We start from the raw sequence: 143,364 nt of genomic DNA, 5'->3' as shown, positions 1-143,364 counted from the left end.
GATTTCTGGTCGGGGAACTAAGATCCCACATGCCACATGGTGTGGCCAAAAAAAAAAAAACTTAGAACAGCCTCTGCTTCCAGAAGTTACAGCGTGAAAGGGAAACAAAACAACCCAGTCAGGGAAAGAAAGACTTGGAAACATGGACAAAGCCCTGCTAAAGAATTCTAAATATATCCGTGGGGGTCAAATTCAACTGCCAGATTACAGCAGTGCACAGAAGGAGAATTCAGTTGGGTGAGGGAAGGCTGGCTAGCAGTGCTGAGGGATGGCTTTGCAGGTTTATGCAGGAAATCTGGAGGTACTTCACTAGCTGAGAACCTCAGGCTACATCTGCAAGGCTGTTGGTCAAGGTCACCACAGTTAAGAATTATTTTATTTTATTTTATTTTTTTAAGATGTTGGGGGTAGGAGTTTATTAATTAATTAATTTATATTTGCTGTGTTTGGTCTTCGTTTCTGTGCGAGGGCTTTCTCTAGTTGCGGCGAGCGGGGGCCACTCTTCATCGCGGTGCACGGGCCTCTCAGTATCGCGGCCTCTCTTGTTGCGGAGCACAGGCTCCGGACGCGCAGGCTCAGTAGTTGTGGCTCACGGGCCTAGTTGCTCCGCAGCATGTGGGATCTTCCCGGACCAGGGCTCGAACCCGTGTCCCCTGCATTGGCAGGCAGATTCTCAACCACTGCGCCACCAGGGAAGCCCCACAGTTGAGAATTATTGATAGATGTCCCTCTGAAGGAATAAAATGGCCCTCTGGGAGTTGGGATGAGAGTTGTAGGTTAGGAAGGAACACAGTCTGTCTGGACCAAGGGAAGAAGGGAGAAAGGGAAAGTTGGGGAGGAAGGCAAGAAATCTCATTTACTGGGAAGCAGGATCCAGAAGCTCAGCCTAAACCCAATGCTGAATATGACCTTGTGTGTGTGTGTGTGTGTGTGTGTGTGTGTGTGTGTCTAGGGAAAGGGGCTGTCATCCTTCTGATGTAAATGTAAAACCTCTGAATGCCTGGAACACAGTAGAGAATCGATAAATGTGAGGTTACTTCCCCATTCTCTTGTGCCTGTATCTATAAATATAGGCCAAAGTATGCAATACTGAAAGTCAGGGTCCTGGTGGTGTGGCAGAATCCTATCACATGATTCAGCCTTGAAGTTTAACCTGCAAGGTCAACTTTCTGCCCTGTATTCCAGTTTCTCCACCCAGGTGACCCATGTATTTTTCATATTCACTCTTCCTTTTCTAACTTTCTTGGTTTAGGGGTCTAATTTTGCCCAAATGCAAATGTCCATGAGTCTCTGGTCCACAATGAATATTAATGTTTTCCTTTTTCTATCATAGGAGGACAGTTTCCTTATACAACTGTTTCCTAGCCAGAAGTAATGTACATGACTCATAATTCTCAAGAGGTGTGTGTGTGCGTCTGTTATTTAGGCAGCTACAGCATTATATAAGATACTGTGCTTTAAGAGACACATTCAAAAAAAATTATATTTGGCTTGGACATCTTTAAATATACATGTAATATGATGAGTATATGTGTTTTAGAGAATCACACAAATCTGAACATGACCCAATTCAAGGTCGAATGCTGGGCTTGGAAGGCATGCTCTTAAACTAAGGCTAAGTCTTAACCTGGCCTGCAACGGCCTCACTCAGAGTTTTGGATTATTAAAAAGGCTTTTCTCAGATCTGTATTAAGGATGTTATTGTAAATGTAGAAAATCTTATTATGCAAACAGGCTTATCACTGCATCATTTTTGAAAACAAAAAGTTAGAAGAACCCTAAATGTTCAAAGAAGGAAAAGGATTAAAAAATCCACCCCCTAAATGGATTATGGTGTAGCCACTAAATGTAATGCTTATGAAGACTACATAAGCACACGGAAAACAGCAGGCCAGAACATCTAGAGTGTGATTGTAGCAATGTGATAAAAACGAGTGGCAAAAAACCTGGGAAGAACACACAAAAATGTAAATGATGGTTATATTACAGTGGTAGCACAGTGGGAAAATGTTTTTCTATTTTTCTCAAAAATTTTACTAAACTTTTGTAATGAGCATGTTCAATTTGATACTTTATTCTAAAAATGAATAATTGAAAAATTGCTGTCCAGCAAGCTAAGTGTGAAAATTTCTTACTTTTGTCTCCTTTCAGAAAGTATACACTTATTAAATTCCTCCGATTCTCCACATTCCTTTAACTAATAAACCAAGCTTTTAGTACATGCCTGGAATTGACGTCAGGACTGGAAAATTATGGTGAAGAGACTTGGTAGAAATTAATCTAATTCACTCACCTGTAAAAATATATATGAGGCAATTAGGTACAGCACAGTGTGGTACGCCCTACCTAGATTAATAGTCAGAACATGTATTGGTCAGATAGCTTACGCTACAAATAAACCCCACAATGTCAGTACGTTAACACCACAAAGGCTTTTACCTTTGCTAAACTTGAGACAGATCAGGTGACTCTCCAGGGCAACTTTATCCACCCATCAGTATTTGAACCCCTTTCATCTGACAATGCCACCATCTCAACCTTGGAGTGCCCTCCAAGACTTTAATGCTGGGGGAAGGTCATGTAGAGTGCTTTTTTAAAAAAATTTTGTAAACACTTATTTACTCATTTACTTCTTTATTTTTGGCTGCATTTTGTCTTCGTTGCGGTGCGCGGACTTCTCACTGTGATGGCTTCTCTTGTTGTGGAGCACGGGATCTAGGAGCATGGCTTTCAGTAGTTGTGGCACGTGGGCTCAGTAGTTGTGGTTAGGGGGCTCTAGAGCGCAGGCTCAGTAGTTGTGGTGCACGGGCTTAGTTGCTCCACGGCATGTGGGATCTTCCCGGATCAGGGCTCGAACCCGTGTCTCCTGCATCGGCAGGTGGACTCTTAACCACTGCACCACAAGGGAAGCCCCATATAGAATGCTTTTAATTACCTGGCCTGAGGTTGCCTCACATCCCTTCAACCCCCACAGCATTAGCCTGAAGCTACTCATCTGGCTTCAACATAACTGCAAAGGAGACTGGGAAAAACAGCCTCCTTTTCAATCCAGACATAGGAAAACTAAATGAGATTTCATAAACACAGAGTTTTGCCTCTGTCACTGGCCATTTGGGCAGGTAATTACACCATCATCTGTGTGGAGTTCTAAAACATCACCAGATTAAACCTGAAGTAAGATGCTGCTTAACTCACGTTTCTGCATAATTGAGGTGGAGTGTTTCTTTGGGTGGAAATTTTTAAACATCCTTTGCCTGTGCTAAACTACCTCTGTTGAGTATTTTTTGAATCTCAGACTAAGTTCATGGTGCCACTACAAGCAGTAAAACTAACCCTGAGACCCGTTAGCTGACAGTTGCCTGAAGCTGCAGGTCATAGTTCCCTTGAATTCTAAAACGAAATAATGCACAACACAGTAGTATTTACTACGAGTGATCTCATCTAAGCTTAAACCCTGTAATGTATCACCCAAGAGCTGGCACACACAAACATCTACCTTCCTGAAGAGAGAATAAGGAGCTACAAAAAGGAATGCATTTTTTAAACATGAAAGTCAGAAAACAACATAATACAAGTTAAATGTGCATATGATATGGCTCTACTGTACAATTTTAAATTGACTGTCAGTTGCTATCCACCTCAACTATATAAATGTTGAACAAATATTTATACTTTCAATCTGAGGAGTGGCAAATTAGTGTCCTGTCTCATCCACTCTTGTATCCTCAATGTCTAGAACAATGCCTGACATATTATAGGCACTTGATAAATATGCTCAGTAAATGAATGGGTGGGCATTTACATTCTTGTTTCCCTTGGACCAGTGGCACTGTCATTACCTGAGAGCTGTTGAGAATTGTAGAATCTGGGACGCACCCCAGACCAGACCTACAAAATCAGAATCTGTTTTGGCTCTGTGTAAACTGGACTGACCACTTTGGAGAACAATTTGGCATCAAATTAAAAAGTTGAACATGTATATACAGTATGATTCAGCAATTCTATGAGTAGGCATATAATCAAGAGAAATTCTTGCACATTTTCATTATAAAACATGTACCAGAAGTGCTTATATCAGGACTGTTTCTCATAGCAAAAAAAGTGGAAGCAAGACAAGCATCTGTCATCAGTAGGAACGGATGAATAAAATAGAGCATATTATACAATTCAGAAACTAAACAGTAGCAAAAATAAATGAACTACAGGTCTATGCATCCCGATGAACATGCCTCTAAAACATAAGGTTGAGTGAAATAAGGAAACAACAGAAGAATGTACACAGTATTATTCCATTTGTATAAAGTTCAAAAAGAGGTAAGGTAATGATCAAGCAATTCTACTCTCAGGTGTATATCCAAAAGAAACAAAAACACTAATTCAGAAAGATACATGCATCCAATATTCATAGCAGCATTATTTACAATTGCCAAGGTATGGAAAAAATTGTACCATCACAGATGAATGGATAAAGAAGAGGTGGTATGTATATACAATGGAATACTACTCAGCCATAAAAAAGGAAATTTTGTCCCTTGTAGCAGCATGGATGGACTTGGAGGACTTTATGCTAGGTGAAATAAGTCAGGCAGAGAAAAACAAATACTGTATGATATCACTTATATGTGGAATCTAAAAACTACTACAAAATAGTGAATATAAAAAAAAAGTAGCAGACTCACAGATATAGAGGAAAAACTAGTGGTTCCCAGTTGGGGTAGGAGAGCAAGGGGTACTGTAAGGTGGGGGAGTCAGAGGTACAAACTACTGGGTGTAAAATAGGCTCAAGGATGTATTGCACAACACAAGGAATATAGCCAATATTTTGTGAAAACTGTAAATGGAAAGTAAACTTTAAAACTGTATTAAAAAAATTTTTTAAAATTTTAAACAGCCCCTCTCAGGGGGTAAGCAAGGGCACCTGCTACTTGGTTTCACTCCCTCATGATACAGTAGGAGTCCTAGTAAAGCCCTGCCTGAATTTCTCATCTGGCCTGTCATCAATTTCTATCAATTACAGAGTCCAAGGACCCTGATTGGTAACAAAAGCTGGCTGACGCTAGGATGTGTGAGGATCCTGGGTTAGAGGGAGCCTGTCAGGAGCTTCTTGTTTCTGGAGCCACTGAACCCCATTTGCAGAAGCCAGCTCACACTGAGGTGCTATAATACCTTACCTGGAATCCTTGGCTCTTATGAAGGCATTTTTGGGCTCAGATAGTTGTTCAAATTGATGTTTCTGGGGGAGGACAAGTGCTAGAAATTGCTATACTTGTCATGTTGCTGACATCGCCTCAACAATATATCTTGAAGTCGTGTGGCTGACAGGGTCTCGGTGCTCCAGCCTGGTGTCAGGCCTGTGCCTCTGAGGTGGGAGAGCCGAGTTCAGGACATTGGTCCACCAGAGACCTCCTGGCTCCACATAATATCAAACAGCGAAAGCTCTCCCAGAGATCTACATCTCAACGTTAAGACCCAGCTCCACTCAACAACCAGCAAGCTACAGTGCTGGACACCCTATGCCAAACAACTAGGAAGACAGGGACACAGCCCCACCCATTAGCAGAGAGGCTGCCTAAAATCATAATAAGGTCATAGACACTCCAAAACACACCACCGGACACAGTCCTGCACACCAGAAAGACAAAGTCCAGCCTCATCCACCAGAACACAGCACCAGTCCCCTCCACCAGGAAGCCTACACAACCCATTGAACTAACCATAGCCACTGGGGGCAGACACCAAAAACAATGGGAACTATGAACATGCAGCCTGCGAAAAGGAGACCCCAAACACAGTAAGTTAAGCAAAATGAGAAGACAGAGAAACACACAGCAGATGAAGGAGCAAGGTAAAAACCCACCAGACCAAAAAAATGAAGAGGAAATAGGCAGTCACCCGTAAAAGAATTCAGAGTATAGATGATCCAAAATCTTGGAAATAGAATGAGGAAAATACAAGAAACGTTTAACAAGGACATAGAAGAACTAAAGGGCAAACAAACAATGATGAACAACACAATAAATGAAATTAAAAATTCTCTAGAAGGGGGCTTCCCTGGTGGCGCAGTGGTTAAGATCCACCTGCCAATGTAGGGGACATGGGTTCAAGCCATAGTCCAGGAAGATCCCACATGCCATGGAGCAACTAAGCCCGTGGGGCACAACTACTGAGCCTGCACTCTAGAGCCCAGGCACAACAACTACTGAAGCCACGTGCCACAACTACTGAAGCCTGCACACCTAGAGCTCATGCTCTGCAACAAGAGAAGCCACTGCAATGAGAAGCCTGGGCACCACAACGAAGAGTAGCCCCTGCTTGCCGCAACTAGAGAAGGCCCACACACAACAATGAAGACTCAACGCAACCAAAAATAAAAATAAACAAAATAAATAAATTTATAAAAAAAAATTCTCTAAAGGAATCAATAGCAGATTAACTGAGGCAGAAGAATGGATAAGTGACCTGGAAGATAAAATGTGGAAATAACTACCACAGAGCAGAATAAAGAAAAAAGAATGAAAAGAATTGACGAGTCTCAGAAACCTCTGGGACAACATTAAATGCACCAATATTCGAATTATAGGGGTCCCAGAAGAAAAAGAGAAAAAGAAAGGGACTGAGAAAATATTTGAAGAGATTATAGTTGAATTATAGTTGATGCTACCAGAAAACTACTAGGTTATAGTTGAAAACTTCCCTAATATGGGAAAGGAAATATTCAGTCAAGTCCAGGAAGTGCAGAGAGTCCCATACAGGATAAATCCAAGGAGAAACACTCCAAAACACATATTAATCAAACTATCAAAAAATAAATACAAAGAAAAAATAGTAAAAGCAGCAAGGGAAAATAACAAATAACATACAAAGGAATTCCCATAAGGTTAACAGCTGATCTTTCAGCAGAAAGATCAGAAAACTACTAGAGCTAATCTATGAATTTGGTGAAGTAGCAGGATACAAAATTAATGCACAGAGATTTCTTGCATTCCTACACACTAATGATGAAAAATCTGAAAGGGGAATTAAGGAAACACTCCCATTTACCTTGGCAACAAAAAGAATAAAATACCTAGGAATAAACCTACCTAAGTAGACAAAAGACCTGTATGCAGAAAACTATAAGACACTGATGAAAGAAATTAAAGATGATACCAACAGATGGAGAGATATACCATGTTCTTGCATTGGAAGAATCAACACTGTGAAAATGACTATACTATCCAAAGCAATCTACGTATTCAATGCAATCCTTATCCAACTACCAATGGCATTTTTTACAGAACTAGAACAAGAAATTTCACAATTTGTATGGAAACACAAAAGACCCCAAATAGCCAAATCAATCTTGAGAAAGAAAAATGGAGCTGGAGGAATCAGGCGCCTGGACTTCAGACTATACTACAAAGCTACAGTAATCAAGACAGTATGGTACTAGCACAAAAACAGAAATATAGGTCAATGGAATAGGATAGAAAGGCCAGAGATAAACCCACACACATATGGTCACCTTATTTTTGATAAAGGAGGCAAGACTATACAATGGAGAAAAGACAGCCTCTTCAATAAGTGGTGCTGGGAAAACTGGACAGCTACATGTAAAAGAATGAAATTAGAACACTCCCTAACACCATACACAAAAATAAACTCAAAATGGATTCGAGACATAAATGTAAGACCGGACACTATAAAACTCTTAGAGGAAAACATAGCAGAACACTCTATGACATAAATCATAGCAAGATGCTTTTTGACCCAGCTCTTAGAGAAATGGAAATAAAAACAAAAATAAACAAATGGGACCTAATGAAACTTAAAAGCTTTTGCACAGCAAAGGAAACTACAAACAAGATGAAAAGACAACCCTCAGAATGGGAGAAAATATTTGCAAATGAAGCAACTGACAAAGGACTAATCTCCAAAATTTACAAGCAGCTCATGCAGCACAATATCAAAAACACAAACAACCCAATCCAAAAATGGGCAGAAGACCTAAATAGACATTTCTCCAAAGAAGACATACAGATTGCCAACAAACACATGAAAGGATGCCCAACAGCACTAATCATTAGAGAAATGCAAATCAAAACTACAATGAGGTGTCACCTCACACCTGTCAGAATGGCCATCATCAGAAAATCTACAAACAATAAATGCTGGAGAGGGTGTGGAGAAAAGGGAACCCTTTTGCACTGTTGGTGGGAATGTAAATTGATACAGCCACTATGAAGAACAGTATGGAGGTTCCTTAAAAAACTAAAAATAGAACTACCATATGACCCACCAATCCCACTACTGGGCATATACCCTGAAAAAACCATAATTCAAAAAGAGTCATGTACTACAATGTTCATTGCAGCACTATTTACAACAGCCAGGACATGGAAGCAACCTAAGTGTCCATCAACAGATGAATGGATAAAGAAGATGTGGCACATATATACAATGGAATATTACTAAGCCATAAAAAGAAACGAAATTGAATTATTTGTAGTGAGGTGGATGGACCTAGAGTCTGTCATACAGAGTGAAGTTAAGTCAGAAAGAGAAAAACAATTACCATATGCTAACACATATATATGGAATCTTAAAAAAAAGAAAAATGGTTATGAAGAACCTAGGGGCAGGAGAGTAATGAAGACGCAGATGTAGAGAATGGACTTGAGGACACAGGGAGGGGAAGGGGTAAGCTGGGAGGTAGTGAGAGAGTGGCATGGACTTATACGTACAGCCAAATGTAAAATAGGTAGTTAGTGGGAAGCAGCTGCAGAGCACAGGGAAATCAGCTCAGTGCTTTGTGACCACCTAGAGCAGTGGGATAGGGAGGGTGGAAGGGAGATGCAAGAGGGAGGAGATATGGGGATATATGTATATGTATAGCTGATTCACTTTGTTATAAAGCAGAAACTAACACACCTTTGTAAAGCAATTATACTCCAATAAAGATGTTTAAAAAATAAAAACTAAATAGATGTCTGTGGAATAAATAATTAATGAAACTTTAAAAACACCATTACATGTCAAAAAATGGTCCACTTAGACCAATGTTCTATCTTGGAGAAGAGCGTTTTTTTTTTTTTGCTTTTATGATATTAGTCTCAAAAGTCAAGGGAAGTACCCCTTCATCTACAATTCCCAAGATTTCCCTATAATGACCCTCTTAACAGAAAGTGCATATAAATTTGGTTAATGACTGGATCATACATGATTTTCCAAATATAATTGGAAGACAGTTTTTTTTAAAGCTGTCATAGAGGGGTTTGATTTGTGGTAAAATAATTTAGCCATCTTGGGGATATTCACCTTCTAGGCAAGCTTCTTAGTTGTACTCGTATTAATTTGGAGACCTTTTGCTTGAAGGCAGGACTTATATCCTACTGTATGAACTGAAGGAGATATGTCTCCTTTCTCTTTTCATACCAGTAAAATCAGATGGTAAAGCTAAGACACAGGCTTGGCCAACAGGTATTATCTTGTAGGACTTTGAATCTTGAGCAAGAGATAGCACAATACGACCCGTTAGCATTGTGTGACCTTCCCTGGTTATCTTCTGCGTAGCCCTCCAGAACTCACTTGGTACCTGTCAAGTTTTCAAGCCTGGTCTTCCAGTCTTCTAATATCATTCCAATATATTCCCTTTCTGCTTCAGATTATTATGTAATTTTCTATTGTTTGCAACCACATGCAAAGGATGATATAGTGTTGTTAAAGATGTAAGAAAACATGTTACTCTTTATCCTCATTCAAAACTGATTTCAAAAATTCAATAAAAAGAAGAGGGAGGAGATATGGGGATATATGTATATGTATAGCTGATTCACTTTGTTATAAAGCAGAAACTAGCACATCATTGTAAAGCAATTATACTCCAATAAAGATGTTAAAAAAAATTTTAACAGGTAAAATTCAACAATTATAATATTTAGAAATGCATTTATAGATGGTAAAGCTATTTAAATTAAAGCATGGGTGATTGACACAAAATTCGGGATAGTGTTTACCTCTTGTTGGGGAGAAAAAAGGGGGTAAAATTAGGGAGAGGCACACAGGAGCCTTCTTAGGTCATGCTACTCAAGATGTAATTTGTGGACCACCACCTTCTGCGTCACCTGGGAGCTGGTTAGAAATGCTTAATCTCAGGCTCTTCCCCAAACCTACTGAATCAGAATCTGCATTTTAACATGATCCCCAGGTGATTCATAAACACATTAAAGATACTTGTAAAGTTCTATTTTTAAGGTAGATAGTGCATACATTGGTGTTTATTTTAGCAATATTCTTTAAATGGTGTAGATTTTATACTTTTGCATGTGTATTTTGTAATTAATAACATTTTAAAAATATATAGTTTGAATAAAGTTTTAAAATATTTTTAAGTATACATATAGAAACAAAGACAAAAAGGAAGACCACAAAGATGGCAAAGAACTGAAACCAAACCCAGATATTTAGACTCAAAATCCAATGCTATTTCTACTCTTCCATGCCTTTGCCCCAAGGCAGTAAATGAACTGACTCCAAGGAATTGATCCATTTCCAATTCATGCTGCAACTGGATGGGCCAAAGGCCATGATAAAAATAGAAAACTCTTGGAAACTTTGGTGACTTGATCATTTTTATTTAGATATTCTGGGATGGGATAGGAAAGTTATTTTTCTATTTAGATAATCCCTGCCTCTCCTGGAAATACTTTCCTGAAAAATGTTTTGGAGAGTGGAACGCCTAAAACTTGAACCTTGTACTTACATGCTTTATATGTCTGGAAGGAAAGGAGGGAGAGAAGGGGCACAATTCAGAGAGTTAATAAAATTATGAAGTCTCAAATATGATATAAACGCTTAATTTGATTTTGTACCTGAATGTTATACACTGTATACATGAATATTTAAATTATTAACAATAGGGCTTCCCTGGTGGCACAGTGGTTGAGAATCCGCCTGCCGATGCAGGGGACGCGGGTTCGTGCCCTGGTCCGGGAAGATCCCACATGCCGCGGAGCGGCTGGGCCCGTGAGCCATGGCCGCTGAGCCTGCGCGTCCGGAGCCTGTGCTCCGCAATGGGAGAGGCCACAACAGTGAGAGGCCCGCGTGCCGCATTAAAAAAAAAAAATTATTAACAATAGATTATACTTTAAATACTGACAATCAAATTTAATTTTTCTTCTTCTTTTTTTTTTCTTTTTTTTTGGCCAGGCTGAGGCTTGCAGGGTCTTAGTTCCCCAATCAGGGATCAAAGCCAGGCCCCCGTCAGTTAAAGCGCCAGGTTGTAACCACTGGACCACCAGGGGACTCCCTCAAATTTTATTTTCTGCTGTAACTTTGCAATTCAAAAATCCTTATTCATTTGGTTTATTTGAAAGGAGATTTAATTTTATTGTTGAATACAAAGATCTGCTAATAGTAATTATGCAAATAATGGAGTTAGAAATCGTGTAACTATGAAAATGACTTTTCAATGCTCTTTTAAATTTTGTAAAGAGAAGGGACTTCCCTGGTGGCACAGTGGTTAAGAATCCACCTGCCAATGCAGGGGTCATGGGTTCAATCTCTGGTCCAGGAAATCCCACATGCCGCAGAGCAACTAAGCCCATGCACCACATCTACTGAGCCTGCGCTCTAGAGCCCACGAGCCACAACTACTGAGCCCACGTACCTAGAGCCTGTGCTCCATAGCAAGAGAAGCCACCACAATGAGAATCCCATGCAACAAAGAGTAGCCCCCACTTGCCACAACTAGAGAAAGCCCGTGTGCAGCAATGAAGACCCAAAGTAGCCATAAAATTAATTTAAAAAAATAAAATTAAATTAAAATTAAAGAAAAAATTTGTAAAGAGAAAATGTAACACTGATCGTCTTTCTCCCTTCATAAAGAAGACTGCAACAAGCTAAATCATGGTCCACAGCTTGGTGGACTGTGAACTCCCCTCTGGGAAATGTTAGCTGATGCTGATTCTCAGTTCCTCTAGAATAGGTGCTTACCCAATGCTCCAAACTCACCTGTACGAAAAGTACGACTTTATTTTTTCTTGGCAAGGTCTTTTGAGTTCCTCTTCTGCCAGATGGCAAAAACATTCTCTCTGTCAATTCTGGGCAATCACAGTCAGTTTAACAGGACCCCCTGACCTTTGCCCAACACCCACCCATACACACACTCCTTCCCTTTCCCAGGACTGAGAGTACCAAGGAGTAAGGATAGGATAGAGATATTGCCTGGTCCTCTGTCATTGTCTCTCCATGCTGATATTTACTGTGACATCCTATTCCCACCTGGTTTCCAACTGCCAGACCATGAAGTCATGGTTATAACTCTATGTCCAAAAGGAAAGCCACTCTAGGCTCTCCACTACTTCTTGTACCCTCTCAGAGGGGGTCGGACGCATTCACCCTCTCCCACACCACTCCGGGTCTCTGGCCAGCCTGCCATACATGCATTTCTTTCCATTGCTCCTACACCTCAAGAGGTATGGAAACTCTGGAGACTGGCCCACAGGATTCCTTCCGGATTCACCAGCCTCTAAGCTCACTACTGCTCTTTCTTCACCTTACAAGTCTAGGGAATTTTTATTTGGTCTTGGAGGAAAAAAAAGGCACTGGAAAAAGCTGGCTTTGACTGAGCACCTATTCTTATATGTCTGTGGTTAAGGCATGATTTTATGCCCTGGGTTATTGATGACTGTAGCTTTTGAAGTTCAAAACCTTTTAATCACAAAAGTTTTATCTCTGCCTTGAGTTTCCAGAACATATTTTAAGCCTCAAAGCCCAGGGATTGACTTTTTTGGTATCTGCACTATGTTGCACCAACACTACACCAAGGTGTGGCTGTCAAGAGGTCTAGTGTGAAGGGGGAAGGATCATTGATTTTTTTAAAATTATTTTTAAAAATCACATGTATCAAAATAAGATTCCACTACATCTAATTGTAAAGATCCACACATTTTCTCCACCACTACAACTTACCTTTTAGCAACAAACTTTGCAAATGTATGTACAGCATTTTGTACATGTGTTTTAAATTTTGTTGTTCTCTTTATTGAAACAGTTGTCAGACTTATTTAACTTCAATAAGCATCAAATTTACTGTTTTTGGCATACCAAATGATATCTTCCTTTGTCTCAATTGTAAAATCATTAACATCAGCATTTTACTTTTCCATTTTCCACTCTACTTTTATAAATAAGGGCAATAAAATATTGCAATAAAATATTCAAGTAGTTATACAAACATTGCCATATTTAGATGGCAACACTGCTAAAATGAAACTATTAGCTGGCAGACAGCAGTACTCTGAGGTAACATAAAATGGTTATTTGTCTACTGAAATAGAAAAGTCAAATTTGGTATAAGAAGGTTGTTCAGAGGTGTGGCTATATAATATATGAAAGGGCCATTTGTTCAAAAGTTAATGATTACCTGAATTTTGATTCATTAAATGTTTGTTCACTCTTACCTATCTTCACATCTCTAAGTGGAAACAATGAAAACAATTTTACTTGTAACGGCTTTATCAAGATATAATTCCCATACCCTACAATTCATCCAAGTAAGAAAAAACCCACACCTCTCATATTCCTTTGTCCCTCCTTTACCCTCACACTACTACCACACTCACAAAACTTCTGATACCAGATGCTTGGGGGTTTCCCCACACACAAAGCAATTCTCTGTGATATGAGAAAGGTGTTCTACAATTCAGTTCAGTCTGACACTAATCAAAGTTAGCACAGACCCCACAGGTAAGGGCTCAGTCCCATAAGACTGCTCCCCACCTCAGACACCAAACCAAGTGGTAGGTCCCTAGGTTATCCACAACTGCAGTCTGACTTGGCTGCAAATTGGAGGTTCCATGACCACCATCACCCCACTATTAGATTCAGTTATTTGCTAGAACAGCTCACAGAACTCAGGGAAACACTTACCAACATTTATCAGTTTATCATAAAATAAAAGGTATGATAAAGGATACAGATGAACAGCCAAAGGAAGAGATACATAAGGCAAAATCCAGCAGGGTGGCAGGTACAGGAGCGTCTATCCTCGTAGAGTCAGGGTGTACTACCCTCCCAGGATATAGATGTGTTTACCAACCCAGAAGCTCTCCAAACCCCATATTTTTGAAATTTTTATGGCGGTTTCATCATGTAGGCATGATCAATTATTCATTCAATTTCCAGCCCGTCTCCCCTCTTGGAGTATTGGGCAGTGGAGTATGGGCGTTATTTTTCATGGCTGAATAATATTCCATTGGATCTACAACATTTATTTATCCATTCATCAGTTAATAGACATTTGGATTGTTTCCACCTTTAACTATTATGAATAATGCTGCTAGGAACATTCACGTACAAGTTTTGTATGAACACATATTTGCAATTCTCTAGGAATAGAATTTCTGGGTTATACAGAAGATCTGTTTAATCTTTTGAGGAATTACCAGAATGTTTTCCAAAGTGTCTGCATCATTTTACATTCCCACCAGCAGTATATGAGGATTCCAATTTCCTCCTGTCCTCACTAATGCTTGTTAATATCCACCTTTTATCATTAAAAACACCTTAGTGGATGTGAAGTGGTATATTTCACTGTAGTTTTGATTTGCATTTTCCTGATGACCAAAAATGTCAAACATCTTTTCATGTGCTTATTGACCACTTGTATATCTTTTTTGGAGAAAATGTGTATTTAGACTGAGTGGGTTATTTTCGTTTTTAGTATTGAGTTTATGTGTTCTTTATATATTCTAGATACAAGTCCTTTAGCAGATAATATGATATGCAAACATTTCTTCCATTCAATAAGTTGTCTTTTCCTTCTTTTGATAGTGTCTTTTGATGCACAAAACTTTTTAAATTTTTATGAAGTCTAATTTATCTATTGATGTGGACTGATTTTTTTGTCACCCCTACCGCCTCTCAGAAAATTTATATGTTGAAGTCCTAACCTTTAATATGACAGTATTAGGAGATGGGGTCCTTAGGAGATAATTAGATCTAGATGAGGTCATGAGAGAAGGGCCCTCATGGTGAGATTAATGTCCTTGTAAAGAGAAACACCAGAGAGTTTTCTTCCTCCCTCCCTCCCTCCCTCTCTCTCTCTCTCTCTCTCTCTCTCTCTCTCTCTCTCTCTCTCTCCCTCTCTCTCTCCTGGCACTGTGATCTAAGACTCCCAGCCTCCAGAACTGTGAGAAATAAATTTCTGTTGTTGAAACCACCCAGTCCATGGCATTTTGTTATGAGAGCCTGAGCTAAGAAATTTATTTTTTCTTTTGTTGTGCATACTTGTGGTGTCTTATCTAAGAATCCATGACCAAATCCAAGGTCATGAAGTTTTACCTCTGTGTTTTCTTCTAACAGTTTTTAGGTTTTAGCTCTTACATTTGGATCTTTGATGCATTTTTGGTCCATTTTGTATATGGCGTGAGCTAGGGATCGAACTTCATTCTTTTGTATGTGGATATCCATTTGTCTCAGCACCATTTATTGAAGAGACTCTCCTCTCTCTATTAAATGCTCTTGGTACTCTTGTCAAAAATCAATTGGCCAGGGGCTTCCTTGGTGGTGCAGTGGTTAAGAATCTGCCACAAATGCAGGGGACATGGGTTCAAGCCCTGGTCCAGGAAGATCCCACATGCCACGGAGCAACTAAGCCCATGTGCCACAACTACTGAGTCTGCACTCTAGAGCCCACAAGCCACAACTACCAAAGCCCGCGTGCCTAGAGCCCATGCTCGGCAACAAGAGAAGCCACTGCAATGAGAAGCCTGCACACAGCAATGAAGAGTAGCCCCAGCTTGCCACAACTAGAGAAAGCCTGTGTACAGCAACAAAGACCCAACACAGCCAAAAATAAATTAAATAAAATAAATTAACTTTTTTTAAAAAAACGTTTTTTAAAAGTTGAGAGAGCAGACATACTTTTCTCTTTCCTTATTCAAGGGGAAAATCATTTAGTCTTTCACCATTAAGTATTGTATTAGCTGTGAGTTTTTCATAGATACCCTTTATCAGATTGAGGAAATTTCCTTCTATTCCTAATTTGTTGAATTTTTTGTTTTGGGGTTTTTTTTTTTGCAGTACGCAGGCCTCTCACTGTTGTGGCCTCTCCCATTGCGGAGCACGGGCTCCAGACATGCAGGCTCAGCGGCCATGGCTCACGGGCCCAGCTGCTCCGCGGCACGTGGGATCTTCCTGGACTGGGGCACGAACCTGTGTCCCCTGCATCAGCAAGTGGACTCTCAACCACTGCGCCACCAGGGAAGCCCTGATGAATGTTTTTATAAAGAAAGTGTGTTGGACTTTTCTCACATGTTTCTTTCTGCATCTATTTATTTATATTATGTCAGTAATAATGGCCCCTCTCTTATTCTTGATTTTAGTAATATGAGTCTTCTCTCCTTTTTTCTTGGTCAGTCTAGCTAAAAGGTTTGTCAACTTTGTTGATCTTTCCAAGGAACCAACTTTTGGTTTGTTTATTTTTCTCTGTAGTTTTTCTATTCTGAGTTTAATTTCCACTCTCATCTTTATTGTTTCCTTTTTTTGCTTGCTTTAGTTTTGGTTTGCTCTTCTTTTTCCTCAAATATCTTAAGGTGGAAGGTTAAGTTATTGATTTGAGATCATTCCTCTTTTATAATACAGGTGCTGATAGCTATAACTTTCCCTCAAATTACTGTTTTAGCTGTATCCCATAAATTTTGTTATATTGTGTCTTCAATTTTTCTCTTTTCTCTTGTGATTTCTTCTTTGACTCATTGATTATTCAGTTGTTAATTCCACCTATCTGTTAATTTCCAAAATTTCTTTCAGTTATTGATTTCTAATTTAATTTCACTGCAGTTGAAGAACACTGAATAATTTCAATCTTTTCAAATCTATTGAATAAACAGCTTTCCATATATTTATTAATTCTATAGCCTTTCTAATGGTTAATTTGCTCAAGTCTTCTGACCATATATTGTATGAACTTTTTGTATAAGAAACACATTAACCATTTGTCATCTTTGCTGTATTTTTCACATTTTGCGTGTATCTCATTTAATCTTGGTTACTTATGTAGAGAACTTTTAAATGTCTGTGTAGTCGAATATGTCTCTTCCTTTTTTAATTTATTCTATCACTTAAAAGTTTGTAAGTTAAAAAAAATTAAGACAGGCCACAGACTGAAAGAAAATATTTGCAAGACACTTACCTGAAGAAAGATTATTATCCAAACTATATGAAGAAACCTTAAACCTCAACAATAAGAAAACAAACAACCCAATTTAACAATGGGCAAAAGATCTGATCAGACACCTTACAAAGAAGTTATACAAGTGGCAGATAAGGATATGAAAAGATAAGCATTTAAGGAATTACAACTTAAAACAACAATGAGATACCACTACACAGCTGTTAGAATGAGTAAAATCCAAAAGACTGATAACACCAAATGGTGGTGAGGATGTGGAACAAAAGGAGCTCTCTCACTCATTGTGATGGTAATGCAAAATGGTACAGAGACTTTGGAAGGCAGTTTGGCAGTTTTTTACAGAACTAAACATACTCTTACCATACATTTCAATAAACACACTCTTTGGTATTTACCCAAATGACTTGAAAACTTACGTCCACACAAAACTTGCATGAACGTTTATAGCAGCTTTATTCAGAACTGTTAAAACTTGAAAGCAACTAGAACAAATAATTCTAAAATTTGTATGGAAACATAAAAGACCCCGAATAGCCAAAGCAATCTTGAGAAAGAAGAACAAACCTGGAGGTATCATGTGTTCTGATTTCAACTGTACAACAAAGCTATAGTAATCTAAACAGTATGGTACTGGCACAAAAGCAGACACATAGATCAATGGATCAGAATAGAGAGCGCAGAAATAAACCATATACAAAAGTAAACTAAAAATAGATTAAAGAGACTTAAATGTAAGACCTGAAATCATAAAACTCCTAGAAGAATACATAGTCAGTACACTCTTTGACAATGGTCTTAGCAATTTGGGGTGGGAGGGTGGGGGTTGGTTCTGTCTCCTCAGGAAGGGAAACAAAAGTGAAAATAAATAAATGGAACTACATAAAACTAAAAAGTTTTTCACAGCAAAGAAAACTATCAAAACAAAAAGGCAGCCTACTGAATGGGAGAAGATATTTGCAAATTATATATCCAATAAGAGGTTAATATCCAAAATATACAAAGAACTCATAAAACTCAACATTAGGGAATTCCCTGGCAGTCCAGTGGTTAGGACTCTGTGCTTTCACTTCTGAGGGCCTGGGTTTGATCCCTGGTCAGGGAACTAAGATCCCACAAGCTGCAAGGCATGGCCAGAAAAACAAAGAATCGAAAAAAAACCTCAACATCAAAAAAAACCTGATTTTAAAATGGGCAGGGGTCCTGAATAGACATTTCTCCAAAGAAGACATACAGATGGCCAAAGACACATGAAAAGATGCTCAACATCACTAATCATCAGGGGAATGAAAATCAAAACTACACGAGATACCACCTCACACTTGTCAGAATGGCTGTCATCAAAAGGACAACAACTAGCAAGTGTTGGTGAGCACGTAGAGAAGAGGGAACCCTCATGCACTGTTGGTGGGATTATAAATTGGTACAGCCAGTAAGGAAAACAGTTTGAAGATTCCTCAAAAAGTTAAAAAGAGAGCCGCCATTTGATCCAGCAATTTCACTTCTGGATATTTACCCAAGAAAAGCAAAAACTAATTTGAAAAGATATATACACACCAATATTCATTGTAGCATTATTTACAGTAGCCAAGATATGGAAGCAACTTAAGTGTCCATGGATAGATGAATGGAAAAAGAAGATGTGAAATATTACTCAGCCACCAAAAAAAAAAAATCTTGCCATTTTCAAAAACATGGATGGATCTAGAGGGCATTATGCTAAGTGAAATAAGTCAGACAAAGAAAAATACTGCATGATGTCACTTGTATGTGGAATCTAAAAAACAAAACAAACAAAAGAAAATAAAAACAGACTCATAGATACAAAGAACAAATGAGTAGTTGCCAGAGGGGAAGGGAATGGGGTGGGGCAAAAAAATAGGGGAAGGGGACTAAGAGGTATGAACCTCCAGTTGTATAATAAATGAGCCACAGGGTTGTAATATACAGCATAAGGCATATGGGTAATAATATTTTACTAACTTTGTATGGGAACACATGGCTACTAGACTTACCACACTGACCATTTCATAATGTATGCAAATGTCATATCACTATGTAGTACACCAGAAACTAACATAATATTGTATGTCAACCATATTTCAATATTTTTTAAAGGCTTATAATCTATCTGTACTTTTTAAATGTGTAAAATTATTAGAGACTAATGTGAAAGTACAGTTGACCCTTAAACAACATGGGTTTGAACTGAGCCAGTCCACTTTTTTTTTTTTTCACTTCTTAATCTATATTTTACTTTTTGGCTGCACCGTGAGGCTTGTGGGATTTTAGATCCGTGACCAGGGATCTAACTCAGGCCGAAGACAGTGAGAACACCAAGTCCTAACCACTGGACTGCCAGGGAATTCCCAGCCAGTCCACTTCTAAGCAGTTTTTCTCCAATAAATACAAAGCACAAGTGAGATTTGTTCAACATGGCAGAGTAGAAGAACATGCTCTCACTCCCTCTTACGAGAGCACCAGAATCACAACTAACTGCTCAACAATCATCAACAGGAAGACACTGGACCTCACCAAAAAAGATACCCCACATCCAAAGACAAAGGAGAAGCCACAATGAGACAGTAGGAGGGGTGCAATCACAACAAAATCAAATCCCATCACTGCTGGGTGGGTGACTCACAAACTGGAGAACACTTATATTACAGAAGTCCACCCACTGGAGTGAAGGTTCTGAGCCCCATGTCAGGCTTCCCAACCTGGGGGTCTGGCAACAGGAGGAGGAATTCCTAGAGAATCAGAATTTGAAGGCTAGCGGGATTTGATTGCAGGACTTCTACAGGACTGGGGGGAACAGAGACTCAAATCTTGGAGGGCACACACAAAGTAGTGTGTGCATTGGGACCCAGGGGAAGGAGCAGTGACCCTATAGGAGGCTGAACCAGACCTATCTGCCAGTGTTGGAGGGTCTCCTGCAGAGGCGGAGGGTGGCTGTGTCTCACCGTGAGGACAAGGACACTGACAGCAGAAGTTCTGGGAAGTACTCCTTGGCGTGAGCCCTCCCAGAGTCTGCCATTAGCTCCACCAAAGAGCCTGGGTAGGCTCCAGTGTTGGGTTGCCTCAGGCCACACAACCAACAGGGAGGGAACCCAGCCCCACCCATCAGCAGAGAAGCAGATTAAACTTTTACTGAGCTCTGCCACCAGAGCAACAGTCAGCTCTACCCACCACCAGTCCCTCCCATCAGGAAACTAGCACAAGCCTCTTAGATAGCCTCATCCACCAGAGGGCAGACAGCAGAAGCAAGAAGAACTACAGTCCTGCAGCCTGTGGAAAAAAAACACATTCACAGAAAGATAGACAAGATGAAAAGGCAGAGGGCTATGTACCAGATGAAGGAACAAGATAAAACCCCAGAAAAACAATTAAATGAAGTGGAGATAGGCAACCTTCCAGAAAAAGAATTCAGAATAATTATAGTGAAGATGATCCAGGACCTCGGAAAAAGAGTGGAGGCAAAGATCGAGAAGATGCAAGAAATGTTCAACAAAGATGTAGAAGAATTAAACAACAAACAAACAGAGATGAACAATACAATAACTGAAATGAAAACTACATTAGAAGGAATCAATAGCAGAATAACTGAGGCAGAAGAATGGATAAGTGACCTGGAAGACAGAATGGTGGAATTCACTGCTGCGGAACAGAATAAAGAAAAAAGAATGAAAAGAAATGAAGACAGCCTAAGAGACCTCTGCGACAAGATTAAATGCACTAACATTCGCATTATAGGGGTCCCAGAAGAAGAGAGAGAGAAAGGACCCAAGAAGATATTTGAAGAGATTATTGTCAAAAACTTCCCTAACATGGGAAAGGAATAGCCACCCAAGTCCAGGAAGTGCAGAGAGTCCCATACAGGATAAACCCAAGGAGAAAAATGCCAAGACACTTAATAATCAAATTGGCAAAAATTAAAGACAAAGAAAAATTATTGAAAGCAGCAAGGGAAAAATGACAAATAACACACAAGGGAACTCTCATAAGGTTAACAGCTGATTTCTCAGCAGAAACTCTACAAGTCAGAAGGGAGTGGCATGACATATTTCAAGTGATGAAAGGGAAGAACCTACAATTAAGATTACTCTACCCGGCAAGGAGCTCATTCAGATTCGAGGGAGAACTCAAAAGCTTTACAGACAAACAAAAGCTAAGAGAATTCAGCACCACCAAACCAGCTCTACAACAAATGCTAAAGGAACTTCTCTAAGTGGGAAACACAAGAGAAGAAAAGGACCTACAAAAACAAACACAAAACAATTAAGAAAATGGTCATAGGAACATACATATCGACAATTACCTTAAACATGAATGGATTAAATGCTCCAAGCAAAAGACAAAGGCTTGCTGAATGGATACAAAAACAAGACCCATCTATATGCTGTCTACAAGAGACCCACTTCCAACCTAGGGAAACATACAGACTGAAAGTGAGGGGATGGAAAAAGATATACTATGCAAATGGAAATCAAAAGAAAGCTGGAGTAGCAATACACATATCAGATAAAATAGACTTTAAAATAAAGAATGTTACAGAGACAAGGAAGGACACTACATAATGATCAAGGGATCAATCCAAGAAGAAGATATAACAATTATAAATATATATTCACCCAACATAGGAGCATCTCAATACATAAGGCACCTGCTAACAGCTATAAAAGAGGAAGTCGACAGTAACACAATAATAGTGGGGGACTTTAACACCTCACTTGCATCAATGGACAGATCATCCAGACAGAAAATTAATAAGGAAACACAAGCTTTAAATGACACAATAGACCAGATAGATTTAATTGATATTTCTAGGACAGTACATCCAAAAACAGCAGATTACATTTTCTTCTCAAGTGCGCACATAACATTCTCCAGGATAGATCACATCTTCAGGCACAAATCAAGCCTCAGTAAATCTATGAAAATTGAGGGCTTCCCTGGTGGCGCAGTGGTTGTGAGTCTGCCTGCCAATGCAGGGGACACGGGTTCAATCCTTGGTCCAGGAGGATCCCACGTGCCACGGAGCAACAAAGCCCGTGGGCCACAACAACTAGAGTCCATGCTCCGCAACAGGGGAAGCCACTGCAATGAGAAGCCTGCATACCGCAGTGAAGAGTGGCCCCCATTCTCTGCAACTAGAGAAAGACCGCAAGCAGCAGCGAAGACCCAATGCAGCCAAAATTAAATAAATAAATAATTAAAAAATTTTTTTTAAAAAAAGAAAATTGAAATCATATCACCAACTTTTCTGACCACAACACTGTGATATTAGAAATCAATTACAGGGAAAAAAACAGAAACAACACAAACAAATGGAGGCTAAACAATACGTTACTAAATAACCAAGAAATCACTGAAGAAATCAAAGAGGAAATCAGAAAATACCTAGAGACAAATGACAATGAAAACATGAAGATCCAAAACCTATGGGATGCAGGAAAAAGATTACTTAAGAGGGAAGTTTATAGCAATACAAGCCTACCTCAAGAAACAAGAAAAATCTCAAATAAACAGTCTAACCGTACACCTAAAGGAACTAGAGAAAGAAGAACAAAGAAAACCCAAAGTTAGCGGAAGGAAAGAAATCATAAAGATCAGAGCAGAAATAAATGAAATAGAAACAAAGAAAACAATAGCAAACATCAATAAAACTAAAAGCTGGTTCTTTGAGAACATAAACAAAATTGATAAACCTTTAGCCAGACTCATCAAAAAAAAGAGGGAGAGGACTCAAATCAATAAAATTAGAAATGAAAAAGGAGAAGTTACAACAGACACTGCAGAAATACAAAGCATCCTAAGAGACTACTACAAGCAACTCTAGTCAATAAAATGGACAACCTGGAAGAAATGTACACATTCTTAGAAAGGTATAACCTTCCAAGACTGAACCAGGAAGAAATAGAAAGTATGAACAGACCAATCACAAGTAATGAAATTAAAACTGTGGTTAAAAATCTTCCAACAAACAGAAGTCCAGAACCAGATGGCTTCACAGGTGAATTCTATCAAACGTTTAGAGAAGAGCTAACACCCATCCTTCTCAAACTCTTCCAAAAACTTGCAGAGGAAGGAACACTCCCAAACTCACTCTATGAGGCCACCATCACCCTGATACCAAAACCAGACAAAGATGTCACAAAGAAAGAAAATTACAGACCAATATCACTGATGAACATAGATGCAAAAATCCTCAACAAAATACTAGCAAACAGAATCCAACAACACATTAGAAGGATCATACACCATGATCAAGTGGTATTTATCCCAGGGATGCAAGGATTCTTCAATATATGCAAATCAATCAATGTGATACACCATATTAACAAACTGAAGAATAAAAACCATATAATCATCTCAATAGATGCAGAAAAAGCTTTTGACAAAATTCAACACCCATTTATGATGAAAGCTCTCCAGAAAGTGGGCATAGACGGAACCTGCCTCAACATAATAAAGGCCATATACAACAAAGCCACAGCGAACATCATTCAAATGGTGAAAAATTGAAAGCATTTCCTCTAAGATCAGGAACAAGACAAGGATGTCCACTCTCACCTCTTTTATTCAACATAGTTTTGGAAATCCTAGCCACAGCAATCAGAGAAGAAAAAGAAATAAAAGGAATACAAATTGGAAAAGAAGAAGTAAAACTGTCACTGTTTGCAGATGACATGATACTATACATAGAGAATCCTAAAGATGCCACCAGAAAACTACAAGAGCTAATCAATGAATCTGGTAAAGTTGCAGGATACAAAATTAATGCACAGAAATCTCCTGCATTCCTATACACTAATGATAAAAATCTGAAAGAGAAATTAAGGAAACACTCCCATTTACCATTGCAACAAAAAGAACAAAATACCTAGGAATAAACCTACCTAGGGAGACAAAAGACCTGTATGCAGAAAACTATAAGACACTGAAGAAAGAAATTAAAGATGATACCAACAGATGGAGAGATATACCATGTTCTTGCATTGGAAGAATCAATACTGTGAAAATGACTATACTACCCAAAGCAATCTACAGATTCAGTGCAATCCCTATCAAATTACCAATGGCATTTTTTACGGAACTAGAACAAAAAAATCTTAAAATTTGCATGGAGACACAAAAGACCCCAAATAGCCAAAGCAGTCTTGAGGGAAAAGAATGGAGCTGGAGGAATCAGACTCCCTGACTTCAGACTATACTACAAAGCTACAGTAATCAAGACAATATGGTACTGGCACAAAAACAGAAACATAGATCAATGGAACAAGATAGAAAGCCCAGAGATAAACCCACACACCTATGGTCAACTAATCTATGACAAATGAGGCAAGGATATACAATGGAGAAAAGACAGTCTCTTCAATAAGTGGTGCTGGGAAAACTGGACAGCTACATGTAAAAGAATGAAATTAGAATACTCCCTAACACCATACACAAAAATAAACTCAAAAGGGATTAGAGACCCAAATGTAAGACCAGACATTATAAAACTCTTAGAGGAAAACATAGGAAGAACACTCTGACATAAATCACAGCAAGATCTTTTTTCATCCACCTCCTAAAGTAATAGAAATAAAAACAAAAATAAACAAATGGGACCTAATGAAACTTAAAAGCTTTTGCACAGCAAAGGAAACCATAAACAAGACGAAAAGACAATGCTCAGAATGGGAGAAAATATTTGCAAACGAATCAATGGACAAAGGATTAACCTCCAAAATATATAAACAGCTCATGCAGCTCAATATTAAAAAAAACCAACAACCCAATCCAAAAATGGGCAGAAGACCTAAATGGACATTTCACCAAAGAAGACATACAGATGGCCAAGAAGCACATGAAAAGCTGCTCAACATCACTAATTATTAGAGAAATGCAAATCAAAACTACAATGAGATATCACCTCACACCAGTTAGAATGTGCATCATCAGAAAACCTACAAACAACAAATGCTGGAGAGGGTGTGGAGAAAAGGGAACCCTCTTGCACTGCTGGTGGGAATGTAAATTGATACAGCCACTATGGAGAACAGTATGGAGGTTCCTTATAAAACTAAAAATAGGGCTTCCCTGGTGGTGCAGTGGTTGAGAGTCCGCCTGCTGATGCAGGGGACACGGGTTCGTGCCCCAGTCCAGGAAGATCCCACATGCCGCGGAGCGGCTGGGCCCGTGAGCCATGGCCGCTGAGCCTGCACATCCGGAGTCTGTGCTCCGCAACGGGAGAGGCCACAACAGTGAGAGGCCCGCTTACCACAAAAAATTTAAAAAATAAATAAACAAAAAATAAATTTAAAAAATGAAATCTTATTCAGTAATATTTTTAAAAGAGCTATCAAGCCATTAAAAGACATGAAGGAACCTTAAATGCATATTGCTAAGCGAAATAAGACAATCTGAAAAAGTTACATTAATGTATGATTCCAAGTATAAACATTCTGAAAGAGTCAAAACTATGGAGATAGTAAAAAAAAAAAAAAAACCATCCTTGCCAGGGGTTAGGGAGGAGGAAGGGATTAATTAGAGGAAGACAGAAGATTTTTAAAGTAGTGAAGCCATTCTGTATGATACTGTAATGGTGGAAACATTACACATTTGTCAAAACCCACAGAAAGAGAAACTCACACAAAGAGTGATCCCTAATGTAAAGTATGGATGTCAATTAATAACAATGTATCAACCAATGTTGGCTCATGAATACACCATATCAATAACAGGGGAACTGGTTCAGGGGTGGGTAGGGAGACACTAAGTAAGGGGATATATGGAAACTCTGTACTTTCCACTCAATTTTTTTGTAACTGCACCAAAAAAACATAACTTTTTTCAAAGAGTTTGCAAGCTCTTCTCCCTAAAATCTAATATTCACTTGTTTTTCTCTCCCTTTTAAATATAACTTTTAAAATCTAAATAAACGTATTATGTGGTATGGGAGGAAAAAATCTTCTTAGATTTTTTTCTTCCTAGTTGTTAACTCCATCATCCCAACACCATCTACTGACTTTTCTTCCCTCTTTGATTTGTGATGCTTTATCATAGTCTTATGTAGAAGGACCTATTTCTGTGCTAACCCATATAACATTTTGAATTACAAATGATCTACTCATCACCCAATAGGTTTATCTTTATTCTTAGCTTTCTGTGTCTCTTGTTTCTGCAGTGAACTTTAAAAACAACTCGATTTCCTTTCAGATCATAGACTATCAGAGTTGACAGGAACCTAAATATGACAATACCCAAATGACTCATTTTATAGATGAGGAAATTGGGGCCCAGAGAGTACATAGACTACCCCGTGGTCATGCAACTGGTTAAAGGAAGAAACAGGACTAGTACCCAAGTGTTTTTCACCTATGTCAGAAGATAATCTAAATCTAATCTTCCAATTTTTCAAATGGTTTAACGTTAGAAAATCTCAGGGATGTGTTCATTTATTAATTGGGGAAGGGGGACCCAGTGTGCCAGTGAACCTCAGGAAATCTAGGATAAGACAGAACACTGGAGCTCTATTTGCATCAGACGCTTCCCCAGCCCAGTCTCTGGGGAACATGTTTCAAGTTCTTGAATGAAGGGAACTACAAGAAATTGAAAGAGTGGGTAAAGCCACTCTTGAGCAGGGATGGGAGGGTGGCGGGTGGTCACTAGAGCTGAGGATCCAGAGCTGGCCAACAAGGACTTCTACTTATCAAAGGAAGATAATTTTATTCCCATTTCAAGGCAGGAACAGCACAGGAAAAAGACAGCAGTAGTCTTAGCAGAGGCGCCAAAGGGGAAATAACAGTAGCTACAGCAGAAAGAACAAGAACAAAGGAGGCAAGTCTCCTGAGAGATTAGAATACCAATGGCAAACTGGGTTGGGGTTCATAGTCCAAAACTCTGTCATAATATTTACTCAAGCCTGAAGTCTCTGAGAGGATGTGGTACAGGATTTTGCTCTAGTATTAACAAAACAGACCTCCTCCTCCAGGAGTTGCTTCCATTGACCCTCTCCTCTCAATCCTATTCACCCACACTTCATTGTAATATCTTGCTTGTGTGCAAACCCTCTGAAGTACTTTTGTTATGTAGTGCAACTTCTACGTGTGCGTGTGGTAAGACATTCCCATGGAGCTAACCTTTCTTGAAAATAGCTCGGTACAGTATATCAAGAGCCTCAAAAATGTTCTTAAAAAAAAAATGTTCTTAACTTTTGACCCAGAAATTCCTCTTCTAAGGAAATAATCCAGATGACAAAGATTTATGCACAAAGATGTTTATTACAGCATATTTATAATACCACACATAAGTAGTATACCTAAGTATCCAACAACTGAGCAAAAGTTAAATAAATAATGGTATATCCATTTGATTAAATATCATACAGCCATGAAAAACAATTATGGTCTTGAAGAATTAACTGGGAAATGTTATAAACCAATGTTAGACAAGAGAAGCAGGTAACTGTGTTGTTTGTATTGTATAAGCTCTATTATGTTTTTTTTTTTAATAGGAAAATACTAGATGGAAGGATGCCAAAATGTTACTAGTAGTTGCCTCTGGATGACAGGACCCAGGATTATAATTGACTTATCTTCTGCTTTAAGACAAACAAACAAACAAAAAAAACAACTGTACCTGCTAAAGTGTTTTCAGTTATTACATCTAAAAAAGTGCTTATAGCCAGTAAAAAGAATCAATTAAAAGGAAGTTACTCAGTGACCTTCTCTACTCTGTCGTCAGTTTGGAACGTCAAGGATGTACCTGGACCTGCTAGCATTTAGATTTAACCCCACAAACCTGTTTACTGTATCCTTCTACCCCAATTAAAAGGCCCTCTAACTCTGAACCACTGGCTATCCACAGGACTAATACACGTGAGATGAGGCAAACATGCAGAAGCACAAGACATCTTGCTTTGGGTGGGAATCTGTGTCTCCATTAGAAGGGAGTTTCCACTCTGGATTGGGGAAAGTGAATACATAAAGAATGGATGCAAGATGGATCAAAGGAAGAGGGGAAATGTGGCTCTCTTAGACATGACTTGGCTCTCTAAATTTAGAACTATGCCTGGAAATGAAAGAGACCTAACCCCATTGTCAGACTCTAGAGTTTCTCCTACAGGGGGCTTCACTATAGCCCTAGAGGACCAGGACTCCGGAGTTTGAACCATAGTTAAGTGGCTGGGAGGGGAAGATGAGATAGACTGCGAAGACAAACTGAGTCTTTATAGCACACTTTCTTAAATTTTAGTGTACTTAAGAATCAACCAGGGAGATTGTTTACATTGTTGATTCCTAGGCTCTACCACCAGAAATTCTGATCTAATAGGTCTGGGGTAGAGCCAAAGAACATTGCGCTTTTATCAAGCAATCCCACCACCACCACCAAAAGGCTTCCTGATGCACTGAACACAGCTTTAAAAATCTAGAGACTTTGAAATTATAGGCAAAATACTGTGTGTGTGCACTTTTCTGGAGAAAGTCTGTTACTACCATCAGATTCTCAAGGAGTCCCATAATTCAAGATGCCTAAGAACTGTCTTGACGCGCACAAAGAGAACTAGAGAAGCTTCACTCAAGCAGCAAGTCAGGGGGCCGGGGCAAGGTTTTCAAAAAAGAACAAAAACCTACAAACTCTGAGAAGCCAAGCAGAACCAAGGCAGAGTGAAGTGAAAGCCAGTGAGGTGGAGAACCCTGAGGATGTACCTAAATCATTTTCACCTATAAGTCTGGAATGTTAATAGCTTATTTTTATTAGCCACAGGAACTTGGTGGATGGATGCGTGGCTTAAAGGCACAGGGGTCAGGAAGACATCAGCTCCAGGGGACAGTAATAGGAGGGAAGGCCAGTGGATTCTCCTAGGCAGACAGACTCCAAGGTTGTGGAGATAAGGGAAGAAATGGTGGTTAACTCTTGGGTTTTACAATCTGGAGTTCAGCAGCTATAAGAATCCAGAGTACTGTCAGGTAGATGTGGTGGGGCATACCTGAGGCAGCTGTAGTTGAGATGGGGCCGTGATGATAGAAGTGGTCACCATTCCCTACCTCCCTATAAGATCAGTCATGGTGCACAGGAGGACAAGAATAGAGACTGTGATCAAAGATGCTGAGACTGCAGCAAGGAGGACGAGTTCTCCTGGTGTTCTGCTAAGAATGGGGTAGGAGAGGGAGCTGGCTTCCAGCCCGTACTCTAGGAGGTGCTCAGAGAGATTGACTTTGTTAGAAGAGTGAGCATATTTCCACACCCTCTTTGTTGTCCTTTGTGGACCGGGAAACAACTATTACAAATATTATCATAGGGACTTCCCTTGTGGCACAGTGTTTAAGAATCCGCCTGCCAATACAGGGGACACAGGTTGGAGCCCTGGTCCAGGAAGATCCCACATGCTGCGGAGCAACTAAGCCCGTGCGCCACAACTACTGAGCCTGCGCTCTAAAGGCCGCGAGCCACAACTACTGAGCTCACGTGCCACAACTACTGAAGCCCGTGCACCCTACAGCCCGTGCTCTGCAACAAGAGAAGCCACTGCACTGAGAAGCCCGCGCACCACAATGAAGAGTAGCCCCCGCTCGCTGCAACTAGAGAAAGCCCGCGCGCAGCAACGAAGACACAACGCAGCCAAAAAAAAACCATTTTCATAAAACGTTTACCTCCTAGACCAAATGTTCATTAGCTACATTCCCCTCAAAACAAACTTCTCATTCATTTGTGATATCACAACAGTCCCTTAGCTGATTTCCCTGCCTCCAATCTTCTGGACAACAGCTCAAGGGATAGTCTTTAAAATATTCAGTTGTTCCCCTAATAGTTAGTGAAAATTTTTAAAGCTTCAGAATCCTGTTTTTAAATGAAATATCACTGAGAAGTCCAATTTAATAAAAGTTAGAAGCAAAGCTGTTCTTGTTAAAATGTGTAGGTGAGCTACACAGTAGCTGTCCCCTCTGTTCAGCACCCCTCTCCCATCCTTGTGGCTGCTCTGGAGGCAACGCCACGGAGCTCTAGTGGTTTGAATCCCACTGGCCTGCTTACGGCAGTAAAAGTACTTATAACCCAAGCATTATAGTTGCTGCCACCATCCCCCCTTCCTAGTCCCATACCTGGAACAATTAGCTCCCAAATTGTTTTTCACCATTTTTCAAAACTTTTGACTATGGGGAATTCCAAATATACATAAAAATCAAATCAAATATAGTAATAAACCTCCATATACCCATAATCCAGCTTTAATGATTATTAGCTCACAGCCAATCTTGTTTCATTTATACCTCTCTAACCTCTCTTACCCCATACTACTTAGAAGCAAACTTCCTCATAACATTCCATCCACTAGAATTTCATCACATTGCTCAGTCTGACAAGGAATTAATTATAACCAACAATACCAGTGTCACATCTAAAAAATAATCATCCCTTAGTAAAATCAAGTATCCAGTGTTCAAATTTCCAATTTTCTCATAAAATGTTATGTTTATATCAGGAACCAAATAAGACTCATGCATTGTGATTGGTTTATGTCTTTTAATCTGTAGATTGACTGATACCTTTCAGTCTATAAGTATCCTTCCATCTTTTTTCCTCTTGCAATTAATTTATTTAATTTGTTTTGTAATTCTTGCCCCATTTTGCTAATTGCATCCCCATAGTGTACTTAAACGTTTCCCACAACCTCTGTATTTCCTATAAAATAGTAATTGGATATAGAGGTTTGATCAGACTCAGGTTTTTTTTTTTTTTTTTTGAAAAACCACTTTGTAGGTGGTATCTGTCTCTTTTTGTGATGTTAGAAGCTGTTGATGCTCAGTGCCTAAGATCTATCTATTAAGGATGGCAAAATGGTGATATTTCAATCACCCCATTTATCAGATGTAATGTTTTTATAAAATAAACTTCCCCTCACCTATGAGGATACCCACACCTCAATATTTTTCACATTATGCCATCTGTCCTGCATGACACATCTTCTCCAATTGACGAAATGCTAGCTATACTTTCAAACCAACCAAAATATCACCTCTCAGTGAAGTCTTACCCTCACTCCAAGCAGACTTCACCCTTCTTCTAATGCTAGAAACGTATCATTATAATAACGCTTATCTCATTGACTCATAAATTTAATGCCTCTATCCCTGGGGCTCAAAAACAGAAATAGCCTTTGGTCCTAGCACCTGTATAAAGTATTTATTGAACAAATATGTGTAGGATTTCACTTTAGAAAAGTCAGTATCACTTAAGTGACATTATGTAAAATACAAGTTACAAAGCAACTCGCAATGAGATAACCCATCACTAGAAGAAGAGTTACCAGAATTCAAGACACTTTACAAGACGGAGTAGAGCTGAATTACCAAGGGTCCACCATCAGACTTTAACCAGACTGAGAAGAGAGCCTGGGGCCTGACTTTTCAAAATTACAAAGACATGGTGAGAATCAGGTTGAACCCAGGTCCTTCCCAGGAATTCCGTCAGTAAAAAGCCAGAAGCAGGCTAGATGTGAACCCTGGTGGTACATCAGTATTTAAGAAGGGAAAGGAGGTCCTGAAAACGAGGACTAAAAGGAGGAGAGAATTTTCTTCCTAGAATGTTGGTGATGTCACTAGGGGCATGAAACTAGAGAACTCTCTGGCTTGGGAGCAGTTTTTGTTTGTTTTGTTTTTAAGAAGCTGCATGGTTTCCTAGTGCAAAGAGAAGTAACTAGCAGCAAAGAGAGTAGGGTTTGCTTGGATGTTTCATGTTTGGATTTTTTTCTCACCTTCCTATAGTGTTTATTTGGATCTTGGTCTGGGGTCTGGAAACATAGAGGGCATGGATTCAATTTTCATTTAACTCTTCTTCCTCTGATGTAAAACTAAGGTTCCATATCCTGAAGGACTCCAGGAGTCAGCAAATCAGTGGGCAAGATATGAAAATATTCTGTCCTAACCTCCTATCTTTAAGTCAGGCTGACCAATTCACACACAACCCAGCAAATAATTTTTATTTAAATTTTAACTTTGCTTTAATGGAAACTATCTTGGACCTGCTCTCTCTGCCCCCTCCTACACTTCACTCACTGTTCTTTTTCTGCATACACTATGTCCCAGTTCCATGATACACAGGTAGGCTCCTGACCACTTCCTATAACTGGTGCCCTGGGAGTTTAGATTGTTCTGTCAGAGGTAGTACCAGATCTGATCCCCCCATCCTCCTCTTGCCTTCTTCCCTCTCTACTTGTTTGAAGGTGATATGCTCTGTTCTCTAGTGGTTATTCTAGCTAATATGCACAGTTTCACAGAAGTCTTAAGCTAATCAATACATTCATTTTCCTCCCGAATATAAGAACATGAAAATTAGTGTTCTAGTCACCCCAAGTTACATGTTATTGTTGTCCAGTATTTTAATTCTAGCTCATATTCCCCTCCCACAAATTACAGTTTTTACACTTAATGCTTACCTACTCTTACCAACATTATTTACCAGTATCTTTGTTCAGTGTTCCTTCTTGAATCAGATTTTCCATTTAAGACCATTTTCCTTCTGCCTCAGGAATCCTGACTTACCTGCGGCAAACTCTCCTTTTGTCTGAAAATGTTTCTAATTAGCCCGTTTTCTTAAAAAAGTTTTACCAAGTGTCAACTTCCATGATAACTTCTTTTGTTAATGGGATGCAGCGAAAGAATTCCAGTTTCCTGGCTTTCACTGTTGGTGCTGACAAGTCACCCATCTAGGCTGTTTTCTAAGGTTTGTCTGCATTTTATCTCTAGCTCCTCAAGATAGAGAGCATTTTACCTCAATGTCTCTAGATACGAGTTGCTTTTTATCTTGCTTGGCGAACTCACTGGGATTCCTAAATCTGAGGTTTAGTGCCTTTCATCAAATCTGAAAATTGATCGGTGGTTACCTCCTTAGATATCGTCTCTTCCTATTGTCTCCTCCTGGAGCTCCAGATACCTTAGTACATTAGCTCTTCTCATTCACTTGTCCTCTACCGTCTGCTTCTCAACTTCTTTGGCATTTTCCATTCTTCCTTTCATTCTCTTTGGACTGCATTCTGTATAATTTCTTGAGATCGTCCAATTCACTAGAACCCCTTCAATTTCTCCAATCAATTTAATCTGAGTTTTTATTTCAAATTTGTATTTTCCATTTCTAATTCAGAAAGGCTTTTTTTCCCCCAAAAAACTGCTGGGTTGTTTTTTGTCACCTCTTAGCTTCAAACTTGTATTAGCTCATTAATCAAAAAGTTATTTCATTAGTCCGTGTGACAATGCTATCATCGGAAGTATTTAAGGATCAGCTTCTGTGACTTTTTGGCCCCTTTTCCATTTGTGGCATCTTATTTCTTTGTGCATCTTAAAATTTTTAAGCAGGATTTGCTTTGGGAGTTTATATATAGGAATTGAGGCCTCCAAGGGATTGCACTTGCTTCTGGAAATCACCTGAAGGCATGACCAACTGTTAGCAGATAGAGTAGGGAGCCCAGAAAAGAACCAGATATAGCTTTTTGACATAAGAGAAGCCATTTTAGGCCTAAGCCGTCTTATGATCTAAGCCTGGCCACAATGCCTGCCCTTGAACAGGTCTCAGTAATAATGATCTTAAGGGAACAAAAGAACAAATTGTTACTGGGCAAGAGAAGTAACAACAGCAAGGCTGATAAATGAGTTCTAGAGACTCCCAGTTCCGTTTTAATGGTAAAGATTAGTCTGAAGCACTTTCTTGAGCTGTTTTTCAGAATTTAAACATCCCCTTGGGCACTCAACCACCAGATAAACTGGAACCTAAAGATGGTGATGTTGACCTTTTCTGGTTTCAATCAACTAAAGCTTGTACTCTGTCAACCTTAGCCCCAATTCTATGGTGAATTCTCCTGAGCCCAAGCTCCTTCATGAATATGCATGTAGTCTTAGCTTAAAACTTCCCCCATTTTGCTGATCCGGAGAGACACTGCTTTGGGAAAGATCCCTGGTGTTCTCCTTACTTGTTGCAAGTAATAAATCTTTCTTTCTCCTGATCTTTGGCTTGGCTGTGTCTTTGGCTTGACACCCACCAAGACGTGAGCCCAGTTTTGGGGTAATATCAAGGTTGAGACATAAAATTCCTTGATGCCCTCTTCCAAAGAGTTGATTTCTTGTTCACCTTTACACTGAGGGTATCCTGGCTTTACTTGGAGTCACCTTCGTTTTGTTTCCCATACCCTGCATAGTCACTAAAATAGATGCTGAAAGCCTGCTGAGTTTGGCAAAAGCTGAGTAAAAGCTAGCTCTAGCAGTTGCTTACTTCCTACAATCCCAGTTTTCACTTCATTTTTGAAGATCTATGGATTCCTTACTTTTGTGCTTGTTCAGCAATATGTTTTTAACTATTTTTTAAATAAATACATTTTACCCAGCATCTGGTTTCTGCTGAAAGTACTTTTCAGAGTATCCAACCCACCACAATGCCAAAAAACAGAAGTCTGAATTAGTTCCAACTATACACACTATACTCCCCTCACCCTTGATTCTAACAGACTGGGTTGTAAAAAGGCCCAGAGTGCAAAAGTTTGCAAAAGCCCGATGCTAACTTTGCCTTAAGGATGGAGCAAAAAAGAATTGAAGAGGAGAGCAGTGTTAAGTGCCTGGCACCTTACCGTGAATATCTCATATTTCTTTTTCTTTTCCTCAGGCACAAATGCCTTATGGCATCAGACTACTTGTCCATTAGCACTACAAATACCTGGGCAAAGACAGCAAGATAGTAATCCCTTCTGTATCCTAAATAAAAGTGGAAGAACCTGTCCTTTTCAACAATAAAGATAGAAATGTATATAGTGAGAAGCATAGCAGTTTCTCCTCAGCTAAAAATAAAACAAAATAGCTAGTTGCCACATGCTTACAATAATATTTATGGCTCCTACAATTACACTAACAGGTATAATGCTCTTGACTCAATCCATTCATGCCTGCATTTCATACTACATAAAAAGGGAAAAAATAGTCAGGATATAATACAGACAGACCAAAATGACTATTTTCATTTATGCTTTCCCTACCTCATTTCCTCCAGCTTCCTCTCCATCCACGTCTGCCCCTAAATTCTGGGTGGATCAGCTGAAGAACTCGTGTTTTAAGTGATGTAGACAGCAGCAAAGTCAAGAGGTCATAGGTTGGGATTTCCCTGGCGGTCCAGTGGTTAAGACTCCATGCTTCCACTGCAGGGTGCGAGGGTTCGCTCCCTGGTCAGGGAATTAAGATCCCACATGCCGCGCACCGCGGCCAAAAAAAAAAAAAAAACTTCATTAATTTACATGAAAAAGAAATTTGCGGAGTTCCCTGGTGGCCTAGTGGTTAGGATTCCGGGCTTTCACTGCCATAGCCCAGCTTCAATCCCTGGGTGGGGAACTGAGATCCCACAAGCCACAGGGCACAGCCAAAAGAAAAAAAAAGAAATTAGCTCCTACAATGTCGTGCGTGTGGGCACGTGCAGGCGCGCGCTTTCTTGGCATAGGCTGTCCCTCAGGAGTGATTTAAATTTCCAGACACACCTCCTTGGCTTTGGCCAATGGGGCCACTTGCTTCCCAGCTGAGGTACCCTTTGTAGCTGGAAGTGACACTTTAGTTAGAGCCATCGGCTCTAGGGAATTCTCTATTGCCCTAGAGGGCCCCATATCAAGGGCTAAGTTCACCTCTCATCAGCTTGGGCGTTATATAGATGACATGATTTACAAAAGAAGTTTCTCCTACCTACATGCTACATGACAGCCTGTCACTGTCATCTCAGATTCTACAGCAATCATTCATTCCTTTGAGATAAACACTGTTTCCTATATGAACACTCCTTTCTTGTGGTTATCACCACACCCACCATGAAACTAGTATCACTGCCAGGGGAGTCGAAGCCAGTCATCCTGGATTCTAGTTTGAAGCTGAATTCTTAAGCAAGTCTTTAGTGTCTCAAGTTGCAATTAACTCACCACAGGCATTTGAATAACCTAGGTTACTTAAGATTTCAGATTCCTGAGTCCCACTTATTTAAGCAGTTTCTGGAAACGCAGCATGGAGATCTGCATTTTTAACAAGCTTCCCAGGTAATTCCTGTGTACTTGCTCAGATCTATAAGGCTGGGTGTAGTTCGTCTGTAACCCTATCTATGAAAATACCAAGATAAACCTTTACTATCCTGTACTTCAGATATAAAGACAGACAAAATGAAAAATAACGATCTAGAGTACCTGGTCCTTAGTTCTTCCTGGGTGAGATACTTCTAGTCTGTAACAAAGTGCATTAGTTCAGCAAGAAAGAGCAAGTGGCCAAGTGAGGTCATAGCTCTGAGCTGTCAGAAAGTATGTCACAGCAAGACTCATTGCAGCTATTTCACAAACATGTTCACAAAAAAGGCTCACTGAGGCAGAAGAGTGGTTGAGCATAATCTATAACCGCCTCCAGGAAAAAAAAAAAACAAACTCAGGCTCTAAAGGATCAGGGAACAAATGGGCAAATCTTGATAAAATACACAGGATTCCTAAAGTTCGTATTAAGAGATACCAAGAACCTTCAAAAGCATTACTAAATCAGTGTCAAGAAACGAGATACAGGGACTTCACAAATCATTCTTTTAACACCTTGTTTTAGTTAAGGGCAGAAAAATGTTTTTAAAAGACCACAGATCTCAGCTGCATAGAATTCTCATGGATTGCACATGAGAAAGGGTCCATCTGTTTCATTCTCTAATCTAAGCCTAACATACACAACAATGCCTGGCATATGGAAGATGCTGGGGAAATATTTATTGAATGAGATAAAACAAATGGACCAATCGAGAGAAGAGTAAGGTTTCCATGTAGCTCAATGCCAGTGCATAATAAAGAATATGACAGAAATAAAGGCTATTCACCAGTAGCCAGGTTTTTCTACATTATAAAAAAAAAAAAAAATCTCCAGCAGGTCTGCCAAACCTCTCTGCAAAGCAAACTCTAATAGCTTTTTGGCTCTGTGCTTCATCCTTCTAAAACTACAACTGTCAGACACAAATCAAGCTTTAAAAGGTTATCAGCTACCATGCTTAGATTCCCTGGTCTTAACTAGCCCAAGAAAGTTTTCATACCCAAGACCTAGTTCAACAAAATTGAGACATGAGCATCACCAGAAGCAGCTATATATTTTTAATCTAAAGACCGGGCATACAGAAAGCATTTTACATAAATTCTCGAGTCTTAATAATGTAACAGGAAATATGGGCCCCAGAGAAATAAGCCCCTTTCTGTAGGTCTTAATCCTTGGCCTCTACAGTAAAGACAACCCCTGGTAATCCAATGAGTACTTGCTCCCCACCCACATATTACCTGGGAGGACACAGAGGAAGCAGCTATAGGTCTGCCCCTTATCATCTTACTAAAAGATTGCAAATAGCCTGAGAAGCCACATCATGGCCTAGTGAGCCTTTTAATTCTACATATTCAGACTTATTAGGATGATAGCTGGAGCTGGTAGTTTCTAATCTTCTACCCATAAATGTTCAAGAGGGTCATGAACTGCAATGAGCTTTATTCAACGCTAGTTTTGTCAAATGTCGCAAAAGAATCCCAGTGACTTATTAATACTTTATACTTCAGTTTCCTATCTCTAAGTTAGCAATAAGCTTCCCGTGCTCTACTTAGCCACATTTAATTTTTAAGAATCTTCAGAGGAAAAATGTTTCATATATAATTAAAAAGAATGTTCCTTGTTAAGAGTTGGGATTGAGCTCAAAATAAATCAGTCCTGGTACAATCCCCTTCTAGTTGCTCTGCAGAGAAAAAGGACACTGATACATAAGGAAGTAACCAAGATGAAAAGCAGAGAAGAGATACAGCTTAAAGTGAAGAAATGACACAGACCCCCCACATACACACTTTAAAAACTTTATTTATATAAAAAAACTCATTTGTTTTTAAAAGCATTAACAAGAGAGAAAGAAAAACAGAAAAGGTATGGAGCAGAAGACATGCCCCTTAGTAGTGTTCGGTGGGAAGGTGGGATTTTTGGTTCTCTGAAATTGAACGTTTAGTGTTTTTATAAATGAAAAGGAAAAAACAAACAGTTAAAGGTCCCCAAAAGCCCATGGCTGTTCTATTACCCACACCCCACCGACAAAAAGAGCACCAGGAAAAGAGCAGAAGAAGACAAGAGAAACCAAGAGTGGAGCCACATCTGGATGGGGGCGATTTCCCCTGTGCAGTATGCTCTTAGGGTCGCAGAAAGGAAAAGGCTCCTTTTTGCCAGAAAAGGAGTGGGACGAAATGTGAAGGGGAAAAGGGGTGAACAAGGAATTTTAATGCAGGGGGGAAGGCGGGTGGTGGGTTGTCCACTTTCCTCCTACCCCAAAGCCTCGATATATAAAGGAAGGGGGAGAGAGGAGGATAAAGATTTCCAGTTGCATTAAACAGAGCTTTTAGATTAAGGGGAGGAGTAAAAGGCAAATAAGGGAAAGGGTTAAAAACAAAAACAAAAAAAAAAATCAACCGCATAGCAGCTGATTCCTCTAGCCCAACCTGCTAATATACACTAAAAGGAGGAGGAACGGCGGGGGTCGGGGAGGGGGATATGGACATGACTTCCCTATAACCCCCTTCAGAGACGACAATCATTCTGGGCAACTAAGGAGCAAGAGCCACACCACTCACTCCTCCCACCAATCTCATTTGGAGGTTCATCAGAACAGGATTTTTGCAAAATCCCAACATATACAGTTGAGAAAAACCTTCTATGGCTAAAATTAGAGGCTATTCCAATTCCCAGTGGAGAGACTGAGGTTCTCTAGGTCACCTCTCCTCTTCTTTCTGCTATTTAGGGCCAAGAAGTAGGTAAGAAAGCAACAAAATATAATTTGCAAAATCATGAGAAATGAGACTGCAGAGGCAAAGAAAGGCACATGGAAGGGAAGGAGGAGATGCACCCCAGGCCAAAGGCACAAAGAAGAGGCAAAGCCAGGGGCGAACCCCACCTTTTTAAGGGTAAAGGGGGCAGGAGTATGTACATCAAGTCCTTTAGTCAGCCAACCAATCCAGGGAGGAAGCAGGGGAGGATGGGGCTATAAGGGTGAGAAAAAGGAGAAATAAGGGCAGGGGGAAGCCAGCTTTGTAGCTTCCTGACAGTTTCAGACTAAATGATTCATGTACATTCCTACTCGCTCCTCCTAGAGGCTCTTCTCCCCAGAAGACATCTTTCTGCTCCTTCTCACCCAAGAAGTCTTCCTTGACATATTCTCCTCTTTCTACAGCCTCTTGAAAATGGCCAGGCCAAGTCAGCAGACATTATTATCACAGGATGGGAGAGGAAGGTTAAGGACAGCCTCAGTAAGGGGCAGCAGCTGCAGCCCAGGGCTGGCATGAGGCTTGGAGAAGAGATGGAGTCTGTAGGTCCTTGATGGTCCCTGCCCTGGAGATGAGGAGGGCAAGGTTTCTTAATCTCCGCTCTAGGAAACCTTCACTTGCTCAAGGGCCCTTGCCAAGTGGTATGTGCCAATGTCGCCGGCCGTCTTTGCTTCAAAAATAGTCATTAGGGATAAAGGAAGAGCTCACGCCCTCCACTCTCCAAAAAAGTAAAGGTCCCTTCCCCACCAAGAGAAGAAAAATCTTGCTTAAGAATCATGGGTTTATCAGATTGCTGGACACTGCATATATAGCATATAACCTCCAATTCTTCCCATAGCCTCCAGTGAGGCTTCCCACGCTCTCCCTCCCTCCACACAAGGCCAAGAGTTCCAGGGAGAGCTGGCAAAAAGAGCTAATCCGCAGCACTTTCTCAAGATATGCATATAACTGAGTCAGGCTTCTTGGGAGTAATTGCAGGGGATCTGGAGTGGGGAGGAGGGACAATTAAGCTTCACTGGAAGAAGTTAGGGAGTTGATGGAAAGAAGGCAGCCACTTAGGGCTACAAGGGCAGGAGGCAGTGTGGCAGTGGGCACAACAGTCCAGCGAAGAAAGGGGAAAATCATCAGTCCATTTCACCACCAAAAAATAAAAGTACATATATTATAAGCCCAGACGTAGCGGAGAGTGGTGCTAAATCTTCTGCTGTAGGGAAAAAAGAGAAAGAGACGTTAATAGGGTTGGAATAAGGAGAACCAGAAGAGAGCTGAGCAAATCTGAAGGGAAGAAAGTAGCACATAATGGAGAATCAGATCACCAGTGGCATGTCCCAGCCTCTTAAGAGGTAACAATCACAGAAGCAGCACCCCTAAGCCCCGTGTGGCTGAGACTGATCAGATCAGCATGATTGGCAAACTGCTGGCACACAGAGACCGCCTTCCTCAAGGATGATCTTGGGGGTGGCCGAAGGACATACCATGGGGGGGTAAGACACTTGGTCCCCCTCATCGTCCAAAACCAACACATCCACCTCTTCCTCCAGAGATTCCTGCCCCTCGTCCTGCTGTGAACACATGCAATGTGTTAGTATGAGAGTAAGAAAACAGGAACCTCGTGAGTGCGTGCCAGATCTAGGGAAAATCCCCAAATATGTAAACCCAAACAAAACAAGGTAATAGTAAGTGAAGGGCAAGATATTCAAAAAAAGGCAGGAACAGAAAGAGAGTAATGCGAGAATAGATCAGTTGGCGTTAGTCACATAAGCAACACATTTATAGCCTTCCTTCTCCCATCTCGACCATCACAGAATAATGGCACCAGAAATCCCAACGTGAATCAAAACTCCTACTTTTTCCCTGAAAACCCCTACAAGGAAAGGTGCTGTCTTTCACTAAGTACTTTTTTCCTATTTCACAGAACATGCAGGCTTCAAAACAGAACTAGCCTCTGAAGGACAAGAGTATATAAAGAGAATTTACCATCAGGGGCGTTCCCTTCAATGGCTCCATTTCGCCTAGATCCCCAGATCGATCCAGTGCTCTACTGTGGTCTCCTCTCTCATTCAGTGTGGAATAGTTGTTATCTAGTTTAAAAAAAAAAGAAGTACAGAGACATGATGTTCCCCTCTAGTGTAAAATATGTATTAAGCAGATAAATGTGACTTAGGCACCCTTTGGTAAAGCATTTGAGCTTTACCAAAGGCATTAAGGTCAGGTGGTCCTTGACATAAAAAAACTTACATCTAACTGGGAAGGCAAAATATATCATGTATGATAATAAAGCTAAACTGAAGAGATCTATGAAGGGTACTGGAATTAGAAGAAGATAGTGAGGTGAGCTGCAATAGTGAGGAAGGACCTAACAAAGTAGACAGGAATTCAGCCAAGCCTTTGGGGATGAAGACCATTTACAAAGCAAGTGGGAAGGACATTCCAATAGGAGGTATTACAAGAGCAAGATAAAAAAGTATAGAGTGAAGAGACAGGATAGCAAGTAGACTAGGTGGGCTCAAACAGAGTATATGGAGAGTAAGACAGAGCGAACCAGGCATCAGACTGTGAAAGGCCGTGAGCCTTTCACAAGTTTAGGGACACACGCTTGATTCTGTATTAATGCGGGAGGCATATGAAGATTTTTTTTTTTTTTTAACCTTTGAGCATTTGGGAATGTGGAAAAAGGTAGACAGATCAGGTTCTACTACATTTCCTTGAATCCTTCCCAATGGAATGTCCAGCCAGTGTCCTTCCAGGAAGGTGAATGGTGCGGGTGCTGGAAAGAGCTGCAGAGCCAGACAGTTCTCCTCATCCCATATGATAATATGGCTTACTCCATATCCTTAGGCAGGGATTAATCACCTACCTAATGATTTTGTGTTTGATCCCATACTGCTCATCTGAATTTCTTCCCGATCAGGTTTCTTATCTACAGGGAGTCAGAAAGTTACCCAGGTCAAAACCCAACTCTTCAAAATCTAAACTCACAAAAATTGCTCTCTAGTCTGTCCTCCCTTCCCCCTCCCTCCCATCAAACTTTTACTAAGCACCCACCACAAGTGCCAGGCTCTAGACAAAGCCCTCACGGGACTTAAAGAGATCCCTTTCCTACAGACTCTAACATAAGAAACGATTCACTCTAAGCCAGCAGGTTTCAAATTATTTGGTCTCAGGGCCCCTTTATATACTTAGAAGTTATGAGGATCCAAAGAATGCTCACTGGTATAGACTACATGTATTAATAGCTACAGTGCTTTTAAATATTTATTTCATTTAAAATTTATTTTAAATATTTATTTCATTTAAAAGAACAATACTTATTCCGTTAACATAAATAATACTTTTAATTTTTTTAAAGAAAGCATTGTTTTACATTTTTGCACATATTTAAAGTTTGGTTTAAGAGAAGATAGCTAGATTCCCGTATCTGCCTCTGTATTCAATCCGTTGTGATGTTATTTTGGATGAATTATATAAAGAAAATCCAGCATCACACAGATAAGAAGTTGGAAAAGGGAGGAGACCTTTATTAGTCTTTTCAGATAACTGTGGATATTCTTTGATAGTACACTAATACTCGACAAGGAGAGTTTCTTTAAGGTTAGCGCAATAAGGAATCTGAATCCAAACTAATGCTCTCTTCATAATCTGTTAAATTAATATCTATCGCTCTGTCTTACACTTTGAATGGATCAGTTACTCATGCATGATTTTGAAAATCATGCACTGGTCACTTGGAAAATACTGGTTCACAGAGTTATGCAGATTTTCTAAATGTTAACACATTTCATGATATAATATCAAAAAAATCACATTCATTAACATCGCCACTGATTTCATTTAAAAGTATATTAACTATTGGGATGTTACCAGGCTCACAGTGACAGATACAATTCTTCCAAAATTAAAATTTTCAGGCTTCCCTGGTGGCACAGTGGTTGAGAATCTGCCTGCCAATGCAGGGGACACGGGTTCAAGCCCTGGTCTGGGAAGATCCCACATGCCGCGGAGCAACTAGGCCCGTGAGCCACAACTACTGAGCCTGCGCATCTGGAGCCTGTGCTCCGCAACAAGAGAGGCCGCGATAGTGAGAGACCCGTGCACCGCGATGAAGAGTGGCCTCCGCTTGCCACAACTAGAGAAAGCCCTCGCACAGAAACGAAGACCCAACACAGCCATAAATAAATTTTAAAAATAAATAAATAAAAATAAAAGTTTCGCTTGAAAATTCAGGCAAGTACTGTCAGTTATTTTTCCTCAAACTGACAAGCTCACTGTGTTCATTTTCAAGAAAATGTCTATTTTTTAAAGTAAAAATAGCGTTCCAAAAAAAAAAAAAGTGGTTAGTGTACCTAGTAACTCCAACAATAGCACAAGTGCTTTTCCTCAAGATTACCATCATGCTTTGGTATGCTGCAGGGTGCTTTATGAGTACCCCCTATATCATCAACACAGGATATTAAACAGCTGTGTACTCAAGAGCAGAAACAATAAAATTAATATTGTTACAGTTCCATCAAGTACATTCTTAAGTGAAATTGGCTCCTTTTTTTCCCCCTACCCTCCCGAAACTGGCCCTTCTTATAACTGCAAGTACATGGCAACGAAGACTGCAACAACTAGTTTGGTTTGGTGTCATCGCCCCGGTTTACACTCAGCCTCCAGCAATAAAGCACCACCACCACTGCTTATGCACCATCAGCACAAACGTCAACAGATTTGGTGATCCTCAGACCACATTTTAAGAACCCTGACTGAGGCAAAACCCAAGTGTCATTAAGGTTAAAAGGGTCATAATAAGCACTAAATATATGATTTGTCTTTTGAAGAAAAATGTATCTGCTCACATGGCAGTGTTTAGAGGATACAGAATAGGAGTGGTTATCTCTGGAAAACAGAAATAAGTGACTTTTTTGTTGTCATTTTTCTGGTTTGTATTTTCTAATTTTTCAACAGTAAACACATACTACTTGGTAGTATATGAAAATTTAAAAGGGAAAAGAAATCATTTTGCAATATACAGATCTTCCTCGGACTTACAACGGGGTTACATCCTGATAAACCTATCGTAAGTTGAAAATATAAGTTGAAAATGCATTTTAATACACCTAACCCACCAATCATAGCTTAGCCCAGCCTACCTTAAACGTGCTCACAATACTTACATCAGCCTGTTACAGCTGGACAAAATCATCTAACACAAAGCCTACTTTATAATAAAGTGTTGAATACCTCATAATATAATTTATTGAATACTGTACTAAAAGTGAAAAACAGAATGGTTGTAAGTGTATCGGCTGTCCACCCTCATGACTGCATGGCTAACTGGGAGCTGCAGCCGATGCTGCAGTGTGAGACGCTGTCCCACCATGTTATCGCTAGCGAGGGAAAAGAGCAAAACTCAGCATTTGAAATGCAGTTTCTACTGAATGCACATCACTTTTGCACCACCACAAAGTCAAAAAATCATAAGCCAAACCGTCGTTAAGTCAGGCACTATCTATATACATGTGTCAAATCATTATGCTGTACATCTTAAATTTATACACTATTATATGCCAAGTATATCTTAAATAGAGAAAACAGAGTAGGGTTCGCTCCCTGGTCATTTTAAGTCCACAAGCCAAGATGGGGGAGTCACACGCAGGCTAACTGCCTGTCTTATTTGCTGATGCTCCCGTCTACCAGCTTCTGGGTTATAATCCTGAGGTGAAGTATTACTCTCCCTCCACCAAAAGACAAGCTCATTCAGAAATAAATATATGTGCTATTTCATTAGATGGTAAGCCATCTAACGAAAGAATAGCAGAAGTGGAATAAAAGCAGAGGGGTATGTCCCCTGGTTACTGTACCTGATTTCTGGTTCCGGTCAATGAGAGGGAGAGTGCTATCATCATATGAATGACTGCTCTGGCTTCGAGAAGCATTGTTTAGATTCACCTGGAGGCAAACAAAACACAATAATGTCACAGAGTACTGAATTCACCCTTATCTTATTCCTTAATAAGAAATATGACTTTCAGGTCCTTATTCCCGAATATGATTCTTACCAAAAGGTAACTCGTAAGGGTTAAATAAACACCTATATAGTGAAACAAAACTAGGGTATTAGGGCTTCTCTGGTGGCACAGTGGTTAGGAATTCGCCTGCCAATGCAGGGGACACAGGTTCGAGCCCTGGTCCGGGAAGATCCCACATGCCGCGGAGCAACTAAGCCTGTGCGCCACAACTACTGAGCCTGAGCTCTACAGCCCGCGAGCCACAACTACTGAGCCCATGTGCCACAACTACTGAAGCCCACGCGCCTAGAGCCCGTGCTCCCAACAAGAGAAACCACCACAATAAGAAGCCTGCACACCACAACAAAGAGTAGCCCCCGCTCGCCGCAACCAGAGAAAAGCCCGCTTGCAGCAACGAAGACCCAATGCAGCCAAAAATAAAATAAATAAAATAAAATAAATTTAAAAAACAAAAAAGAAACTAGGATATTAGGCTTCTATTTGTGTTCTGAACAGATTACAAAGGTATCAAACACTCACGCTATCAAGGAGATACAGTCTCAGAAAATGACAGTTCAGAAAATGGCAAACTCCTTCAAAGGGCTAAGGCAGATTCGGAGAAAAGTCAAAAAAGGCCATCATCCTTCATTACCACTGGCATTTACACTGTGCTATGACACAGAGGAAGACCAGAGCTATTTCAGCAGCAAATGGAACTATAGGCACCATTTTGGGGGAAACGTTAATAAATGATTTCTTTACACACAGAGACTTGGGGCAAAAGTAGACTCAGGGGAAGTTCCTGATTAGGATTAGGATTCAATTCAGCGTTTATGCCGCCAAAATACAAAAGAAAAAAAACAAAGAAGTAGACTCAGTGTGACAGTGAAATAGAAGAACCAAAGACAAGCATTACCTGAGACCAAGGGGAAAAAAAGGTGAAAGTCTCAGTCCCAAGAGTTATTCTACCTGAAAGTCTGACTTCTTCCATCCTTCTTTTTCCAGTGGCTTCCGCAGTTCCTTATATCCCCAGATTGTCTGTAATACAAGCGCTGCTGCTCGAACTTCTTTTTCTGAGCGGTTCCTTTTGAGGAAAGTAACACCAGATGGAATTTGGATGTAAGACGAGGGAAGAAGCTGAAAACTTGTACTCTCTAATATAATGTAACGTAAGGATATAAATCCCAAAACGGGCAAGATCAAGTATTCACCAAGTCCCATATTTTAACTCAAACGGTGACACAAAGAAATGTTTGATGTAAGAGTCTTATCAATTTATGGATCAACATTAAGACAGAAAAAAGAGCAATACCTCTTTATACTTTCCATGTAAATAAGGGAAAATAACCTTAAAAAGCAAAAGGGGAAAGCCCCTTCCCAGCAACCCCTCTCTAATATTCAAGCTTTTCCAGTTGTAATTTTAAGTGTTAATCTCACCCTGATTTGTTGATCAAAACCAGCTTCTCAATACCCTGTGTTTCTCGAAGCTTTTTGGCAGCCTCCAAGTTCTCAGCAATCACTTCATTGATGGTATTCAAAACAGAGACCACAGCGTCCTCAGAGAAATTCTGGGAAGAGCTCTGTTGCCCTCCTGGCAGATTCTTTACCAAGTTAGGAATAGCATGTTTACCTGTAGCGGTGAGACAGGAGGAATGTGTGCGGGGAGAACAAGCTGAGTCAGGTTGTTAGGAGCCTCACACTACACTTAATCGCATTGCTCATATCAAGCATAGATACTATCCACATGAATCAACTTCCTTCTCCTGTAGGATTATCATTTCAAAAGAGCAAAGGACCTGGAATAGCCATGGATATATTGTCCTTCCTATTCTTTTATTTATTCTCTCTTTCAGTCACATTAAAACAATCTGAATACTTTATCTCAAATATGCTACACAGTCCATTCAGATAGTCTAACGAAAATAGTACACTGAATACTATACTACTGAATATTATACTACTATTATAGCTTCATAGAACAGAACAGTCATTGTGAACTTAAGAAAAACAAAAACTGGGCTCTGTCACTTATGAGCTATATTAACTCTGGACAAATTACTTAACTTCCCTGACCCTCAGTTCCCTTATTCTAACAAAAAATTTTAAAAAAAGGACCCTTGTAAAGTGGTGACATTTAAATGAGAATATACAGACATGCTTAACAATCCCTAGTAACAAAGTACATGCTCAACAGATAGATATTCTATTTTTGAAGAATCAGCCCCTCTTGTCTTTCCAAGAACCATTAAACTATAACCTTCTCCAACCTCCAGATTCACAAACTACGGAGGACTAGGATTCTTCCTCAGCCCTTTCAACAAATAAATTATTTAGCACCTGTTGGATCAAAGGTGCTGTACTAGATGCTAAGGTAACGGCTCCTCACCAATTAATTCTTTGTTGCGAGCATCCACAGCCAGATTTCTCAGGGCTCCAGAGGCAGCTTTCACGACCCGCTCATGTTCGTTGGTCAGGAGGTCAGCAATGGCAGAAAGAGCCTTCTCTTGACGCAGAGCTGAGCGGATATATCGACCATACTGCAAGTAGCACGTGGAAAGAAGTAGAACAGATTATAAATGGTAGCAAACTAGTTAGCTAAGTCCTCCCATCTCCAAATCCATTTTGTAAAAGGTACTCACCGTCCAGCGCCCAGCACACAAGTTCTGGATGGCCCCTGCTGAGGCTTCTAGGATGGCAGGATTCTTGCTCTCCTTGAGGAGTGAGATGTATATCCGAACCACCTCTGGCTGAAATAAAAGTTCATAGCCTGCACAAGAAAGGACAAGAAAGCAGAGGATGCTTTTCAGCACCTACAAACCAGGCTCTGGCTGGCTGAACTCCAGTGTTAGTACTCTGGATTAATGGGTTTATGCTCCAATACCAGTAAACTCTCTAAACCCTCCCACCCACCCAACAGCAAACTCAAGAGATCTGACTACTACATCTGATGTAGTCAGATGTAGCCTTAAGAATGTAGCCTTAAGAATAAATCAACCATGGCAAGAGCAAAACAGATATCAACTCATATGCAACTCCTGTCTCTCCCTCCTCCTAGCCTCTTCTCTCCTCCCACAGTTTACTCTGACCTTGCTTGGCACTCAAGGGATTCATTTACTCATCGATAGCACTCAGAGTTAAAGATTCCTCATCTCAGATGAATTATTTCTAACTTAACTGAGTCATTCTGCCCACCTGAACTATGATTAAGTGAAAGGGGCTCAAATTTAATAACATCTGAATTTTTATATCCACGGGGAGCTGTGAATTTTGGACTCACCATATTGATGAATATAAAGATCCAAACTGTGATAAAGAGACTTCTTATAACAAGTAAAGTTTGAGTCCCAAGAACTAGTGGCTACTTAGGGTACTTAAGTTTCTGGTCTAAACTACCATCAGGTCCTTATCCTCAAGTAATCTGAAGAGTTGCCATAACAAGAAGTCCTTTGAAAGTTACTGTTATTAGTTTCCAAATACTTCTGTCATCACTTCAAATCCTTAGGTCAGAGAAGACAGAACAGTGAACATACTGTATAGCCTACTGTTAGGCGGCCAAACACCTATCTGTGGACTATGGTTATGAGCTCTATGGAGCCTGAGAAGAAAAAGATAACTTACCTCGAGCAGGACTAGTTCTTTTAGGGAAATCCACTGTATCATTTGTTGGATCCTCTGTGGGTTTTTTCCCTTCGGAAATTAAAAAAAGGGGGAAGGGGTAAAAAGTTTAAGAAAGGGAAGGGTCCACCCAGTATATTTTTTTATTCTTCAGTCAAAATCTTTGGATCAGAGATGCATCAAGAGGGGCAAAAAACAAGAAAACAGACAAACAAACAAAAAACCAGGATCCCCAGCTTGTCCCTATCAGATACAAGAACAGAAAACAGGCAGCACGTGGGTAAGACAAGGATAACCACTACTGTTGCTGCCGTCCTGAGTCCTGATAACTGGGGCTGCTGTCCAGAAATAGCATGCCATGAGCCATTAGCTCAGAAGAGCTAAACTTGTTTCAGTGGCCATCCTCAACTGAATTTTCCTACATGCATCCACAGGGAAGGGTTAGGCAAAGAAATACCAGGGAAGCTAAAACCAAAACATGCAAATTAGAAGTAGGTAAGCGCCTTAAAAGATTCCACTCACCTCTGGAGAACCACTCATCTTCCAGTGCATCACCCAAGGTGGAAAGTAGAGGAGAGAAATGAAGGAAGAAAAATGCGGCAGAGAGATGTCAACAGGATCATGGGAAAATAAGCAGGAAAGCAGAGAGGAAAAGGAAAACACAGGAAACACAAAGGAGGAATGGGGGAGAAGGCCCCAGATTAGTTGAGTCCTCGGCCTTCACTGCCCAATTACTGATGCCAATATCACCACCACCACCACCACCACCACCACCACCGTCACCACCATGAAGCACACGACACAGGGGAAGCAGCAGCAGAGCAAAAAGACATCCTTGACTAGGCTGATTCCTGTACTTGCTCAGCAAGTATTTTGTACCTAAAGCTAAAGGTGTTCCTTCCTCTCCCCATCCTTACATTAAAGAGCAAGGAACAAGGAACCAAGACTCACCTTTGCCCTTCTTGGCCCCAAAGCAACTGGCAGCATGTGGCCCAGTACTGTTGGCAACATTGGGAGGTGCCTCTTGGTAACGTTCTGCTTGTGGGATTTCTCGGTGAACTTGATACGACAAGTTCCGAAGGAGGCAAACACAGTTCTCCACAAGCTTGGGATCACAAAATACAAGGTTCAATGAGAGAAAAGAATGACTATAGTGATTTCCTAGCAAGTACAGGCTTCCATGATTCACATATTAAAATATTTATCCTCAAAAGCACAGCCCAATTCATCATCTCTCACAATACCTCAAGTGCCCACGCTTCTCAAAATTCTTGTAGCCTCAGGCTAACAGAAGGTTTCTGCTACCATTTGGTGTGTTAACACAAAACTCAGGCTCACTCTGACTTTTTTCCTAATCAGAAAAAAAATGTAAGTATGGCTAAACAGCTTTAAAATATATAGGTGAAGGAAATTCTAAAGAAAACAGTTTTTGTCTATGGTGAACGCCCACTTTAAGGAGAAGGGGCTGGTATAGGTATCTAATGTTATTTGAAAGCCTGAGATGATAGGTCTGCACGATGGGTACCTCATGGTTGTTGTGAATGGAATTCTCACCCATTAACCTACCTTGCTGTCTGAATCTTTCTGTCCAATCTCAGCCTGAACAATGAAAATGAGAGCATCCACCAAACCGTCACATTCCCGAAGTTTCCGGCGAGCTTCACTCCTCTCCGAGCTGACATTCCTGAGGGAAAAAGGAGAAGCTTCAAGATGACTAAAATCTAGAAACCCTCTCTTAATATCCTTAACATCTACAAGCCCCCTTAATATCTTTTCTTTTCACTGTAACAAATAACGAGTACCTGTTATAAGGAAGGCACTGGAGTTGACAGAAAGTTGAATAAAACAGTTCCTGCTTTCAGGACATTTATAACCAGGCCAGGGAGAGGGGTGTATAAATAAAGTATACCAACAACAATAATTTAAGACAGAATAGATACTTCTTGTATGGAAGTACAAGTGAAGAATAGGGGCAGAGCACATAGGGGTATATTCCAAAGAGAGAAAGAATATATTGCACATTTACAGGGTATTAGAAAAAGAAATCAGGAAAACTTACATGAAATAAAAGCACTTGAGTTTAGCTTCAAAAGATAAATAAGCAGAGAAAGGCATTGCAGACAGAGGAAGAGCTCTTCCTCACTCTATCCTTCTAGTAGTTTGTACTCCATTTGTTGCATTTATCGCAGCCTGACTTGAAATACAAATAATTGAAGGCAAGAACACAGGTACACACAAGCCTAGGACTAGACGACTGCCTTACGTGCAGTAGGTGTTGAACAAATGTTTACCAAATTATATGAACAAAGTCAAAGAGGCACAGAAGTGAGGAAGATATGCGGTTTACTTGCCGTTCCCCACATAAGGCATATATGATATGCAAGGGAGTAGTGACAAAGGTAGAAAAACAGGTTGAAGTCATAGTATGCAATACAAATAGGAACGGAGGCTGAGTGACAGGCTAAGGAATTTAAACTTCTTTTAAAAGCAATTTAAGTTAGTCTTCAAAAATTCTATCTTCATACTCTCAGAACCCTTATGTTACCTAAGGCAGCCAGCTGTGTTGGTGAGCACAGACTCCCACTCAATATGGCGCGGCTTACAATCTTCATTAGGTTCCCGCTCCCAACCAGAATGCGGAATGATCACTTCATCTGTCAAGGCATGCAGTGCATGGTCCACAATCTCCATTTTGATTGAGTCATGGGATGAGAGATTCCACAGGGTTCCTGGCAGAGACAACTCATCAGATAGCTCTCCAGCACCCAAGACAGTATGTTTGAAGAATGCCAAAGAGAATCCCCTATTTCAACATTTCTCAGTCTTCCCCAATGACCAAATACCTTGTAATGATATTCAAGCTTTAGTCTGTGACCCACAATAATATATTGTACATTATGGCTCAATACAAACATACATACCATGAAGTAAGGTTTCATAAAACAATACTTATTATAAGCCATACCCTCTAGGCTATCTACACCCACTTCTCAATCCCAGCACCACTGACATTTTGGGCCAGATAATTCTTTGTTGTGGGGAGCTGTCCTGCCCAACATTAAATGTTTAGTGTATGTCCAGCATTTACTCATTTGATGTTAATACCACTCCCTCCCAACCTCCCCAAGTTATGACAACCAGAAATACCGCCAGACATTGCAAATTTCCTCTGGGGGGCAAGATCACCCCCAATTGAGAACTAATGATCTATGCTATTTCTTTTTCTTTCTTTCTTTCTTTCTCTTGGAACACTGATTGTGATCCACAAAGTTGTGTTCAATACACACTAATGGAGTATGACCCACAATCTGAAAAACCACTCTTCTAAAGCAAGGACCACAAGCACAAATGCCTATACATGCCAGGCAGGTGAGTCAGGACAAGCAGGTATTTTAAAGAAATTACAAGAATATGGGTTAAGTGCCAACTGACACTCAGCTTCAATTCTGGGGAGACAACTTCCTAGGTGGTGGCAGTTGGTCAGAGACAACATGTTGGAAATTATTGCGAACTGGAGAGCACATGCCCCAATCAGCTCAGACCAACTACTGCCAGGTAGCAAAATAGGTCCATTGCTACCAGTTCCCGCACGTTTAAAATAGAAGGCAAGAATCTGGAATTTTAAGTGAAATCTTCTGCGTTTAAAACATTAGCAAACAATGCTTTAAAATTTGGAAAACCATGCATGATCCAAATCTGTGAGATGGATTTGACCCAAAGGCCACAACATTTAATCAAAAGTCAAAGGACTAGAAATCCTTCTAGTTCTCAATCTCTCTAAGGGATAACAGTGACCCTAACCTAGCAGTTTCCCTTGGGCCTAGAACTCACCAGTAATAACTTCAGTGAGGTCCATATCACGAGCCTTTCGGAGTAATCGCACAAGAGCTGGAACACCGTCACAGTTTTTTATAGCAATCTTGTTATCCTGGTCACGCCCAAAAGAGATATTCTTGAGAGCTCCACAGGCTCCAAGGTGCACTTCTTTTTTGGGGTGGTCTAACAATCCCACCAGTACTGGGATACCCTTGAGCTTCCGAACGTCAGTCTTCACCTTGTCATTGCGGTAGCACAAGTGTTGCAGGTATGCAGCTGCATTGGACTTGACAGCATCCAAACGGAATCCTAGCATGGCTATCACCTCTGGCAGCTCTGGCTGTCTCCAATTTGGGGGTGGAGGCCCTCCCTTGCGCAGGCTATCCAAGCTTGCTAAACTTCCCCGTTCATGCTGGGCCAAAGGAGCCCAATAGTACTGGTCTGATGGCACCTCCTCACCAATCATGTCTTCATAGCTCCTGCAGTGTTGGGAGAACCAGAAAGAAAAAAGGAATACATTAAGTTGTTAAGCCTGGTTTCTTGGAGGGCTCCCATTACCCCTCATCTTCAAGGAATGAGTAACCCCAGCTCTAGTACACTAGATCTTATCTCTCCTCTGCATAAAAAATACACCGATCAATTTTTCTTAATGAGATAAGGCAATAATCTTAAACGCATCTGCAATTAGATTAAAACTGCCATTTTTTTCTGTGAAGTTTACTAGCTTGGAGGAGCAACAAGCATTCGGATAGTTAATCACAAAAAAGAACCAAATCCTGACTGCTTAGCGTTTGAACGATATCTGACACCTACTAAACTTCTCCAGATAGAGGTTGAAATAAACCTTCAGACAGCAGAGTTAATGAAACCAACTGACTTGGTACCACAGAAATTAGCGAACAATGTCTGAGAACAGCTCTCATAAGGCCTTAGGCTAAAGGGAAAATAAGGCATTTACTTACACACAGGAAAGAGCTGGTGGAATAAGACCCTTAAACACATTTCACATTTAAGTCTCTCCTTACCCTATTTTGGAAATTATTAAAAAAGAGATGATAGAGTAAAAGCAGTAAAGGATGTCTTAATACCTCATGTGAGGACTTGGCTTTGGTATTGATGAGGTATAAGCTTGAACATTAGTTTTCACTAGTTCATCCCAAGGTCATCTCTGCTACTCAACAAATGTGTTTGAGACATAACTTCTAGTCTCCAATTTCTAAAGACAATACTTCCAATTCTGTCAAAATAGACACTACTGACCACCATCACATTTGGGATACCCAGTCACTATGAAAAGCAACAGACAGAGCAACTGAAGGTAAAGAAAAACATCTAACCAGAGATATTGCTTCCTATTTCAGTACTACCAACGACCACTAGAGGGTGAGTCTGTCACACTATTATTTATTCATAACCACCAGGAAGGAAGAGACCCATTATCAGTGAGCTCATCTCACTCTGTGGCTCCCACAGGAGAGAGGAGAATCCATTGTGTGGAACTCTCCAAATAAGCCCGTCGTTTGTTCCGCAAAACCACTCCCACTGTCACCAAACCCTCAAGGTTTTAGCCTGAGCAGAGGGCCTGCCTCATAGCTGTCAACATCAACCACTCAAAAGTGATTTAAAAGGACAAAGCAGTTAGTAAAAAATCACTATTTTGCAATATCAGTGAAACAAAAAAAGCAGGTTATATAGCTGAGTTTTAAAAGTAGGCAACTAAACAGCATATTAAGATTCCATTTCAGCAGGGAAAAAATAAAGTCAGAGTGTGTTTACATGTATAAGAAAAAGAACTCAAAGGAAAAGCATCAAAATGTTAACAGTAGTTCTTTATCAATGGATGGTGTGCTTATCTAGTTTTGTAGTGATGATGTTTTTACTTTTATTATTATTTTAATATAAGCAATTACAAAACAATTACCATAAAGGAAGATTTTGGTCACTCAAGTTATTTTTACAAGTGGATCATGACATTCTTTCCTTTGTCTTACAAATAACAAAGCTGTGTCCAGAAAGATTAAATGACTTGCTTAAGGCTACACAGCTAGTGGCAAAGGCACAACTAGAACCAAGGTCTTCTGGTTCAGTGCTTTTTCTACAAATCATTCTGCCTTACTGTTTTCGTTTGACCTTGTATTACTCTCCTAGCTCCAGAACAGGAAGCAGCAAATGTTCTTGCTAGTCAAGCAGGTTTCCGAGTCCAGTATCACCCTGGAATAAACCCAAGAACCAAGCCCAAGCCCTCTTTCTTTATGTCAGTTGCCACAGCAAGGGACAACAGAGAATGACCTGGCCACCAGCACCCATCTAGATCCAATCCCTCTACTAATGAGGAAGTCAGAAAAAGCAGACTTGTCAACAAAGAGAAGAAGCCAACACCCTAGGCAGACTCCTTTGGTGATAGCTGTTATCTACCACTGCTCCAAGTTGCACCAACTAAGGCCTGATGTGCCCCCTCACCCCCACCCCAGGAATAAAAGATGAGTCACATGGGAGTTGGATTTGCTGTCCAAAAGACACCTGAAAGGTGCGTGACTCAGGCTTAGGTAATGAGGCCTCTACCCCTGGGCCCAGCCCAGTCTGCTGTTCACCAAAGCTACGTAATGTAAGTAAAATGAGCACCAAGGCATTTGTTTTAGAAAGTCATGACCTCATACAGAAATTCAGCAACAGCTGTTAGGATATCCTTACCATTAAGACATCCATAAATCTTCTCCCTTCATTCTTATCGTTTCTCTTTGCCTGGAAAACAGTCTCTATATAAAATATAGAGACTCTATATAAAATAACAGTCTTTATTCTAAAGCAGGATTGGCAGCCCATGGGCCAAACCTGTTTTCTGTACAGTCCCAAAACTAAACTAAGAATGGTTTTTATATTTTTAAAAGGCTGTAAAAAGAATAACAACGGCATACAACAAAAACGATATACTGTTTGCAAAGTCTAAATTAGTTCTATTTGGTCCTTTACAGAAAAGGTTTGCCAACTCGCATTCTAAAGCATTTTTTCAAGGCAAACCATCTACCAGTCCAAACGTCAATTACTACCTTTTTCACATCGCCAAAGAATCCCCAGGGATAAACAGTAAAGTCGGAATTAGTGACCTTTCAGAGTGTCAATAATGTACCACCCTCTAAGGAAGCCACCCCCATTTCACTTTACAATCAAATGTAAGAACCTAAGCCCAAAGCATCAGGGTCTTTGTGAGACCAAGGTTTGTTTTCACTTGAGATTAAAACCATCACAGCGAAGGTTCTTATATATACCCTTAACTATCTATTCTGGCCTAAAACCCTCAACCTTGTTCTTAACACCAAACCAGAAGCTGAAGAAATTCACAAGAACAAATATTCCATAGCCTCAGACACCAGGTTCCAAAAGGGGGTCAAATCTTAGGCAGAAAATATAGAAACTCTTGGCACAGAAACAAAGGCCACTCTTCAGAACACAGACCAATAACCATCACAAGTTGTTTCCCATAATTAGAATATATGACTTCTACAATGAAAAAGAGACAAAAAAGCATGTCAATACTTAGTAAAATCAGAAAAGGGAAGAAAAGGGTGGTCTTCCACAAAAACAGGCAGAGGAGGGGGCCACAACTACCTCTGATCCCAAAAAGCACTTAGACGGAGAAGGAAGAGCAACCCCTTTTTGCTGTCTTTGAAAGACCCTTTTCTTCCCTTTTTCTTGCCTACCTGAGGCGTCGCCGAGGGTCAGAGGGTGTCCCAGTCCGACGGCCAGTGCCATAATCAGACATCATGCCGTAATCCACGTCATCGTAGCCCATGCTACGCTGGTCATCCTCGAGCCCATAAGGCTCTGGATGAAAACGATGCAGATCCACACTGCTCCCACCTACCCGAACCTGTGGCTGGGGACCATAGACATCCTGTCTACTGGGTGCCCGGTAACCTTCCATGCTGGGCCTATACCGCTCCTCAATGCGGGTCACCCGGGACAGACTGCCATAGTTGTCACTGCTACTTGGATAACCATCTTCATAGTGGCGGCTATATCCATCAGGAGGGTAGTGGAAGTTCCTGGGAAGGGTAGCAGTGCCTGCTTGCCCCACATAGGGGCCAGGGCCCCCACTGCCATTCTTGCGGAAGTCGCGACCCAGAGTCTGGATATAGTTGTTTGAAACAGATGAGGCATCTACAGGCAGCCCATCTGGTCCCATAGGGACTGGCTGGACTGTCCGTGTGGTCACAGTCTTCACTACTTTCTTGACCTTCAAGTAAAGAAAGAGAAAAGAAAAATCAATGAAGTGAACAAATTAAGCTTAAATTCTAGACAACTCTAAGACAAGAAACGAACCTCTACCCCCAGCTCGCTTTACCTAGAAATGCCATGCAATCTACCACCTACCCTTCTCTCCATCTTATAGGAATTCTCCAGGCAGGAATCTTGCGCAGGCAGCTAACTATGCCTCTAAGGGAAGCTACTGCAGACTCTTCCTCATTCCATTAGATTTTCCCATATCTCTTCTATCTTCTCTGTCTACCCAGAGATCACTTTCTTTATGCCTTTACCACAGATCAGTGGCTCCTCATCCACCCTAATTAAGTGCTTAGCCCCTCCCCTTAATAAAGACCATAGGAAGAACTTCTCCATCATCCCAGACCTTATACAAGTCTTAGCTTACTGTGGTCTCTGTGCGCCGAGTGGTTCCATCATCCGAGGTCTCCACAGAGACAACAGACATGGCTCCCTCAGGGTCCTCCTCCGTGTAGGTCTCCACAATCTGCCCTGGCTCCTGCATCCTGGGGATGGTGCTATACAAAAGGTGACTGTGATCCTACATGGAAAAGAGAAAAAAGGAAGAGCTATTATTAAGCCATATATACTAACAATCCATCCCAATGAGAGGCACTGCCTCCCTAAAGACACTGCACCTTCTATGGGCCCCAGGATTTTTAGAGGGGTGCCTGTCCCCACTTTTGAATTTGTACAAAAGGGCAGAAGACATAATTTCCCAGTTCTAGTCATTTAACAAACAGGAACTGAGTTAACTATAGCTACATCAACACCCAAGTGACAGAGACAGCAGATGTAACTTCCCAGTTCTAGTCACCTAAGTGAATATGAACTGTGTTAAACTGCAGCTACATCTACATCTGAGGGATCCTTCAAAAAAAAAAAAACAAGTTCACCCAATAAGAACTTTTAGATGAACCAGAAAACCCCAATAAGAGCTATCTTCTGAATAGCTCTATGCTATTCTTCAGACATGCCTAAGGCTCAAGGTCAGCCAGATTCTAGGCATGGTTTTTTGCAAAGTAGAACCACGCCCATTCTAGAAAAGGGATGCAGTAATTGAGAGATCAAATACTGGATCAATGGTCATTACAATTAATTCCAAAATAAAACTACATTTATACTTTGAAACTCCATTTTTTAATTTTCCTAAATGGAAGAAACTAATTAATGGGAGCTTACAATGTGCCAGGCACTTCAGAAGACACCAATATGCTCTTAAGCTGAGGAAGTAAGAAAGATATGAATAAGCAACCCAGACCTTGAGCCAAAAGAATTACCTGGGGTCCGTTGAGTTTTAGATCTGAAAATTTCTGTCGCTCAAGGTCAACATCGCCCACAAACCGGCCGTTCTGAAACATAGCCCACAAGAAGACAATTCATTTTGTGGCCTTCTTTTGCTCTATCAAACACAAATGATCTTTGTTCCAAACAGGAAAAGGCCTTTCAAGAAGACATTTGTGGCCTGGAGTCCTTCTGTCAGTACAGATAAAAGAAGCACATCACTCCTTAGACTTAACACCTCAAAACTGGAACCGGGCCTAGAACTCTGGCAGACTGGGTCTCTGGAACATAGGAACGTAAGCTCTATGAGGGCAGACGTTTATTGTGTTTTGTTTTTGGTCAGTTTTGTTCACTGTCTCCCTAGTGCCTTGATCAGTGCCTGGCACATAATAGGTACTCAAAAACTATTTTCTGAATAGACAGCAGAGACTCAGATAAGTTCCCCACGAAATCTTTTTGGAAAGCCATAAGAACATAAGGAAACTTGGAAAGCCTAGGTTGGGGGGTTTCCAAAGCCTTCTTTATTGTTTCATGCATCTTCATGCTCTACAACCACTGGAAACTCCCATACCAGGCAGCTTTTTAGAGAAAGAGGCAAGAAGTATGAGTTTCTCTTTCCAAGTAGAAAGAAAACAAGTATCTCAACTTCCCTCAAGCAGATGTCTCAGTATCTTCATCACCAATTATTAGAGCCACAGAACACGTTCAAAAATGTCATTCTTAAGTTGCTCTGTCTTAAACAGCAGGAAATAATCTAATAACATTATACTACGTAAAAATACATTTGACTACACCCCTTCAAAAAGAATACAGTGAGATTCAGCCACCTTGGGAGACTCTTCCCCCACCCTACTCCCATTACATAGGGAGTGTAATGCTGTAGGGAAAGGAAGTTAAACATTACTTTCAGGAAGAAGGAAGGGTGTGGTTTCATTGCTGAGCAGAAGTTAAAAATAAAAGAGAAAGAGAGAGAGAGAGAGAATCCACGTACTAAATCCTGGAATTCCCCACCACCTCCAAGGCTGAGCAATCCTGCTCTCCTTTTCAATACATACCCCTCCCTCAACCCTAACCCTCTATTCTTGTTCCTATAAAAATCCTAGGAACACTGCAAACACACTGCTTCCAAATTCCTGATCATCCCCAATTGGAATTATATCCTCACTCAACACGCTCCTTAGCATGAGGGACCTTCTCCATCTTAAAAAATAAATAAGTAATCAATGAAAGGACTTATTGGAGCATGAGCACTGTTCTTCGTTCCCATCAGAGATCTCTTAAAATGAAGTCTATCAGGCAATGCCTACTACATACACATACACACACACACACACACACACACACACAACACACACACACACAAAACCTCAGACAGATTACATCATAGCGAAGTCAGACTACAGAAACCATAGGAAACACAAGATACTTCTCATTTCTAACACCAACTCTCCCAAGTCACAGCAGAGTCAGCCAACCCAGAGACCACTGGCTCCTGTGGTTATCTGGGTTAAACAGCAGCATGATGCTCCCTCTCCAACTCTAACCAAAAGAATTAACAATAACCCCTTCCTCCAAGAAATGATTTGCACAGCCAACAAAAAGAGCATGGAGCAGGAATGCACAATTTATGCACACTGACTGCCACACCTTCTGAGCAAACTGTTCTCTGAGGGAGGATACAAGATGCCCAACTTCCCCAACCACTAAGCAGGCATTTAATTTCCTGAATTTCTGATATGGGGGCGGGGAGGGGGAACACACAAGAAAAAAAACAAGTAACCTGAGTACAGCTTCAAATTATATGATCTGCCATTACTAGAACTGCATCCCAACCCAGAAACCCCACTCCAGCAAACAAGAAGTCAGATGGATGCTTCTAGAGATAAGTCCACCCAACTCAGCACAGCAGCAACATTCCCTATCTCTTAATCAGTATTTATCACGCCTGTAAAGGTTATCATGAGGCATGGGCACTGGACAGCCCATAACCACGAGGAGAGTAGTTTCCCAAGAAGGATCATAGTCTCTCTATGACCATGCCAAAGTCCTACCTGCAGGTCTGATGGAGAGAGGGGTTACCTGATGCCGGCGGGTGAGGGTGCCGTTGGCCATGAGCGGGTTGGCATCTTGTGGTGAGACCCGGACGCGTTCCAGTTGCGCCGAGACGTGGCGCCGTTCCTCCTCCAGCGCCCGGGTCAGCTTCTCAAACTGGGCCTCTTGTTCCTTCACAGAGGCCAAGATGCTGGCGGTCGACTCCACCTCTGAGTCGTCCATGAAGGTAAGGGGCAGAGCCGCCGCAGGGCAGGGTAAAAAGGGAAGGTGGATCACAGGGGGAGGAGGAAGGAGGGAGAAGGCCCCCCTCACTTCACACTACCGGGAAAAGGTAAGAGAGAGGAGAGAAAGAAAAGGTCACAGGTCAGAGAAGACAGATGAATTATTAATCCCAGAGCCAAAGATGCCCTCTCGTGGTTTTACTGCAGTACAGAAAGAGAGCCACCACCAAGCCTGGACCCACCACCAGTGTCTGTTCAAGCAGGATCCTTTGGCCATTACCCTCTTTAACACCCCACAAGAAATAACTATTGAAAGGAAAAGTGCAACTAGATCCAAGGGAGAATGTGCCTAAGGGCTGTAGTCATGACATGAGTTTAAAATTAGGTTATTCTCCCCTGGAAAAATTTGCTGGCATCAACTCAATGAAAGATGTAACTCCACAGTATAGACAAGCACACACTCTCCTGCTGGGGCAAGCCACCTCTGAGATACGGGGGCAGTACAGATCTTACTTAACCTCTCCCAAATCTGAACACTGAAATTGCTGGAGTGGTGGCAAAATATACTAAATGAATATGCTAAATTAAAACGCTGGTAAGAAATGGATGCAGTAAAAAAAATTCCCACCATCAAAGGCAGGAAATAAAACTAAGGCCCTCAAATTGGATACATTTATAAAGGGATTTTCTACTTTTAAAAACTATACTACAGGGCTTCCCTGGTGGCGCAGTGGTTGAGAGTCCGCCTGCCGATGCAGGGGACACGGGTTCGTGCTCCGGTCCAGGAGGATCCCACATGCTGCGGAGCGGCTGGGCCCGTGAGCCATGGCCGCTGAGCCTGCGTGTCCAGAGCCTGTGCTCCGCAATGGGAGAGGCCACAGCAGTGAGAGGCCCGCGTACCGCAAAAAAAACAACAACACTATACTACAATATTGAGGGCAGAATGTGTGCCTTGGCTAACAGAGGCAAGAAAGCAACAGAATAAAAAAGTCTATGTGTAGAAAGGCAACATTTTCAGTGACCTTCACATCTCTTTGTGGAGTAGGAAAAGGACCATTATATTAAATTATAAAGTTACCCCTTGAAGTAGTTCGTATTCTAACCTTCAATTAATAGCTGGAACCTCCTACATCTCTGTTATCCTGCAGAAAGCTCTAAACAGGCTACATTTTTACCTCTTTACATATTCCAACTAAGGGTAAATATCCAAGTATCTAGAGGGTTTATGTGTACCACTTCCACAATAAATGATATTCAGAAGCGAAGAGTTCCCCATACCCTATTACATAATCTGCAAGCTGGCTAGTAAGTGGAGGGGCATTGTAGTCATACTGTTGGATTTAGTAGGGTTTCTCTCTTAGAAGTTGGCTATAAGAGGCTTTCTGGTCAGTCCAAGATATACCACGTTGAAAGGCAGGTTTTAGAATAAACCCTCTCCCCTATTCCCCACCCTCTCCTCAACCCCTCCAGAAAAAAGGCACTTAAAATTTTTTTTTATTCTTAATAAACATATTTACATACACACCTGTTAAGAGAAGGTCGTAACTGATTGGTTTAACAGAGAACAGCCCAGTCTAGATTCAAAATATCATGGGAGAAGCATCCCAGCCACCACAGCAAGGAGGAAGCAGGAAGAAGAGAGCTGTAGAAATATTTGGAGGAAAAATAGGAATGAGAGGAAAATAAAATATACCTAATACATAAAAAAAAAAAAGAGCAGCAAGGGCAGGTGTTGGGGAAAAAACAATCTGGGAATGGAAGGGAGTAATTTAAAATACGACTTGGAATTGCTTAATGTGACAAATGCCCTTTGGACTTTGCTCTGTTTTCAAATACTTGGACCTTGGTCGTAGTTTTCATTAAAACCTGGATTCTACTGTCATGTCAGAGTTCCTCTACATGTATTTCTGTAGAGAACCAGGAGCAGGTCATAATATGGATATATATTCACTTACCCCCTGTTCCCAGCAACCAAATTGGGAAGGAAAAAAAAAATTCCTGTTGGAATGCCCTTCCCCCTCCTTCCCACCCCTAAGGCAGAAACCTCAGAGCCCAGTCCCAGCATGCCCACAAAGATATTGAGAAACCAATGCAACAGTCGTTGTGGGGAAGACATGTGGGGACTAGCCTAGGCTAAGCCTTTAGCTTCAGTTCCCTTTCCCACGCTCCCCAGAGCCCTACACCAAGCACAATCGCTTGGGCCTGTTTGCTTTAGAGTATATGTAGTTATTCAGCAAGCAAGAGTACCCAGAGGAACTGATAAATAGGTGCCCAATAAACTCCTTAATTAATTCTCCATCACCAAGACTCCTTCCAGTGGATCTAGATCTCCTTCCAGTGGATCCAAATCCAAGAATGTGGCAGTCTTTTTTCCAAAGTCCTCCTACCCAGGCTCTGGGCTCCCGCAGTCACTTATCAACTCCTGTTCTTCCTTTAGGTCCAAAGCCCATTGTCACTTTCTCAATTCCCACCCTGCACTCCAACAGGCCACTCAAAGGTTTTTAATAAGTAGCCTTATTTTTTTTTGAATGTTGCTCCCTTTTCATCTCTGTTACTTCATTTGCACTTGCCCTCATCTGCTATGTACAATGACCTATGAACCTTCCACACCAAGAGGACCCGGAGCTGGGGAGATTCTTCCAGTTCTGGGTTTCAACAGGGTCTGTCTGAACTGTAGTTAGCACTCTGGCAGTCTCTGCCCTGTAATCTTCTTTGCTAATAAAAGACCAAACTACCACTACTATCAGGCATACAGTGCCAACACTCCCTGTTGCACAGAGAAACTGTCACCCTTCCATAAAATTGCCACTTTCTGCCCCCACAACTTTAGCTAATACAATACAGGGAGTTAGGAAGGGTAGTAGGGCCTCTACCCAGGGCTCTAGGTCAGGAAGCAATATCTGGAAAAACATCAGCTTCTCCCATCTTCGTGGCTTTAAAAGCTGACCACCTGGCTCTAATTTGGAGAAGAAGGCAGAAAAGTTAAGAAAAAGAAGATCAGATTCCTAGGCCTAACAGCATGGGGGAAATTTTCTGCCTGAAAGAGGGCAGAAGCAGAGCTTTGTAGGACAGAACTGGACTCAGAAGACAGGTCCCAGTCCTGGCTCTGCCACTAGCCAACAATGGCAGTAAGTCACTGCCACGTTCTCCTCTGTAAGATGCCAATACCACCAGCCCCGTCTAACTCAGAGTTGCTGTGAGGATCGGCTGAGAATTTAATGCTATACAAATGTGAGGTATTAAGTTGTTTCAAGAGTTAGTTTCTATCTTCCAATTACATTACTTAATAGTTAATGCCTCAGCCCAAAACTATTTTGTGAACTAGTAGACAAAATTAACTGGATCAAGTGCATAACTGGGTTCTAAGGAGAGGATGAGGCTGGTTTCCCTACTCCAACACTATTTACTAGGAGGTCCCACCTAGACCAGTGTTTCTGGGACATAGGGTGCTTCTCCTAAGTGCCTGGCAGTTATCACAGAATTACACATCTGCTATAATGAGCTCTCGATTCCCTGTATGAGGCCTTAGCAGTTTATTACTAAGGAGAAAGGGAAGGTGAAAAGAACTAGCAATTACTGAATGTTTTACATTTATTATCCTGGCAATCCTTACAGCAACTCTCAGGAAGTTTTACTGCAAATGAGAAAACAGGCTATAGGTGTAGAAATTACCCAAGGTCTCAGTTAATAGCAAATTTTGAACTTAAGTCCAATATAAAATGGACAGTCCAGCACCTCTCTCTTACAACTCTTAAGAGCTTTCTACCCAAACATCACAGGAAAAAGGGAAAAGAAAAAAATTTCCATTTATCTTTAGGTTAAAGGGTTATCCATAATGTCTACAAATAAGAAATAAGTGGGAGAAAAGAAATAAATGGGAGGAAAAAGAAAGCATATGTGGGGGAAGAGAACGAAGCAGTTCGGCAAGATATATAGTACACCACCTCACAACTCAGAGACTTGAGAGTCTTCTCCATGCCAAACATACACATCATAAGAAAATTATACTATAGACCAGAATCTGCAAACCATTAACTGATTTTGGCAGTTAGAATCAGGAAAGCCTTAAGACTACAGGCCAACATCTTTACAGGCTGGCCACTTATTATTTTCAATGGATTACACTTGTTCTCACTTAAAAAAAGTTCATTGGGAATTTCCTGGTGGTCCAGTGGTTAGGACTTGGGGCTTTCACTGTCGTGATCCCGGGTTCAATCCCTGGTCAGGGAACCAAGATCCTGCAAGCCAAGCTGCACAGCCAAAAAATAAAAAAAGATCATCAAGGAATTGCCAAGGTGAGGGAGAGGAGCAAAGTGAACAAGTGAACCTTGCAATTCCCCTAACACTAGATTTTCTCAGAGTAACTGGTTTTACTCTTTTTTTAAAAAAAAAAATTTATTTTTTTATTTTTGGCTGCATTTGGGTCTTCGTTGCTATGTGCAGGCTTTCTCTAGTTGAGGTGAGCAGGGGCTACTCTTCGCTGCGGTGCGCGGGCTTCTCGTTGCGGTGGCTTCTCCTGTTGCAGAGCATGGGCTCCAGTAGTTGCGGCATACAGGCTTCAGTAGTTGCGGTGTGTGGGCTTCAGTAGTTGTGGCACGAGGGCTCGGTAGCTGTGGCTCACAGGCTCTAGAGCGCAGGCTCAGCAGTTGTGGCACATGGGCTTAGTTGCTCCACGGCATGTGGGATCTTCCCGGACCAGGGATCGAACCTATGTCCCCTGCATTGGCAGGAGGACTCTTAACCACTGCACCACCAGGGAAGCCCTGGTTTTACTCTTATCAAGCCATAGGTCCTGTAGACCTACAAGTCTACAACAAGGCTCCCACATTCAAGCAATGACAACAGTAAACATTCAATCTCTTCTGTAAGAATTCTGAACCAGAAGTTGAATTAAATCAAATACCCAGAAAGACCAAACAGTTTGACAATGCCAACCAGGTAAAAGAGGAAAAGAAGAAAATCACTTGCCAATAGCACAATCCCCACAATGACTTGTTCTACTGTAAACTGGCCATAGAAATATAATTTGAAATTATCATTTTTAGAGGTTAAGAACATAAACTTTGGAATCACACTGACTGCGTTCAAATCCCAGCTCCATTGCTTCTTAGCTATATGACTTTGGGCAAATCTCTCTAATCCTCAGGTTTCTTTTCTGTAAAATGGGAAAAATAAAATACACAGGGTGGTTGTGATGATTAAACGAGACAATCCATGGAAAGTACTTAGAAAATGTCTTGACGCACAGAAAGCTACCGCTACCAATACAATACTATTACAAACAGTTAACACAAGAGACTAGAGTTTTGGTCGTGTTGTTAGGGCTTTTGAATAAACCACACGTCTCCACATGTTCCCCTCTCCCACTTACTGTAGCTCTGGAAACTACAGGAATCCTTCACACTCTTAAAGGGAAAAAAAAAAAAAAAAAAATTAAACTCCAGGCCAGGGGTCAAAAGACCCGGAGTTCAAGTCCTGGCTCTGCCAAAAACAAACTGTGAGACCTTGGAGAAGTTATAAATAACCCCTGTACGTTTTACTTTTTATTACTTTTCAGAGTTTAGCTTTAATGGGCTAATATATGTAAAACTATAGGCTGGGTAACTCTGAACGTGCCTGCCACCTCCATGCACTTCAGATAAGTATATACAAAGAGATGAGCAGGATCAGGCATAGAGGCCTCTGCGGAAAGCAGAAAAGTTACGTGTTTTCAGATGGAGAACTCTAAACCCCGAAAAATAGTCTTTGGGTTCTTAGGAAAGAAGTGTTATCTTCTGTAGAGCCAGGTCCAAATGCAGCCCTCTTCGCTTCTTCCTATTTCTTCATTATGAAATCAAAACCAATGTCAGAAAGTTATCCCTTCCCTCTAAATGCAATAAGCAAAATTCCTCTTCTACATCACCCTAAGGATTTCAAACTGCTTTTTAAAAAAGCACACTGAGCCTTCTATTAAAGAATACCAATCAATAAAATATAGCACCTGTAACACTACAGAACTGTATTACATAACATTCAAACCAAAAAAGGTAGGTCTTCCAAACACCGAAAAGGCATTTATTTGCCTTAACTGGCACTTGCCGCAAGTTCAAAGCAATTAATGCTGTTCAACCACAAACGGAGAAAATTGGCACCTTATTTTTAAATCAAAAGGAATGTGTTTTGTCAATAGTTTTTCTATGGCTTCTTATCACAGAGTGCTTATACCAAAGTCCAAAGTCTTAGTACTCCACCCACCACTTGAAGTTCCACCATCCAAAGCTTAGAACAATTCAAAGCTCAGTCAGAACAATTCTCATATTTCTCCCTGCTGGAAAAACTCACTCCCACACTAACCCCAAGTCTCTGAACGTGACTTGCAATAAGATGGAGAAAGGACTCTGCTCACTTCACAGTCTCATGTCAACTGGGCACTTCTCAGAATTACAAAACTTGACATTCCAGAAATGGCATTGTCTTAGGTGTTTAGCAGTTTCTGTGCTTCCCTGGGGATCTGCTTTATGATAGGCTCAGCTTCTCCACTTAAGAGCACTCAAAAGGCTGACTGAAGGAGTCTCAGTCTTACAAGGAAGGACTAGGTCTCACTGTGTCCAACAAATTTCTGACGAATTAAGGGAGTCTCCGGCAAATCACCCTCCTCTTAGGAAAGAGTGATCATTCTATCTCGTTGGAGTTTCAGAGAAAAAAGGGAAAACAAATATATGAAAGGATTTTTTTTTTAAAGAAATACTTGTTAAAAGGCGGCTGAGCTAGCAATCTCTATAGGTCACTAGGACACCTTAAACATTCTAGTTACCTGTCAGGATTTAAAGTTTTTACTGTGACTTTAAAAGGAAAAAAAAAAAAAAAATCACCTCCACCATCTTGACCCTAAATTCAGAAACCAGGTGGAACATTCTTCTTGCTCTCTTTTCCCCTCCCAAGTATTCTGGGAACCCCCCAAACCATAAGATACTAAAATGTCTAAATGCTAGACTGGCTTTGAAGCAAAGGAAGGGTGTGGCTCTCAGCTCCTGAGGGGGCCCAGGACTGAAAGAGTATGGAAAGAAACAAAACCTGCTTCTCTCTGGAGAGTGTATGACACACACACACAGGACTGGTCTAACAAGCCCTTCTGATCTCTCAGGCCAGGCCACCTCCTTCTCCTCCCCCACCATCCACGTGCCTCTCCAAGGGCTTCCACTGGGACAGATAACACTGAATTTTCTCTCAATCGTGAGCGTCTGAGGCACATCAAGTTACTTACCTGTATCCCTGTTGCAACCCTGCCAAAGGCACCTCACGCAGCCTTATAAGGAGAAAGCATTGCTTTAGGGAGAGGCCAATAAGGAAACAAAGATAAGAAGGAGGGGCAAAAAACAGAGGGAGGTGTCAGACTGGAGGAAGGGGAGAGGCCAAATGCCTTTCTCCATTCTACAAAAGGAGGGGAAAAGAGAGGTCAGGTATACAATGGGAAATTAGAAAAAGTCTAGTCAAAATGGAACAGTATTGTTTAACTCCTGTCATAAAAGAGAAATCCTAAAATTAACTAGGACACCTTACACTCTTCCCTACCCTAGGCTAGAGGGAAAAAATTCATGGAAAAAAAGCTTAACCTTAAGGTTTACTAGAGGCCACCCAACTGTTTGAGTTCAGTCCTTTTTTAAAGTGGCAGCTTCTCACCAAACCCCCTAACTTTCTATCTCTGGCATTCCCACCATCTCTCTGCCCATCATTTGAAGATGGCTTGGAAAAGCTGAAAGCATGTAACTGAATCATATTTACAGTCCAGCTTCCTAAGAAAGCCCTGAGCCCTGAAAAGAGCAACAAGACACCCCTTCCATTAGGTTTAGAGTATGCCTCCCTTTTGAGACAAGCAAGAGAGAGAAGGTGTGAGTCTATGAAGAAATCGTAGGAAATATGAAGGTCCTATTTCAGCTCAGGGCAGATAGCTGAAGGAAATGTTTCTCCCTATCTAAAAGAAGAAAATCTGACCTTACAGGGGGAGAGAACTTGTGAGTCATTAGTTACTGACCTCCCCCTATAAATTATCACAGATACTCTTCCCAACAACCTCTGAGGTAATGTTGGCCCCTTTTATAGATGGGTAAACTGTGCATCAGAAGTACTGGCTTCCCTGGTGGCGCAGTGGTTAAGAATCCACCTGCCAATGCAGGGGACACAGGTTCAAGCCCTGGCCCGGGAAGATCCCACATGCCGCGGAGCAACTAAGCCTGTGCGCCACAACTACTGAGCCTGCGCTCTAGAGCCCACAAGCCACAACTGCTGAGCCCGCGTGCCACAACTAATGAAGCCCCTGTGCCTAGAGCCAGTGCTCTGCAACAAGAGAAGCCACTGCAATGAGAAGCCCGCGTGCCGCAACTAGAGAAAGCCCGTGTGCAGCAACAAAGACCCAATGCAGCCAAAAATAAATAAATTAAATTTAATTCATTTTTTAAAAAAAGTATTCACTATCCTGCTCAAGGTCATCATATAACTAGTAAGTGGTAGAAACGCATCTCTTCTACTCCAAGTCCATGTTCCTTCTCCTTGATAGAGTGAAATGATTATGAACTTTCTACGCTTCCTGTGGTTAAAAGTCATTCTAACTCAAATAGAGAAGGTGACCAAAAGTAAACTTTGGGGGGAGGCGGGGAGGGGAGTGAGAAAGCATGAGGTGGAAGCACCTAGACCTTTGGGTATTGCCTTCATTCTAAAGAGCAAGACCTCACTCAATTCTGGAGAAGAACAGCCAGAGTTGAGAAATACCTTAGATTTCCCATTTTAAAAGGAAAAAGAACTCAGGAGAAAAGGTGAGAGGAGCAAAAGTAATAGTATTACTTGGTACACAATCACCTACTTTTCCACTGACTGGCCCACTATAGAAATCTGACTACTTGCCACATTCTCTAATCACAGCTCAAGAAAGAAATCTAATCACAAACATCCCTACTCTCATTTTTAACGTGACATCTCACTAAACCAAAAGCAAAGATCAGATCAGAGGTGGGGTGGGAAACAGAAGGAACGAGAAGCAGGGAAGACTGTGCTAGCCAGCATCGGAACAGAGGGGAGGGATTGTTCTAGCGGTATGTTAGCAATCTGCCTCTAGGGCAGCTGTCCTCCTGGGTAATCAAAGGCCGGCTTGTGTGTGTGCTCAGGGACTAGCCAGCCTGGCAAGAAGCTGAGGACTCAGCCACCCAATCCACAAAGTGAGAAGAGATGCCTGTTTCACAGCTGGAATGGAGGGCAGAGAAAACACAAAACAAGAGGAAAAGGCGGCGGGAGGGGGGGGGGGGCGGGGGGCGGGGACAGAGAGTGTTGCAGGTGCTATTTCAGTCTAGACAGAGGAGAAAAAAAAATCCTAGGAAACTACCAACCATTCCCTAGTTAAGCGCAGAGAATTGCCAGTACCTCTCAATACTAAAATAAAAAATGGGTAGGTTTCTCCAGCTCTGTATGTAGTAAGATGTCAACTGGAAGGATGAGACCTAAAATGTAGGGGCCCGGCATTGCCTGGTTCTCTCTATCCCTTTCAGACTCAACAAGGTATCTGCAGTATACACAGTGAATAAACATAATATAAATAAACATCTATCTCCTTCTAAAATTCCTTTCTTAATTAAATCCTAGAGATCTATAAATAATAGTAGCACACATAAAAGTCAGTGAGATCCCCAATACTACGAGATCGAAGCCATTTATATAACTCAAGTGCTAAAACGCAAGAGGCCACAGTCAGAATTCACACTCCCTAATCCCTCGGAGTAGCTAGATGCTCTGCGACCCATTAGACACACAAAGGCTGCTCTCTTCTCAGTAGAGCCCTGTAGCAGGGCTGCTCTCCAGGGACAAAGAGATTTCACAGGAGAACCACAAAGACATCGCCCCTCTCCATTCCCCCACTCCCAGCTTTCTCACTTCCTGTCACAGTAGCACCAGACCACAGTCTCCCAGAAACAAACAAATACAAAGTGCTGGATTCTGGGCTTCAAGCCAACTGCATTCCAGTCCATCCTGTCTACCAATCACCAGCCAGAGCTCCCACTTTGCCCTGCTCAATTCCTTATCATGTTCAGGGAAAACAACCCTCCTCCCCGACCCAAGCCAACACTACATAGGACAAAGCTCAGGCCTTTAAGAATCATCAGAAAGATACTGTGTGAAGATCTAAGGGTTCAGAGGGGCTGAGGGGATTTTCAAGATTCCTACTTAGCTAGTTTCTTCACTTTGGAGGCCGCGGATCTTAAAACTGGTATTATACTCAGCTCAGCTACGTGTGATACATCTCATAGAAAGCTTCATCATGGCAATCTGATAACCAACCTGAATTCAGTCAATGGAATATTCCCACCTGGAAAAACTACTTTAGGACACATCCTCTGTCAACTTCTCTATCACCCATTTCTACTGTTTTCAAAGTCTTTCAAACTCTTTTCCCCACAAGCATAAAGCTGATTTTTTAAGAGGCCCCAAATAGAACAAACAAAGGCAGCAGACTCCACCCTACGAAGAGGCAGAATAGGTATCAGCAGATGCTAGGAGCAAAGTTCTCTACTTCCCTAGGGAATGAAAGAAGGCCCACTAGGAATTGCACAGTAGTTCTTGCAGCAAAAAAAAAGTCAACACAACAAACAGCTTTTCCCGCTCACTACTCCCCCTGGAGTGGATCAGGGGCTGTAGATTTGGAACCTCATCAGAAAAGAAAGCCTCCCTTCCTAGTAAGGGTCCACAGCTGACACCAAGAATGGGATAAATGATACATTTTTCTGCTATCTTAAACAAGCCCACTGGACCTTAGCTCTAAACTTCAGAAGCAAAGATGCAGATAGAAGTCAAGCTCTATTTAGCCAAAGACTCTTGAAATCCAAAACACCCTTTGCCCCCAGGGCTCAATTCTTGCATAAAGCCTAGTATAAGGCTCAGCACAGAGTTCTCAAACCAGAGGGACATTCCAGGCAACTAACTAGTAATACACTATCATTTCTCATCTTTTCTCCTCCCTTTCTCCTACACTCCTTTCCCCTTCTTCTTGGATCTGCTAGAAGTACTCAGTGCAGAAGCCTGATTCGGATAGTACATGCTGATGCAAAAGGAGATAAGTCTAAAACAGCACAATTAGAAGGAATTAGTCCATATCTGGCTATGATATAACCAGATGGAAGGAAGTGGGGCAGGTATATACACAATAGTCAGCCATTCTAGAACTGGATAGAAAAAAGAATATTGAGCAACACTACATTTTAGAACAGAACTTAACAGCAGGTCCTAGCCACTGCAAACTCTATCACTGAAGTACACACACAAAAGAGTTAGAGATCTCTTACCCAGCACTAAATCGGACTAACTCCCTTTTTCACTCAAGAATAATTTTAAAAATTAGTTACAATTGTTGGTATTCTTATCCAATTCTCCCTTATTCATAGCCCAGGCCAAATAAATCAGTCAATTAAGTACTACTGTGTGAGATGGTTATATAAAAAGCAGATAAAAATAGTAGAATACAAGAGTTTTCTGAGATACTTAAAAAAAGAAAAAAAAAGAGGGTTATAAAAGACACACCCCAGACAGAACTGGACACATCCGTATCAATGCTGCTACTGCTACTCCAAAAGGATGCTCCGCAGGTTCTCTGCCTCAAATTGAGTAGGTGAGAAACTGCATGCTGACTCAGAAATATAGAAACCCACGATGGGAAGGAGGGAAGGAGACCAGTATAGCCAACTGATCGCAATTCAGCACAACTTCTTCAAAAGTCCTGGTCTACTTGTATCTCTGGCTGTTTGCAGACATTTAGAAAACCCAACCAAAGGAATAACAAATGGGTAAGGAGAAAGTCAATGGAAGAGCCCAAGACTTAAGCTGAATACTCAATGGATGGAAAAGTATGAATTTGTTTTGCTATATAACTTCCCACATACCCCCTTTCTCTCCAAGTCAGGCCCAAAGCTGAAAGAACTGGAGGGAGGGGAGGCAGAGAAAAGAATGTGATTGGGAAAAGGTTTTGCTACATTCCAAGTAGCCAACATCCCACATAGCATTAAGAGTGCCCAAGAATCCAATCCCACTACTGAGAGTTGCTAGGACTCTGCTAACACACATCCAATTCCTCTACCACCCTCCCCCTAAGCACCCTGAAAAGCAGCATAATTGAGATAGCTTGATGAAGGCACCAGCTGTTTCCACCACTCTCCCTCCCCCCAACCCCAGAGACCACAGTTCAAACTCACATCAAACACGTAATACAATTGGCCAGTAGGAAGGAGAAGCCAGAACTAAAATAGCAGGAAGAGTGCCAACTGGCCCCACTTAGAAGGAATGCTTTCTTGGCTCAATTTAAAATAAGAAACTTTTGTCATCCACTCCCCTCTGCCCAATTATGTTCTCCTTTCCACAACCTACCCCTCAGTGTCAAATGGATTGCAGTTTCTTCCCTACAACTCCTTGATCTATTTTCAAATGTCAGGGAATACAGGGGAGGTATAAGGTTGAATGTAAAATAATGTCTGGGAGATTGGAAGCCTTCCTGAACTGCAACAGCCAAACCTAGCACAGGGCTATCACATAAGGGCAAGTAGACAGGAGCCCACAGAGCACCCATCACCATGTTACAAGCAAGGAAAGAAGGGAGCAAATGCTTGGGCTACTGAACATTGATGATAGCCCTATTTCCCATGGAACGAACAGCCAGCTGAAGTATTAATGTGATCAGCCCCTCCCCAACCCATATTCTAAGTTGACCAGCATTAGCCAAGAAGGAAGGGAAGGAAGCCAGCACTTCCTTTTCAGACAGGAAGTAACATTGGCCCTTCCTGTCGAGTTTTAAACAAATTGTCCAGCTGAGTTTCAATGTTAACATCCTCTCCTGAATTTGTTCCACAATTTCAAAATGGAGAGGGGAAATGGAGATATGGTCTACAAGTTTCCCTTCCCCCTAAGAGGCAAGTCCTCAATTCCATACTAAGTGCTGGCAGAATCCCCAAATCAGGCAGTGACATCTGTAATTCCAAAATAATACGGGATACAGAGGTAGAAAACTTCAAATTAGCCACCTTCTTACCGTGTCTACCACCATGAACTATTCTTCTCTACTTCTTATACTAAGTAAATAACCACCCATCTGAGAAATCATATAGATATGTAGCTTAACTCAAATGTTCAGATTTTGTGGTCCTCAAGCCTAAGTGATCAGAATCACCTGGGAAGCTTTTTTAAAAATACAGTCTCCCAAATCTACCTCCCCAGCCCTCATACCTCAATTTCTGGAGGGAATGCCTCAGAATTCATGTTTGCAAAAAGCCCTCAAAGTGATTCTGAGAGTCAGCTATTGGGAACCACTGTACTGGCCTATCCCTGACAACCTTCTGACCACCACATTCCTCTCCCAAAAAAGTATTAGTTATAAAATACATTATTTGGACCTGCTTTACTATTCAGCAGACAGCTCATTGTTCAGTCTGGATTTGAAAGCATGGATTTAAATACATAAATGGCCAGAATGACACAATCCTAAATGCTATATTCTAGACTCAGAACCTAAAAGGAAGAACTGTCTCACTTTGGAATCCTGAGTTGCTACAGTGGTGGACATCCCTATTTACACTGCAGATTGGACAACCCAACTATTTTTTTTTTAATTTAACATACAGAGCTAGAATTTTTATTTAATAATATGAAAATCCAACCAAATCTTATTAAATATTTTTATAAAAATGAAACCATACACAATTCTAGGATTCAATGTTCATCTAGTTGCCAATATAATAATTTCATACTGCATGCATGTTGTCACATATGTACATATTTAAGAGTAATACGAGTTATTAATAATCTAAAATGTGCCACCATGTAACCTGCAACTGTTGTGAAGACAATGTACCAATTTGTAAACCCAGTTATTTTTTAAATGACTCAGTTTAACTTTCCTCCAAGGAACAAAGAGCTGTGCCACATTTTCAAAGACTGTTCCACATTCCATCCCCAAAGAAGTCCAAAGTCCTAAATCTAGCATTCAAGACCCTAGATAACTTTAGCCCAGTTGACAATAGAAGTAACCAGAAACTCTGGATTCAAGTGTTACCTCTGACACTTATCCAAGTCACTAACTTCTGGTTTGAGTAAGGGCAAGTGAGTAGCAAGATGTTTTTAGAAGAGGCATAAAGAGAAATATTTCCACAAAGAAGCATGTCACTGAAGACTTAGGAAAGAAGAATGGCATGGAAAGACATACTTTCAAGACAACTACAAACATCTATAAATGCTGAAGTAATACACATCAAGCAGTTATTTAAAGCAACTTCAAAATTTGGGGGAATCTGATTGCCTAGAGTATTTCCTGCAAGATGATATACAGTTACCTGACCAAAGAGGAAGCGGATGGAAGGGGGAAAAATGTTTCCTGATTGAGGTCATGGCCCAAGGATGATATTACGTAACAGAATGACAACTAGATAGTTATAATTAAAAAGAATAGAGGGTAACCAGGTCAAGTTCTAGGGCTAAACTCCTAACAGAGAGAGACAGAGAAATTCTTTCACTGAAGGACAAGCTAGCTAAACCAGAAATCTTGAGAGGGAAAGTAAGAATGGGTGATTCAAGACACAGCTACTCTGGTAATCAAATATCCTTTTACTTTCCATTATGGGGTTGCCACAGAACATCAATCACTAAACAGTTGGTGCTTCTTCTTCAATCCCACCAAAGCCAACCAGGCCAAGCGGTTCAGCAACACGCTTTAACAACCATTACTGCTTAAACACACATATAGAAAGGGAAAAGAGACATACAGTTAGTTATCAGGACTGATCATGTCCCCTGATGTGCCAGGCAGAAATATGGATACGGTGACCTATAAAATGGTACCTGAAGCCATTTAATTCCAATGATTAGGGCTGCGGGGAAGCAGGAGCTTTTTGGTCTAATGAGCAAAACGAAAAGCAGCAGATAAGCGGGGTAGGCATAATATTTGGTCATAAACCAAATCAACAAATGTACTCAAAAGGAAACTCAATGTACTCAAAAAGAAGGCTGTCACTTCTACTATTCATAGAAATTTGAATCTGTAGATAAGAAGGTGGAGAAATAGATTTCTCTAGGGAAGAAAATTTTGATCTCCCATCCCAAACACATACAAGCTTATTCTAAGTAGTTGCCTTACTTTTATCATTCTCCAAGACAAGGGTCATCAACCTATGCAAATTCTGCTACTTTGCAAATTATGTGCTGACTATACTCACATGCAACTTCTGCAATGGGACGAAGATGGAGGCTGGGCCAGGTGTTCCCTCAACTCCTTACAAAGCCTACACAAAAAATCGTTAACAGCTGTTGTCTCTGGGGTCTGAAGTGAGGAGACTTTTCTTGGTACCGTATAGTGCAGGAGGAGGTCCTACACTGTGTCCCCCCTTATCTCCAACACACACCCACTGGACCTCTCTGAACACATATACTGCCCCCATCTCTCTTGCTTGCTGGTAACAAACCAGCCTCAGGGCCTTTGCACTTTGTACCCACATCTATATGACTTCAATCTCTAATTTCTTAAGTCTCTTTCAAACATACCTTGTAAGTGAGGCCCTCCCTGACCACTCTGTATTAAACAACCTCACTCCCACCCCAGCACTTCTTATTCACCACCCTATATATTCTGCTTTATTTTTTTCTCAATAGTGTTATCACACTCTGACTTACTATATATTTACTTGCTTACTTAATATCTATCTCTTCCAACTAGAACGTAAGCTCTGTGAGGTCTATTTGGTGTATAGCAGGCTCTCAAATTTCTTTTGAATGAATGAATGAAGATGTTTTACTTTTTTAATGAAAACAAAAAGTTAAAGTTTAGAAAAATAAATCGGTATTATTTCATTTTTCTTTCTACACATTTTTTCTAATTGTGACCTTAGGCCCATCAATTGGGGTCTCCAGTAGCCTTACCTGCAGATTTGGCTGACCTTCAGCGGGGTAGACATTCAAATGGCCAATTCTGCCCTGGTTTACAAAGTAGTCAACAGAGAAGAGAACAACAGAGAGGTTACAGTACTTCCCCCATTCCAACAAAGAAACAACGGAAAGAAATCAGATTGGCACCAATTTCTCCTTTAAAATAGACCACTCTATTTTTAAAAGTGTACTGAATATACACCAGCTACTTTATTTCAATGAGATTTACTTCACTTGCAATGAAATGGGAACTGTAGGTGCCTTACTAAAAGTACCGAGAAGTTGACTTAATTTCTATAACAATGTCTTATAACCTCAACCACCAGAATATATTTTGGTTTTTCAAATATAAGCTCCCTAAAACAAAAACCTTTTCACTCCACAAAGAGACCTCTCAATATGAGACCACATTCCAATATAGAACATGGGAAGCACACACAAAATTGACAATTTACTTTGGGAAAACTAAGTATCTTTTGCTCTACTGTCAACTGAACCAAAATGAGTAATTAATTAGTAAATGTGGATGAGATTTGAAAATCGAAAAAATAAAACCTAATCTTAATTACTAGAAGAAATCAATCTTCTTGAATCATAACATTTAATCCTAATCTAGACCTAATTGAAATAAACCAAAAGCAGTATCCTAATACTTGTACCTTCACCACATGAGTACAATTTATTCTATTTTAAGAACTAGAAATTTCTTCCAGGACTTCCCTGGTGGCACAGTGGTTAAGAATCCGCCTGTCAATGCAGGAGACACGGGTTTGAGCCCTGGTCCGGGAAGATCCCAAATGCCGTGGAGCAACTAAGCCCATGCACCACAACTACTGAGCCTGCGCTCTAGAGCCCACTCGCCACAACTACTGAGCCCATATGCCACAACTATTGAGCCCATGTGCCACAACTACTGAAGCCCGCACGCCTAGAGCCCATGCTCTGCAACAACAGAAGCCACCGCAATGAGAAGTCCGTGCACCGCAACGAAGAGTAGCCCCCACTCGCCACAACTAGAGAAAGCCTGCGCTCAGCAACAAAGACCCAACGCAGCCAAAAATAAATGAATGAATAAATAAATTAAGAAAAAAAAAGAAATTTCTTCCACATTATGTGTCAGTGAGGCAAAGTGATGCCCATGAAGACCACCAATCTAAGGGGAAAAAAGACAGGGGAGGCAAAAAGACAAAGGGAGACACCAAATAAAAAGGGGAAGGCAAATGAAAAGAAGAAAATGTAGGAGAATCAGTAGAGGGAAATGGGGGTTTAAAAAAAATATGGAGAGCTGGGTGAAGGAGTTATGACAGGAAGCTACAGAGTGTCAATAGAAATTAAGTTTAAATACTATTCAGAACACTAGTTTCATGGGTTATTTAGCATGAGGGAAGGAAAAAAAGAAGGAAAATCTTAGGCTGGAAGAAACCACAAGTTTCCAGGCAAGGCTGCATCTAACACATATGTATTTCCCACAGGCCACAGTTTAGCTTTTCCACATAGAAGAGCAGACATTTTTTCTTAGAGGCACACTTCTCATAGGAAGCACTGATGAACTCAAAATTTCTACAAGTCTCAGTTTAAATAAAGGTTGAAAATAGAAAATGTTTCCTGAACATAAAAAAGGGAGGTTTATTTCAAGAAAGACATAGTAAAAAAAACTGCCTTCATTGCTACGTAACTGCTTCCTGTACATTCAAAACTAACGTTATCCTAAAAAATCCTGGTTGGACAAGTGAGACGGCAAGGAAAAGAATCTGGTTCAAAGTCAAGAATAATAAACCCAAAGAGAGCTTTTTCAACCCACTCTCTGCCAAGATTAAAGGAAGTTTATCCTTGGGTGCTAGAGTTCTGTCTCTTGTAGACACAAAAAGGTGGGAGAAACTTGTATTGCTGTTTTTTCCCCTAAAGTATCCAAGACTCCTAAGAAATTACTGCAAGAGATTCAAGCTTTGCCACCAGCTTCTCCTCCCTCACTCACACCTTACTTTACTTTATTAAGGGTTATCCATTCCCCTAGCACTCATATTTTGGACAACCCTGCCCATGTAACTCCCCAAACCTGCCTATTGCTAAAGGCACTTTTTTCCCCATTAAAGAAAAAAAGTTAGCCTATCCATCCAGGATGCCCATTTATTCTGTAATATAAGCATCTATATCCACCATAGAGTCTCAGGTTTTAAGACACCTTAGAAGGAACTTAGTCCAACAGACAAATGATGTTTGAGTTCACTTAAAGTATCCATTCTAATAGCAAACACAAGGTGTTCCCATGAGCTGGGCAACATCCTATGAATTTTGCACGTATTAAGTCACTGCATCATCACAACAATCCTGTGAGATGGTTAATATTATTGTCCTTATTCTACAAACAAGATCAAGGCATAGAGCAATTAAACAATTTTCCCAAGGTTACTTGGCTAGTTAAGTGGTAGAAGATTTGAACCCAGGCAGTCTGGCTCTGGCATCCATGCTCTTAACCATGCAAAGCTGCCTTGCCTCTCTACATTTATGGAACACTGAGATTGGAAATTCCCTGTTTAGTCAGCATATTGATCAAAAAATACAGAATAATTAAGCATTTGTGGCAAAATTTTAACAATTGGTGTCAAGGTGAATGAAAGGTATATAGGAGTTATTGTGCTACTCTTCCAACTTTTCTGTAAGCTTGAAATGTTTTCAAAATAAAAAGTTAAAGTTTCTTTTATCATCACACAATGGCACAAGTTTTGTGAAAGTGATGCCCAAATTATCTGTTAGCCATCAAAGAAGGCTTTAAGAAAACTATGGATCCTTATAATGTTCCCACTACATGCCTGATTTAAATTGCCCACCCCGGGACTTCCCTGGTGGCGCAGTGGTTAAGAATCCGCCTGCCAGTGCAGAGGACACGGGTTCGAGCCCTCGTCCGGGAAGATTCCACATGTCACGCAGCAACTAAGCCCATGCGCCACAACTACTGAGCTTGTGCTCTAGAGCCCGCGAACGACAACTACTGAGCCCACGTGCCACAACTACTGAAGCCCACGCGCCTAGAGCCCATGCTCCGTAACAAGAGAAGCCACCGCAATGAGAAGCCCACGCACTGCAATAAGGAGTAGACCCTGCTCGCCTCAACTAGAGAAAGCCTGCGCACAGCAACGAAGACCCAGCACAGCCAAAAATAAATAAATAAATTAAAATAAAATAAAATAAATTGCCCACACCACTCCAGAAAGGCTTAAGAACTCACTGGAGAGGAAATGGCCTTAAAATGGGGAACACTGTCCCTGAGCCAGAATAGTAAATGTGGGCCCTGTTCCCAATACTTAATATTTAATAATCAATAACACGCAATTCCAAGTAGACTTAGTGGGAAAAAATTACTTCTAAAAATACATTATACAATATAACTAAATACAAATCAATCCATACCCTTATATCCCACTTGTTAGTTCTAACCAGAACAGTTTTTCTTCCCCGCCTTCACAATCTCCCTGCCAGGCTATATCAATGCCCTCTATTGCAAACCTTGGAGGCAGCTGCATTTAGGCAGAGCAATCCCTATTTCAGCTTCTCAAAGCATTTAACCCCTTTTGCAAGGGAAGAGAACATGAAATCACATACTGATAACCTATGGCTCGTTCCTTTAGGCAAATTTCTTGTTACTATTATTCCAAATTTCCCATGAAAATTAATTTGGGTTCTTAAACTCATAAACTTCCCACTTTGTGAACAAAATCTCCTGAAGTTTCACAGTGAAAGCAGTGAAAAAAGTACAATGATATCCAAACATACTTTCTTTGAAGCACTAATGTTCAAAACTATGTTCCCGGGCTTCCCTGGTGGCGCAGCGGTTGAGAGTCCGCCTGCCGATGCAGGGGACATGGGTTTGTGTCCCACTCCGGGAAGATCCCACATGCCGCGGAGCGGCTGGGCCCCTGAGCCATGGCCGCTGGGCCTGTGCGTCCAGAACCTGTGCTCCGCAACGGGAGAGGCCACAACAGTGAGAGGCCCGCGTACCGAGAAAAAAAAAAAAAAAACTACGTTCCCAAGCTTTTTGTTTTTATTAACAAGTATAAAAACCATTCACTTCCAACATGGCTGGAAGCAATATTTCCCTGCTGCTGCCCTAATATGTTCTGGGTAATGAGTTCCTCTCCCCAAGAAAATGGCTGCATTTAAGGTTTCAGTGGTTGAAGTTAACAGCTGCCTATAGTATGAAATGAACTGACCAGGACCCTTACTTTTTTCTTTTTTTTTAAATTTATTTATTGATTTATTTTTGGCTGTGTTGGTCTTCGTTGCTGCACACGGGCTTTCTCTAGTTGCGGTGAGCAGGGGCTACTCTGTTGGGGTGCTTGGGCTTCTCACTGCGGTGGCTTCTCTTGTTGTGAAGCACAGGCTCTAAGCGCGTGGGCTTCAGTAGTTGTGACACACAGGCTCAGTAGTTGTGATTTGCGGTCTCTAGAGCACAGGCTAAGTAGTTGTGGCGCACGGGCTTAGTTGCTCCGCGGCGTGTGGGATCTTCCCGGAAGAGGGCTCGAGCCCATGTCCCCTGCACAGGCAGGCGGATTCTTAACCACTGTGCCACCAGGGAAGTCCCAGACCCTTACTTTTTACACTATTATTTGTACCGTCTGCCCAGAAAGAAAACAGGATTAAAGAGAAATTAAAATTTTAAATCTTCAATTATTTCCAGAAACTTTATTTAAAAATGGAAGGTGGGGTTTCCCTGGTGGCACAGTGGTTGAGAGTCCTCCTGCCGATGCAGGGGACACGGGTTCGTGCCCCGGTCCGGGAAGATCCCACATGCCGCGGAGCGGCTGGGCCCGTGAGCCATGGCCGCTGAGCCTGCGCGTCCAGAGCCTGTGCTCCGCAACGGGAGAGGCCACGACAGTGAGAGGCCCGCGTACCGCAAAAACAAAAAAAAGGAAGGTGGGAGATGTGTAAAAGGTTGAAACTACAGACTAAAGTTTCAAAATTACATTGCAATTTTATTAATCTTTGTTGAATTGCTTCCTATTTCAACTTCCTTTCAGCCTTCCCCACAAAAGTCCCTCACTGATTCCCATAGTGCCTATTTAACCAAAGCTTACTAAGCACCTCAATATATCCCAGACACTAAGATAGGTGCTAAGAGGATACAGAGGTAAAACAGTACCTACACTCAAGCAGGTCAGTACAGAGGGAAAGACAAAAATAAAAGATAATTTAATAGAGACACAGATGTAGAGAACAAATGTAGGGACGCCAAAGGAGGAAAGTGGGGGCAGGGGGGTGGGATGAACTGGGAGATTGAGATTGACAATATATACACTAATATGTATAAAATAGATAACTACTAAGAACCTGCTGTATAAAAAATAAATTAAATAAAATGCAAAAATTCAAAAAATAAATAGACAATTTTAATACAGTGTGATAAACATTATTTGAACTACCTGCTACAAACCTCTCCCTGCAAGTTGGCAATATCATTCCAAACCACATGCCAGAAAATTCTCTGGAAGAAGAAATTTCACTGATAATCAAATGAAGTTTGAGACATTTCTAGTAAGTTTAAGAAATTAGAGGAGGGCAGTAGTGTGCATATGGAAAGACTCCTGTTCTAAAGATTGAAATAATATCCATTCTAACATATCTCACTCCCCACCTCCCCACAGGCTTTACGGGAAATGGATTTTTTTACGTACATTACTCTAACACGGAGGGGGTTGGAAATCTAAATGAGCACTGACCTTCAGCAAGATGAGCCTCTAGCAAGGGCTCATTTTAAGTTCTGGCTCTTGTTTCTATTCTCTGTGGAGAATGGCAGTGTTTTAGTGGTTAAGTCCACTAACTTTGTAGTTAGTCAGACCAGGGTTTAATCCTGGCCTTGGTCACTTACAAGCACTGAAATTTTCAGCAAACCTCAGCTTCTCTGAGGCTCAAATTCCTTAAAAAACAAAAAATAAACCAAGAAACAAACAAACAAAAAGTTGTTGTAGGAAATTAAGTAAATACAATAGTTTATGCAAAATGCTTAGCACTCAGTAAAAAAACAAGGAGGGGGGTGGGGGAGGGAGGGTGGGCAGTTATTAACAAGGGACCACCAGGTACCAAAATAGAAAGCAATAAATTATTACAGAGCTAATCATTTTGCTATTCCAATTGAATAGTGATCTGTGCTTAATTTATTTGCATCCATCCTCTCTCACTCATCCCTAGAGAGCAACTACCTCATAAACCCAATTCAAGGCTGAATTGCAATTACTTGGAGCTTTTTTTTATTTTTAAGATTTCCAATAGTCCCCATTTTTATCCTAGCTGAAAGAACATGTTCTAACCCCTCTAACTCTCCATAACTGGAACCCTAAGAAAGGCACTAGGGCTCTAAGCACCCAAAGGAGGCCCCCACCTGGAACATACCATACCTTAGTCATATAACAAAGAAACCAACAGCATATAGGAGTCAGACAAGGAAAGAAAAATCTGCACAACTCTCACTTACTTGTCTTTTTTTACCCCAAAACCAAAATGGGGAGCAAAACAAAAAATAAAAGATTTACTTATTCACACCCCTTATTATATTTCCGGGAAGAACTAGTAGAGGTGAGGTAAAAGACAAATCTTCCATCTTATCATCCAAAAGGCTCTAATAGTACACACCAGTCAAAACAATGCCTCAGTTCGTGAAACAGTCCTGGACACTAGTTAACTAGGATGTTCACTGCAGCTACACAAAGCCCAGCATTTAAAGCTGGACCCAAACCACCACCACTCAGTCATCCAGAACCTATTTTCAAACTGCCTTTGTACTCCTTCTTCAGATTCCCTCATCCCTCCCCCTAAAGGCTGAGTGGGAAACTGACACTGGTAGCAACATGACCAATTCTCCAAAGGTCCACCAAGAAACCCCTAGGCTGGGGTCAAGGCAGAAAGAGCATTTGAAAATCTGGAAATGAAATAAGAACTACAGCCCAACAAACTGTACACATTGTCCTTTTTCTTTCTTTTTAACTGCACTTGCTATAATTAGGAGATCCAGACATGAAAATCTTACTGTAGCCCTTGCATATAAATTATATCAAAAGAAGGAACAAAGTTCCATTTCCTCTGAAGCCACAACCTCACAAGAATGAAATCAGCTTTCAAGAAATACTCATGTCTGGAAAAGAAACTCAAGGAAGTGTTCTAGTCTGAAAAGAATTAAGGGGTGGGGGGTACAAAATCAGAGGATTATTATAGATACATACCAGTTTAAAGCTAATGAGCAGCTTACATATTAAGACCCATCTTGTTACAATTAGGCAGTATCTATTGCAGTTTTAATTTTCAAATGATTCGCATTTTCAAAGGGAGAAGGAAGAGAACATCCAGTTTTCAGCCACTGATGAGTTGGTTATATGGTTATCTGGCATCAGTATTTTTACAAGAATGTGTTTGCAAAACAAAAACAAATCTTAAAATTAAATATAAGATATGAAAGCAGTCATGGACCTTCAGATCTTAAAAACTTCTGATTTCACGGCAAATTAACCAAATAAAAAACTCACCTCCAAAAAACAACTTTCAGTTTGGTTTAAAAATAAGAATTCCCCTTGTGCTTTCTCAACTGCATCCTAAACACTAAAGTTTGTGTTAAGTGTTTTACTCTTAGCCTAACCTTATTTTAATCCAAGGCCCTTTCAGAGAGCACAAAGCTGAAAATATTTTCACATGTGCCACTTTACTCAGGTGAACTAAAAAGCATGATTAGAATTTCCTTACTCCTTTAAGCACATAAACCAAACGTTATCGTATATGCAGACTGAACATACAATACCTCCACAAATCTTTGCTAGCAAAGGTAGTTTTAGAAGTAAGGGGATGGCAATTCAGTTACCATGGATCCATTTATTTTCTTTTATAAGGCAAAGCAGGGAGGCTAAGTCTAGAAGGAGAATGAGGCTCCTACCCACCACACCTGGAAAAGTAAAAGAAGGATCCACCCAGGAACAGCAGGGCTGAAACCGATCTGGGCCGTTCAAACTCTCTATGGGAAAAAAAATCACCATTTAAGCTGCAAAGCTCCCTGCAACTTTCCACTTCCACAAATCTAATGATAAAAGGGAGAAAAAAAGTTTTGAAACGTATGAAGAACCATCTGTATAACTAGCTTCCGACCCGGACAAATTCCTTTCCCAACCCACACGCAACATGCCAAAAAAACCAACTTTTGGTTTGGGCTCTGAAAACAGAAGTTTGTTAGCCTAACCTAGAAAAAAAAAATACATAAAATCAAAGAACACACCAAAATGTAAATTTATGGAATTGCTCTCACCCCCCTGAATCTATTCATCTCCCTATATTAGAGAGACCAGAAGTTTGTTTCTGGGTCTTGAATATTTTACTTTGCTTTAAATATGATAAAATACCAAAATTCCCCAAAATAAGTAGAAAGAAAAATTAACTGCTTAAAAGTTACCCGTCAGCATAACAGACCCTCTCGTTTTTAAATTCCCTCGGTTACCATAAGACAAAAATTCAACTTGGCTTATCCTCCTTTACCCGTCTATGCACATATTTTTTAAAAAGGCACACACCTCAAATGTGGACTTCTAAAAACCAGTCCTTTAAGAAAGAAAACCAAGGCTTCGTCAATGTTCTGAGAAAGACAAATCCAGCAAGGTTGTTGATTTTTCGCCACCTCTTCCTCCTTTCAGGATCTTTCCTGCTCTTCTTTCTCTCTCTCCCTCTTTTTTTTTCTCTCAGATCCAACACCTAAAATGGAAGTTGCACCCAGCCAAAGGCTAGGAAGCCTGGGTGGTGACAAACTGATCTGGCAGCCCTACCCCCTCGCTTTCCTAAGTGATGTCAGCCCCTGAGAACTTCCAATAGGAGCCGGGCATAAATCGGGGAGATGATTTTATCCAATAGGAAACTTTATTATAGGAAATTAAAAAAAAAAAAAGGGGGAGAGCAAGAGGAGGAGAAAAAGACAGGGGGAAGTTTTATATATATATTTATATTTAAAGTGGAGACCTATATGATCTCTGAGGAATTATGCAGAGCTGGGAGGGGTCGGGGAAAGGGGGCTGAAGGAATAAGGGGTTTTCAGAATGGCATGCCTAAGAACCTCGGCTCTCTTTGATGGTAGGGTTCTTGCTCCCTCCTTCCTTTCCGGGTGGGGAAGCAAAAAAGAGCTGATTTTATTTGCCTGCTGCTATTTGGTTTGTTGCTTTCTACCCCAAAGCATTTCCCCAAAGGAAGACAGGAAGGGAAGGAGCGTGAAATGCTAGAAACAGGACTACAATGTGTTGATTGGGACGGTAGGGGATATCTGAGGTAAACTCTCAATTTTATTGTTTTGGTTTAAATGCATTAGAGTTAATTAGAAAACCTAATGCTTGGACTTGTTAACAATTTTCAGTGTCTATACTTTCAACCAGAAGGAAGCTGAATCCACTAGGCTGTTGAGGAAAATCACTGTCTTCCCATTTGTCCCCAAATCAAAATAATGTGGGTTTGAGGGGGAGAGTAAATGATATCCAATAAACAATATATTTGGAGGAGACGAGAGCATGTGTAAGGAAAAGAAAATCTCATACCTAGAAAATTCAATTTATTTGTTAACTTTGAGCTTAAGACTGTCTAGTTCATACATTGTTTATGCTTGACCTAAATAAAGGATTATAGCAAGTATTCTTTTTCTGAATTAAGAGTTATCTTTAATATGTTCTTAGACTATTAGGCCATGAAGGACAGAGATTGAAAATTTTTTTTTACATGCTTGACAAAGACTAGTATTTTATGGTCATTTGGGGATTAGCTATGTGAAAATCATACTGATAAATTGAAATTTTTCTTTCTTACTGAAAAATCTATCCTGTAAACTGCTACCAAATGAATCTTCATAACAGTTTCATAATCTAAAATAGTTAAGAGCATAGGTTCTGCAGTCAGGCTGACTGGCTTCAAACCTTTCTCTTCTGTAAGTATACTTAATCAAGTAAATGTACTACATACTTTGTGACCTTGTAAAAGTTATATAATCTCTCTGTGACTCAGTTTCTTAACTATAAAATGGAGATAATAGCTATATCTCTTTCACAGGACTGTTGTGAGAATTAAAATACACATAAGGTTCTTAAAATAATGCATGGCATACAGTACAAACTCAATAAGAATGAGTTATTATTACCAATATCTACCCTACCAAAAAACTTTCAGTGATTCACCACTGCCCAATAATAGCAACGAATAAATGAAGCATCTATCACGTGAGGGCACTTTGCACTCACTGTCCCTAACTTCTCAAACACCACCATGGAGATAGTATTACCACTGTTTAGAGATGAGAAAATCAAGGCTCAGCAAGGTTAAGAAACTAACCTGAGCTCATCTGGCTAAGGAGTGAGCCCCTCATCAGTCTGACTCCAAGGCCCATGCTCTTTCCATTACCTTACACTGTGGTCGGGATAAAGGCCAAGTTCCTCGTCTGTTTTCAAGATGCCATATCTATTCATCCAATACATTAAAGTAACACTTATTAACCATAATCTGACCTTTCCTTATCTTTCTAAACTGGAATTCCGCTCCTCCTCAGGATGAAAGTGCCCTTCTAATCAGGTTTATCTGATCGTTATCCACCCCCTCATATTTGGTCTATTGTCTCATATACCCTCATATTTGGTGTAATGTGGCCAAAAAGGACTTCTCTCAGAAGTGCTGGAAGACGTTACAGACATCACAGCACTTGTCTGATGGGGTTTAAACAAACTGTAATAGAATAGGAAATGAATACATTTGACAGAGAAACAAACAGCCTTTAACTCTCATTGTCTAAGAGTCTTTTCCAGTTACCTTATCACATCTTCTACCTCTACTTTCCATCTATTCCTAGTCCTACATAGCAAGTTTAAAAGCCAAAGATGAAAAAAAAAAAAGCCAAAGATGATTGTCAAAGGAAAACAATCAACACATATGTTTGTTGATTCACTGGTTCCTAGATCAGAGCCATTATCTAGAATATGCTATGATTTTCTAGAGATGGATTAGGCTTGTTTCCTTCACACCACCACTAACTTGCAAGTATTTTGCCTTCCTTTTTTCGTGTGTATGTATGTGTGTGTGTGTGTGTTCCTGTCTCCCTCACCAGAAGATAAGCTCCATGAAGGCATAAAAAATGTCTTTCTAGTTTATGGTGTATCCCCAGAGCTCAGCCTTGTATCTCATATTTAGCAACAGATGAATAAATGAATGAAGTCTGTTAGCTTACTAGTTATATAATCCTGGACAAGCCATTTAACATTAATGAATTTGTAGATAACATTCAAAATAAAATTATATACAAGTCAAAAAAGTTAAGTCAGTGGTGAAAAAGTTGTTAAATTTTAAATTTATCTCAAAGAGCCATCTCCAAATAAAGAATCACAAGGATTAATACTCACTGAGAGAAAAACTGTTTATACTCAGTGAACAGAAAAAAGACTAGTTCCTTCTGGGTTATTCTGAGCACCATCCCACTCTTCCAGACGTCAAGGATAATGAAATAGACAAGTTTCCTGCTCTCAAGTTTACATTCTAGTTGGGGTGGTGTGGGGGGGGGTTGCAGAAGATTAACAGATAAGATGTCAGATGGAACATTATGCAGAGATCAAAACAGACTGATGAGAATGACTTGGGGCTTGTTCTAGACTGGATGTCAGGGACAGTCCCTCTGGACAGATGACATTTAAGTTGAAATATGAATGGTAAGAAGCAGCCAACCATGAGAAAATATAAGCAATGGCAACTACCAATGCCAAAGCCCTAAAGTGTGGGGCTGAAACATACTGGATCCAGCAGAGCATGTTGGAAATGAGGAGGGAGGGATAGGTGGGAATCAGAATATGAAGAGTTCTATAGGTTAGAGAAAGGAGTTTTGATTTTATTCTTAGGTAGAAGAAAACCTGAGGGGATTTTAAACAGCAGAATGACATAATCCAGTCCACATTTTGAAAAGATCTGGCTGCTTATGTGACAAATGGATTAAAGGAAGGGCAAGAGGACTTTGCTGGTGGTACAGTGGTTAAGAATCTGCCTGCCAATGCAGGGGACAGGGGTTCAAGCCCTGGTCCGGGAAGATCCCACATGCCGCAGAGCAACTAAGCCCATGCACCACAACTACTGAGCCTGCTCTCTAGAGCCTGTGAGCCACAACTCCTGAGCCCGTGAGCCACAACTACTGAAGCCCGCGCACCGAGAGCCAGTGCTCCGCAACAAGAGGAGCCACCACAATGAGAAGCCCGTGCGCAGCAACGAAGACCCGACACAGCCAAAAATAAATAAAAATTTTAAAAAATAATAATAATTTTAAAAGGTAGAGTCAGGAGTGAAAGCAAGGAAATTAGTTTGAAGGTGAAGTTGCAGTGATATGGAGTTGACTACAGCGGTAGCAGTAAAAATGGAGATAAGTCAATGGATTGAGGATGTGTTCAGAGATACAGGGTTGATTTTGTTTGGGGCTTTTTTTTCTTTCCTTTTTTGCTTTTTGGTTTTTTTTTTATGCATGGAAGACTACAGTCAGTGCTCACTCTTACAGCTCTCAAAGTTTAACTGCTCCACCAACAACCATCACCACATACACACAAAGAAAAGATACCATAGAATGGTGAAAGATTAGAGAAGAGCCGTGAAATAAAATTATACTTAAAAAAGAAGTGCTGGGGGCTTCCCTGGTGGCGCAGCGGTTGGGAGTCCGCCTGCCGATGCAGTGAGAGGCCCGCGTACCGCAAAAAAAAAGTGTTAAAATATTATGTAGGGTAGAGCATTGTGCTGTGATGGCTCTACTTCTAAAACAGACTAAAACTATAAATGCCAAGGAGAAGAAATTTTTTTTTTTTTGCGGTATGCTGACCTCTTACCGTTGTGGCCTCTCCCGTTGCAGAGCACAGGCTCCGGACGCGCAGGCTCAGCGGCCATGGCTCACGGGCCCAGCCGCTCCGCGGCATGTGAGAACCTCCAGGACCGGGGCACGAACCCGTGTCCCCTGCATCGGCAGGCGGACTCTCAACCGCTGCGCCACCAGGGAAGCCCAGAAATTTTTAAAAATCCAACTCCAAAAAAACACTGGCTAGCCATACAAAGGAAAACAAAACATTTTTACTCTTTTCTACCCTCTGATGACAACACATTACCATACAAAGTTTGTCATTTTTGAAGCCCTGCGTAGGATGGCCATTTATCATTCCCTTTAGAAAATCTACTAACACAAGATGTAACTAAAATTGGATTAAAAAAAAAAACATAAAACCAAGAAGTGTGTCCTCGTACCTCTTGAAAATTAATCTAATCCTGATAATATATTCATGAGGAGATGTAATACTTATATTTTCTTTACAACCCCAAAGAATCACCTATAGTGGTATTGCACCTGCGTAATCTAGTCTTGATTCCACAGTAACAGATGCGTGAACAAGTATTGTTCTGCCTGTTTTTCCTTGCTTGCTCGCTTTGTGTGTGTGTGTGGGTGCTGACAACATCTAAAACCTGTCCTTCTGCTAAGTTTTATGTCCTTTCACGAATTGCTACCTCTTCAAAATATGACGGCAACCAAAAATGTCTTCTGTTCCTTGTTTCTTTCTTCGTTTTAAGAGCAGGAGCCTCAAACTAGGGAAAATATTACCTGACTTGGAAATTCACCCCCACCCCGCATATTTCAATCAACCACCTCAAATCCTTTTTGAAAAGGTGTAAAATATCAATAAAGATACACTTGAGCGCCCTGTACTACTCACCCCTCTACGTTTTGTCCGTGGGCAGGTTCCCCTTCTCTCAGACATCGTCCTTCCTGCCTCCAGTTGGCCTCTGCGGGGGCTGCTCCGGGCGAATTCACCACACCTTGTCCCCAGTGGCGTTGGATTCAGCCGGCTCTGTCCAGCGCTGGACATACCAGGCAGCTACCCGAAGCCGGGACCCGGGTCCTAACGCGCACGGGGGAGAGAGCAGCTGTCCAGATTTCTAACGTGGCTTGGCATTCTCTCTAAACGTTTAATCTCGAGACCTTTTAATTTTTGATATCATCCCTAAGAACAGCTGTTTCCAGTCGGGAAGTGTGCGAAGGAAATCAACACCAGTGACCCCCTCCAGACGGAAAGTTCTGCCACCCCCTGGGTCACCAGGTCTCCGAGATGCGGGGCTGGAGTGGAATCTGTGAAAAATTTGAATTCAGAAACTAGCCCGAGGACCTTGTTCCAGAACATTCCTGGCCTTAGGAGACATCTAGTGAGAGACATGGGGGACAAGGTGCGACTGGAGCCATCCAGAGGCCTTCTCCTCCATTACGCCTGGGGTACTCTCAGTGAGGCCGAGGCCATTCGCAGCCTCCTCAAAGGGAAGCCGCAGATGCCCTTCTACCACCTTGGAGCCTGCCCTGTTGGGAGTCCTGAGCCTCTTTTCCGTGTGTTTTCATCGGGTACAGAGGACGAGGCTGGCTTCCAGAAGAATTCCTTCCGAGCGGGCCCTTCCCCCTTCCTCTTGCAGCCCTACCGCTTTCCCGCAGCCTCCAAGTCCCTCGAGACTTAGCCTCCCGCCCAAAGTGCTCGTCCTGTGATTGGCTCTTTGAGGAGCCTCGGCCAATGGGGATAACGTATTCGGGCAGACGTAGGCCCGCGAGCTGGGGGAGGAGGAAGGACGTCGGGGCCGCGACGTGCGGTGAGCGGAAAGGTGGCGCGAGGTGTGTGGCACCGGCCGCGTGGCCTCAGGCTTTCGCTGTCACCACTTCCCAGTGCATAAGGATCCCCGAGCCTGCGGCAGGACGAGGGCACCAGGGAGTGGCTGCAAAGCCCGTGCGGCCGGAGGTGACGGTGTTGGGTGAGCCTTGAATTAGGGCCTCCGGGATCCCCACGCTCCATTCCCAGAAACCTTTGCGCCGAGAGCTCTCTCATCAAAGGAGTTGGGCCGAGGCGCCCAGCTTTGCAGGGCCTTCCCTGAAGCCCTGCTTTCCCCCGCCAACCCCGATTCCCTTGGTTCTGGATGGGGAGAACCCTCAGGACGTTGTGTAGCTTTGCTAAACCCCACCCCCACCCCCAGCCGCGTCCCGCGCAAGCCTGGACCTTGGGAGGAAGCAAGGCAGGCCGGACCGAGGACCCAAGCACGGAGAGGACAGCAGGAGCATCTCCTGCCGCAGAGCTCTTCCAGGTTGGGTCTGGGGACAAGGCCCAGTGCTGGTGGATTGGGAAGCTTCCCCAGGGCCTACCTCTGGGCCCTTGCAACAGCTGCCATCCTCCATATCCCCATCTATCTGGCTGGGATGGAACTGAGCCTACAGTTTCTTAATTTACCTTTCCACTCTTTTCTTTCCTGATAGTTTGACGTGAACTGTTTGGAGCTTCTGTGCCACCTGACAGAAAACTGCGTGCCAGGGAAGGAGCACCAGCTGTGCAGTGAGTGTGGAGATCTCAGTGCAAAAAGCTGGAGACATAGTGAGCCTGAAGCCAGAATACCCAGCTTGTGTTGGGAGGGGTAGAACGCTTAATTATCCTTGCTTTATTGTTAGCCAGAGAACTGACCAGATTGACAAACCTAAAGGCCAGATTCTTTGCCCATTTCCAGGTGGAGTCAGGCTCACTTCGGTCAAGAACATCCGAACCCACGGTGGCAATATTCTTACTGCTGTGAGAGACCTTCCCGCCAAGTCCAGCAGCTTCTTTTCTTTACTGTGCACCCTCTGCTGGTTAGTGTGATAGAGTGAGCTCAGAGAAAAGGAGGTGTGTACGGCTTCCTAGAAGTCATTTAATACTCCATAGTGTTTTGTTAAAATGTGTTAAATTGGGGAAGTATATACCCATGAAATTCAGAAATGTGGTGCTCAGGAAGAATATGAGTAGTGAGCACCATAGGAGTTGAGTTTCTGGCAATGTGAATGAGGAAGGTTTAAGGATAATAACAACTCCATTTTTGGAGTGCTAGTTTCGTGCCAGACACTCACAGTACTAAGCAATTTGGGTTTGGTAAAATGGACTCATTAAATCTCTAAAACAGCCTTACGAGGTAAGTACAGGACTGTTATAATTCCCATTTCCTAGATGAGAAAAGTAAGACTCAGAGAAGTTAGGTCATTTGCCTGAAATGATACAGCTAAGCTAATAAATAACAGAGCTGAGATTCAAACCTAGGCTGTTTCTGAGCTCCCACCTGTAACCACTAGGATGTTCTTTCTTAAGATACCCTTGGCACAATTCCTGGGCTTATGGTTCCTCAACTCATGCTTTTGTCTCCCACTTTCAAAATTTCCCTGTCATTTCAAAGACAAAAAAAAAAATATATAGGTATAATTGTGCTTCTGAAAGGTATTATTTCACCCACAGGAATCTGATCCATGAAAACCTAGGTTTAAGAGACCAACATGTCCTCTCCTGCCAGTCCCAAAATCCTATACAGGAATCCCCGGTTCCTCCGGCTAGCTTTTCTGCAGCTTCATCACCAGCAACAGAGTGGTGTGTTCTGTGATGTCCTTCTGCAGGCAGAAGGTAAGAGACTAGTAGGGACTCAACTGAAAACTCACCATAGACTAAGATAAAATGACTTCAGGGCCAAGCAGTGAAGGACAAAACCAGGCAAGTGTGTAATTATTGCCTTTGAGTGCTGTAAGCTATTTGGTAAAGAGCTGTTTCTAGGACAGGTACATTTTTCAATGAGTGAAAGTGAGATTATGCCCCTTCTCTTAAAAAATGAAACTAATTATAAAGTTTTGTAAGCACAGAAATTCGGTAAAACATGGATACACCATAGTGGGATGATTGTGAACGTTGAGTTAACATACATAAAGCACTTAGAACAGTACTTTTAATGTACTAAGCACAATGTAAGTATTAGATACTTACTTAAATGATACTCTTACATATTTTCCTTTTTTCTTGTCTTCAAATTGATGGCTTTTATTGTTTTGTTGTTAAACCTAAAAACATATAGCTTATTTCCACCCCTTCCCTTTACACTTGAAATGTTAAGTCAGCTTGGGGTAGAGCCTGGTATAGTGTAAAAGGCCTAAGACTAGGAATCCGAGTTTAAGTCCTAGTTTTGTTACTAACAGTAACAATGAGCAAGTAACTTCACCTCTTTCCAGTTCACTTTCTTCATTTATCAAAAAGGATTATGACAGCCAACACTGTGTAACACTCTACAGTTTGCAGAGTACATATAGCACAGTTTAGTGTCTCATTTGATTCTTATAACAGCCTTGTGAGATGTGGAATGTTACATGGTTCCAGCAGTACAGATGAGTGAATTGAGGCCTAGAGAGTTAAGTGACTTGTCTGTTGGTTCTCTTAGGAAGTGCAGAGTTGGGATGCATTCCTTAATTCAAAATAAACATAAAAAGTATCAACTGCCTGGTGTACTTTACTAGCATGGCATATAGTATATATGAAGTATATATAGTATATATGAAGGTATATATATATATGCCATATATATAGTATATATGAAGTTAAGTCCATCCTCGTAAGGAAACCACGTAAAGGGGAGACGTTCAAATAACCAGTGCATCCAGATAACCGGGCAGTATAATAACATTGGGGTGAGTATAAGCTGATACAGGAGCACAAAAGAGGAGCATCCTTCACAGACTTGAGTAGGTTGGGGGATGGGTGTTAGGGACAATTTCTTGGAGGAAATAACCCCATAGGGGACTTCCCCGGTGGCGCAGTGGTTAAGAATCTGCCTGCCAATGTAGGGGACACGGGTTCGAGCGCTGGTCCGGGAAGATCCCACATGCCACGGAGCAACTAAGCCCATGCACCACAACTACTGAGCCTGTGCTCTAGAGCCCGCAAGCCACAACTGCTGAGCCCGCGTGCCACAACTACTGAAGCCCGTACGCCTAGAGCCCATGCTTCACAAGGGAAGCCACCGCAATGAGAAGCCCGCGCACCGCAACGAAGAGTAGCCCCGGCTCACCACAACTAGAGAAAAGCCCACGTTCAGCAACGAAGACCCAATGCAGCCAAAAAATAAATTTAAAAAAAAATCAACTGTTAAAAATAAATAAATAAATAACCCCATAGGTGAGTTGTGAAGGACACATAGAAGTAGGAGGAAATGGGTAAGATTTTCCCAGGCAGAGAAAACAGCATGTACAGAGATGTACACATGTGACCAGGGATTTGCGAGTGGTTCATTATGACTAGAGCACAGACTATGAGTGTATTGATCCGAGGTGTGGCTAGAGAGATCAGCAGGTCTGAAGTGTCATACCAAGGAAGTTGGTCTTACCCTCAGCACACTGAGAAATGTATTTAAAGGTTTCAAGAAGGTCCTAACTGCTTTAGAAACAGCACTGGGGCTGCAATGAGAATTATTAGATTGTTATTGAGCCCAGATAGGAGGCTATTTTGGAATCCAGGAGAGAGGGAATGGTGGCCTGAACTAAGGCACTGAGAATAGAAAGAAATATATAGTTTATGAGCTATTCAAGAGAATTTACAAAACTTGCTGCAGTTAAGAGCATAGACTGTAGCCCTGGGTTCAAATCTTGTCCCTGCTCCTTAACTGTAATTGTGGGCATGTTACTTCACTATGCCACAGTTTACTCATCTGTAATGACAGCTACCCCACAAGGTTGCAGTGAAGATTAAATGAATTAATGCTGCTAAAATCCTTAGACGCCTGGCACATAATAAGGACTCAAGAAGTATTAGCTTTTTTAAAAAACTTAATGTTTGACTAGATGCAGTGGGTAAGAGAAAAGAATCAAATATGACTTCTGGTTTTCAGGCCTGGGCAACTGGATGAATGTGCTATCTTACTTTGAAGTAAAAATTGGGAAGTTTTGGAGTGTGGGGAATGATGAGTTCACTTTCTAGAAAGGTTACATTGGAGGTACTTGTGGGACCTGCATGTAGTCATGCAGGCTACGGCATGCTTAATATCTCAGAAAAGATACCTGGGCAGATGTAGAATCTGGGAGTCATCAGCAAGCCTTTGGTAACTGAAGCCATTGGAGAGATGGAAATTGCCCATGAAGTGCCCATAAAATGAGAAGGTTGTTCAGGACAGTGGATACCAGGCAGTGAAGAGAGCTCAGGAGAGAACTGAGCCCTGATCATCCATATCCAGAGCTCATGATCTGTTAGACCACAAGCAGCTTCTATAGAAAGTTTTAAACTCTTGTGTGAGTCAAAAACATTTACTCAGCAAGTATTTGATCCCCTACTTTGTGTCAAGCACTGGCTATATACTTCAGTGGGCGAGACAGACACGGTCTCTGTCCTCACAGAGCTTACAGTTTAGTGAAGGAGATGGACACTTACAGCGCAGATAGCTGAATGCTACGATAGCTGCAGAGCACCTAACCCAGACGGGGTAGGGTGGGGGAAGCCTTTCTGAAAGCCTAAAATAGGTAAAAACTGAGTTAACTAGGTAATGGCAGAATGTTCCAGGCAGGCAGAAGAACTAAATTTATCCTTCAACTAATGTGGAGGGAAACTGAGAGAAGAGGCAGCACATTTAGGTAGTAATGTCTGTGCTTAACCCGTGAACATGCCAGTCAGCATGAGACAGATAAAAAGTGTTTGGGTTTCCCTCCAGGTGAGGCAGTCCCAGCCCATTGCTGCATCCTTTCGGCCTGCAGCCCCTTCTTCACAGAGCGCCTGGAGCGGGAGAGGCCAGCTCAGGGTCGGAAGGTGGTGCTCGAGCTGGGGGGCCTGAAGATCAGGACACTTAGGAAGCTGGTGGACTTCCTGTATACCTCAGAGATGGAAGTATCTCGAGAAGAAGCCCAGGATGTGCTTTCTGCTGCCCGGCAACTCCGTGTATCTGAGCTAGAATCCCTCCATCTAGAGGGTGGGAAGTTGGTGAAGGCCCCTCAGGGTCGAAGACTGAACAGGGAGTGCCTACAACCTCCAAGTGCTGCTCCCATCTCTGCCAGGGTGGTGGCATCCATCTGCCGCCCACGAACTCCACTACCTGTTACCCAGACTCCCTGTCCTCTTGGGGCAGTGAGATTGAAGTCCTCGGGGAAGGAGGAGGGGCCCCAGGAGAACAACCGACAGAACACAGAGAACCGGTCGGGCACGCTTCTGCTCAAGAGGAAGGCCAGAGCCTGCCCAACTCCACAAGAAAAAGGCTCTTCACCATCAAGCCACAGTCAGGGACCTAAAGAGAACAAAAGTTACCCTGCCCTTGGTCCTACAGCACTTTCCCCACCCAGCTTGTACCCCTCTGTGGACAAGCGACTGTTGCCCAGGAAGATCAGGCTGAGCCGCTCAAAGCTGTCTCTTGATGTCTGTACGTCCAAGCCTGCCAGCCTTTTAAGTGGACCCAGCTCAGTACCCCCAGCCCCTGGCCGGCGTCTCTGGCGGCAGAAGAGTATAAAGAAAGAAGCACCAGAGGACAAGCAGAAAACAGGGCGAACTAGTCCTCTACAGAGCACCCCAAGCCAATCTGGTCTTGGAAAGTCGGGTGGGAACAGGAAGCAGAGCCCTGAGGTCAGGGCACCTAACTCAGACCCTGCAGAGGGGCAGGTCGGCAGAGTGAAGCTTCGCAAGATCGTCAACGGGACCTGCTGGGAGGTAGTTCAAGAGCCTCCCCTCAAAAACTCTCAAGATAGCCCTCAGATCCCAGAACCTGAAGACTCAAAAGAGCCTCCAGGGACTCAACCGTCCTCAGGTAACGAGCAGGAAGTGACATCTGCTAGAATAGACCTGTGTGAGGACTCCCCCATGCACTCTAGGCTACAAGACATTCTGCTGTCTGCTGGCCACTCCCCAGACAACCCAGTGGTGAAGTCCGGGTTTGGGTCCAGTCCAGAGCTGATAGGGAAGGAACCGGGATTGGATATTGACTGCAGAGAGCCCTATGCATTTGACACAGCCCTGCTCGGGCAGCCGTGTGAGGCTGAGGAGTACCGAATCACCAGTGCTGCTGCCACTAGTGAGCTGGAGGAAATCCTGGACTTCATGCTCTGTGGCTCAGACATCGAGCCACCCATAGGGTCTCTGGAGAGTCCCCGGGCTGAGGGCTGCAGGACCCCTAGTTATCACCCGACAGAAACAGGAAAGAACTGGATTGAAGGGGAAGAATGGTGTTTGCCAGACGTGGAGCTCTGGCCCAGGGAAATCACAGGATTGGAAAAGGAACCTGCTGGTGAGAACAAAGGGCCAATTGAGCCTTTTAGCCCCCTTGTCATGCCCTCTGAGGTGAGTGAAGGGGAGGTGCTTTCAATGGGAGGCTCTTGGACTCCAGACCTGGAAATTCCCAGCTCCCAGCCACTGGATGGTCAGAGAGACAAACTTTTCCACATCAACTCCCATGACCCTCCCCAAAGGTCCTATGGGGACCTCTCACCTCCCTGTTCAAACTGGGTGGAGACTGGGCTAGAAGTGTCCCTAACTACGGATGAAGTATTATACCCTACTCCAGAGGCAAGCAAGGAGGGATATGGCAACTCTGAGTTGTTGGATCCACTTCCTGCTAGCCCTGAAGAGGAAGAGATTGATGTGGTGGACTCGATGTCAGAGGGGATTGAGCCCATGAGTATTCCCTCCGTATGGCCCGACCCTTCCTCAGAGTCAGAAACAGAGGTGGACATACTAACGTAATGGAGTGGGGAGGGCAGGTTAGAGGGACTGGGAGGGTGGGAAATGTTGGCTAACAGAAGGTACACGGGCGGGCTGGCACATGCCCTGTCCTCTTAGCACAAGAGGCAGATATACCCCCAGCTCTCCTTCCCTCCCCAGGCTTTTGGAGGCAGGCAAAAATCGTTCCATGAGTAGAAAATTATGAACTTGAACCATCTTACCTCTTTATAATCTATTTTGCAGTTAGTGACAAGTGAAACAATAAACTGTGTGTCACAACTGTAGTGGGTCATAGGTAACAGCCAACAGCCAAAGCCAGTTCTCCCAGGTCAAGAGGCATCTAATAACTGATTCAGGAAGAGCTGAGAAAGACCAGCCCTCTGTGGTGGGGGTTCTGTGGGAGAGAAAATGTTCCAGAAGGAGGTGTGAAGCAATGCTGGGATGGAACACTAAGTGGGTGGGAGTGACAGGATATTGTCTAGTACCTAATGTGCGTGGCTTAGTCACTGCCAGTATGGTTAGTCTAGCCAGAACCTCCACAGGGGCCAGGAAGATGTACTTCCATCATCACTTCGGAGAAGTGAGTTGAAAAAGATAACAGCTGCTTTTTTAAAAAGAAATTATTTAGTTTTTCCCCATAGTTTTTACAAGTATTTCACATGCTCTAACAGGGACCACAGGAGTTCCAGGTTAATTGGTGACCTTAGGTTATGAAAAACACAAGGGGGACCAATCCCATAAGGCTGGCTTAGGGCATCCCTTACCATAAGATTAAGTTTTACTTCATTACTCATAGATTATATCAAACTCAAATACTTTAATTTTTATTAAACCAATCCAAGAACTTTTCAGTGCCTTACTAGAGGATTGCCTCACAACTGAACCACCGTTTCTGGAGAAGAAACCACAGCTTCAGGCACATGACTGAAGTTTGGCCATGTCCCGTCATAAATGCTCCAACATCACCAGGGACAGAGGCTGTGAAAATGAGAGTGGGAAAAAAGTTAGAGAAGGGCTCCAGGCAATCATATGGCCAGCCCTCCTCCCTTGAACCCACAAACCCAGGAGAGCTCAAGGACTGCATCCTCCCCCCACATCTCCCTCAACGTATCAAGTGCCTGACAACATGCCAAAGCACTCTATAAAGCACTAGGGATAAAGACAAGGTCAAATCCTGTGACCAGGCGTGAGAGGACTACAATGCAGGGTTATTACATGGGGTGGGAACAGAAACAACACACCAGTAACAAAAAAGACAAGAGGACAGGGGTAGGCATACCTGAAGTTACACAAAGATTTGATCAGGAAAGGGGAGAATCATAACCCTTACCAATAAATAAGGGAATCCCCAATAAATAAGTGGGATTTACAGGAAAATGAGTTTTTTTAAACAAATATGTAAAACTGGTCTACACCCCAAGGGCAACAATTAACTGCATCCTCTAAGGACACAATTTGCATTTTCATAATCATTTACATTACCATCGGTATTCCACGACTTAGCTCAAAGACAATGAAATGAAACATGGAATTAGCAAAGGGCACACTGGATAGAAATCATTTTTTGCGGACTCCAGTTTTTCCCACCAGTAAGGGGAAGAGGTATTCCCACTAGAGGAAATCCTGAGAGCAGAAAAGAGTTATGAAAATGTAGGTCCTGTGTGAAATAAGGGGTTTAACAGTAAGTGCTGCTCCGCCAATAGCCACACCAAGATCAGTCCACTCTCCCCCATTTCCCATTTCAAACCTCAGCGTGAGGACTTCTGCCCAAACCTCCCTACGAAAGGTACTTCTTCAGCTCCTTCACCACCTCTTGAGGTTCAGGGAACTTGAGTTTGCGTGGGGGCCCCTTCTTAATCCCAGTCCAGAGCTCCGCACCTGGGAAAAGTACACGTGAAGCGAAATTACTTTGCAATCCACCAGCAAGTCCCCGAAATCAGCAGGCGGCGGCGGTTTGAGACCAGTGCTTCCTCTCCTCGGATCCATGCCCCCCAACGCCCCGCCCCGGGCCCTCACTCACTGCTGCCGTCGGGTCGCAGCAGTGTCACCTCGAAGCTGCCCCTCCGGGGCTTGGTAGGGTTCACCTTCACTGGAAGCTCCGGGGCCTCCAGGCGCAGCGCCTGGCTCAGGGCCGCGGCGTTGCGCCCGTAGACGCGTCAGCTCATGCTAAGGAGAGATGGGGGAGGTCAGAGACTGGGACCCTTGGTCTGCGGCGCCCTTGCCCGCCCCCCATTACCCCCCAGACCCCCTCACCAATGCTCGATAACGACGCTCGCCTCCTCCACTCCCTTCTGGCTGCTAGCCGGCTTCTCCCGCTTCTCGGCCGCTGCGGCCAGCGCCGCCTCGGCCTTCCGCTTCCTCCCGCGGGAAGCCATGGCGCCTGGAGCCCGGCTGGGAACCGAGCCGACCTGGGGCGGGAATAGGGTGGAGACGCGGCCACCGAGGAGAGGCCAGCCAAGCTCCAAGACCCAAACCACAACCCACTCGGCTCTCCAAACAAAACCTCTTAAACTGCAGAAAGCGTGGCGGTGGGCGCCCACGTGGCCTGGGGGCGGGGCCTTCGGGCAGAGCCACTCCGCACGTAGAGACGGGGGAGGTAGGCTCCAGACCGAACCACCAGTGCTTGGGGGGGCGGGCAGCTCTGACAACGAGCCTGGCTTCACACAGGCTTTTCTGTAACCGCGCGACCAGCTAAATGGTGTGCATCACGATCCCTACCCAAAACCTCCTTCCGGGGACCCGCGGACCAATCCCAAACCAAGACAACTTAACTCTAGGGTTAGGGAATCTAAACCTTCTCCAGCTCTTCGCAATCCTGGGGACCGATGTACAGCGCTTGGTGAAACTGATCAGGATGCCCTTTGAAATTAAGATGGACAACTCCTCTGCAGTTGCCTAGCTTTTCTAATACATGAATAACACACAAAGGCGCAATCAAAAGTAAATTCCAGTCTCTTTATTATGGAAAACCATCAACTGGGTGTGGGGAGGACGTAGGAGGGTAAGTTGAGACCCTACCCAGGGGCTTTCTCCTCCAGGGCCCACCACACGAAGGAAGTCTCAAACTTCTATTCCTCTTCCTCCCAATCTCCATAAAATAGGGAGATTATTCAATACTATCTTCAATGAGGACACTCTGTGGTTAAAGGTTTCTCCTTGGGACCAGTGACAGGCTTATACTTTTTAAATATAGGCCACAGACCAAGCCAAAAGGGCTTAAAGCAGCAAGAGTCTTGAGGGAAAAATCTTAGCACTAACTCTGCATCTTGGCCTGTTATGTTAGGGTTTAATCTAATCTAAGCAGGCTGTGTATATCCACTATGAGGAATAATGAAACCAGCGTGTGATGGAGATGTGTGGGCAGCACACAGCAGTTGACACACTGGCCCAAGCTTGGAAGGAAAGCATTTCTCCCTCCACCATATAAGATCTTTCCCTCCTTCCAGTCAAAGAGCAGACCACAGCAGTAGAGACCTTCCTGGAGGATACCTGTCATTTCCCTGGATGCCTCTTAAAAATCAGAAGCAATATCCTGCCCCTCCTAGGCAGAGCCAAACAGGGAAAAAAAAAAAAAAAAAAGGCCAAGGCCTCAGGCAACGCTTGTGGCTACAGAAAGGGCAGGGCCTCAGAGGTGCCTGGGATTGACAGGAGATGAAGTACTGAAGGCAGGGATCCTATTTGTCCTTCTTGCTCTCCTCATCTGGCACTGCAGTGGGCACTGAGGCCACAGGGTGCTCCTCGGGGATATTATCTCCAGCCTTTGATAGCTTCTTGGCCCGCTGATATAGCTCATTCAAGTTGAATTCTCGGATCACATTCTCCTGTGCAAAAGAGGTGCACACATCAGGGTTCAGGTTGGAAGGGGGTGTTATGTCTGGGAAGTAAGTACAGTTGACCCTTAAACAAAGGTGTGGGGTTAGGGGCGCCAACCCTTCTTACAGTCAAAAATCCACCTATAACTTATAGTCAGCCTTCTGTATCCACAGTTCCTCTGAATCCGTGGTTCCACACGTGTGGCGGCTTCAACCAACCTCATAGATCGTGTAGTGCTGTAGTTACTTTTTTTTTTAATAAATTTATTTATTTTTTTTGGCTGCGTTGGGTCTTTGTTGCTGCGCACAGGCTTTCTCTGGTTGTGGTGAGCGGAGGCTACTCTTCGTTGCGGTGGCTTTTCTTGTTGCAGAGCATGGGCTCTAGGCGCGCAGGCTTCAGTAGTTGCAGCACGTGGGCTCAGTAGTTGTGGCTCGCGGGCTCTAGAGCGCAGGCTCAGTAGTTGTGGCGCATGGGCTTAGTTGCTCTGCGGCATGTGGGATCTTCCCGGACCAGGGCTCAAACCCGTGTCCCCTGCATTGGCAGGCGGATTCTTAACCACTGAGCCACCCAGGAAGCCCTGTAGTTACTATTGAAAAATGTCCACATAAGCAGACCCACACAGTTCTAACCCATTTGTTCAAGGGTCAATTGTATTTAGACACAGTCTAGTAAAGGAGGAAGCAAAGGACAGGAATCTACTCTAACCCAGCTGTCCTTTTTTGGGTACCTGGAAAACTCAACTGATATATACGTATTATGTGCCGGTCACTGTGCCAAGAATTATGGTTACATTATTTAATGTAACCTGCAAAACAAAACCTGTGAGCCAAGTGCTACCATCTCCAATGTACTGCCAAGGAAAAAGACTATAGGTACAAGAGCCATTGAGACTAAATCTTAACAAATAATTGTTGCCCAGTACTACCATGTCTGGCACATGGTAGAAACAGTATAAATCTGCTAAGTGAATTCATGAATGAGGTCTAATAACTAGTCCACACTCTCAAAGCTTATGGGCAAGTAGCAGAACTAGGAATTAAACCCAGGTTAGGCTCTAAAACTTACCTACTGTTCCACACCCTCCTCCAAAACTTGCCCACTCTTTCATATACCTCAGAGAAAGTCCAAGAGACAGCTCGTCCTTTTTTGTCAATCTGTGGCCGCCGCATGACCTCCTTTCCACCTTGGAATAGGATCAGGGTAGGGAGCTGCTTGGTGAGGGGTGACATGCTCACTTGGTACCTACAGGGCCCAGAAGGTGCTCTGTAAATGCATCTGTGTATATCACTCTGAATGATCCCCTGCCCAGGCCCTTACATACCGTGTACTAACATCAGTGTAGCGTCCAACGTCCACCTTCCCAAAATTTAGCCCTGTACAGTTGTACCTGAGAAGAATATATTATTTAACACGGTGAAAGAAGAGAGAATGAATCAATGAAGTAGAAGTACAGATATTTGGGGATGGGGGTGGGAGTGCCTGTGGTTGCAATATGCAAAAATCAAGGCCAAAAACAATGAGAGGGCAGGTATAATTTCTGTCATCCCTCCCTTTGTCCTACTCACTTGAGGGAGAGATCAGCGTAGATAGGAGCAAATGACTGGCAGTCATTAGACCAATTGGCAAAGAACTCCACGATCCAAGTGACCCTCTTGTCCTGCTCCAGCTCTTCCTGTCACACACAGAGAACAGTGAACCAGATTACACAGGCTCCTGGAAAGATTCAGACTTTAGCACCTAATTCCTCATCCTGGCTTCCCTATACCTCTTCTCTAGATGCCACAGTGAACGAGTGCCCTTGACTTCCATTCTGAAGCACTGCTGTTCCTCCTAGTGAGGAGAGAGCACAACTACAAAATCACCCACAAGGGACCCAAGAAACAGAGGGAGAAAGAGTACTCACATCAATGGTTTTATCATTGAAGTACTTGATGTACTCAGGGCCCATATACAATGGGGGTTTGCATGTCATCAGGAACACTAAACACAGAAAAAAGTCATCACAGGAAACATATAAGGCCTTGGGCAGGGGATTTACTTTCAAAGCAACTCAAAGATTTCAAGCACCAAAGAGTGCATTTTGTGGACATACACAGACACATTCCCTTCCTCTTAAAATCTCTGTAGATTCTTATCATCTGAGGCTCACACATAATTAATTAGGTATAAGATATGGCAGAAGGTTATGGAGAACCTGGTTTGGGGATGGAATTTGGTTCCCACAACCAAGTCTTGCGGTCTCCTTACCTATGCAGAGCGTGAGATAAAGCAGGCCCACGCGAATATCCAGGCGGAAGAAAAGAATCGCATTGGCCACTTTACTAAACATGAAGATGTTGCCGATATGTTGCTCCACGGTGACTGAAACACAGAGATGTCACAGGTCAGGCTGGGCTGCACGCTCCTTTGACCTATTATTTGCCCCTGTTCCTGGAGTATTTTGAAATGGGAGAGGGGGAAGAGTATAAAAGTCCAAGATCAGGCTTCCCTGGTGGCGCAGTGGTTGAGTCCGCCTGCCGATGCAGGGGACACGGGTTCGTGCCCCGGTCCGGGAAGATCCCACATGCCGCGGAGCGGCTGGGCCCGTGAACCATGGCCACTGAGCCTGCGCGTCCGGAGCCTGTGCTCCGCAACGGGAGAGGCCACAACAGTGAGAGGCCCCCGTACCGCAAAAAAAAAAAAAAAAAAAAGTCCAAGATCAAATTCAGCCTTGGCACGGAATGATGGACAAGTTCACCAAATAACGCCCCTCTCATAACATGGATGAAAGCACCTCAGAGGTCACTAGTCCTAATCTTGAGAGACAGAGAAGCAGGCTACACTTACTGGATCTGCGGTTCTTCATCATTACAATGGCACTGAGGAACATCAGGATCTCTACTTCTCTCTGGAACAGAATCAGAGTGACAGGAATGCCATGAACAGAAATGATTTGGGTGAGCAAGGGAGCCAAATATGTTATAAAAACCAACAGAGAGCCACACTGGGAATGGTAACCATAGCGAAATAACTGGAGCCAGCTAAGGTGTAGTGGGGAAAACACCAGTCAGAAGATCTAGATTCCAGTTCTATCCCTGCCACAAACTGGCTGGTGCCCTTCAGCAAAGCACTTAACCTCTGAGCTTTGGTTTCTTTGATTGAATATTTCAAAGTGGTGCTGTGAGGATTAAATAAGATGAGTATGAAAGAGTTAATATAAATTATATGGTATAAAACTGTAGATATTACAATCAACTCAGTGTGACCCTGGTAAAATAAAACTTTTCCAGGTAAACTTTCTCAGTAATATTCCATTAATACAACATATGGTTATTCCATTTTTTTAATTTAAGTTAAATCATTCCTCTCCACCTAATATTCATAGTGATAATCCATGCACCTTTAATATAATTTGAGAGCTGAAGGAGGCCTTTCAAAGCTCTCAAAGATCGTTTTCAGTACCCTTGGCTTACTGTTCTTTCTCTTTCTAGAATGTAAGCTCCGTGTGAATGAGTGAGACAGACGATAAACATGACATAATTTCAAAGAGTAAAGACTGCAATGAAGAATAACAAGGACTTTGTGAGAGAAAGTATAGGGGGAGGGTCTGAGGCTTTCCATACCTTTCTGTTTATAATACAGGGATCCAAATCTTTACTTCAGACAGAACCAATTAACTGCGATTTACAGCTAGCAATCAGGGACTTAGGTTTTTAGCCCCAATCTCCAACAAAAAGCAACTGACTGGATTTAGAAATGAACATGTAAAGTGGGGGATAGGGAATGTGACAGACCTTACTAAATATTACATCCGAGTAGAAATTAGGAAGAGTTTTCAAGAGTGAAGCTGGATTAGAATTGGCAGTTATAATTATGGAAAGATGAATTTAAAAAGGGAAGTATGGCCAATCAGGAGACCAGAGATAGGACTAAAAGGAATATACTCTAAAGAGAGAGAATGCGTCTGTGGTAAAGACTGGCCATGTATACTCCAAACCTTATTTCCTTTTTCTCCTGGGCATACTGCAGGTAGACTCCCTCCTTGGATCTAGGGAGAACTGTGTGACTAGTACTCCTAAATGGAATGTGAATGGAAGTGATGTGCCTCTTCTGTGCCCAGGTGGTTAAGAAAGGGTATGTAGGGCTTCCTTGGTGGCCCAGTGGTTGAGAGTCCACCTGCCGATGCAGGGGACACGCGTTCGTGCCCCGGTCAGGGAAGATCCCACATGCCGCAGAGCGGCTGGGCCCGTGAGCCATGGCCGCTGAGCCTGCACGTCTGGAGCCTGTGCTCCGCAACGGCAGAGGCCACAACAGTGAGAGGCCCGGGTACCAAAAAATAAATAAATAAAATAAGAAAGGGTATGTATGCCCTTGCAGTCCAGCTTTCTTTCTTCATCTGCTGACTTGATGATGCTGGGATGATCTTAAGGCCATCAGTTGAAGACAGCATGAGACAGCGTTCCAGAATAACTATATAAACCTGAGCCCCCTTGGTTGTTCACTTGTTTATTCATTGTTTTCAAGCTTTTTATTAAGGAAATTTTCAAACAATACACAAAAGCAAAGAGGATACTGAGGGTAGCAGAATATGCCACTTTGACATAAGGATTATTTTGAGTCTAAAGGCAATTCAGAAGAAGCAGAATAAAGAAAAGCTCCCTGCCCTCTACCTATCTGTCGAAAGGTAGGACGTAAATTCTCAAAGCTGTCCCTCCAACCTCTACCAAGGACAAAACTAATCAGGGGAGATAACTTTAGACCCTATCAACCGGGAGACAGCACCAGAGGAATCTACATAACAAACTAGCCTTTATCTATGATTAATTTACCTTTCCACAGTTTTCTGCTCTTGCAAGCCTAAAACTCTTTCCTTCGTCCTGTCATTTCTCCACAAACTTATTATTCTTTGTTGAAGATGCCATATAAGCTGGAAGCCACCTCTTTGAGTTACTGATTTTTCCCTGTGTATTCCCCTGTATACAAGTTATACATGTTAATAAACTTGTTTGTATTTAATTGTCTTTAATCTGTCTTTTATTAGGGGGTCTCAGGCAAGACCTCAGAAGGGTAAAGGGAAAACTCTTTTCTGACCCCTACAATACCTTAATAAACCCCTATTACTCAGCTTCAATAGTAATATCTTGCCAATATGGTTCAATTTCATCTATGCTACCCATTTCTTTTGCTGGAGGAACTTAAAGCAAATTCCAACTACATCATTTCACCTGTAAATACTTCAGTATGTATTGCTTACAGATAAGAACTTTTTTAAAAAATTTTTATTCATTTATTTATTTATTTTTGGCTGCATTGGGTTTTCATTGCTGCGCACGCGCTTTCTCTAGTTGCAGCAAGCGGCGGGCCACTCTTTGTTGCGGTGCGTGGGCTTCTCATTGCAGTGGCTTCCCTTGTTGTGGAGCACAGGCTCTAGGCACACGGGCTTCAGTAGTTGCGGCATGTGGGCTTCAGCAGTTGTGGCGTGTGGGCTCAGTAGTTGTGGTGCACGGGCTTAGCTGTTCCACGGCATGTGGGATCTTCCCAGACCAGGGCTTGAACCCGTGTCCCCTGCACTGGCTCGTGGATTCTTAACCACTGCGCCACCAGGTAAGTCCCAAGGACTTGTTTTTTAAAACAAACCAAAATACCATTATCATACCTAACAAAATTAACAATAATTACTTATTGTTATCTAATACCTGGCCCTTATTCAAATTCAAAGAACAAAGTATTAGATTTTGTACAACTTTGTACAGTTGTTTGTTCAAATCAGGAACAAGCAAGCAAGAACCACAAATTGCATTTGGCCAATGTGTTTCTTTGGTCTTCTTTAATCTCTAAAGGATACCTGTTCTTCCTTTCTATCCCAGGCTATTTATCTGTTGAAGACCTTGAGTCATTTGCACTGTCAACTGTCTGACTTTCTTGGATTTGGCTGCTGGCAATACTCATGGTATGCGTTCTGACGATGATGATCCTCTATTTCCCATATTTCTTGTAAAATGGTAATGAAATCTAGAGATGTGAATACAATGAAATCCAAATCTTTTGCCAAAAATACATCATAGGAGGTACTAGGTACTCCCTACTGAATCACTTCAGAGGACATAGCAACCTTTCATCTGATGGCTTTAGATGATCATTGTCTACATGTATTATTGCATTCGAGAATGCTACATGACTTTTAAATGCTATCACTCCTTCTGCATTAGCTCAAATTTTTCTATATCAATTATCTGGTTACTCTGACAGTATGTAGAGGAAAAGCAAAATACTTGATTCTTTCTTTTTATTTAATAAAATAGAAATAAACTTTTATTCTGTTAAGCCACTGAAATTTTTAAGTTTACCTGTTATTGCTAACATTATTTACCTTATATTCTAATTTACAAATCACCGAGGTAAATCAGCAAAACACAGATTTTCCAGGAAAACAAACACTGGCCATAAACCCTACATAGTTTAAAAACAAAAAACATAACAGAGTAATATGAAAATATAAAACCTTACAGTATTTTGCACATAATTAAGACAAGAGAATACAGAGAAACTTATTGTATAAAAGGTCCCTCCTTTTATTAAAATCTTTATTACTATCCACTTATATGTTTGAGTCTCATTTTGGTTAAAGTGGTATAGATAAAAATAGAATCTTTTGAAGTAGCATGGCTACATTTGAGCTAATTAATAACACTGGGAAAGGACAGAGGAAGTATGAAAAAGTAAACAAGGGATGGAGAATAAAAGTAAGGAAGTGGGCTCTGTTAAAGGTCAAGGCTCATTTTGGGGCCTTGAAAAAAGGGCAAAAACTCAGGTGATCCTCCTTTCCCAGAACACAGATGCGGCTACACAGCAGAGGTCAGAGAGCTTCAACTTATTTTTCTGAGTGGTCTCTCCACTCCAGCTCAGGGAATACTGCAAGAGGCTTGAGATAGATTTCTCTGCAATGTATTTCTTACAATTCCATTTCAACAGCCCTAACCATTTTATTCATTTTTACATCCCCAGGATGCAACACAGTGCGCAGCATTAACAGTCCTCACTCAGTAATTGTTAACTGAATTAAGCAATGGCTGACAGAGCGTGCTGATACCATGGCCGAAGAGTGGTTTCAAGTCCTAGTCACTCACTAGTTGTGTGACCTTGGACAAGTCGCCTAACCACGCCTAGATCAATTTCTTCATCAATAAAACGAGTATACTACTTGCCTTGTTTAACTCACTGGTTCCTCAAAAGGCTTTACATAATGAGCAGCTCTGGCAAACAGTGTACTTGCCTAGTTTGGGTAGGTCTGTTGTCGACTGTGAACTGTGAGACAGAAAGGAGCTTGGACTCAAAAGGGAGAAGACTTGGGCTGTTGTGCAGGCTAACCGGATGTTTTCCCATCCTAAACAAGTGGTTTAGGCTCGATGACGATCCACGCCCTACACTCCTAATAGTCTGTTAAGTCCGCTAGAGGCTCGGAACCTCAGATGTTCTCAAAAAGGTAAACCTCGGGGCTCCCGGATGCAATCACAGGGGCAGGGGCAGGGACAGTCAAGGTCGCGGGGTCCTAAGGCGGGGGTCGCTCACCCAGTCAAAGTCACACGGGTTACCGTCTTCGCGTTGCGTAGGGAGACTGTGGCAGACAGGAGGCAGCTTCCTCACGAGTACAAAGGCAGCAGAGAGCAGGGCTGACAGAAGGTAGTAAGGTCGGGCCAGCCATCGTGAAAGTCGCGGCACTGAATACACTAGAGCAATTAAAGGTGCTAGGACCGCCATCTTTCCGGCCCTTGGGGCGCCGACCGCTCTTCGGCGTCCGTAGGTGTGGTCCCGCCTCTCCCACCATTGAGGCTTCCATTGGGCCCAGTGTCGGATGCACCACCTCTGGACCCGGAATTAGATATCTGATTGGCCTCTACGGCAGGTTAAAAACTGAGAAAGGGATTTGATACTTTATTGGCTAACCTAGCTGTCGCTTTTTCTATGTGTCATATTATTGACTATACGACTGTGGCGAACGGAGGTAGGAGGAGAATTTAATAAGGGTAGGTAATACTTCCGGAAAGTTCTCAGAAGGCGCCGGAAGTGGTTACCGGAAGAGGGTAGGCACGGCCCGAGGCAATCCAATGGTAAGAGGCTCCTGGAGGAAGGGGGCGGTACCCCGGGAAAAGATTGACCAATGAAAGTCATTAACGCCAGACACCGGGACAGCGCCGGGGCAGAGGGGACGATGGAGAATTTCACGGCGCTGTTCGGGGCTCAGGCTGACCCACCGCCGCCCCCAACCGCACTCGGCTTCGGAGCTGGAAAACCTCCACCCCCACCGCCTCCTCCTCCGGGTGGAGGGCCCGGCCCCGCCCCGCCCCCAACCGCGGCCTCGGCCCCTTCCGGCGCTGACAAGTCAGCGGCAGGTTGTGGCCCCTTCTACCTAATGCGGGAACTGCCAGGTGAGTTCGAGGCCTGGCCAAAGCTAGCCAGTCAGATCATAACGAGGAGGGAATGGGCGTGCCTCTCAGCCGCCTGGCGGAGGTGAGGGGTAAAGTAGGCAACGCGTGTGGGGATTCCAGAGCTGTATATCGGAGCGGACTCTGAGACTCTGAGGATTCACAAGCAAAGGGATGATATGAATTCTTGGGATGGATTGGGAATGAGAAGAGTGGATATCCGTGACCACCTTTCACGCTCTATCGTGCCCCTGTCCCTGACAGTGGTTTATGGCTCCCTAAAAATTATCCAGAGTTTGAGTTTGCAACTTGAGAGTTCAGATTTAATACCCTTGCGAACTTAGTTTCAAATCTGCCTCAAACTTGCTGTTGGTTTGGGGCGTGTTGCCTTCCTTCCTAATCTGGGCCTCGGCGTTTCCTCATCTGTTGGAAGTGATTAGAATTTTTTCTAATAAATTCATTTATTTAATTGATTTATTTATTTTTGGCTGCGTTGGGTCTTCGTTGCTGCGCGCGGGCTTTCTCTAGTTGCGGCGAGCTAGGGCTACTCTTCGTTGCGGTGCGCGGGCTTCTCATTGCGGTGGTTTCTCTTGTTGCGGAGCACGGGCTCTAGGTGCGTGGGCTTCAGTAGTTGTGGCTCGCGGGCTCAGTAGTTGTGGCTCGCGGACTTTAGAGCTCAGGCTCAGTAGTTGTGGCGCACGGGCTTAGTTGCTCCGCAGCATGTGGGATCTTCCCGGACCAGGGCTCGAACCCATGTCCCCTGCATTGGCAGGCGGATTCTTAACCACTGGACCACCAGGGAGATCCTCAAGAGTCATTCTGGATGTGTTAAGTCTCCAGGATGCCTTTTAGTTCATCCCAAGTCCTACTGCTACATCAAGAGCTGAGGGAAATAATAATGCATATTGTTACAGACTTTGAGGTTCACCGTGCAGTTATTTATATTATAGTATTTAATACTTAAATAGTCCCTTGAGATAGGCATTGTTATCTGCATTTTATAGTTGAAAAAACTGAAGCAAGGACTTCCCTGCTGGTCCAGTGGTTAAGAATCCGCCTTCCAATGCAGGGGATGCAGGTTCAATCCCTGGTCGGGGAACTAAGATCCCACATGCTGCAGGGCAACTAAGCCCACGCGCCGCAATTACTGAGGCCCCGCGCACCTCAACGAAGATCCCGCCTGCCGCAACTAAGACCCGACGCAGCCAAATAAATAAATATTTTTTAAATCTTAAAAAAAAAAACTGAAGCATAGCGAGGTTGACTTGACTTTAGTTAATTAGTGGTTGATGTCTACCAGCAGTTTCTTTAACCTTAACCTGTTCTGATTGTACTTATTTACATCAATCACTTGATAGATATTGACTATCCGTTCTGGGCAAACACTGGGTGTGTAAAAAGGGAGCATGTGATGAGAAGGGAAGAGAGATCAGTAAGCCTGGTCCTTGCTTTTAAGCAGCTAATTTTACTTAAGAATGAAAAGTATGTCGTTTAAAGATAAAGTAGTGACTGTTATTTCTTGTCAGGATCAATGTCATTATTTTCTGGTCATGCCTCACATACAACTACTAAGAACTGCATAATGGTTTTCAAAATGTGTTTCTTGTTGTTCAACATGACAGCAAGAATAAGTTGTCACTTTAGCTGGACTTTGAAGAATTCATACTGGTGAGGAAAATTATGAAGAATTTTCCTATAATTAGGTCAATTTTTCTAAAAGGAAACAATACGAGGGGTATTTTTTTCAGGAGATGATGGATACCCGTTTGGATGGATCAGAAATTTTACATAGGGGAGTAGCAGGTGGTCAGGCCCCAAAGCTAAGTTACAGTAAGATGTGTTTAACCGTGAATGACAGTCAAAAGGATTTGAGCTTTTTCCTGAGGGAATAGGAAACCATTGAGATATTTGAACTGAGTACTGCTTCTAAAGATATCTGGAGAATGTGGGTGCCATGTACTAGAATAAAGGAACCATGAGTGAGGTGGGGAAGATTTGGAGTTAAAAAAAATTAAATCTGCAGTGAATTAACTAAGACAATGTTGGAAATGGAAGGTTAGTTGTCAGGGGAGGAAACTGAAGAAGAGAGATTTATAAGTCACCTTCACAGAACTGATGGGCAAAACAGAAAGTTGGATGGACTCTTAAAGAATTTACAAAAAAGCACAGAGTGCCTTTTCACCTGAGCCTTGAGAATAATCATCTGGAAGGAGAGCTGACAGAGCAAAAAAATCAGGATACTCTTAATGGCAGGAAGCAGTGCTGAGTTACGAGAAGTACGGGGGCACTGAGCCTCCTTCCATTACCGTGGACCACTCTTCTGAGATATTTGGCTTGGGAAGACAAAGGAAAAGAATAACGTAAGGCCTGAAGGTGGGGAGGAAAAATACATTGTTCGTTTAATGTGTGCTGAGCAGCAGTGGTACATGAATGAACAAGGCATTTTCTCTGCCCTCAGTGGGCTCATAGCTCAGAACCTGAGTTTTATCAAGTGAATGATTATAAACAAGTCACTTTTGTCATTTGTACCCTGAGTGTTCATCATAACTATACATGAAATTGTAGGCTAGATATTTCTACCCTCGCCACTGGACCCTAGTTAAATTACTCATAAGTTTGTATTCTTTCAAAAAACCCAGCCGTGAAATATTTATACTAATAAAGCCTTCCATTTATATAATACTTTATACTTTTCAATATTTCATTTGAACCTTAAAAAGAATTGTGTAATTAAGGTAGCTTTTACTCCATTGCATAGATAAGCGGAAACTGAGACATAGAGGGCGGCTAGGATTAGAAGTCTAGTTGCCCAGCTTCTAATCAAACTTTTCTTTCTTCTAGGCAAAGCTATCATATTTGGTATTATTAGGAGACTAAAGATGGTGGTAACAAAAGTTATGTAGCAGTAGCTAGAAAAATCTCCTGTTCTTCTCTGTAAAGGTGATTAGTGTTTCTTGCTGGTTTAAAAAAAAAAAAAAGGAAGCAAGACACTCAAGCCACTGGGTCATATTTGACCCTACGTTTGGTTGTAGCAGAGCTGTGAGGTTGTATTATTCTGGTCATGGCCAAAACTATGATTTCTCATTAGTACATTTATGAAACACAGAACAGTGCACAGTGCTTAACACAGAGTATAAGCATCATGTAAGTTATTACTCTGGTTAGTCCGAGTGTATCCTTCATTGGGCTAAAGCAGTTTCCACTGCTGCCCTATTTGGATTTTTGCCTATTTTTTCTCCTTCTCATTCCAACCTACCATTCTATAGTATTATATTTTTAGTGTTTATTGTATGTTATTTACTTTTGCTATTTCTTACTTTTAAAATAAAGTTATTTATTTATTTATTTTTGGCTGCGTTGGGTCTTCGTTACTGCGCGTGGGCTTTTCTCTAGTTGTGGTGAGCGGGGTTACTCTTCGTTGCGGTGCGCAGGCTTCTCATTGCAGTGGCTTGTCGCGGAGCATGGGCTCTAGGCACGTGGGCTTCAGTAGTTGTGGTGCATGGGTTTAGTTGCTCTGCAGCATGTGGGATCTTCCTGGACCAGGGATCGAACCCATGTCTCCTGCTCATTAGCAGGCGGATTCTTAACTACTGCGCCACCAGGGAAGCCCTACTTTTGCTATTTCTTACTTTAAAAATAACTTTTTAAATTATTATTATTTTTTTGGTAATTCTCACTTAAAAGATTACTTTCCCTTCTGGGGCAATGACTTAAAAAAAAATTCTCTCCTCTTGGTACTAATTTTTCTTATTATTATTCTCCCTGTATCTTCTAGGCAGCACAGAGCTGACAGGCAGCACTAATCTGATCACACACTACAACCTGGAACATGCCTATAATAAATTCTGTGGGAAGAAAGTGAAGGAGAAGCTAAGTAACTTCCTGCCTGACCTGCCAGGGATGATTGATCTGCCTGGTTCCCATGACAACAGCAGCCTCCGCTCCCTCATTGAGAAGCCCCCTATTCTTGGTGGCTCTTTTAATCCTATCACAGGGACCATGCTGGCTGGCTTCCGCCTCCACACAGGCCCGGTGAGTCCCCTCATGGGGAGGCCTGAGAGGCACGGAGGTGGTTTTTCTGTCTACCTCTGTTCCTTCATAACTTACTGAGCAGAACAGATGACGGGAGCGGGGGATTCCCTCCCTCTACTCACCTGGACCTTCCTTTGGTTCCTTCAGTTGCCAGAGCAGTGTCGTCTGATGCATATTCAGCCTCCCAAGAAGAAGAATAAGCAGAAGCACAAACAGAGCCGTACCCAGGATCCGGTCCCCCCAGGTAAGAAGTGGTTCTCTTCAAAGCCAGAAAACCGAACATTCTGAATCTGTTTTGACCTTCTTCAGTTAAAAACCCAGTCAAATTCCTTATGAGCCCTGGACTCCCAGATTCTCCTTAAAGAAGAAATTGACATAATGTGGGTCTCCTGGGCAAGTAGGACCTTGGGGCAGGAGCTTAAGCAGTGCCTCCAAAACGGCAGTGGAGAATTTTGAGCTCGACAGGTGATAGGCTCCTCATCTCTCCTACAGAAACACCATCTGATTCAGATCACAAGAAGAAGAAAAAGAAAAAAGAAGAGGATCCTGAACGGAAACGGAAGAAGAAAGAGAAGAAGAAAAAGAAGGTATGGGAGCGGCTGGTGTCTGCAGCCCGGTGAGTTTTCCCATCTTACTCATCCTAGGTGGAGTCTGGCTCTCTTAACTCTTGCTCACTTTTCTTCCCCAGAACCGGCACAGCCCCGACCACCCAGGCGTGGGCAGCTCTCAGGCCAGCAGCAGCAGCAGCCTCCGCTAGCAGGACCAGGGGACTCTGCCAGGGGGACCTTCCTGCTGTACTGAACCCGCTGACAAAGCTGCCTTGCAGGCTCTTGGCCACCGCCTTGGGAGCATCCCCTGCCGCTGGGACAGAAGCCAGCTCCTGCTGTGCTCAGTTAAGATGAACACACTGTAAGAGAGAAGGGCTCTGCTTTTGTAAGCCTCAGCCCAGTTTGCTTTCTCATGGACATCTCTTCCTCTCCCAGGAAGCTTTCTTTTCATCTCTTTTGTGCCATTTGTCTGATTTAGGACTTTATCTGATTTTTTAGGATTTTTATTTTCTTAAAATTGCATTTATCAAACTGGCTGAAGTGTGGCTGCCTGTTAAGAGGTAAGTGCCTTTCTATGAGAGTCAGGGTTTAAGCCAAGGCATGCTAAGATCTGAGGGGATTTGGGTCTTGTATTACATTATCTCATCAGCAGGCAGGGAAACAACCAAAATGAGATTGGGGAACATGGTCCAAAGGCGAGGCAGAGCTTGCCAATACCTTTCCACAGCAGACACATAGCACTCTGCCTGTAATGTTGAGAACCAGTAACCTGGATGATCTTCAGGCTCTGTCTCAAGGAGTGGATTCACTTAGGTCTCAGCTGTGTTCTGGGTCAGTTTTGTGTTGAAACAGAGTAGCCAACGGAAAAAGCACCCACAGTCACCAACATATTTCAGCAAGGTTGCTTCTTGGTCAAGCCTATCATTTTTTGAAATAAACCTCGGGCAAGCAAAGGTAAATGCTTCTCTTTATAATAAGAACTTTTGACCTGCCTCATTCCTTAAGACAATGAAATCACTTGGCCGATGTGAAAACATTTCTAAGACAGAAAAAAAAAAAAAGGTAGCCTAAACTAGCAAAATGTAAAATAAATCCCTTCAGTCTTTGCAGCAGGCCAGATAACCAGAAACATCCATGAGAAAACAAGCTAATGTAATCTGACTTTGAGCTCAGTTTGACACAGAACAGTTAAAATCTGCTGCAGTGAGCCAAGACTGTTCACCTTGATCAGCACGTGGAAAACCACTCATTCAGCCCGTTTTAACTAGGATTTCAGAGCAAGAGTTTAAATACTTAAGTTATGGACAAGTGAAAATAAAGGGTTCTGGCCAGTTTTCTGAGATTTAGTATCTGATGGTGCCTTTTTAAAATTAGGGCACAGCCTTCTGCTTTCGACCAACGGAAGAGACAATATGAGATGTCAGACTGCCACCCATATATCCCTCTAGCCTATCTGCCTTTAACAGGCTTTCATACTGTGATCATCCACTGGCTCACCTCTGACTACATCCAAAATGAGCTTTATTTTCCAGAGACAAAATTCTGTATTAAGGAACAACTGTGGCAAAAGTCAAGAGCTCTCTAAGCTTTGAAATGACAAGTTTTGGTGGTTCCAAAAGACCTTTTTCTGAAACATCTAAATCACTGAAATAAAAACAGGACCTCTTGTTTTAAGTGGTTATTTTCACTACAGTCCTGCTTAAAGTTGGACCAGGACCAGAGACGCTTAGGCGGTTTTCCTTGTAACTAACTTCCCATCAGAGATCGTCGTTCACCCTGCCTTAACCACACAAAATAACACAAGTCAGGGGGAGCTGGTTAGATCAGGATTTCTTTTTATTCCTTGTTGGTTTAAAATGGCTAATCAGAATAAAAAATAAAAGGGCTTCTGTTTAGAGGCTGGGGTCTCCCCTACTTAAAGGTTAGAACCCAGGTATCCCCTCTACCCAGCACCATACTGAGGTGGGCTGAGGGGTAACCCCCAAGGGACAACTGGAGGGGCCTAGGCCTGCCACTCCTTCTCTCTATCCCGTTTTTGGCATGTGATGAGAAATATTGCTTTTTGGATTCTTGTCTCCCGGCCTTGAATTTAAAAATAATGTCAACCGTGTGAGTTGGGGGAAGGCTTTGAGGGGCCAGTTGAAGAAGCCCACCATAATCCCTCTCCCCCAAGAAGGGGGGATTATCCAGTATTGTTTCTGGAGCTCAGCCAAGCTCTTGTCCTGATCTCCCCACCACCAAAGTCATGGGGCTGCGACCCCTTCCCTGGGGGAAACTAAGTGCCAGTGAGCCTAGAAAACAAACTCTCCTCTCCAGGTCCTTCCCTTCTCCAGGTCCTTCCCTCCTCCAGAACCCCACCCAGATGCGCCTCTCCCTGGGTTTCTTTCCTGGTCACTTAGCACCAACAACAGGGGGTGCTATTTCCTTAGATGGTAACTGGGACAAAGAGAGGGAACCACGGGGGGGGGGGGGGGGGAAGGAAGACTTCAATCGATGTCTCCCCTCTTTTCCTGCTGGTCTGAGGAATAAGAAGAGTAAAATCCCCCTCCTTATACATATCCCTCCCTCATTTTCCCATCCCAGGATAGATATATAATTTCTTTGATATTTATTTTATATATATATATATATATATATATATATATATATATATATAGTGTACACACACACCTGGTAACGCAGAAGAGGAAAAAAATAGAATCCGTAACAATAATAAAAAAAATTATTTCTGGTTTAAAAATGATCTGGTTCCCTCCAGGCGAGCAATTGCACAAATGTCCACTGAGTCTGGTCCAGGGGTTAAGGAAGGGGAAGGTCTTAAAAGGTGAAGGGGGTTGCTACCCCAGTCTCAGGGCCCCAACTCTCCAACTCCCCAACCCCACTGCATTTTATAAAATGTCCTCATCCTCTTGGAATCGGTTGTTTAAAAAATGTCCATGCAGGGGAGGGGAGCCCCTTGAGGAAAGGAAGGTGGCCACCTGGGGCCCTTTGGTGTAGGCGCAGAGGTGTGGGGGCGGGGAGCTGCCCAAAGCTCACACCGAAATCTCATAGGTGGTGCCACCCACCCCTGACACCTTCTTGACTCCTCCCCTTGTGGGGCTACTGAGAGGTGGCTGGCCTGGGCCAGGGGAGGCTGAGCCTATATTCTTGGGCTGCCCGTTGGTTTTGCTGTAGGCGGTCTTGAGCTGTACTTCATCTCTGGGAAGAAAAGAAGAGAGAGGTGTCAGAAGTGGGACACACAGCACCGAAAAGGGAGGTAGTTTAAAAAGTTAAGAGAAAAAAATGTGCTTTCTACATATATACTTTCTTACACAAAGATTCCCTTTTATTTTACTGCCCTGCTTACAAGCAGCCTGATTCCCTCTCTCCTCTACTTATTCCTTTCACTCTCAGGCAAATAAATTACTTTTTAGGAAGACAGGACTAAGAAAAAAGTATTAATCCTCAGTCTCTTAACAGGAATAGCCCATGAAGGCAGCTGGAGTAAGAGTGAAAATGAAGGGCTATCTTACAAGCAGGATAACCCTGGGTCCACTTGCACTAAAATGTACAGGTGAAGCCCTGATACCTTCTGCAGGGCACTACGCTACTTTTAAGTCCATTGGGGGCCAGGATGGACTAATACTTACTTGGGTGTCAGTAATGGCTGCAAGGCCACTTCCTCTGTCTCAGAGACACCAGATGGGGCTTTTTGGCTGCTGTAAGACATAGATCGGCCCACGTAGGGGGCAGTTGGGCCTGGTTCAGGGGACCCTAGTCCCCGGCCCCTTAGCCCATCTGGCTTGCCAAAACGGGGGACAGCTGGGCGTCCCAGTGGAGTCTTGCCCAAGGGTGATCTCTTCGAATCATCTGAGGAGGAACTAGTACGAGGGGCGTGGCCTGAGCCTGGTGTTGACTGGATGCCTGAGTCCCCCAAGCCTGGTTCTTCCTCACGGCCTGGGAGTGGGGGTGACTGGCGTAGCAGCTTCTCTCGTTCCTGGAGGGAGGCCACGATATGGCGCGACAGATTGTCGTACCGGACTGGTGAGGGCTCTCGGTGCGTTGGGCCGGTTGGCACCAAACGTGGGTGCCTCTCGGCTTCCCGCTGCTGGGCCAGCCGGGCTGACAGGAAGGGAGAGGTGTAGCCTAAAGGTGGGTCTGGCTCAGGCCCTGCCTGCACGGACTCAAAATCAGGGCTGTCTGAAGGAGTGAGCAGACTGTCGTAAGATAGGCTTCCATTACGTGTCTGGTTGGCCAAGCTCTTATAGGAGGTGGAGGTTGTGCCCTCTGAACGAATGGACTGCAACTGGCCCAGCTCAAAGCCTGTGCCCTGGGCTGACTTGAGGCTGGAGGAGCGTGAGCCACTGGACAGTGGATCAAAGTGAAAACTTTTGCCAAAGGTGGGAGAACGGAAGCTCTCTGGCTCCAAGCTCGGCTCTGAACGGTAGCTGGGATGACGGCTGCTCTCCGCAATTGAGGTTGGCTCCTTCAAGCTGTCCCCACGACTCAACTGAGGGAGAAAAGCAAAGCAGGTTCTTAGTGCTCCCCCTCTTGTCCCCTCTTGGGACAGTAGGCCCCAGAGCCCAAGGAGGCAGTCAAAAACAGTATTTGCTATGTGCCAGCAATATGCTTAGGATTTTCACATGCATTATCCTGTTTAACCCCTAAAGTAAATCTGTAAGTAGGAACAAATAATATCTCATTTTAAGATTGCAGGAAATGGGGCTTAGAGAGTTTAAGGAACTTCTCTGTGATGGCACAACTGGGTTTTGAACTCAGATCTGATGCTGTAATCAATGCTTTTATCTATTATGCTACTGTGACCTCTCTTGGATGAAGGACAAACTGTCAACGCTATTACTAAGCCAACAATTAGTAAAATGCCTTTGGTTTTCTTCTCTTCCCTCTGCTTCTTCCTCCCCTTCTCCCAATCTTCTTTTTCCCAGAACAGCTGGCATAACATGACAACCCTACTTCTTAGAGAGTACTCAGTACCTTGGCGCTGGAAGAATGAGGCATGGCGGCTGATGTACTGCTGCTGCTGTAGCCTGGCCGGTACTTGTACATGGTAGGGGTGGGGGGGCTGTCCTTGCCCAAGAGGCTGCTCTCTGCAGGAAAAAAAAGGCCCAGGGGGCACCACTTTACAAGCTGTTCTCTTAACCTGGCTAGAGTTCCTTAAAGTACAGGGGGAGAACAAGGTAGGAAAAGATATACCAAGCAAAGGAACATAATGATTTTGCTGAAACCAAGACTACAGACTCATACCAGCCCAGAACACAGAGTGAGTGAATGTACCAAACAGATCCCAGAATGTTCTCTGGTCTGTCCGGATGCTGAGAGTACACACAGACACACAGGGATGTCCAACTCACTGCCAAGAGCTAACTGTTATGTCATCCCCTTCCTCCCGGCTGTCCAAAGAAGTGGTTCAAGTACCACTTGCTGGGTTTTCTCAGTCACAACACAAGCATTATCTCCCAGCCCTTGCCTGTGTCACCTCCACAGCTAACAAATAAGAGTGTCGCTCCTGCTCCTGCCCTTACCCTCATTAGTAGCCAGGCTGAGGTGTGTCCGCAGCCCCGTGTAACGGCTCAGGTCCGGCTTAGGGGGCGGTGGGGGCTCAGCATCTGCAGACTGGCTTTCCATTGCCTCCGAGCTCCCTTTAGACTGGACAAATGAGGGAGGGTCAGATCTGGAGGACTGAGCGTTAGGGTGACTCAAAGTATCAGACTGGTAAGAGGGGCACTGGGGAGTCATCACATACTTCTGAACTGGAGTTGGAAGACAGGACACAAGATCAGTTTGGGGACGGTTTTGGAGAAAGAAAAGCTTTCAACAAGGGTTTCATTCTGTCGCTTTTTTGTTTATTTTCACCAACATCTACTTGTTGAGCTCCTACCATCTATAAACTGCTATGTTAATTCCTATGAAGACATGCAAATGAATGGACTAAATTTCTACTGTCAATGAACTTATAATCTAATGGGAAAAAGAAGATATGTGTTTAAGTAACTTTAACACAAATCAGAAAGTGATAAAATACTATAAGAGAGATGTAAACAAAGCAAGTTTCCATCTCTTTGCCATGGGTGAGACCCCCCAAATTACCTGGCTTTACTTCCCTAAATTCCTCACCTTAGTTCTCCTCAGCTCTCCCTGGATGCCATTGTCCATGATCTTCACAGTTATCTGCCCATCTGACACTTCTGGCCGAAGGAAGGGTGGTCTGATTACAATTGTCTTCTCTTTCTTTGGTCTCCCCAAATACCTGAGTGTCAAGAGTGAGAGGGCTTTCATTCATTCATTCATTCCAAAATATCTAATGGTTGCCTACCTTGTGTAGAGCAGTTTTACAAATACAAGAAACAGTCCTACCAGGCCAGGGAAAAGATCAGCATTGAACTGAGTTCTTTGATTCTATGAAGAACAAGAACGACAGCAAGACCAGGCCTATGGGCAGATACACCTAGCTCAAGGCACTCAAGTAAATCTCATCCTCAGTTCTCCAAAGAGAGTAACATAATATCTAAAGAGTACAACTGAACTCACAGGGTCCATTAAAGGATGGTATGCCTCTCCCTTGTAGGCACTTCTCATTCTAAGAGAACCCTCCCTAAAAGGCAGCCAGAACAAACCCAAAGAAGACAAAAGTGTTGACCAAGGGTGAACACTAGAGCAAAGGGGTAGGTGTACCTGGGTGCTGGGGAACTGCAGAGTACACGGCTGACATTGTTACAGCAGCCATTAGTGAAGGGGTTCACACCTCCCCGGAATTTACCCGTAACCTAGAGGGAGGGAAAAAGGACCAGATCAGTCAAAAAATGGGACCTTGACCTCCAAAAGCCAAAACACAAATCAATGACAAATTATTGTGCACCCACTATCTGGGAGATACAAAGATGAGTAAAATACAGTCCTACCATAAAGAAGCATAAGCTGAGAATGGGAACTCCAGAGTCAGGGTCATCAGTTCAAATTCTGGGTCCACTTCATGGTAGCTATCTGACCCTAATCAGATTTCTTATGTAAAGTGGGGGTAAACAGCTCTCTAAGTATTGCAAACTAAGATACCATAACGTAAGAATAAGCAAGTGAGGTTAGCCACTGTTATGGGCACAAAAATAGCTGTTTTCCTTTAAGCAGGACTAGAAGCTTCTTGAGGGCTGGCCCAGGTCTTTTACTGTTTCTATTACCTCAGAGCCTAAATCGACCAGTATACAGCAGACATTCTATAATGTTTGTTAACTAAGAAATGGCCCATTCTCATGCTTACATGAGGAACCTGGACACCTCATCATAAAAAGTATACACTAACGAGAGGGTCAAGAGACACATGCCCTGCTCTTCAGGGATCTCCCATCACTTCTCCCCATACCTGTTCATTGGTTGTGCGTCCCCTAGCCACCAGCACCACGTGAAATCCCGTGAGGCCAGCTACTGGGATGAAGAATAAGCCAGCCACACACATCACTGCCATTCTGAAGCCAGACAATCAAGGAGAGCAGAGCAACGTGATCTCGCCTTCCCCAGCCCGTGCTGTAGCCATCTTCCCTTTGACCCTCACTGCCACAGGACTCAACTTTCTACATTCTTCCCCCTCCCACTCCTGCAACCCACAGGCCTTGAAGGATACGTGACAGCCGTGCGGACCCCTGAGAGTTCCTCCACGTGGTAGAGGACATAAAGGAGGCCAAAGCCAAACACACCCATAATGTGGGCTGTCAGGGAGAGGAGAAAGAGGAAGAAATAACGGTAGTTCCGGCGGCCAATACAGTTGTTCACCCAGGGGCAGTGATGATCAAATTCCTAGGAGCAAAATGAGACAGACTGAGCGGCATCCTTGGACCACGGCACTAGATCATTTCTGTCAAGCAGAACAAACAGCAGAACTTAAGTGTTTCTTTTAATAATCTGTCGTCATGTTCACCATTTAGTTACAAAATTTAAAAACAGTTCATGCAGTTTATCTTGCTCTATCAATCTATAAGGAAGACGTTCCAGAGGTTGATCAAAGGCCAAGGCCACCTCTCAGTTTATCCTATGTGACCAAGGAACTCTGAGAGGTACAAATGTCAGAGGCTTTACAGAAACGTTAAGATTCATGAAAAAGAGGCTTGGAAGGAAACTCTGGCAGGTAACTGCTTACAGCTAAGTAAAAACACACTGAAAAAAGGGTTAAAAATAAAAGACAAGGAATGCGGAAGAAAGAAATATATTGTAAAGTTTGAATGCAACAGCATGATGAAGTGGAAGGAGTGGAGAACACTAAGCAGGTCAAATAACTGAAAAGATGACCCAAGGGATGGAAGGCTGGAGCTATGACTAATGGTGCTGGGAAAGCCTATGCCTACCCACTTGGGCTCCCTCCTGTAACAGAATATTTATGCTCTACCTCTCATGTGTACATCGTTGCTAACACTTTCTGCCAGAGCTAGAACACAGCCCAGGCAGTCAGACAGGGCTACATTTTCATCCATGGCCAAGAATCCACTGGATTCAATTCTTATTCTGTGGGTAGGAAGAAGATAACTTAGGTTCAGCTAACCCCACCCAGAGTTCTTACCTCCACACAGTTGTCACAGACGCTGCAGTGGGAACATCGAGGAGGACGGTAGAAGCGGCAGGTGGCACACCATTTCATGCGCACCTGGATGCCCTTGATCTCCACTGTTTTGTAAAGGGGAGCTCTGAAGTCATCTTCCTTGTCTTCATCCTCTTCAGCTGTAGAGAGTAAAAGTTAATGAAAAAATGACTATGCTAGAACTGTGTATTAGGCACTAGGGATGCAGTGATATTTAAAATATGGCCTCTGCCTTCGAGGAATTCACAGTCTAATGGTGAGCGAGACGAGGAACTAGTAACTCTAATACGGTGAGGTCAGCTCTATATACAACACTATGGAAACGCAGACGAGGAAGCAGTTTACACTGGGAAACGAGGTTTAAGAATATGACTCAGGTGGCTCTGATATGGATATGCTGCTCTTCTTGGTTTACATATTATATTTCAAAAGAAAGAGACACTTTATATATCAAAGTACATCTATAATGAGTTTGTGTGACAGTTCAGCATCTACAAGTACACGACTGAACTACAACAATCCAAAAGAGGAAGTAACGAACTAACATCAACCTTTTTTCCACACACAGACACCCTTGCCCAAAAGATCTTCCCCTAGTTCCCTATATACATTTCAGGACTGTTTCTTGGTTGCAGACATTCTCTTTACCTGAACGCCCTTTCAATTTTCAGCTATCAGAAACTCACCACCCCACTTCAAAACTTAAAGGACATCATTTGCCTTCTCATCTATAGTGTGCAATTTTCATTTTTTATTATTAATCTAAAAAAAATACCCGTGAGAAGGAAAAATTAACTAAGTGATGGTATAGGAATTAGAAGTTTTCAAATGTACTGACTTAGGTAAATGCTAACAATGTAACTAAGTGAAAAAGTACAAGGTAAAGAACTGTACAAACAAAAAGATCCCATTTTGAAAACAGAAATAAAAACACACATATATATGCTACAGATTTATGGCATATATAAATAAATATTGTATGTATAAATCTTCACAATATTGATTGGAAGGAAATATACCACAATGTAACTAACAGCAGTTATCTCTGGGCTGGGAAATTATAGGTGATATTTATCTTTTTTATACTTTCTATATAATGAATATTCACTACTTATTAAAATCTTTTTTAAAAAAAGTTTTTTAAAGGAAAAAAATTCAAGTGCTACTTATATTGAAATACCTGATTCTTCCACACTATCATGTATCAGAAGTGAGCTTTCTCTTCTTAAAGTACTACAGTTCTTTGATTACTCTTTAAAGTTTCCACAGTGTATTTATTTATGTAAATGTCTTCTCTATCTTCCCTTCAAGACCGAGCTATTTGACCATCATAATAATCATTCCAAATGACCATATCATAATAATCAATAAATATTTGATAAATGAACATTAAACACTCATTAAAATAGCCTTCCTTGGCTTTAGGGACTCAAAGCACCTTTTGTTAATCTACGCTTTGAAACAAAAGTCACCATGCACAGTGACACAGGCTTTGTGAGCACAATGAATTTCAGAAAAACCTCATCTCACTGAAGTTGCTATCGCAATCCCACCTGCCTCACTCTTACAAGGTAACTTCACATTTGAGAGAAAAATGAGATGTCATCAGTAACAACCATCATCAATTCTCTTTCTATCTCTTATTCCACTAATGCTGGTTGGTCCTCACTCTCACCTCCTATTCCAGAAACAGCCTACTTCTGTAAGCATAACCCTTCCAACACGCAGAGGAAAGCATCTCCTTCTTCAAGATGGCCACTCTTCAATTACCCTCTTTCATCACCTCCTGCTTCTCTCTTTTCTGGTTCCACCTCCTCATGCTATCAACATGCTAAAGTCTTCTGTATCATTAAACAAACAAACAAAACTCCTCCCTCTGCCCTAAGATATTCCATCTTCTGCCTTCTCTGCTTAACTTCCTGAAAGAATAATCTTAATACTCATTGACTCTGCTTCCTCATTTCCTATTCACTGCCTTCCAAACCATTATAGTTTTGGTAATTTAACTGTCTCTCTCCCACATACATACATAAACACACTATTAAAACTATTCTTGTTGGGAATTCCCTGGCAGTCCACTGGTTAGGACTCAGTGCTTTCACTGCTGGGGCCTGGGTTCAATCCCTGGTCGGGGACTAAGATCCTGCAAGCCATGTGGCCAAAAAAAAACAACAATGAAAACAAAACCGAAAAACAACTAGTCTTGTGTGTGTGTGGTTTTTTGTTTTGTTTTGGTTTTGTTTTTTTGGCCACACCACGCAGCACGTGGGATCTTATTAGTTCTCCAACCAGGGACGAACCCATGCCCCCTGCAGTGGAAGCTCAGAGTCTCAACCACTGGAACACCAGGGATGTCTCAAACTATTCTTGTTAAGATCACTAATTTCTTAGACACTAAAACAATTGGCAACTTTGAGTTTCCATACTACTGGACCTAATTTCTGATACTGCCAACCATCAGCTACTTCATGAACTTTCCTCAGTTCCCACTGTGTCCGGTTTGTCCTCTTCCTAACTTTCCTTGCTCAGTCCCTCTTCAGTGGCTCTTCAGCGGCTCCTCCTTCTCCTCATTATTAAAATGTCAGTGCTGGTCAGGCTGACTTTCGTTCCTTCCTAATCTCATTCTACTTTCTCTAGACGATCTTACTCCTGTTGCTTCAAATACTACGTGGCTGAGGACTCGGCCATGAGTCTGACTACTCAACTGCCCGTTGAGTAACTACCTGAATGATCCATTAAGTATCTCAAATTCAACATGTCTAAGATGCTCTGTCTTCCCTCAAAACCCACTCAACAGTCCTATAACTTGGGTCTTGGTTTATAAAGAACCAGCATACAACCTATCTTTCAGGTTAGGAAACTTGGAACTACCCTAGACAATTCCTTCACCCTCTCACTCTCCCCTAGTAAGCAATTAGTAGTGAAAAATTCTGCTGGGTCTACTAATAAAAAATCTGTAAATCCAGCTTTGAATTCAAGTTCTCATCTGGTCTGCATTATTGCAATAGCCTCCCAAAAGGTATCTGTACATTCTTATAAGAATTATTATTGTAAAAGGAAATGTGATCCTGGGATTCCCCCAATTAAAGACGTCTTGCTGTCCAAAGGAAGAATTATAATCTATTTAATTTAGCACATAAAGTCTTTTACACTTGGCTCTGGTTTATCTCTTGCCCCTTCTGGCCCCACCACGCATTCTAACTTCCACCCACTGAATTCTGCATTTCACAGCTACAATTCTGTATATGCCGCTTCCTCTTCCTAGAATGCCTTTCCCTTCCGTCCTCTACTCGGTAAAGTCCTTCCTACCTACCTTCAGCAGCATTTCCCCAATTTATCTGGGCAGATATAAGTGCCCTTTTCTAAGGTCTCAGAGAACCTTTCTCATGCTTCCGTTACAGTTTATTATCACACTGTCACTCTCTAATTCATCTTAGATAGTATCAAAACTAGCAACAATGCCCAACCCATGTGCTCGAAATAAATTTCTGCTGAATGAGTAACTGAAAGTCAAAGAGTTGACCCAAAGTGGATCAGATGCCTAGAAGTTATGACATATATTCCTAAGATCTGACTTGCTTTTCATCATTAGACTATAAAAGTATCCCAAAACCCAAGACTCCTAAGGCCCCAGACCAAATGTATAAATGTCCAAAAATCATTCTTTTTCAAAGGCAGTAAGATACTTCCAAGAGAGAGGAGGGAGATCTTACCTCGAGGGAAAATCCCTGGGTCCATGAAGGTGGCCATGCTGAAGTTGGCCAGCACAAAGAGAAAAACAATCGCATTGTAGATGGGCACTGCAGGTGACACGTAGAGGCTTAGTCCTGGACAGCTGCACAGATAATAAAGAAAGTAAGGGGCTGTCTCTAACACTTTGGACACCAACCACATAAAAAAACCTATAAAGATTCAGGGACTTCCCCGGTGGCGCAGTGGTTAAGAATCAACACTCCCAATGCAGGGGGCCCGGGTTCAATCCCTGGTCAGGGAACTAGATCCCACATGCACACCGCAACTGAGAGTTCGCATGCCACAACTAAGGAGCCGGCAAGCTGCAACTAAAAGCCCAGTGCAACCAAATAAATAAATAAATATTAAAAAAAAAAAAAGATCAGTCCCCATACCTATATATAAATCTTGTGTGGTTCACCTTTGAAGTCTCAAATTATCTTTATCCTTCCCAACAAGTGGGTCTAGTTTCCCACAGAAATACTCATTTTAGGACTTCCGTAGTGGTCCGGTGGTTAAAAATCCGCCTGCCAATGCAGGGGACACACGGGTTCGATCCCTGGTCTGGGAAGATCCCACATTGCCGTGGAGCAACTAAGCCCGTGTGCCACAACTACTGAGCCCGCGCTCCAGAGCCCACGCACCACAACTACTGAAGCCCGCCCGCTCTAGAGCCCACGCACCGCAACTACTGAAGCCCATGCACTCTGGGGCCCACAAGCTGCAACTACTGAGCCCACGCACCACAACTACTGAAGCCCGCGTGCCTAGAGCCTGTGCTCCGCAACTAGAGAAGCCACCGCAATGAGAAGCCCATGCACTACAATGAAAAGTAGACCCCACTCACTGCAACTAGAGGAAGCCTGCGCGCAGCTACAAAGACCCAGCGCAGCCCAAAATAAATAAGTAAATACTCATTTTTGATCAAGGTACAAGACTCATAACCCTTTGCACTAAAGTCTGTGTTCTTACCTCGTGGATCTTTGCACATGTTTTGGACTCTGTCCTTACCTCCTTTTAACCAGGCACAAGAGCTAGGGACTAAGTATGTAACTGACACCAGCTGCATTCCCTTCTCTGGAACAGCCTGAGGCTTCTGGACCCCAGCCATGCCCCACTGACCTGCACATTCACCCAAAGCATGGGACACCACCTGCCTCTCTGGCTTCTCTTCCCTCCTCCCAGCTGGCTCTGAACTACTCTCAACTGCCTAAAGTCTCTCCAGACACATTATACATCAGATATTCCTGAGAATTTTATTCAACTAGAGGCTAGTTCTCAAGGTAAAGAAAAGGAAACCACTCACAGGTAAGGAAGGATACCAAGACACAGGACTAGACCCCGAGATGAATAAATGAAGCAGAAGAGTGGAGGAGGAAAAAAAGGGAAGATATCAGACCAAAGCAGCCCCAAATCCTGCAGGAAAAAGTAACTGGCCACACATCCAATATTCCACAGGGTTCAAATCAAGAGATATGCTTTAGGTAACTTTTCCTTGACAAAATAGTGACCTAGTCCAGGATTAAGCTCAGTTTCTGTCAGGATATATGTCTCAGGAATGCTGCAAGAGCTCTCCCTTTCTCTGAAGATGGTTCCTGGGAGCTGGAAGTGTCAAAAGAACATGTGATGTGCTGCTTGCTTGGTCAGTGGTATCAAACACCCTCTCTCCTGTCTCAGCTCAGGAAGAACTTCCCATAACAAGACAGTGGCTAAATACCCTAATCTGCTTCGTGGCTGAGAACTTAATCTCCAGAATTAGGCCAGCATCTGTCCTTGTTCCCTTTATCTAGACCAGTGGAAGGAAACGAAGAGTTCAGTGAAGGAAAGGAAGAAGGGGCCAGGAGAACAAGACAGCAACTGACTCCGGAGAATTAATCCACAGCAGTCCTGGATTCTGTTGAGAGGTTATCTGTCTCCATTTAAATAAAAAGCACAGGGCTTCCCTGGTGGCACAGTGGTTAAGAATCCACCTGCCAATTCAGGAGACACGGGTTTGAGCCCTGGTCCGGGAAGATCCCACATGCCATGGAGCAACTAAGCCCGTGCGCCACAACTACCGAGCCTGTGCTCTAGAGCCCGCAGCCCCTGCTCGCCGCAACTAGAAAAAGTCCACACGCAGCCACGAAGACACAGTGCAGCCAAAAATAAACAAATTTTTAAAAATAAAAAGCACAGCCCTGAATAGTGATTCAGGACAATTCAAAAGAACTGAGCTCCTCAATGAAAAATAAACTAATGATAAGAAGTAAAACTGATTGTCACAAAGCATCTCACAAGTCTTTACCAGCACCGTCTATTTATTCAAATTCCATTTAGCCATTCATTAAAAAAAAAAAATTTAAGTAAATATTTATGATGTGCCAGGCTTTTTAGATAGTAATTATCAATTAACTCTGCTTCTCTTTATGGGTCAGTACATAATTGGGAGACAGAATAATGAAGCTAGAGCGCAGGCAGTGATTTCAAGGAAAAAACAGACCTTCAGTCACAGCTCTAGTTTTATTCTACCAAAGTCTCCTATGGAAGCCTCTTCCTCTGGGGGTTCTTTCATTCAAAAAAGATGTCCCCATACCTTGACAGGATTTGGGGTGGAATACAAGCAAGAAGGCAAGAGTCTTTACACAGCCCCACCCAAAGCCTGACCTCCTAGGCTCTTTAAGAGGGAGGGAGAGAAACTGAAAACCAGTCGTCCAGGTCAGAGCACCTCCCTAGTACTTAGCTGTCACTTCAATTTCCACCCAGGGAAGAGGAGAAAGGGTGACTCACTTGACTCCTACAGCCTGGGAAGATAATTAGAAGGGAAAAAGAAATGAAATCCTTAGAACACTGAGGTGTCCGTGATTTAAATGTCTCATTCCTAGAACTGGCTACGTGGCCTCTTGAGCTTCTGAAAAAATAAGGGTATTCTCCATCTCTGAGGGAAACTAAGGTGAATGAGAATGAGACATCAGTTCCCTTGCAGGCCCAGATGTCAGTCTTTCTGACCCCATTCTTCCTCCAGTTTCTGCATTTCCAAACAAAGCAAATCACTCCATTTCTTGGACAGCCTGCCAATGACCTGCCCCTAAATAATGAACTTTACCCCTACAACCTTCTTGATATCAACCCATCCCAGCTGAAGTGTGTAACTCTAGAATCAAGTTCCAATATCTGTTGCCAAAATAAGGCCTACCCTCACAGTGGCAGTATCTGGAAATGATGCAAATAACTCAACTTCACAGGCAACAGCCGCTCCTAGATTCAAGTCAAAGACCATTGCTTCCAACCTGAGCACTCTGAGGGAACATCCCACCAAGGAGAGGCCTGTGAGATCAAAGCCTGCTCCCACTGTATCCCACATTCTGCTTGGCTCCGGGAGAGGCTTGCCATTGCTACAGAACTTCACCAGATTCCTAAGTGACCACCCCAAGTGGCCCATCTGAATCTGTTGCCTTTGATGGATGGAGAGGAGGGCTGGGCTGAGGAGCTGCTGGGCTCGTCCTTAGCCGATGGCGATAATCACAGAGCTCCAAAGCAGAGGGAGTGGCCGTAGCCCAGAAGGCTGGCTGACTCACCGAGGAGACTCCCAAACCTACACCATCCCAGGGAGAACAGGCTCTTCTGCCCATCCCTTTAGCACTTCTGTTTTCATGGGAGAGTGGGTTTCAATACCCACACTCCTGCAAATCTGTTTCCTAGCCCTCTCTAAGTCTGCCCATTATAAAAAATGGATAAGTTCCTGGTAAGAAAAACAAAGTAGGAGTCAAGAAGCTTTGGATTTTAACCCTGTCTTGATCAATGCTTTGCTATTGTAGCCTTAGGTAATTCACAGGGAAGTCTCCAAGCTTGTTAGGTCAGCTACCTAATACAGGTACGAGAATGAAGGAGACAGTGTCTTCAATGAGCCTAGAATTCTTTTTAAACCAGCTGGTTTAACACTGAGCATTCATGGGATAGAAGAAACAAAAACCAGATTATTAACTATCTCCATCATCATCAATTATCATTCCAGCTCCACCTTCATCGCCAACTCCACTTCCTCTCCTCTGAACTACTAGATCCAAGAACATTTAACAACAGAGGCACTTCGCTCCTAAAGAACAGGTCTATGCATTCCTCCCATGCCTAGCACATACTTTGACTATGTGTATGAACACTGTGACTAGTGTTCTTTGGTGATGAGGCAAGGCTAGAATGAATATCCCACTTCTTGCCCCTGGGGATCCTCAAGATTCCACAGGAAAACAATCTCTCCCCTTCTAGTGGATAAATTTCTCGTAAGAGACTTGATTTGTCCTGTCTTACCAGACTTTCAAGCAGCTGAGTACAAGATATAGGACTTGGGCGCTTATTCCTAGTTGAGAAAACAACGTGGGGAAGAAAAGAACAACCACTGCTCAATTAATGCCCTAAATCACGAGGCTGCTCCCACTCAAATCAGGTGCTAGCACCTCTGCAGTCATGGAAAAAAAGGGCCAGAAGGGAGAGTCACTGAGGTTGCCCAACTCTGTGGATGAAATGCTTGAGAGGGGATAGAAGCAGAAACTGTAATGGAGAAAGCTCTTTCATGGATGGGACACTGGAAAGACCATCACGGATTTCTGGACAGCCCTGACTCAGCCTTCCCACAGAGGATCACTTGCAGCGGAGACTTTACCCCCATGTCCTCCCCATCAATTTTATTTTATTTTAAGATTTTTTTTTTGATGTGGACCATTTTTGAAGTCTTTATTGAATTTGTTACAATATTGTTTCTGTTTTATGTTTTAGTTTTTTGGTCACGAGGCATGTGGGATCTTAGCTCCCCAACCAGGGATCAAACCCGCACCCCCTGCATTGGAAGGCAAAGTCTTGACCACTGGACCACCAGGGAAGTCCCCACCTCATCAGTTTTAGAAACAGATATATGGGAAACTAGCTGACTTAACTCACAGCTCAAAGAGACCTTAGGGGATACAAGTCTGCGATTTATTTCAAATGGTATTGCCAGGAGCCCTAAGAAGGTCTCAGGGGTCCCCAGGAAGGCAAAGAGAAGACACGCAGTGTCTGGGCCTCTATGCACCAGCCTCACTTGAACCAGATCAGCCCTACTCTGACATTTTAAATACTGGGGTTCCCCAAAAGATCTCATTTGAGAAAAAAAAAGGTCATATTGCTTAAATAAACTGCTCTAGGTCAACTTCCTCATTATACACAGAAGAAAGAGGTCCACAAAGGTTAACAGACTTTACCAAAATCAGCTTGCCCCAAACAGTGCTTATTCCTCTCACCTGGCACTGCCCCCGCCAATCACAAAAGGAGACTAAACTAAGCCAGATGAGGGTCCAGGCCCGTTATCTTAAATGCAGTGTCTGTTACCTAATGGGGACCAGGAGGGTTACTTCAGCAGACACTCTCCTTCCCAAATAGTGAAAAGGGAAAAGAATTAACACAGGTTCCCCAGTAACTCCTGCCTAGTTTTAGTACTGGACAAACCCTATAAATGAGAGGGACGGGGGCAAAGGGGGAGACCTCAACTGTTCTATTCGAGGTTCTCTGGGGCAGAAGAGGATCACCATTTTTTTGATGACGAAGCCCAACTGATAATTTCTGCCCATAGCCTTCCCTACCTGACAGAGAGACTCGGAGGGTAAATTGTTCCTAATTAGTGGAAGCCCACAGGCCTCCACTAATTATGTCTGCCAACTGAAAGGGCTCTTCCTCCTACTCCAGTCCTATAGGTCCTAAAGTAATTCTCACCTGGGGTTTATACTGATGTAAGAACAGACAGCTGTAGCCTAGAGAAGAGAACAGGAGGATGACAAAGTAGCTACACGTTTAAGGCCCCAAATAGGAGCTGGTTCAGAAAGAGCCTTCCTCTTGTCTCTATTTGAAAACAGTAATTCTTTTTTAGGTGGTATATGGTTTTAAACATAGAACTGAACATCAAAAGGGACAGAACAGCTCTGGAGAACAGCGGCATCTCAGCCCAGATGTAGACTTGCAGAGGAACTGCTATGGTCAGATGGCGAGGAAGAGATGAGAATTTCAGAGGTACCAAGAGCTAGGTAAGATAAACAGGGTACTTATGTCTCCCCAAAGTGGACAGGGGAAAGCCTAGGGAGGAAAAGACAGCCCAGAAACGTATCCTGAGGAAACTGCCAGGGAGAACCCTAGCTAAGACTTAAGGCTCTTCTAACTTTGGGTTAGAGGCAGTAATTCCAAATAAGAGTCAATACTGTCCTCCAAAATTCTTTGTCCTAGGGCTGAGAGACCATGCAATAAGGAGGGCCCCCTACTCTTCTAGCATCAGGCAACGGGGAAGTAGGTTAAACAGCTTCAACTCGCAGTTGAGAAAATGTCTATGTCAGGACAACTCTTTGTGGCAAAACTGGTATAACCAGCCAAACACTTCAGTGGTTCCAGATTAGCAAATTAAGAACAAGGTTTCTGCTTGTCCAAACTCAAGAATGGATGGGTTGAAAGAGAAACCACTTAGCCAGTTCCCCAAATTTCCTAACTTCCCGAAGGCTTTGCCTCTTAAAGGAAAACAGACCCTCCCCAATTAAGCAGGTCTAAGGGTGTCAAATTGGTGTTGTACTTATCCCTCCTGATACAGCACCACAACAGCTACAAAGATACTAAGATCCCATATAAATGTCCCTTGGTTAAAATGCTGATTCCACTTAGTGGTCATAAGAGCAGAAACCAAAACAAGTCTGACACTGCAGACTCACTCCTTATGGGTAGGAGTGGAATCCTTGAGGGTTTCAACAGGTATGCTCAGGCTGAAGAGCTGGGGGCCAAAGAATCTAGGACTTCTACTCTTTAGAGGAAGAGGTGGGAAGCAGGATGATGCCCACACCTTAGATAATAGATTCATTCTTTCCTTGTTTAAAAACTAAATAGGAAAACATCGTATTTACTTTACTTTTGCATTATTACTCTTTTGGCCAAACGACCCATAGTTTTTAGAATTCCTTCTGGCATCAGAAGCCCTGTTTGGGTGGAGGTGGCGGGTGCCCCTTCCCTCCTATCTCAGATTTAATTTCTGTCTGTACCCCAGCACCTCCTGCTCATTCATCCTTCAATGACTCCAAACTGCTTTTATTCCCTACCACGTCAATTCATTCTCTTCCTCTTGCCAGCAACCTCACACTGGCTCTAAACAGCACCCCACCATTAGGTCTGAGCCTGAATCACAGCAAAGTGAACTCCCCAGAAAATCTAGCATGCTCTGATTGTTCCAAGAGCTACAACCAGAACACTAACTCAATGACTCAACAGTTTAAGGCTCAGAAGCCTGGTACTTGTTAATTTATAAACAGGTAACAGCAAAGACGCTTGCCAGGTAGTCGACAGCTGAAATACCAGGGAAAAGGAAAAAGATGTAAATCACTCACGTCTCCTCCAGTAACAAGCAGACGAACAAAGGCTGAATATCCTAAGTGGGAAATCTTTCGACACCAACTGTTTTTCCTAATAGGACCAGGGAATGGGAGAAATGACTGTCATTCCCTTCAGCAGGAACTAACGTAAAGGAAGCCTTCTAGAACTCTCTTCCTAAGTAAAACTTGCCCTTTCCCAGTGGCCTTCACTTCTCCAGCCTTCGGCTCTTAAGAATACAGAGAAAACCATCTGATAACACTAAGAGCCAAGACCATCTTACTGGTATACCTTCGAAATCAGCTCTGAAGTTCTCTAGTACTCCCAGTTCCCACAGTCTCAAATCTAAGCTTCAGATATCCTGGGGAAAAGCCACTACTTTTTGAAAAACCTTTCATCTGGTCCAGTTCTCTCACAGAACTGACTGCTTAGGCTGCTTCAAGACTCTGGTGATTCCCTCCCATTTCCTTCCTAGTGCAGAATCATCTAACGATGAAACTAGGTAGGAAAATACGAAGACATCTGTGATTTCAAAGGAAGGGAGGCAGGGGAAAGTAGAGGAGTCAGCAGAGTAAAATTCCTAACAAGGTCGAGAGGGTAGGCCTGTTCTTACTCTTCTTGCCGCATCTCTGGGATCTGGATTTACCTGTATCAGACCTCAAACTCTCCCAGTCACTTGCCTTTGCAAGTAAGTAGCCAAGCTCCAGAGGAAAAATACCCCCTCGCCCGCCTCCCATGGAGCTCCCCCACCCCCGCCCATACCACCACTGCGAGAAAACTCACGTAAAGGCAAAGAAGAGGGTCGTAGCTCCCACTAAGAAGATGGCGGCTGCCGAGACTGGAACATACTTGCTGGGTTTGAATCTCTTTCCAGACTCCGCGGGCATGTTGGAGCTCTGATGGAAGATCTGCCCTGCCGCATAGCCCAGGCCCACACAGCGGCAGAACAGACAAGAAAACGGGATGAGGGAGACAACGGCCAGAGGAGTACAGAAGGAAACCAGGGAAGCAGAAAATTTAGAATTATCACCCTTCCCCCTCCCAAATAAAACCAAAGGTCAAAAGATCTCAAAGGAAGGAAAGCACATGGGAGGGGGAAAGGTGATTCCAAATGATGAATAACCACCTCCCCAGAACAAGGCAGAAGGAGAGATTAAGAAACACAACTTGTACAGCTTAAAAACTGGAGACAAACAGTAGGCTGTACACATGAAAATGGCTGCAGGTAGAGAACATGGGCAGTCAGACAGATCACGGAACAGCTCATGGAGGGAGGCGAGTCTTCCAAAGGAAAGAAGGGGAGGATATCAGGGTAGGACGGAACACTTCAAGCAAGGAAAAATTCTTTGGAGGAGATACTACAGAACCTCCACGACTACCACACTTCCACAAGATGTGAGCAGCACCTAAAAGAGGTGTTTCTATTTCAATCCAAGAAGGAACCTGGCGCCCCTTCCAGCTTTAATGAGAGGCCGTTTTTACTGCAGTCTTTGTCCCTTTCAGGCAGCTTTCTCAATGCCACCACTCCCACACCTTGACTTCAGGGCCTGTAGTCTGGCAATGGTGGTTTAATTTTATTTACTTTCTCTTGATGGTTAAAGCTGGGCAGCAGCTGTTACAAGGTTGAGTTGTAAATCCTTTTCTTTGAAGGGGGAGGGAAAACAGAGAGAGAGCTCGAGCTCGTGCAAGCTTGCCTGTCTTCAGTCTCTTGTTACTCCCAAACCCTTTAAGGGCTCCTTTTCCTATGGAGTTCATGCAAAACTAAAGGGAAACATATAATCCCTGAAGCCATGTTCTTCCCAATAAGCAAAATAAGATGAAGAAATCAATTCCACTCGATGATACTTTTAAAAGCTACTGTGGATGAAAGCAAAGTTCCAAAGAGGTCCCTGTTTCCAGGTTAGTCAATGTCTCTGATATTTCTTCTTCAATCTTGGGCTTTCTGGATGCAGAGTTCAACTGTGTTACAGTGCCTCACCTGGAGAAAAACAAATATCTTTATCAGAGAAAATTTTTCATGGCATTTCTTAAGACCAGCAAGGCTAAAACCCCACAAGCTACTCTGTTAAAAAGTGCCTTTTGAAAGAAAGATCATTTTCTATTTCACTATGTGTATGTGGGAAAGGACTGAGAATTGGGAGGACAATGGGTTCAGAATTCTTCGCTCTTCTAAGTCCTCTTCATATTGAAAAAAGAAAAACATGGCTTCAGCTGGCCTAAGGTCATCAAAGAACTAGCTCTTGACACAGATGGGGCCCATCTCACCTGACACATATGGGCAGTAACAAATACCAAGAATATCAAAATCTAAAAACAAACAAAGGCACAGCAGTGAAGGGCAGTCCTAGAAAAGAGACTTGTCTTTGAACAAAGAGAATATTTATTGCTACAATGAAAAAAGAAAAAAGTAGGACGAAATTAGGACAGTCTCATTTCCTTTCTGTGTATGTCTCTCTCACTCTTACCCTTCTATACTTTTTAGTTATAAACTTAAAGAGGCAAAAGCTGAATTTCTGGTCTTCTGAAATAACTCATGAAAGGAGCTGGATGAGAAATGTCCCTGCACTGAAAGGTGAGATGCCCTCGATGAGAAACTGAGTCAACAAGCGGGGCGGGGGCTGGTCTTTTTCTTCCCAATTCAACAGTTTTTTATTCCTACATTGGCCTATTAGGAAGTCAAGTGAGCCCCACCTTCCCTTATATGATTAAAAATAACAATTATTTCTGTTGATGGTAGTAGCAAAATAACATTAGCACTTTGGATTTTATAGGATGCTTTTCATCTAGTGATCGCAAAGCATTTAACTCATTATCTGGTGACACAGTTCCTTATCCCACTCGGTAAAACTGAAGTCTAGAGAACGCCTGAGGCCATTCCACTGAATGACTTGAGCAGTCAGGTTCAGAACCCAAGAGTCCACAGGCCCCTTTGCCGACACAAACCCTTTCTACCTCTTTCTCATCCACTACACTACCTGCTCAGTGAGGACAACTTGGAATCTGCAGACCAAAAATTTACTTAAGGTTTTTTTCCACCTAAGAGGAGTAATAGCTTCCTTAATTCCAAAGGCTGAAATTAAAATACCAGAAGTTTTGAATAGTGAAATATCAATGTACCCTGGAACTTAGCACTTCCTCTCTTTTCTGTGGCCTGAAAGGCTAAGGTGCCTTCCTTCAAGATTCATTCATTCTCTCTCTCTCTCTCTCAAAAAAAAAAAGAGTTTTAGAGGGCCAAACAGCATTATTAGAATAGATTGATTCCTACAGGAATCAAAACCCAACTTTCTGAATTTAGGCTTAAGTAACTTTGTTAACAATGAGAAGCAAATTCTTGCTTTACAGACGTACTATTAAAGTAAACTTGCCCCTCAAAACCCCAAAGATTAGAGAAGATGGAAAATTGCACTGCTTATATTTTATCTAGGGTAGGATATCATTTAAACACCATATATTATTTCAGATTATATTTTCTGACAGGAGAAAAGTCACATGGGCTAATACTGCCAAAGTAATTCAGAGACATAAAAGGCCACGGCATCTAGGGAGTACATTACTGGGAAACAAAAGATATCAGTGTCTCAGATGTTTAGGGCATATGCATTAGAAGTGACAAGACAAAACCTAAGAATGTATTGGGTATAATAAAGCTGCACCAAGGCTTAGCAGAAGGATGTACTGTGGGCAGTAGGGATGAGACTGCAGGGTGAGTGTGGCTCATCAGAGCCAGCAGTCTGGATCCATACCAGTGTAAGAAAGGTGTACAAGAATGTGTATGACACATTTCAGGCTTAGTCTATGCAATAGTAGTATGTATATATAAAACAAACTATAGAATATGTGGTTTCAAGGCTTTAACAAACGTTTAATACAAGTACCTCCTTAAAGGGGTAAATGGACATGGCAGCATGACTGAGAGCAAAAGTATTGTTTGTGGAAATAAAGTGGTATAATAGTATAATACAGTAAATCTGAACACAGTTATCAACGTTTCATGGAATAATGCACATGTCAAGATACTGGCTGAAGAGTCAAACAGAAGTTTAATATGGGTATTATCATCTTATACCGAGGTACCAAAGTACATGGCAATATAAATCTTGTAAGCATTTAAAGAACGGGTGATAATGAATATTCTGAAGAGATTTAATATAGTACAAAGGGATAGTGGGATAAAAGGATAGAGATGAGAATATAAGGTCAACCTAGACAAGATGGCATTAACCAGTAAGTGAAAAATGCAAGGCAGAAAAATGGTCTAGAGTATAACATATAAGTGATCCTACACCTCCTTTCATAACGCTGTCACTTTCTTACTTCTCATTTCAATGTTTTCATGCGGCCAAGTGGGTAAAACACTTTCTGCCCTGTCCCATAAGAGATTCCTATACGTAAAAAAATGGCAAATATATTCGAGTTCCCACTTGTAAAAAGTACAAAGTACTAAAAGCGTGGAGCTCCCGGCTGGTGGGGGTAGGGGAGGAAGCGGACGGATGCGAAAGAACAGGTAACAGGATGAGGCTTGAGCCAAAATAAGTATCAGAAGAATGGGGCGAGGGGACGTGAAACGCAGGGAGGGAACAGCATCCAGTCCCCAGCGCGGAGCCGGGGCACTGAGAAACACCGTATGGGGCAGGGCTGGCCGAGACAGAGAAGACGGAATCCGCGGCAGCAGGGCCCACTGGGGCTGCGGGAGCAGGCTGCGGGAGGCGACAGAGCCTCGGGGCGCAAGGCCGGGGGCGGAAGGGGCGGCGGCTGGGCGCCGGGAGCGGAGGGACCGGGGTCCCGAGCTAGGACCCGGCGGCCCGACACTAACCCGTTCTGAGCCCCGGCAGCCGTGGATCCCCGGCCTCTACTCGTCGTCCGTTTCCGGGGCCCAAGGGTCCCGCCGCAGTTGGATGACCCGGCCCGGGGGAGGAATGGGGCCTCAAGCCACCTCCCCCTCCTTGGTCCCCCTTCCCTAGAGGTCACTCTCCCCTCCCACCTTCCTGGCCCGGCACTTCCGGTTCCGCAAGGACCCGTGTCCCCAGTACTCACCCCCGGCGCGGTTCCCGTTACCGCTGCCGTCGTAGTCGCCGCCGCCTCTCAGCAGCGCCGTCCGGCCTCTGAGAGGCAGCGCGCGGCCCCCGCACGCTCCACGCCCGCCCCGCTCCGCGCGCTCCCGCCCGGCGACGCTCGTCTTCGAGCCGGCGCGCGGCCGTTGCCCTCAGTGCCGGGTCGCGAGCCCTCCCAGCGTTCTCATTGGCTCCCTGTCCCGGGTGCGCGCGACATCTCGCGCGGGGCACTTTTCTCTCATTCATGCGGCTCGCGCCGCCGTGCCCGCCCCCGCTCACTCTCCCATTCACCCATAGCCCCCACCCCAACTCCGCTCTAGGGCGTGCGCGCGCACCCTGGCGACCGCGGCGACCTCGCGGCCTGATTGGCTGCAGGAGCACAGCGCCGTACCACGCGAGAAAACGAGAACGCGCGCGCAGGGCCGTCAGGCTCCGCAGGCAACGGGGAGAGGAGGGTGGGCGTACTGCGCAGGAGTTGGAACTTGGGAAATGGCCGAGCGAATATTCCTTTTTCCTTTGTCCTGCTTTCTACCCCTCCTGAATCGAAGCAGAAATCCTCAGAAGTAAAAAATAATTATACGTGTTTACTGAAAGTACTCAAGAACAAGCAGCTACCCTCCCGAATTCGCCAAAACCCCCCCTCCAATAAGTATGGTACAGTCTAGACAGGCTTCTGGCGTAACCAATCATCCACTGGCCCCTTCGTCTTCCTGCTTCAGCCCCTTCATGCATTGGCCAATGCGGTTTGGCCACTAAATAGCCCTCCCCCAGTCCCTCCCCCCTTTTTGGATGGCGAAAACTTTATTTAAAACCATCTTTATGGAGCATCTTTATGGAACTCCGACGAGTTCCTTGGTACCAGCAGAATCCCAGGATGATGGAAAAGTCTGGGCTGTGGCTTCCGCAGGGAAGGGCCGCAGGGACTGGAAGAGTCAGTGGGGGCCGAAGCTCCTGCCTAAGGCACGGGAGGAAGAGGAAGGAGAGCGGCCGCGAGCCTTGGAGCCGTAGTGCCAACCGTGGAAGGAGGCGCAGGGAATACGCGCTGAGGCGGTGGCAGCCCCCTGGAATGAGAGCCGGCTCTTGGCTCCGCTTATTTCCCTGTGTTTCACCGCAACACAAAGGCTGGACGCCCCCAAGCCTAACCTCTCCCAATCCGGGAATACAGACAGGAAGGAAAAGGTTCTCTAGAAGCTCCAGTCCCTGGCGAGCTGCTGGCCAGCTCTACTTAGCTCACAGCGCCACATTTTGCCCTAATTAGCCCAACACAGCTGTGAACCCAAGAGCAAGGCCCGGTGTTCTCTCAAGGCCGTTTCTCTTTTGAAAGCTGCTCTGGCTATTACATAATAGTCTTTCAAAAAAGTGTTCCACCAGCCACTTCTCTGAAGCCAAGGTGTCTCACCTGTAAAGTGATTCTAAATCCTGTGGTCTGTCCTCGGCTTTGGTGTCAGATGTTGATGGTTTGACTGTGCTCTGGTAAGTTAGCACTAAGCAGGAAGGGAAAGGAGAAAGTCTACCTTCTGTTTTCTGAGGTCTAGTCTAGTTCCTTCTCTGACATGGCATATATAACAGGTTCTAGTTCATTCTTGCAAAGGGCTTCAATCTGCCATTTATTGCATCACACTGGAGAGTTCTCTTTTAATGACAGTGTTCATTTAAAAAATGAAAAATTTAAAAACTTTAGACCTTATAGAAGGTAAAGGTAAGGTATTGGAGATACAATATTTGTTTTATTTATAGAGGATTTTCTATTTGTAAATCGGGTTGTTTCCTTAGGAAGAAATCAAATGTCATTTTCCTATTGTGTATTTTTCTTGGATTTTAAGACTTCATTTACCCAACTTCACGGATTAGGGATCTTTCTCTTCCCACTTTCAACAGTCTAAGAACCTGTAAATTGTTTTGTCTCTTGGCTAGACAGTGCTAAATAGGAATAAGTATCCTTCATTCTGCCAACCAACCACATATACTAAACTCCCCTAGGACACTGGATTACTGTATGCCAAGCTCTTAGATAGGTGAGCACTAATGGTGGCATAATCACTATCCCAAGGTTTAGAAAGAGATTCCATTTTCTTATCCAGTTTTCCTTAGGATCGTGCAAGATATTTCCTGGAAAGGATGTTTAATAGAACATAAGGTTTAAACTGACAGCCACTTCTGAAAAGTACTGCACAGTAAAAACTAGACCAGGGGTCCCCAACCCCCTGTTAGGAACCGGGCCGCACAGCAGGAGGTGAGAGCGGCAGGCAAGCGAGCAAAGCTTCATCTGCCGCTCCCGGCTCCCCATCGCTAGCATCACCGCCTAACACCATCCCACCCCCTCCCTCCGTTCTGTGGAAAAATTGTCTTCCACGAAACCGGTCCCTGGTGCCAAAAAGGTTGGGGACCACTGATCTAGACTAAAACAATGAGATATCCAGACCACCGAACTTCAAATAAATTACTTTGCTATATATGTCAAGTAATACCTTATAGTTTGTTTTTTTTTTCTAGTGTAGTTTATCTGTACTTCTTCAAATCCTCTCCACTTGCATTTCCTCATGTCTATAGATGGCAAACTACAGGGTCTTTTTTTTTTTTTAGTTCAACTCTCTGGTATTTACAGGAAGACAGGAACAAAATGCTAGGCTTGGATTTAGGTGCAAAGAAGAACGCCCTTTCAGAACCAAAACCACCAAAGACCTTTTTATGTTTAAATACTGCTGCCTTCCCTCCTGTCCTTCTGAAATGTCTTTGCTTGTGTTAAGGCACAGTTTCCCCTCTTGTGCTCTGGATCCCACACCCTTCATTTTCTTCTGAATTTTCTGACATTTTATTTGAAAAATGAAAAACACACCCATGTAAAGAACACACCCATACCCATCATTAAATTCTCTCCCTCTAGAATCTGTTGATATGCTGAGAGGCATCCTATCTAAAAACCTAACAATGAACTCTCCCTTGACTCCATAACCCCACCCCCACTTCCTTTCTAAGCAAAGCTTCTTGAGAGTTCTCTACAGTTGTCATCTCCACTTGTTTATCTATCTCAATATATTTCCACAGGATTTCATCCCCACCATTCCAAGACAACACCCTTCAAGGTCAACACCGACATCCATGCTTCCAGATCAATAGTCAAGTCTCCTTTGCTAGCTCCCATTATAATTTACCTTTTATGTTTGTAATGCCCTGAAAGCCCATTATTCTGCCTCCTTCTGATTTCCACTTACACAGTCCCTAAGTGACTTCATCCATTACCATTGCTTTAAATGCCCTCTGTAGGCCAAAAGCTCCCACGAACCTTCAACCCTAACTCTCCCCAACCCTCCAGACTCATGTTTCCAACTGTCTATGTGGCATCCCCTATAGATGACTAATAGCTCAAACTTAACGCTGCCGAAGTAGAACTCCTGCGGTTTCCTCTTCCCCTCTCCCAGAGTTTCCCCGATCTCAGATCGGATCTAGTTGCTCAAGTAAAAAATGTAGGAATCATCTTTGATTCCACTTGCTTTTCCTCACCTCTCCCATCAGCAAGTCCTATCAATTTTACCTCCAAAATATCCCAAGGCAATCTACTCACCAACTCTACCTCTGCTGCTCTCTTCTAATCCATTCTCACATTGAAGCTACCACAGGTCTCCTAACTTGTGTCCTTGCTTCTTCTCTTGCCTCTATAACCCATTTTCCACACAGCAGCGATCTCTTCAATGTAAATTATTGATAAATCATGTCATTTGTCTGTCCAGCCACCTGCTATGGCCTGAATTTTTGTGCCCCCGCCCAATTCTTATGCTGAAATCTCCAAAGATGATGGTATTAGGGGATGGAATCTTTGAAAGATGCTTACGTCATGAATGTAGAGCCTTCATGAATGGGATTAGTGCCTTTATAAAAGAGGCTCCAGAGAGCTTCCTGCCCCTTTCACTATGTGAGGACACAGTTGAGACAGGCAATCTGCAACTTGGAAGACAGCCCTTAGCAGAACGTGACCATGCTTGGTGCCTTGATTTTGGCCATTCCAGCCTCCAAAAATGTGAAAAATTTCTGACGTTTATAAGCTACCCAGTCTGTGGTATTTTTTCACAGCGGCCCGAAGGGACTAAGACATTACCCCTCTCCCATCATTTCCCACTGCTCTTGGATTACAAAAGCCCTACATTATCTGGTCTTTGCTGCCCCCCTCCCCCAACCCCAGCCTCAACTTTTACCACTCTCCCCCAGATTCACTACACTCCAACCACACTGGCCTTTCCCTTCATCCAACACATTAAGTTT

General features: G+C 42.8%; 6 protein-coding genes across 21 annotated transcripts; 2 read left to right on the top strand and 4 right to left on the bottom strand.

The window, feature by feature from the left end:
• Positions 1 to 30,846: 30,846 nt before the first annotated feature.
• Positions 30,847 to 84,896, bottom strand: CTNND1 (catenin delta 1). Of its 14 annotated transcripts, none has more exons than XM_029207144.1 (20): positions 84,669 to 84,896; positions 61,736 to 61,852; positions 60,017 to 60,307; positions 57,934 to 58,005; positions 57,042 to 57,194; positions 56,092 to 56,627; positions 52,409 to 52,872; positions 51,123 to 51,306; positions 50,144 to 50,261; positions 49,529 to 49,682; positions 48,581 to 48,649; positions 47,602 to 47,729; positions 47,349 to 47,499; positions 46,400 to 46,634; positions 45,932 to 46,046; positions 44,816 to 44,903; positions 41,830 to 41,892; positions 40,950 to 41,053; positions 40,448 to 40,534; positions 30,847 to 40,176 (listed from the first exon to the last, which is right to left on the bottom strand). In XM_029207144.1, exons 3-20 carry the CDS (start codon positions 60,209 to 60,211, stop codon positions 40,165 to 40,167), a joined length of 2,928 nt encoding a protein of 975 aa, XP_029062977.1. In that variant the 5' UTR covers positions 60,212 to 60,307; positions 61,736 to 61,852; positions 84,669 to 84,896; the 3' UTR covers positions 30,847 to 40,164. The 14 variants fall into 14 exon arrangements, with proteins under 14 accessions (XP_029062977.1, XP_029062978.1, XP_029062979.1 ...); XM_029207145.1 differs by having other exon boundaries at positions 30,847 to 40,173; XM_029207146.1 differs by having other exon boundaries at positions 46,400 to 46,592.
• Positions 84,897 to 92,452: 7,556 nt separating this feature from the next.
• On the top strand, positions 92,453 to 97,646 carry BTBD18 (BTB domain containing 18). The gene is made up of 2 exons (XM_029207143.1): positions 92,453 to 92,576; positions 95,635 to 97,646. The coding sequence occupies exons 1-2, from the start codon at positions 92,453 to 92,455 to the stop codon at positions 97,644 to 97,646; spliced, it is 2,136 nt and encodes a 711-aa protein (XP_029062976.1).
• A 784-nt stretch (positions 97,647 to 98,430) lies between these two features.
• On the bottom strand, positions 98,431 to 100,185 carry SELENOH (selenoprotein H). Its single transcript, XM_029207031.1, has 4 exons — positions 99,879 to 100,185; positions 99,646 to 99,791; positions 99,373 to 99,503; positions 98,431 to 98,603 (listed from the first exon to the last, which is right to left on the bottom strand). Exons 1-3 carry the CDS (start codon positions 99,998 to 100,000, stop codon positions 99,403 to 99,405), a joined length of 369 nt encoding a protein of 122 aa, XP_029062864.1. The 5' UTR covers positions 100,001 to 100,185; the 3' UTR covers positions 98,431 to 98,603; positions 99,373 to 99,402.
• A 371-nt stretch (positions 100,186 to 100,556) lies between these two features.
• TMX2 (thioredoxin related transmembrane protein 2) lies at positions 100,557 to 109,301 on the bottom strand. Of its 2 annotated transcripts, XM_029209294.1 has the most exons (8): positions 108,987 to 109,301; positions 104,265 to 104,325; positions 103,686 to 103,799; positions 103,342 to 103,418; positions 103,004 to 103,110; positions 102,760 to 102,825; positions 102,551 to 102,680; positions 100,557 to 101,446 (listed from the first exon to the last, which is right to left on the bottom strand). In XM_029209294.1, exons 1-8 carry the CDS (start codon positions 109,173 to 109,175, stop codon positions 101,300 to 101,302), a joined length of 891 nt encoding a protein of 296 aa, XP_029065127.1. In that variant the 5' UTR covers positions 109,176 to 109,301; the 3' UTR covers positions 100,557 to 101,299. The 2 variants fall into 2 exon arrangements, with proteins under 2 accessions (XP_029065127.1, XP_029065128.1); XM_029209295.1 differs by lacking the exon at positions 100,557 to 101,446 and having other exon boundaries at positions 102,588 to 102,680; positions 102,771 to 102,825; positions 108,987 to 109,196.
• A 196-nt stretch (positions 109,302 to 109,497) lies between these two features.
• Positions 109,498 to 115,533, top strand: MED19 (mediator complex subunit 19). The gene is made up of 5 exons (XM_029208489.1): positions 109,498 to 109,843; positions 113,616 to 113,872; positions 114,020 to 114,116; positions 114,365 to 114,459; positions 114,561 to 115,533. The coding sequence occupies exons 1-5, from the start codon at positions 109,576 to 109,578 to the stop codon at positions 114,627 to 114,629; spliced, it is 786 nt and encodes a 261-aa protein (XP_029064322.1). The 5' UTR covers positions 109,498 to 109,575; the 3' UTR covers positions 114,630 to 115,533.
• A 1,591-nt stretch (positions 115,534 to 117,124) lies between these two features.
• ZDHHC5 (zinc finger DHHC-type containing 5) lies at positions 117,125 to 139,352 on the bottom strand. 2 transcript variants are annotated; one of them, XM_029208487.1, is made up of 12 exons: positions 139,091 to 139,352; positions 134,840 to 136,034; positions 126,694 to 126,815; positions 122,963 to 123,120; positions 122,033 to 122,205; positions 121,775 to 121,877; positions 121,093 to 121,184; positions 120,535 to 120,667; positions 119,943 to 120,066; positions 119,395 to 119,507; positions 118,050 to 118,909; positions 117,125 to 117,618 (listed from the first exon to the last, which is right to left on the bottom strand). In XM_029208487.1, the coding sequence occupies exons 2-12, from the start codon at positions 134,941 to 134,943 to the stop codon at positions 117,453 to 117,455; spliced, it is 2,148 nt and encodes a 715-aa protein (XP_029064320.1). In that variant the 5' UTR covers positions 134,944 to 136,034; positions 139,091 to 139,352; the 3' UTR covers positions 117,125 to 117,452. The 2 variants fall into 2 exon arrangements, with proteins under 2 accessions (XP_029064320.1, XP_029064321.1); XM_029208488.1 differs by lacking the exon at positions 139,091 to 139,352 and adding an exon at positions 138,870 to 138,917.
• Between the last annotated feature and the right edge of the window lie 4,012 nt (positions 139,353 to 143,364).

This window comes from Monodon monoceros, unplaced genomic scaffold (assembly GCF_005190385.1).
Source record: "Monodon monoceros isolate NGI ecotype Baffin Bay Population unplaced genomic scaffold, NGI_Narwhal_1 Super_Scaffold_7, whole genome shotgun sequence".
Taxonomy (NCBI): domain Eukaryota; kingdom Metazoa; phylum Chordata; class Mammalia; order Artiodactyla; family Monodontidae; genus Monodon; species Monodon monoceros.
Note: the sequence above shows the minus strand (reverse complement) of the source record. Positions and strands in the feature narration are given on the sequence as shown.

Coding starts and splice junctions, on each gene's coding strand:
- CTNND1 (XM_029207144.1), bottom strand. CDS start 60,211: ATGGACGACTCAGAGGTGGAGTCGACCGCCAGCATCTTGGCCTCTGTG. Junction 57,195..57,933: donor TAAAACTCAACGGACCCCAG/GTAATTCTTTTG, acceptor TTTTCCATGTAG/GATCACAGTCACCTTTTGTA. Junction 50,262..51,122: donor AACACAGCTGGCTGCCTTAG/GTAACATAAGGG, acceptor TTTTTCCCTCAG/GAATGTCAGCTCGGAGAGGA.
- BTBD18 (XM_029207143.1), top strand. CDS start 92,453: ATGTCCTCTCCTGCCAGTCCCAAAATCCTATACAGGAATCCCCGGTTC. Junction 92,577..95,634: donor TGTCCTTCTGCAGGCAGAAG/GTAAGAGACTAG, acceptor GTTTCCCTCCAG/GTGAGGCAGTCCCAGCCCAT.
- TMX2 (XM_029209294.1), bottom strand. CDS start 109,175: ATGGCGGTCCTAGCACCTTTAATTGCTCTAGTGTATTCAGTGCCGCGA. Junction 104,326..108,986: donor ACCCGTGTGACTTTGACTGG/GTGAGCGACCCC, acceptor ATTCTGTTCCAG/AGAGAAGTAGAGATCCTGAT. Junction 102,826..103,003: donor TACGCTGATCTCTCCCTCAA/GTGAGTAGGACA, acceptor TATTCTTCTCAG/GTACAACTGTACAGGGCTAA.
- MED19 (XM_029208489.1), top strand. CDS start 109,576: ATGAAAGTCATTAACGCCAGACACCGGGACAGCGCCGGGGCAGAGGGG. Junction 114,117..114,364: donor CCAGGATCCGGTCCCCCCAG/GTAAGAAGTGGT, acceptor TCTCTCCTACAG/AAACACCATCTGATTCAGAT. Junction 114,460..114,560: donor AAGAGAAGAAGAAAAAGAAG/GTATGGGAGCGG, acceptor TTTCTTCCCCAG/AACCGGCACAGCCCCGACCA.
- ZDHHC5 (XM_029208487.1), bottom strand. CDS start 134,943: ATGCCCGCGGAGTCTGGAAAGAGATTCAAACCCAGCAAGTATGTTCCA. Junction 118,910..119,394: donor CTCATTCTTCCAGCGCCAAG/GTACTGAGTACT, acceptor TTTCTCCCTCAG/TTGAGTCGTGGGGACAGCTT. Junction 117,619..118,049: donor CAGCCATTACTGACACCCAA/GTAAGTATTAGT, acceptor TTTTCTTCCCAG/AGATGAAGTACAGCTCAAGA.